The 144,179-nt window shown below is 39.1% G+C and overlaps 1 protein-coding gene across 1 annotated transcript; it reads left to right on the top strand.

Annotated features, from left to right (window-relative positions):
* The first annotated feature begins 27,728 nt into the window (after positions 1-27,728).
* GCH1 (GTP cyclohydrolase 1) lies at positions 27,729-137,814 on the top strand. The gene is made up of 6 exons (XM_053697605.1): positions 27,729-28,805; positions 111,819-111,928; positions 116,071-116,126; positions 123,854-123,885; positions 132,890-132,974; positions 135,265-137,814. Exons 1-6 carry the CDS (start codon positions 28,472-28,474, stop codon positions 135,389-135,391), a joined length of 744 nt encoding a protein of 247 aa, XP_053553580.1. The 5' UTR covers positions 27,729-28,471; the 3' UTR covers positions 135,392-137,814.
* Positions 137,815-144,179: the final 6,365 nt, after the last annotated feature.

Below are 144,179 nucleotides of genomic sequence, written 5' to 3'. Positions count from 1 at the left end.
TTTCACTGTAGAGATTAATTGTCCTTTGTTCCTCTAGTATTATGACTACTCCTTATGATTTATTTATTCACCTGTCAGTCTATCAGTGAATCTATATTGTATATTTTGTAGCTCTTTTTTGTAGTTACAGAGTGCTAACATTAATTGTATAGGTTGAAGGTGTGTTTATGCAAATATTTCCTTGCTAGCCAATTAACCAATCACCTTTATTTTTTACTTGTAAAAGAGGTGCAGTGTATCAGATTGAACAGGCTATGATTACGTGCTCACGCCGAAACGCGTAAGCTAATCTGATACACGACACCTTCTTCTATTGTTCTGTGGACCTTTGGTTCGTTTTTAACCAGTGAAATAAATTTTGGAATTTTATTCAACATTTCGCCTGACCGCTTTTTCTTCAAGTTTTTAAACACATAGGGCCAGATTACAAGTGGAGCGCTAAATATCGCTTGCATGCAAGCGATATTAGTGCTCTACTTTGTAATACCAGCATGCGATAATGTGTGCTAGTATAACAAGTTAAATCGAAATGTGAACGAGAGCTAGCATTCACATTGATAGGAAGCATTGCGCTCACAAGAGCACAGTTCCATAGACTCCTATGGGAGCCCCGTTCTGATGGCCTCAAAGACGGCATCAGGACTTTGCGCAGTGAAGGAGGTAAGTAGCACAGCGATGGCCAGCATTTTAAAATATATATGTATAGGAATATATACATATATATTTACTGGGAACACACAGTTCCCATAGACCAATATGTAAAGGCACATTTTCAGTGCCGTTTTTTATCTAACACCCCACTCCCACCAACTTTAAAGCCCCAAAACTTTTTTTTTTATTAAGAAAAAAAAATGCTGGATTTTGTTTTATTTTTTAATAAAAAACTATAATGCCCTCTATTTTCAGGGCATTCGGGGCATTTTAGAAAATTAAACAGAGATCTAATCTCTGGTTTTATTTTCGGAGTGCTAAATGCTACCGCAAGGTCGCAGTAGCAATTACCAGAGACTTGTAATGGCTGGTTAATTATTGAGCTAATTTGCCCGTTTGCGGAAGCTCAATAATTTAGCGCTCCACTTGTAATCTAACCCATAATTAAAATACCTCTTGGGACTCGCACACAGCTGGGTTGTGTGACTAGTATAAACAATCTTTCATTACATAATTGTATTTTTTTATTAAAAAAAAAATGTGGGCATTCTAGTTCTTTTAAAAATAGGCTAAGGGCTAGATTTATCAAAGCTGAGGCGTACAGGGGTATATATACCTGTGGCGGGGCGAAATTACCCGCAGGTAATTACTATTGCACACAAGCGCAATTTTGCGCTTGCGTGCAATCCCGACCCCTGCACGCGCACAGCCAATCACGCGCGGGCAGGAGCTGTCAATCTCCTCAGTCGGACTCGACCACGGAGATTGAATTTTGACACCTTAGAGGTGGCGAAGAGGTTAAGGAAGCGGCGGTTTGGTGACCGCTGCTTGATAAATTATGGCGAGCAAGTTCTTGTGAGAACTTGCAGCTGTAGGGCTTTGGTAAATCGAGCCCTAAGTACTTTACACTGAGTGTGTTTGAGAGGCTGCGCTATGCCGCTTTTGGCAGTAAATCAAGTTCACATCTGTTTCTGACCTCTTGCATTAGGTCCTGGTGGAGCAGAAAAAGATTAAGCAATAAAGAATGACATCACTATTAGAATCATGCATGATTATCAGGAAACCCTGCCTGGCTAGAACCTAATAAAAATGAAGAGATCAGATATTAATCTGGAGCAGTTCTTGGTGCCAAAGTCTGCCCAGTACATCCCAGGTGTTTACAGTAAGGCAAAGGTAACTGGCGTGCTGCATTAATTCATTGCTCAAGAGAGATTATAATCAAACACATCCAGCAGTACCTCAGGTACAGATTTAGAAATGACTTTGGTTTTCTGTTTCATATATAAAATGGCCTAGGGCTTGATATATAATTGACATATGTGTTGATTCACTTGGTAATAATACTACATAGGATGATCCAAAAAGATTACATTTGAAAATGAACCTAACGAATTATGGGAGGGTTATTTTTTTTTTCTTCAGGAAAATCATTATGTTTGATCAAATTAGTAGTAGTTTATTGTTACTTCATTTGTTCCACTTATCATTATGCCAAGTGCTTAGCTCCAGGTATGCCTGTTCCGCTTATGTTCAGTCATGCTGCTGAGGAGCGTGCACTTGATGGTGAGCTTAGGATTGTGCACTTGTCTTGATCACTATTTGGCACCAGTGTTTGCAGACACTGCTGCCATTTAGGGATCAAGACACATGCACATCCCTGAGCTTACCTATATATAGACACACACACACTTTTTCTAGTTCAAGTATCATAAAGCCCTTAAACACTAGAGTTTAATCTCATTCCACTTAAAGGGACATTTCAGAATTTTAAGTCAAAATTAAACTTTCATGATTCAGATAGGGCATGCAATTTTAAACAACTTTCCAATTTACTTGTATCATCATATTTGCTTTGTTCTTAGTATTCTAATTTCTAAGCCCTTGAAGGCAGCTGGTTATAGAAAGCTTTGTAAACATGAAGCAGCCAAATTAATGACATTTCCAGCAAGAGGTTAGAGAGATATCAATTAAAATTTTGATTTTCATTTGCTCTAAGCACTGGCTTTTGTGTAAACAGACAGAGATAAGATAATGAGCCCATTGAGCATACATATAAAGAGAAGAAGGTGTGCTCTCCCTAAAAGCTTAGCACACTGAAATAGGTTGTGGTTTCAACTAGCAAAAAATTTCAAATACAAAAATAAACCTAAATGATCAAATAACCTGTCATTGGAAAATCATTAAAGGGATACCAATTATATGTAGAAACTTTCCAATATACTTTCATTATTTGTTTTGCCCTATTGAAAGGGACAGTAGTCAAAATTAAACTTTCATGATTCAGATAGGGCATGTAATTTTAAACAACTTCCCAGTTTACTTTTATCATCAAATGTGCTTTGTTCTCTTGGTATTCTTTCTTGAAAGCTAACCTTTGTAGGCTCATATGCTAATTTCTAAGCCATTGAAGGCCGCCTCTTATTTTAGTGCATTTTGACAGCTAGACAGTGATAGTTCATGTGTGCTATATTGACAAAATTGTGCTCACTCCCATGGATTTATCTATGAGTCAGCACTGATTGGATAAAATGCAAGTCTGTCAAAAGAACTGAAATAAGGGGGCAGTCTGCAGAGGCTTGGATACAAGGTAATCACAGAGGAAAAAAGTGCATTTATATTACAGTTTTGGTTATGCAAAACTGGGGAATGGGTAATAAAGGGATTATCTATCTTTTTAAATAATAAAAATGGCCATTTAAATGCACATATATGAATTACATCTTTCTTTAGAAACATATTTGCAATATACATTTATTGGCAAAAATGTTTATAGTCAATGGGGCTTGTATAATGTCAGCAATTAACAAACAGAGTCATTACTAGAGGATACAAGCATCTTAGCAAGTGCTGTGTTTAAAATGCTGGTACACAGAGCATACTTAAATACACTTTTGAAACAGCTTTAGCTTTTACTAAAAGCATTTTTGTGAATATGTGTATATTACAAAAATGCTTCTGTTCAAAACTGAAATGCATCCATGTGCATAACAGTTTTAGCTGGAATGTCCCTTTTATGGGTCTTGTATCTCTCTCTCTCACAAAAATATATATAAAAAAACAATTTTCAGAACAAAATGGCTTCTTCAGGCACAAGTCAGTATTTAGGATGACCTCTCTTGGCACTAAGCACATCTTGAACTCTTTTGGGGAGACTGTGTTGAAGTAATCTTCTGGTATAATATATCAGGCTTCTTTTAGCACTTCCCAGAGTTCTTCTTTAGATTTAGGTTGCCTTTTATTTCTTTTTAGATGATCCCATACTGCCTCTATAATATTAATGTCTATCTGGACACTGTGGAGGCCAGTCCATGGCTGTCAGTGTTTTATCAGCTGTTTTTCTCTCCAAATATGGTTTCACTGCTTTAGCAGTGTGCTTAGGATCGTTATCATGCTGAAAAATAAAACCATTCCCAATCAGGCGCTTTCCAGAAGCAATGGCATGATGAATTAAAACCGTCTGTACTTTTCATCATTCCTGATCCCATCAATTAGGACATAATCGTCAACACCACTGGCAGTAATGCAGCCCCAAACCAGGACAGCCCCTCTATCATATTTCACTGAAGGTTGCAAGCAGTTATTCTTCCATCTCTCTCCAACTCTTCTTCTCACATATTGTGGACAATTTGACCCAAAAATTTCAAACTTGGATTTGTCACTCCATAATACTCTTCTCCACTGATCTGCATTCCAATCTTTGTGAGCTTTAGAATTTCTTAGACTTTTCACCCTGTTCCCCACAAAAATCATTCCTGATCAAGCTTCTTCGGACTGTAGAAGGGTCAACTTGGCATCCCGATGAAGCTGCCAGATGCTGAGCCAGGTCCTTACTGAACGTCTTCTGGTCTCTCAAAGAAGAAACTCTGAGAAACGTCTCATCAGATTTTAAATGTTTTCTTGGCCTTCCAGGCCTTTATTTGTCTTTTGACCTCTCCTGATTCATCACATTTCTTTATAACAGCTTGAATACCACATCTTGAAAATCCAGTTTGTTTGCTGATTTCCCTTTGAGAGTGGCCTTGCTGATGCAAAAGTATGATTTTATGCTTGTCAAATTCTGTGATCTGGCATTTTGAATAGAATAATGTGATTGAAAGTTGTTCTTATTAGCAAGTTTCCAATTAATTAAACTCATACTACATGTGTATTTAATGCTCAAGCAGGTCTTGCACAAACCTGGTGTAATAGACATTTGTTTTTAGCAATTACATTAATTAGGGTTCTATTCCATTTAGAGTTTTTGAAGAGCTCGGTTCCTGCTATTTCTCAAGTGTAAGGGGAGGTCACACTAAATACTTTAGCCTATAGAAGCAGTTTTTTCTGATTGTTTTCTGTTTTTAATACTGCATACAAATATCCTGTATTTTCTGGTTGTGTTCTAATAAAGAGACTTATAAATAATTATATATAATTATAATATATATATTATACCATTGCTAAAACAAGAAATCTAATGCTGGCCTAAGACTTTTTCACAGTACTGTATGTATGTATGTGTATATATATATATATATATATATATTCATATATACTTTTTCAAGCATATTAAGGGGCTCAGTTTCAACACCCAAACCCCTTCAAATCAAATTAAGGGACACTGAACCCACATTTTTCTTTTGTGATTCAGATTGAGCATGCAATTTTAAGCAACTCTCTAATTTATTCCTATTATCAAATTTTCTTCATTTTCTTGGTATCTTTATTTGAAAAGCAAGAATGTAAGTTTAGATGCCGACCCATTTTTGGTGAACAACCTGGGTTGTTCTTGCTGATTGGTGGATAAATTCACCCACCAATAAACAAGTGCTGTCCAGAGTTCTGTACCCAAAAAATAGCTTAGATGCCTTCCTTTTCAAATAAAGATAGCAAGAGCATGAAGAAAAAATGATAATAGGAGGAAATTAGAAAGTTGCTTAAAATGGCATGCTCTATCTCAATCACGAAAGAAAAAATGTGGGTTCAGTGTCCCTTTAAACTTGGTATCAAATGGATTAAGTATTGTAATTTTTACATTGGCCATGTAATACATAGAAGTCAGTCTGATATCTATTTTAAAGAGGAGAACTTTCAATTTTTCCATAAAGTGTATGTATAGGGCTTTATTCTTGACAGAGAGAAACAATTTCCAGATGTACCTTTTTATTATGGTGTAAAGTTAGTTAAAATTGCATAAAGCATTGGATGTTTCAGCTATCTTGCAATAAATTAAAGGGACTCTGAACCCAGTTTTTTTTCTTTAATAATTCAGATAGAGCATGCAATTTTAAGCAACTTTCTGTCAGGGTTTTTTCCCTGTTGTTTGCCATATGCTGCTGGCAGACATTTTACTCACCTCTCTTCCTGACTATGGTGCATTGTGGGGGATGCTGCTCATTTCCTACACTTCCTTTTATGGCCAGACTGGTGTGCATCATCCATGTGAGACAGGATGCAGTCTCAGAATTGTGATGTCATCACTTATTATTTAAAGGGCCTCTGTTCAGCATGCTTTGCCTTTGCGTTGTCTCAGACCTGTTTGTGAGAGTTCCTGTGTATTACCTGGCTGCCTATATAAACACAAAACCGAAAAGAGAACAATGTAGTTCTAAATGATCACGATGTGTGGTTTTCTCTGTATGATAGATGCTGTTCCCATATGTAGCAAATAAGAGGTTTCACTGTTCTGTTATTATGAATACACTCTGCTGTGTATAGATAGTGTAGGACTTCAGGTGTTCTAGTGTTCACATGCACTGGGTTAGAGATATACGTGAAACTGCAATGCAATGCACGTATACTCCAGGAGTTTACCTATACCCTGCGGCGTTCCTCGAACAAAGAACACTCTTGTTGAAAAGCTGTGGTCCTGACAGCTCCGAGACCGTGTGTGTACCACCCAAGATAATTATGGGCCAAAGGTATATGATACTTCGTCAAGCGGTGTTGAGCGGTAATATGTGGTTGTACAGTCAGAGATAGTGCAATCGTTCAAAGTAGATATGTGGGGTAAATACGAGAGAGGGAACAGAGTGAAGCCTTGCACTCACTTACCATCTCTCCCCGACCATCGAGACACACCGCCACCATTGAACAGAGACGCCGGCGTCTTCCTGGATTCCTGCTGACGTGTACGCTACACGTGTTCTCCTCTGACGTAGCCGCAACACACGCCCTTACCTCGAAGCCAATCAATAGGTAGGATGGGACGGTACTCACCACAGACAGTCCAATAGGGAACAGGCGCCACTTCGTATGGGGTAAACTGCTGTCCAAACAGGCTTAAAGCATAAATAATCCAAAAACGAAGGTGGTGGCAGCAGTTAATAGATAAAAAGTCTATGTTTATTTATAATCCATTAAAAAATATATTCCATGGAGGAACATAAAACGTATACTGTTTGTTTCTACCTGTGCACTGTTTTTCTACATTTTATGTTCCTCCATGGAATATATTTTTGAATGGATTATAAATAAACATAGACTTTTATCTACTAACTGCTGCCACCACCTTCGTTTTTTGGATTATTTACCTGGCTGTCTGACATCCTTCCTGATCCCTGGCTTGTTCATGACTCTGCTGGTTTCCTTGTTCCTGATTCTGGCTTGTCTGACTATTCACTTTGGCTCCTGACTCGGCTCGTCTGACTACCAGCTCTGGTTTTGACTCCTGGCTTGTTATTTGACGTGTGGACTTTTTATTATTATTTTCTATTACTAAAGGTGTGATTATTTTTGCACTTCTCGTCTCAGTCTGATTCCTGGCACCCTGACACTTTCTAATTTACTCCTATTATCAATTTTTCTTCATTCTCTTGCTATCTTTATTTGAAAAAGATGGCATCTAAGCTTTTTTGTTCAGAACTCTGGACAGCACTTTTTTATTGGTGGATTAATTTATCCAAAAATGGGCCTGCATTGCAGCAAATTTTGAGGGGGAGATAGAGAATAAAAGAGAGGAAGAGATAGAGGAGAGACGGAGGGGGGGGTAGAGTAGGTTTTGCCAGTGGCATGGGATGTGTACCCACTCTGATATGAAAATCCAGTCCACATCCGTATTTTGCATATGTCTATGGAAAAACTACACGTTGCAGTGCCAACATTTTTGGTAAATTACATGTATAGATAGATGTAGGATAGGGACCTTAAAGGGATGTAAAACTCGAAATGTTTATTTTATGATTCAGATTGAGCACATAATTATAAACAACTTTCTAATTTACCTCAATTATCAAATTGTCTTCATTCTTAGGAGCATGCACGTTTCTGGAGCATTATGCGGCAGCAGTTTTGCAAGAATGCCATGACTTTGTAAGAGCACTAGATGGCAGCACTATTTCCTGTCATGTAGCGCTCCAGACACTCCAGACACCTACGTAGGTATCTCTTCAACAAAGAATACCATGAGAACAAAGCAAATTTGATAAAAGAAGTAAACTGGAAACATTTTTGAAATTGTATTCTCTGTCTATATCATAACCATTTACATGACATCTGGCTTATGGCTATTTGGCCAAATGCAGTAACTAATTCTTTGTCTTTTTGCTTTTAACCTAAATACGTGCAACTAAGTGCTGGCTATTTTGTGTGTTTATTTGTACTTCCTGAAAAAGATCTGAAGTGTAAGTAACTTGATGATAGCCCCGCAATGAAGTATTACACATCCCTTGTGGATTCTAACACCATGTAAATCCGAATTCACTCACACAATCATTTTACAAAGGTTATTTTCCCATTTATACTATTGCACAACAAGGAAACGGCTATATACACTAACAGTAAATAACAAGGAAGTTGGTTTCTTATTCAAGCTGTTTCTTATTGGTGAAATTCTGTTTCTTATTCATGGAAGTTGGTTTCTTATTCTTTTTTTGTCAGACTGCTTTAAATTGACTTTAAAATAAAAATATAGGTTTTATTTATATAATAATATGATTCATATAATGTAGTTACACAGAGGTGGAATCCCTTTATACAACAATTGAATATACAAACTTGAAAAAAGGGCATACGTTGGCACCAATACAAATATTACTATTTTGAATAAGTAACATATATTTTCAAAGGGTTAATAACCGTTGAGCCACTGATTTCACTATGAATATATACAGGGTAGATCCCCTCCATGCCATGCAATTGTTTTTAACCTGACCCAATGGTGTTTTCGGCACATAAATTGATGCCAACCCTGGCATAGGTGACATAATTCTCATTTTTGAATAAGTAACAGATATTTTCAAAGGGTTAATAACCGTTGAGCCACTGATTTCACTATGAATATATACAGGGTAGATCCCCTCCATGCCATGCAATTGTTTTTAACCTGACCCAATGGTGTTTTCGGCACATAAATTGATGCCAACCCTGGCATAGGTGACATAAATCTCATTTTTGAATAAGTAACAGATATTTTCAAAAGGATTAATAACCATTGGGTAAATGATTTCACTATTGTCAGGTTACCATCTCATAACAGGTTATATTGCTACACACTGTCCCTTTAACACTTATCACACCTGTTTTCCTCCCTTTATAAGCCCCTCCTCGTCTGATTATCCTTGCTTAGTATTGAAGTTCTATAGCCTCACAGAACTTTCCAAGCCTTCACTTGCTGCCCTGTACCTGCAGGATTCACAAAGCAAAGGAAACAAACAACTCTACTTGATTTACTTGCCTTTAGAACCTTAAAGGTCTACTTGCCAAACTTATCACTAAGGAATCTCTTCTCCACAGACTAACTACAAATCCTCTGTTTATTTCGTCTGAGCTCCGTTACAGTTTCTGTCCGCTGTGCCTGTTTCCTCCCACTCAGCATGATTAAGGTCAGTTGATGACCGAAACGTTGTTGCTTTCCTGTATGTCTCATCATTAAAAGCAGTTAAAAGTTCATAAAGTGTGGTGCTGCTGCTCTTTTCTACAAATTCCTCCCACTCAGCCTCACGGAAAGGATTGCGGTGACGTCACACGCCAGCTGCGCAACCCCTACTCAGACGCCAACCTCCGCTGCAGAGAGTACACGGACATTCACGCCGCTACAACCGCAGTAACAGCCAGGCGGTAAGATTTCAGCTTCTCTAAACGTATGCCTAATATCTAGCTTAACGCTTCTATGGAATATAACGTTATAAGCAATTACTCCTTCATCATAAGTCTGTTACAGCTGTATGTTAATTCTGCTTAGCCGCTCAGTACATTAAGTCAGAAAAGGCCTGTTAACCCTTCTCTAGGTTTTACACGTATCACTATATATTTATCTTGGGATTTTCCTAGCTTGCAGACTTGTCTCTAAATTATAGCGGTTACCTTCAATTCTTGTTTTTGGTTCTCACCACTAAATTTGGTTCGTTGGTGTGTGCCCCTGCTGCAAGGATTTGGTGTTTTATAGCACATATGGCAGCAATAGGGAACACACACTAACTACTCCATAAGACTAATAGCTTTACTGTGACAGTTTGGTTAACCCCTTAGTGACCAGAGCACTTTTCCATTTGTTGACCGTTTGGGACCAAGGCTATTTTTACATTTCTGCTGTGTTTGTGTTTAGCTGTAATTTTCCTCTTACTCATTTACTGTACCCACACATATTATATACCGTTTTTCTCGCCATTAAATGGACTTTCTAAAGATACCATTATTTTCATCATATCTTATAATTTACTATTAAACAAATTATAAAATATGAGGAAAAAATGGAAAAAAACACACTTTTTCTAACTTTGACCCCCAAAATCTGTTACACATCTACAACCACCAAAAAACACCCATGCTAAATAGTTTCTAAATTTTGTCCTGAGTTTAGAAATACCCAATGTTTACATATTCTTTTGCTTTTTTTGCAAGTTATAGGGCACTAAATAAAAGTAGCACTTTGCTATTTCCAAACCACTTTTTTTCAAAATTAGCGCTAGTTACATTGGGACACTGATATCTGTCAGGAATCCCTGAATATCCTTTAACATGTATATATATTTAGAAGATATCCCAAAGTATTGATCTAGGCCCATTTTGGTATATTTCATGCCACCATTTCACTGCCAAATGCGATCAAATAAAAAAAAATGTTCACTTTTTCACAAACTTTAGGTTTCTCACTGAAATTATTTACAAACAGCTTGTGCAATTATTGCACAAATGGTTTTAAATGCTTCTCTGGGATCCCCTTTGTTCAGAAATAGCAGACATATATGGCTTTTACGTTGCTTTTTGGTAATTAGAAGGCCGCTAAATGCCACTGCGCACCACACGTGTATTATGCGCAGCAGTGAAGGGGTTAATTAGGGAGCATGTAGGGAGCTTGTAGGGTTAATTTTAGCTTTCGTGTAGTGTAGTAAACAACCCCAAGTATTGATATAGGCCCATTTTGGTATATTTCATGCCACCATTTCACCGCCAAATGCGATCAAATTAAAAAAAACTTTAAATATTTCACAATTTTAGGTTTCTCACTGAAATTATTTACAAACAGCTTGTGCAATTATGGCACAAATTGTTGTAAATGCTTCTCTGGGATCCCCTTTGTTCAGAAATAGCAGACATATATGGCTTTGGCGTTGCTTTTTGGTAGTTAGAAGGTCGCTAAATGCCGCTGAGCATCACACGTATATTATGTCTAGCAGTGAAGGAGTTAATTAGGTAGCTTGTAGGGAGCTTGCAGGGTTAATTTTAGCTTTAGTGTAGAGATCAGCCTCCCACCTGACACATCCCACCCCCTGATCCCTCCAAAACAGCTCCCTTCCCTCCCCCACCCCACAATTGTCCCCGCCATCTTAAGTAAAATAAAAGTTTTTTGGGGGGTTTTAGGTTTTTAAAAAAAAAAAAATTCTTCTGCTGTGTAGGACCCCCCTTAGCCCCCAACCTCCCTGATCCCCCCCAAACAGCTCTTTAACCACCCCCCCTCTGCCTTTATTGTGCACCATATTGGGTACTGGCAGCTGTCTGCCAGTACCCAGTTTGAAAAATAATAATGTATTTAAATTTTTTTATTTTCTTAAATATTTTTGTAGTATAGCTGCCCCCCCCCCAACATCCAACCCCCCACCCTCTCCCAGATGCCTTGATTTGAAAATCCCACCCTCCCCAGTCCTCTCTCCCACCCTCCAGATCTACAGCATATTGATGCTGTTTGCATTGATCTCACGTGCACGCGTGTACGGCTCTCGTGCACGCGCCCGTGCACGCGCACACGCCCGCACAAGATCCCTCCCCCCTCCTCCACCAATAACTGCCCACTCGCCTCCCTGGATGAGCTCCCACCCACCAACGGTAACGGCTATCGATAGCCGATGCAGAGAGGGCCACAGAGTGGCTCTCTCTGCATCGGATGGCTAAAAACAGTTATTGCAGGATGCCTCAATATTGAGGCATCACTGCAATAACATGAAAGCAGCTGGAAGCTATCAGGATCGCTTCCACTGCTTTCAAAGACCAACGACGTATGGGGTACGTCCTTGGTCATTAACTGCATTTTTTTGCAGGACGTACCCCATACGTCTTTGGTCGTTAAGGGGTTAAGTATTGCTGCCACCTCCTACATAAACTCCTTTTCCAAAAGTCTCAGTGATGCAACACACATATACTTTAACCTATATAATCTCCAGCAGTTGTGGTCCAAATCATTAACTTGACACAACCTCATATCTTTTAGATATCGTGTCCTTGATCCTGACAGAATACTAAGCCCATTTAAAACTGAAAAATGGACCCAGCTGGAATTAATGCACACATGCAGACCCTTACTCAGAGGGTTGATTTGTTAACTGAGGCCCTTAATACCCTTAAGGTTGAGAATGATAATATGAAAACATACATTAGGGATGTAGTAGAGAAAAATTCTGGGGTGACAGATCCCAGTACAGGGATTTCAAAAATGCCTGCCTCTTAATGTTTTCTTTGAAACCCCATACATACCCTAATGATAGAGCCAGAGTGCTTACTGTAATATCATACCTTAGGGGTGAGCCCCGTACCTGGGCCAACACCTATTTGGAAAGCAATGATGACATATTAAACTCTCTTGAGAATTTTTTCTTAGCCATGGGTCAACTATACGAAGACCCATATAAACAAATTACGTCTGAGAATGCCATGAGATCATTAAGGCAAAAGAAGAGAGTAGTTGAAGACTACATTGCCGATTTTAAGAAATGGGCTAAGGATACAATGTGGAACAACATTGCATTGAGAAATCAATTTAGATTGGGCCTATCGGAGGGCATTAAAGATGAACTCTCAAGATCAGATTTACCTCCTACTCTGGAGGAACTGATGTCCCTTAGTATAACAATAGACAGACGTCTCAGAGAGAGACAGCAGGAGAGATCCTACCATGAGCCCACCCAAAAGAAACAGCAAACACCTCATACCTCAAAATCCTCACCTGAACCCATGGACATCGGGTTTGTACGGGGACCCCTAAGCCCTGAGGAAAAGGTCAGGAGACGAACAAACAACCTATGTCTATACTGTGCTTCAGAGAATCATACAGTTAGAGATTGTCCTACACTGCAGAAGCAAAGTAAGGGTAGGACTGAAAATCTAGCCTATTGCTGTTCTACTCAGGTCCTTCCTACATCATACTTACATCTATCTCTTCTTTTACAGTGGGACCAACAGCGGGTCAACGCTACCGCGATAATTGACTCAGAAGCCACAGCTTCCTATATTGATAATGCTTTCACTCACTTAAATAAAATACCACTAGTAAAAAAAAAAGTCTCCTGTTTTCTTAAGGGGTATTGATGGTAAAATATCACTACAGGGCCTGTGGAATATCAAATTATTCCTATTCTTTTAATCACTACTGATCACCATAGAGAGTATATAACTTTTGACGTTATCTCCTCCCCTATATCACCTGTTATTGTAATTGGCTTAAAACACATAATCCTGCCATAAATTGGTCTAGTTTATCTGTGACTTTCAACTCCAAATTCTGCCTCAATACTTGTTTCCCAACACCTATCCTGCACACTTCTGAAAAAATCCCAGAGGTTGAAATACCTGAGGTATACCAAGACTTTTCTGATGTATTCAGCAAAACCGAAGCAGAACCCCTACCGCCTCATAGAAAGTACGATTGTCCCATTGACATATTACCCGGTTCAGATATCCCATCTGGCCATATTTACCCGCTATCCAAGCCAGAACTCATACATCTAAAATCTTACTTAGATGAAACCCTCAAAAAAGGTTTTATACGGCCGTCTACTTCTCCTGCAAGTGCTGGGATCTTCTTTGTTAAAAACAAAGATGGGTCCCTCAGACCTATAGTTGACTACAGACAGCTAAACAAAATAACGATAAAAAATCGTTATCCTCTGCCGCTCATTCCTGAAATCATAGAAAGACTCGAAGGGGCTAAATATTTTACCAAATTAGATCTGAGGGGTGCTTACAACCTCATCCGCATAAGATCTGGGGACGAGTGGTTGACTGCGTTTAGAACCCGCTACGGGTTATTCGAATACGTTGTGATGCCTTTCGGGCTATGTAATGCCCCAGCAACTTTTCAGCACCTGATAAATGACATTTTCAGAGATATTTTGGATGTCTTCACCGTCATCTACCTTGATGACATATTAATTTATTCTAAAACGTACGATGAACATGTCCTACACGTTCGACAGGTGCTATCCAGGCTTAGAGGCAACCATTTGTACGCTAAAGCTGAAAAATGTCTATTCAACTCATCATCCATTACTTTCTTGGGTTACGAAATAACCTCTTCAGGCATAAGCATGGAAACAAAAAAGGTAGAAGCAATTCTCAACTGGCCTGTACCTAAAACCAGACGCCAAGTACAATCCTTCATGGGGTTTGCGAATTTCTATCGCAAGTTTATTAAGAACTTTTCCAGTTTAGCCTTACCCCTAACCACTCTCACCAAAATTAACAAACCTTTCAAGTGGAATACCGAGGCCCAAGAAGCTTTCGATATGTTCAAACACAAATTCACTTCAGCACCCATTCTACGTTTTCCTGATCCGAACCTCCAGTTTGTACTGGAGGTAGATGCGTCCAATTATGCCATCGGAGCAGTACTCTCACAGAGGGAAGCACTTTCAAAACCATTACATCCAGTAGCCTTCTTTTCCAAGACTTTAAATCCAGCAGAACAAAACTACCCAATTGGTGACAAGGAATTACTGGCAATAAAATATTCCCTGGAACACTGGCGTCATCTGCTAGAAGGGGTTACTATCCCCACATTAATATATACTGATCACAGAAATCTGCAGTATTTGAAATCCACCCGTACCCTTTCAGCAAGACAGGTCAGATGGAATATTTTCTTCTCATATTTCAATTTTCTGATCACTTACCGTCCCTCCGAAAAAAACCTCAAAGCAGATGCTCTCTCTAGGATTACTATTGACACCGTACCCCCATTAACAGAAACCCCCCCATTAACAGAAACCTCTATTATCCCAACGTAAAACTTCCTCTTATTTACACTACAGTCAGAACCCATAGTTCAAAAGGAACAACATAAGGATCCCTCCAAACCACTTAATCAACTACATCAGAGACCTAACGGTTGCTATTATCATAACGCACGGTTGTACATACCACCATCCCTAAGACTGACATTACTCCACATGGTACATGAATCTTCTCTGGCAGGACATCCAGGAATACATAAAACGCAGGAATTAGTCTCCAGAAACCATTGGTGGCCTTGCATGTCCAAGGACATTTATGATTACGTTTCATCTTGTCCAGTATGCACTACCTCAAAAAGAAGCAAACATGCTCCCTATGGCCTTCTACTACCACTACCCACTCCGAAAACCCCTTGGTCGCAGATTGCTCTTGATTTTATTGTAGACCAGCCAATGTCGTCGAAGAACACCACTATTATGGTTGTAGTGGATCATTTTACGAAAATGTGTCATTTCATTCCATACTCGAAATTACCTACCGCCTTAGAAACTATACAACTACTCATGAAACATGTCATAAAACATCATGGACTCCCAGATTCCATAATTAGTGACCGGGGAACCCAATTCTCTAGTAAACTTTGGCATCAATTTTGTAAAACTTTCTCTGTAGATAGGAAACTTACCACCGCATATCATCCTCAGGGAAATGGACAAACTGAGAGGTGTAATCAGTGGCTTGAACAGTTTCTCAGATCTTTTTGTTCTCGTCAACAGCATCTTTGGTCTGAATTTTTGCCGTATGCTGAGTTTTCTTATAACAATACTCATCATTCCACTATCAATCAGACGCCTTTCTTCGCTAATTATGGCTATCATCCCCGTTTCCAGTTATTTCCTACCTCCGATATACTCTCACCCAGCATCTCTGAATTTTCCGAGAACATAACCTCCAATTTCAAATATATTGAAAATGCCATTCTCAGAGCAAAAGAAATATACAAAAGATACTACGACCGCCATCGTTTGCCTCCTCCTGTTTACGCACCTGGGCCTAGATTTAGAGTTCTACGGCCAAAGGGGTGCGTTAGCTACGCGTGCTTTTTTTCCCCCCACACCTTTTAAATACCGCTGGTATTTAGAGTTCACAGAATGGCTGGGTTTTCAGTGCGTTAGGCTCCAAAAAGGGAGCGTAGAGCATAATTTAACGCCACTGCAACTCTAGATACCAGCGGTGCTTACGGACGCGGCCAGCTTCAAAAACGTGCTCGTGCATGATTCCCCCATAGAAAACAATGGGGCGATTTGAGCTGAAAAAAAACCTAACACCTGCAAAAAAGCAGCGTTCAGCTCCTAACGCAGCCCCATTGTTTTCTATGGGGAAACAGTTCCTACGTCTGCACCTAACACTCTAACATGTACCCCGAGTCTAAACACCACTAACCTTACACTTATTAACCCCTAATCTGCCGACCCCGCTATCGCTGACACCTGCATATTTTTTTTAACCCCTAATCTGCCGCTCCGTAAACTGCCGCTACCTACATTATCCCTATGTACCCCTAATCTGCTGCCCCTAACACCGCCGACCCCTATATTATATTTATTAACCCCTAATCTGCCCCCCTCAACGTCGCCTCCACCTGCCTACACTTATTAACCCCTAATCTGCCGAGCGGACCGCACCGCTACTATAATAAAGTTATTAACCCCTAATCCGCCTCACTCCCGCCTCAATAACCCTATAATAAATAGTATTAACCCCTAATCTGCCCCCCCCTAACATCGCCGACACCTAACTTCAAATATTAACCCCTAATCTGCCGACCGAATCTCGCCGCTACTGTAATAAATGGATTAACCCCTAAAGCTAAATCTAACTCTAACACCCCCCTAAGTTAAATATAATTTAAATCTAACTAAATAAATTAACTCTTATTAAATAAATTATTCCTATTTAAAGCTAAATACTTACCTGTAAAATAAACCCTAATATAGCTACAATATAAATTATAATTTATATTATAGCTATTTTAGGATTTATATTTATTTTACAGGTAACTTTGTATTTATTTTAACCAGGTACAATAGCTATTAAATAGTTAAGAACTATTTAATAGCTAAAATAGTTAAGATAATTACAAAATTACCTGTAAAATAAATCCTAACCTAAGTTACAATTAAACCTAACACTACACTATCAATAAATTAATTAAATAAAATACCTACAATTATCTACAATTAAACCTAACACTACACTATCAATAAATTAATTAAATACAATATCTACAAATAAATACAATTAAATAAACTAACTAAAGTACAAAAAATAAAAAAATATTTACAAACATTAGAAAAATATTACAACAATTTTAAACTAATTACACCTACTCTAAGCCCCCTAATAAAATAACAAAGACCCCCAAAATAAAAAAATGCCCTACCCTATTCTAAATTACAAAAGTTCAAAGCTCTTTTACCTTACCAGCCCTTAAAAGGGCCCTTTGCGGGGCATGCCCCAAAGAATTCAGCTCTTTTGCCTGTAAAAAAAAACATACAATACCCCCCCCAACATTACAACCCACCACCCACATACCCCTAATCTAACCCAAACCCCACTTAAATAAACCTAACACTAAGCCCCTGAAGATCTTCCTACCTTGTCTTCACCATGCCAGGTATCACCGATCGTTCCAGGCTCCGAAATGTTCATCCAAGCCCAAGCGGGGGCTAGACATCCATCATCCGACGGCTGAAGAAGTCCAGAAGAGGGTCCAAAGTCTTCATCCTATCCGGGAAGAAGAGTAGATCCGGACCGGCAACCATCTTCTTCCAAGCGGCATCTTCTATCTTCATCTGATGAGGACCGGCTCCATCTTGAAGAACTCCACCGCGGACCCATCTTCTTCTTCCGACGACTTCCCGACGAATGACGGTTCCTTTAAGGGACGTCATCCAAGATGGCGTCTCTCGAATTCCGATTGGCTGATAGGATTCTATCAGCCAATCGGAATTAAGGTAGGAAAATTCTGATTGGCTGATGGAATCAGCCAATCAGAATCAAGTTCAATCCGATTGGCTGATTCAATCAGATTGAGCTCGCATTCTATTGGCTGTTCCGATCAGCCAATAGAATGCGAGCTCAATCTGATTGGCTGATCGGAATATTTTTCTAATGTTTGTAAATATTTTTTTATTTTTTGTAACGTAGTTCTTTTTTATTTTTTGTACTTTAGTTAGTTTATTTAATTGTATTTATTTGTAGATATTGTATTTAATTAATTTATTGATAGTGTAGTGTTAGGTTGTAGATAATTGTAGGTATTTTATTTAATTAATTTATTGATAGTGTAGTGTTAGGTTTAATTGTAACTTAGGTTAGGATTTATTTTACAGGTAATTTTGTAATTATTTTAACTAGGTAGCTATTTAATAGCTATTGTACCTGGTTAAAATAATTACAAAGTTGCCTGTAAAATAAATATTAATCCTAAAATAGCTAAGATATAATTATAATTTATATTGTAGCTATATTAGGATTTATTTTACAGGTAAGTATTTAGATTTAAATAGGAATAATGTATTTAATAAGACTTAATTTATTTCGTTAGATAAAAATTATATTTAACTTAGGGGGGTGTTAGTGTTAGGGTTAGAATTAGCTTAAGGGGTTAAACAATATATTAGAGTAGCGGTGAGCTCCGATCGGCAGATTAGGGGTTAATATTTGAAGTTAGGTGTCGGCGATGTTAGGGAGGGCAGATTAGGGGTTAATACTATTTATTATAGGGTTATTGAGGCGGGAGTGAGGCGGATTAGGGGTTAATACATTTATTATACTAGCGGTGAGCTCCGGTCGGCAGATTAGGGGTTAATAATTGTAGTTAGCTGGCGGCGACGTTGTGGGGGGCAGATTAACGGTTAATAAATATAATATAGGGGTCGGCGGTGTTAGGGGCAGCAGATTAGGGGTAAATAGGGATAACGTAGTTGGCGGCGGTATACGGAGCGGCAGATTAGGGGTTAAAAAATTTAAATATAGTGGCGGCGATGTGGGGGTACCTCGGTTTAGGGGTACATAGGTAGTTTATGGGTGTTAGTGTACTTTAGAGCACAGTAGTTAAGAGCTTTATGAACCGGCGTTAGCCCAGAAAGCTCTTAACTCGTGACTTTTTTCTGCGGCTGGAGTTTTGTCGTTAGAGTTCTAACGCTCACTTCAGACACGACTCTAAATACCAGTGTTAGAAAGATCCCATTGAAAAGATAGGATACGCAATTGACGTAAGGGGATCTGCAGTATGGAAAAGTCGCGGCTGAAAAGTGAGCGTTAGACCCTTTAATGACTGGCTCCAAATACCAGAGGGCGGTAAAAACCAGCGTTAGGAGCCTCTAACGCTGGTTTTGACGGCTACCGCCCAACTCTAAATCTAGGCCCTGGTGACTTGGTTTGGCTCTCTACGAGACATCTTTCCTTGAATTTGCCTTGCAGGAAACTTTCTCCTGTTTGTTGGACCTTACCCAATTGAAAAGGTCATCAACACCAATGCAGTCCGTCTCACATTGCCGTCTACTCTAAAGATCCATCCAACTTTCCACGTTTCCCTTCTCAAGCCCTATAGGGAGATCAGGGGATCCAGCATTAATCCTCCTCCTCCCCCGATTACTCTGGACCCTAACGTGGAATATGAAGTACGATCCATCCTGGATTCCCGACGCCGCCGTGGGCGACTGGAGTATCTAGTTCATTGGAGGGGGTACTCCTCAGAGGAGGATTCCTGGGAACCTGCTTGTAACATCTCAGCACCCCGTTTGGTCTCCCGCTTCCATCAGCAGAATCCAGACTGTCCGGGACCTTGAGCACCGGGAGTTGTTCCTTGAGAGGGGGGTCCTGTCAGGTTACCATCTCATAACAGGTTATATTGCTACACACTGTCCCTTTAACACTTATCACACCTGTTTTCCTCCCTTTATAAGCCCCTCCTCGTCTGATTATCCTTGCTTAGTATTGAAGTTCTATAGCCTCACAGAACTTTCCAAGCCTTCACTTGCTGCCCTGTACCTGCAGGATTTACAAAGCAAAGGAAACAAACAACTCTACTTGATTTACTTGCCTTTAGAACCTTAAAGGTCTACTTGCCAAACTTATCACTAAGGAATCTCTTCTCCACAGACTAACTACAAATCCTCTGTTTATTTCGTCTGAGCTCCGTTACAGTTTCTGTCCGCTGTGCCTGTTTCCTCCCACTCAGCATGATTAAGGTCAGTTGATGACCGAAACGTTGTTGCTTTCCTGTCATTCCATCATTAAAAGCAGTTAAAAGTTCATAAAGTGTGGTGCTGCTGCTCTTTTCTACAAATTCCTCCCACTCAGCCTCACGGAAAGGATTGCGGTGACGTCACACGCCAGCTGCGCAACCCCTACTCAGACGCCAACCTCCGCTGCAGAGAGTACACGGACATTCACGCCGCTACAACCGCAGTAACAGCCAGGCGGTAAGATTTCAGCTTCTCTAAACGTATGCCTAATATCTAGCTTAACGCTTCTATGGAATATAACGTTATAAGCAATTACTCCTTCATCATAAGTCTGTTACAGCTGTATGTTAATTCTGCTTAGCCGCTCAGTACATTAAGTCAGAAAAGGCCTGTTAACCCTTCTCTAGGTTTTACACGTATCACTATATATTTATCTTGGGATTTTCCTAGCTTGCAGACTTGTCTCTAAATTATAGCGGTTACCTTCAATTCTTGTTTTTGGTTCTCACCACTAAATTTGGTTCGTTGGTGTGTGCCCCTGCTGCAAGGATTTGGTGTTTTATAGCACATATGGCAGCAATAGGGAACACACACTAACTACTCCATAAGACTAATAGCTTTACTGTGACAGTTTGGTTAAGTATTGCTGCCACCTCCTACATAAACTCCTTTTCCAAAAGTCTCAGTGATGCAACACACATATACTTTAACCTATATAATCTCCAGCAGTTGTGGTCCAAATCATTAACTTGACACAACCTCATATCTTTTAGATATCGTGTCCTTGATCCTGACAACTATGAATATATACAGGGTAGATCGCCCTCCATGCCATGCAATTGTTTTTAGCCTGGCCCAATGGTGTTTTTGGCACAGAAATTGATGCCAACCCTGGCATAGGTGACATAAATCTCATTTTTGAATAAGTAACAGATATTTTCAAAGGGTTAATAACCATTGGGCCACTGATTTCACTATGAATATATACAGGGTAGATCCCCCTCCATGCCATGCATTTGTTTTTAGCCTGGCCCAATGGTGTTTTTGGCACAGAAATTGATGCCAACCCTGGCATAGGTGACATAAATCTCATTTTTGAATAAGTAACAGATATTTTCAAAGGGTTAATAACCATTGGGCCACTGATTTCACTATGAATATATACAGGGGGCCCGATCCGATATGAAGCGTCGCCCGCAAAAGCCGGCGACGCCGAAATTTGCCCTGGTTTGGTATCACATATACGGCGTAACCTAGAAGTTACGCTCGTATATTTCTGCCTTCGCCCGTAGTTTTTTGGGCCATAGGCAGGTATACCAAACCAGCGCAGTTTGGTATCCAATATACAGCGTAAGGACTTACGTGGCGAAAATGGAGAAATCTTACTCCATTTTCACCTCGCCACAAAATGCAGCCGTAGTAAGCCTTACGCTGTCTATTGGAGCCCCGTAACTCTCTAAACTACCTGCTAAATAAAACCTAACATCTAACGCATGCGCAATGTCTATCTACCTGTCAACCGCGATCCCCCGCCGCAATCCCTAATAAAGTATTTAACCCCTAAACCGCCGCTCCCGGACCCCGCCGCCACCTACAATAAAAGTATAACCCCCTAATGTGATCCCACTACACCGTCGCCAGCTACCTTACCTACCCCCTAAAGTGAGCCCCTACCCCGCCGCCATCTACCTTACCTACGCCCTAAAGTGAGCCCCTTACACCGCCGCCATCTACCTTACCTACCCCCTAAAGTGAGCCCCTACCCCGCCGCCATCTACCTTACCTACCCCCTAAAGTGAGACCCTACCCCGCTGCCATCTACCTTACCTACCCCCTAAAGTGAGCCCCTACCCCGCCGCCATCTATCTTACCTACCCCCTAAAGTGAGCCCCTACCCCGCCACCATCTATCTTACCTACCACCTAAAGTTAGCCCCTACCCCGCCGCCATCTATTTTAAAAATATTAACCCCAAATTTAATCCCCCTACACCGCCGCCAGCTATATTAACTATATTAACCCTAATTATATTAGGGTTAATATAGTTAATGTCGTTATTATATTATATATATATTAAGTATAATAACCCTATCTAACTCTAACATCCCTAACTAAATTCTTATTAAAATAGATCTAATTAATATTATTAATTAAAATATTCCTATTTAAATCTAAATACTTACCTATAAAATAAACCCTAAGATAGCTACAATGTAATTAATAATTACATTGTAGCTATTTTAGGGTTTATATTTATTTTACAGGCAACTTTGTATTTATTTTAAATAGGTACAATAGCTATTAAATAGTTAATAACTATTTAATAGCTACCTAGTTAAAATAATTACCAATTTACCTGTAAAATAAATCCTAACCTAAGTTACAACTACACCTACACTATCAATAAATTAAATAAACTACAAATATCTAAACTAAAATACAATAACGTAATCTAAACTAAATTACAAAAACAAACAAACACTAAATTACAAAAAATAAAAAAAAGATTACAAGATTTTTAAGCTAATTACACCTATTCTAAGCCCCCTAATAAAATAATAAAGCCCCCCAAAATAAAAAAAATTCCCTACCCTATTCTAAATTAAAATAGTTCACAGCTCTTTTACCTTACCAGCCCTTAAAAGGGCCTTTTGCGTGGCATGCCCTAAAGAAAACAGCTCTTTTGCCTGTAAAAAAAAAAACACAATACCACCCCCCAACATTACAACCCACCACCCACATACCCCTATTCTAAACCCACCCAAACCCCCCTTAAAAAAACCTAACACTACCCCCCTGAAGATCTCCCTACCTTGTCTTCACCCAGCCGGGCAGAACTCTTCATCCGATCCGGGCGATGTCCAATCAAGCGGCAGTGAAGTCTTCTTCCATCCGGGCGATGTCTTCAATCAAGCGGCAGTGAAGTCTTCTTCCATCCGGGCGATGTCTTCAATCAAACGGCAGTGAAGTCTTCTTCCATCCGGCGATGTCTTCAAGCAAAGCGGCATCTTCAATCTTCTTTCTTCGCTCCTCCGCCGCGGAGCATCCATCCTGCACGAAGACTGAACTAGGAATGAGGTACCTTAATTCCGATTGGCTGATAGGATTCTATCAGCCAATCGGAATTCGACGGACGCCATCTTGGATGACGTCATTTAAAGGTACCTCATTCCTAGTTCAGTCTTCATGCAGGATGGATGCTCCGCGGTGGAGGAGCGAAGAAAGAAGATTGAAGATGCCGCTTTGCTTGAAGACATCGCCGGATGGAAGAAGACTTCACTGCCGCTTGATTGAAGACATCGCCCGGATGGAAGAAGACTTCACTGCCGCTTGATTGAAGACATCGCCCGGATCAGATGAAGAGTTCTGCCCGGCTGGGTGAAGACAAGGTAGGGAGATCTTCAGGGGGGTAGTGTTAGTTTTTTTTAAGGGGGGTTTGGGTGGGTTTAGAATAGGGGTATGTGGGTGGTGGGTTGTAATGTTGGGGGGTGGTATTGTGTTTTTTTTTTACAGGCAAAAGAGCTGTTTTCTTTGGGGCATGCCCCGCAAAAGGCCCTTTTAAGGGCTGGTAAGGTAAAAGATCTGTGAACTTTTTTAACTTAGAATAGGGTAGGGAAATTTTTTTATTTTGGGGGGCTTTATTATTTTATTAGGGGGCTTAGAATAGGTGTAATTATTTTAAAAATCTTGTAATCTTTTTTTTATTTTTTGTAATTTAGTGTTTGTTTTTTTTGTAATTTAGTTTAGATTATTTTATTGTATTTTAGTTTAGATATTTGTAGTTTATTTAATTTATTGATAGTGTAGGTGTATTTGTAACTTAGGTTAGGATTTACAGGTAAATTGGTAATTATTTTAACTAGGTAGCTATTAAATAGTTATTAACTATTTAATAGCTATTGTACCTAGTTAAAATAAATGCCAAGTTACCTGTAAAATAAATATAAACCCTAAAATAGCTACAATGTAATTATTAATTACATTGTAGCTATTTTAGGGTTTATTTTATAGGTAAGTATTTAGATTTAAATAGGAATATTTTAATTAATAATATTAATATTAATTAGATCTATTTTAATAAGAATTTAGTTAGGGATGTTAGAGTTAGATAGGGTTATTATACTTAATATATATATATATAATATAATAACGATATTAACTATATTAACCCTAATATAATTAGGGTTAATATAGTTAATATATATAATAACTATATTAACTATATTAAACCTAATATAATTAGGGTTAATATAGTTAATATAGCTGGCGGCGGTGTAGGGGGATTAAATTATGGGTTAATATTTTTAAAATAGATGGCGGCGGTGTAAGGGGCTCACTTTAGGGGGTAGGTAAGATAGATGGCGGCGGGGTAGGGGCTCACTTTAGGGGGTAGGTAAGGTAGATGGTGGCGGGGTAGGGGCTCACTTTAGGGGGTAGGTAAGGTAGATGGCGGCGGGGTAGGGGCTAACTTTAGGGGGTAGGTAAGGTAGATGGCGGCAGGGTAGGGGCTCACTTTAGGGGGTAGGTAAAGTAGATGGCGGCGGGGTAGGGGCTCACTTTAGGGGGTAGGTAAGGTAGATGGCAGGGTAGGGGCTCACATTAGGGGGTTATAGATTTAATATAGCTGGCGGCGGGGTCCGGGAGCGGCGGTTTAGTGGTTAATACATTTTTTATTGTTAGGATAGTGAGGGGGGATAGCGGATAGAGGGTTAGACGTGTCGGGCTATGTTTGGGAGGTGTGTTAGACAGTACGGGTGATTTTATAACTTTAGTCAGGTTTTGTAGGCGCCGGCAGTTTCTAAAGTGCCGTAAGTCACTGGCGACTCCAGAAATTTGTACTTACGCAGATTTCTGGACATCGCTGGTTTGTCAGACTTACGGCACTTTAGCCTCTGACGCGCCGTATATAGGATAGCTAGTTGTGCGCTGAAACTGCGGGCGGCGGGGGTTCCCTCGCTTCCGCCGCAAACTACGATCTTTATCGGATCGCGCCCAGGGTATTTATTCATAGTTAAATCAGTGGCCCAATGGTTATTAACCCTTTGAAAATATCTGTTACTTATTAAAAAATGAGAATTAGAGCACCTATGCCAGTGTTGGCATCAATTTCTGTGCCCAAAACACCATTGGGAAAGGCGAAAAACAATTGCATGTCATGGAGGGAGATCTACCCTGTATATATTCATAGTAAAATCAGTGGCCCAATGGTTATTAACCCTTTGAAAATATCTGTTACTTATTAAAAATGGTAATTACAGCACAAATGCCAGTGTTGCCATCAATTTCTGTGCCCAAAACACCTTTGGGCCAGGTTAAAAACTATTGCATGTCATGGAGGGGGATCTACCCTGTATATATTCATAGTAAAATAAGTGGCCCAAAGGTCATTAACCCTTTATAAATATGATTTACTTATTCAAAAATGAAAATTAGAGCCCTATGCCAGTGTTGGCATCAATTGTTGTGCCCAAAACACAATTGGGCCAGGCTAAAACAATTGCATATCATGAAGGGGGGTCTACCCTGTATATATTCATAGTGAAATCAGTGGCCCAATGGTTATTAACCCTTTGAAAAAATCTGTTACTTATTTAAAAATGGTAATTAAAGCACAAATGCCAGTGTTGACATCAATTTCTGTGCCCAAAACACCATTGGGCTAGGCTAAAAATAATTGCATGTCATGGAGGGAGATCTAACCTGTATATATTTATATTGAAATCAGTGGCCCAATGGTTATTAACCCGTTGAAAATATATGCTACTTATTCAAAAAAGAGAATTAGAGCACCTATGCCGTAGGTTGGCATCAATTTCTGTGCCAAAAACACCATTGGGACAGGATAAAAAAAACTGCATGGCATGAAGGGGGATCTACCCTGTATATATTCATAGTGAAATCAGTGGCCCAATGGTTATTAACCCTTTGAACATATCTGTTACTTATTCAAAAATGAGAATTATGTCACCTATGCCAGGGTTGGCATCAATTTCGGTGCCAAAAACACCATTGGGCCAGGCTAAAAACAATTACATGGCATGGAGGGAGATCTAACCTGTATATATTTATAGTGAAATCAGTGGCCCAATGGTTATTAACCCTTTGAAAATATCTCTTATTTATTCAAAAATGAGATTTATGTCACCTATGCCAGGGTTGGCATCAATTTATGTGCCCAAAACACCATTGGGCCAGGCTAAAAACAAATGCATGGCATGGAGGGGGAGCTACCCTGTATATATTTATAGTGAAATCAGTGGCCCAATGGTTATTAACCCTCTGAAAATATATGTTACTTATTCAAAAATGAGAATTATGTCACCTATGCCAGTGTTGGCATCAATTTGTGCCCAAAACACCATTGGGCCAGGCTAAAAACAATTGCATGTCATGAAGGTAGATCTACCCTGTATATATTCATAGTGAAATCAGTGGCCCAACGGTTATTAACCCTTCGAGAATATCTGTTACTTATTCAAAAATGAGAATTAGAGCACCTATGCCAGTGTTGGCATCAATTTCTTTGCCCAAAACACCATTGGCCCAGGCTAAAAACAATTGCATGGCATGGATGGGCATCTACCTTGTAGATATTCATAGTGAAATCAGTGGCCCAATGGTTATTAACCCTTTTGAAAATATCTGTTACTTATTCAAAATTGAGAATTATGTCTTCTATGCCAGTGTTGGCATCAATTTCTGTGCCCAAAACACTATTGGGCCAGGCTAAAAACAAATGCATGGCATGGAGGGCAATCTACCCTGTATATATTCATAGTGAAATCAGTGGCCCAATGGTTATTAACCCTTTGAAAATATCTGTTACTTATTCAAAAATAGTAATATTTGTATTGGTGGCAACGTATGCCCTTTTTTCTAGTTTGTATATTCAATTGTTGTATAAAGGGATTCAACCTCTGTGTAACTACATTATATGAATCATATTATTATATAAATAAAACCTATATTTTTATTTTAAAGTCAATTTAAAGCAGTCTGACAAAAAAAGAATAAGAAACCAACTTCCTTGTCGTTAACAGTAATGTGTTTCTTCTTCAGTGATAATTCATATGTCTTCAGAATTCGTGGAAAAACTCAAATTTATAAGAACAGCTTATTTAGTAAATCGCCGCATTCTAGTTGTATATTTCCAAGTTTGAGCGCACGCAGCATTTAAGGGGATTTGTCTTTAACTGCATTTACCGTGAGCAAATAGTCGTGTTATGTAAATGAGCAGGTGATTAAAGAAAACAAACAAACAAACCATTTTCCTGCTGCCTTAGCCCTGGTATTTCAGCTTCCCGTGCGCTGTTTCAGTGGCACTATCACAGGGCGCGCCCCCCTCATTCTCCTGACCCAGCTGACTGTCCCTCTGATCCTCTTACTGGCAGCCGCCCGCACAGCCAGCTGGTGACGCACACACTGCTACAGCCAATCAGCGATAGCCATCGGGTGGGCTACATTAGCGCTATATAACCCGAGGTAACGCTGCACAGCTGCACTTTCTAGTGATTATTGGGGTCCGGTAGGCTGAGTGGCAGAGCGGGCACAGAGGTTTGACACGGAGTAAGCAAGGAAGAGACTGAGCTGCGTGTAAGAAGAGTTATCTGAAAACCCCAGTGAGTCAAAAATCCCACAACGTCTGCTTGTAGTGCAAGAACCCCGAGAGACAGTGCCTGTATATCCCCATGACAGAGAGGGAGCCTATTGTGTAAGAATCCCAGGCACAGTGAGTCTTATGTTACCCCGGAAGGGCTGACAGTATACTCGGTCACTGTACACAGGGAGTCTAGGTAGGGGTGATCGTGGATACCTTATAAATAAGAGCTGGTCCCGATTCTGCTTATTGATTCTACCGCCTGTAGACTGGCAGCAAACAGAGAGTGAAACTAAAGTTAACTTGCAGCTCATTCTTCCGCAACTCTTACAGTTACTATTCTGAAATCAGATTTCTAGGAATGAAACTTGAGAAAAACGAACTACATACAAGATAGAAAGAAGACTGCAGATAGTGGTGCCCTTGCCCTATATACCGAGATATAGTAAGCCCTTTCACACGTGTTTAGGGCAATAGATCATAAGGTAATACATCCATTTCCACATTTAGGGATAGTCTCATATCATTAGAGGGCAGAGCTACACACAGCTCTTCTCTTCAAATATAGATCTTCACCTGCTCTCTCAACCTTATTAAATCCCTGTGCCCAAATGGATCCTGGCAAGATACGATCTCTGCCAGAGAAGCACCAAGTGAACTTTAATGGCTTCAAGCCCAGTGATAAGAAAGAACCTGAGAGTGCTCTGAGCAAGACAGAAAGAGGAAGAGCAGCAGTCAGCACCCCACCACTGGACAGCTGGAGAGAAGAGAGGACTCGCAGTGAAGAGGACAATGAACTCAACTTGCCCTCACTGGCAGCAGCATATAGTACCATACTCAGGGCACTGGGTGAAGACCCAGGGAGACAAGGTTTACTTAAAACCCCATGGAGGGCAGCTACTGCCATGCAATACTTCACTAAAGGCTACCAGGAGACCATATCTGGTGAGTGTCCAACATGGAGAGAATACTTTGTATAACTTGGTTGTGGAAAGTTCATGATAAATGTTGTCTTGTAGTGAATTTGAGCTAATTTCAACAAGCATTCTTAACTTATTTTAATAAATGTTCATATTCTGAATAAATACATTTTCTTCTCAGGCTTGCAGAAGAGTGCATCTCTTCAGCAATACATCTATAGGATCTGTCTTTATCAGCCAGTTAACATTAAAGGGAAATATTTGCCCAAACTTTTACTTAACGATTTCTTCATAAAAACGATTTTTATCATTTTAAAATGCTCGTCTTTCATTGTGGTTCTGTGGAAGTACTCAACCCATTGGGAGAGAGGCTAACCCTTCATAGTCATTTTGAAGCCATGAGATTGTGCACATAGGGAATTTTATTTATTTTTTGAGACTTTTATTAAATGCTCCGTAAAAATTTTTTTTTATTCATACATCTTACCAACCTGTATAATTTTAAAAACAAACAAACTTAACAAACCTAGAAATAGGCAGCAATACTAAATTTGTTTTGTACTAATTTTTTTTTGGTTTTTGTACTAAATTTGTATGCTCACATCAGACCCCAGACCAGACGCATGCCCCTGCACCCTATGTCAGCTATATAGCTATATACCTACATCAATCCCCTGAGTTGATGCATGCCTTCACACTATGTCAGCTATATACCTACATCAATCCCCAGAGTAGATGCATGCCTGCACCCTATGCCAGCTTTATACCTACATCAATCCCCAGAGTAGATGCATGCCTTCACACTATGTCAGCTATATACCTACATCAATCCCCAGAGTAGATACATGCCTTCACACTATGTCAGCTATATACCTACATCAATCCCCAGAGTAGATGCATGCCTTCACACTATGTCAGCTATATACCTACATCAATCCCCAGAGTAGATGCATGCCTGCACCCTATGTCAGCTTTATACCTACATCAATCCCCAGAGTAGATGCATGCCTTCACCCTATGTCAGCTTTATACCTACATTAATCCCCAGAGTAGATGCATGCCTTCACCCTATGTCAGCTAAATACCTACATCAATCCCCAGAGTAGATGCATGCCTTCACCCTATGTCAGCTATATACCTACATCAATCTACAGAGTAGACACATGCCACTTTATCCTTTAATGCCAGTAATATGCCCAAAATCAGACTGCAGACCTGATGCATGCCCAGTCCTATATTTATACCAGTTACAAGCTCAAATTAGACACTAGACAAGTCCCCAAAACACAACTCTTTTTTGTTGACTATATCCTCACATCAGACCCCAGACAGGGTGCTTCTAGTACCATTTTATACAAAACTTTCTCTTGATGATCCACTGGACTTTGTACAAACGTTTCCCAGTTTCTGTAAGGTATGTTTCCTAATATGCACCTCACAAACATTTCCAAAAACTAAGCACAGCAATCCTTAAAGTTGCAATAGATAGAAAGGGATCGAGTGGTGGAAGATCACCAACAGTGATAGGCACATGTCTCTGGAAAAAACACCACAAAGCATCAAATTTAGGATCATCTTGCATTTAAGAAAATGCTCAAGATTCAGCTTCAGCTTTTTGACCAGGTATTGGTCTTGTTTCTTCTTCTTCCCTTCGTCTGTGTACTGTCCTTCCTTCTTGTTTGCTGTATCTCATGTTGTTTGTTCATTTTGTGTCTGTGTTCTCTTTTCTCCTAGATTCTGATTCCTTATAAGCAGGGCTTGTCCTGTTATTTATTATGTAAGGTTATTACTAGTTAATTAGCTATATGTTCATATCAACCCCCCTTTATTCCAACTATATGCTCCTATCAGTTCTCAGGGAAGGCTGTTTTCCCCTGTACTGTTTGCAGCAGATAAATGCACACATCATGCAGTCCCTATATACAAGATAAATGTCACACCATGCCCACACTAAGCCTCCTGCAGCTCCTTTGTACCAGCTTAATGCCCACATTACATTCATGACCAATCGCATGTCTCTTTTACTCTTCTTATGTCACTTGCATGCTCATGTAAAATGGTGATTGTGTGAAATTGTTGTAATATGATCAAATATTAATTTTCACTTTATGACAGGGAATCTTGTCCACATCACACCCCAGACCAAATTCATGTCTTGTGCAGCTTCTTTATGTCTACTATTAGTAGCCAGACTGAACCATTGCCTTCTGTCTCCTATAATGATTGTTATGGGTTCATGTAAGACCCCAAACCAGATGAATACCCACTGCACATTCATTATGTCAACAATAAGCACACATCAGGCTCCAGACTCGATTTATATTCACATCCAGTCTAAGGCTCGGCCAGTAACTACATCAGACCCTAGATCATGTCCACATCAGACTCCAGAACAGATCCATGCTTATATAAAACCCCAGAATAGACCCATAACCATGCCATACTCCAGAACAGACTCATGCCCACATCACACCCTAGAGCCTGGTTTCTCAACAGCCGGGCCGTGGCCCAGTACCGGGCCGCGATAGCCCTGCTGGTGGGCCCCGACCTGTCATGCACCCACTGCACACCAGGGGCAGACTGAGACCAATCAAGGCCCCAGGAACACTGTCTCACACTGAACAAAATGTATTACATTTTATGCAAATGAACATGGTAGCCTCCCTGACCTGCCCCCAACAGGCCCCTCAACCTCCAGAGCCAGGACCCCCAACATTAAGGTCCAGAGAAAGGGCACCCAACCTCCAGGGCCAGACCCCACACTCTATGGCCCTCACAGCGACAGACCCCCGCCAGGGCCCCCCCTAAACTCACACTTATTTGCTTAGTTACTGATAGGGCAACTGAAAACTCCAGCTTAAGGAATGCACAAGGATCCGTGGAGATGCCATTTGTGGGCCCCCCTACTTGCTGGTAGCTCAGCCCAGGTCCTATTTGCCTGGCAGATCAGCCCGCCCCTGCTGCTCACACACATATATATATATATCTACTGGGCCTTGGACATGTCTAGCTAAAATTTACTGGGCCTTGAGCTCACTTTGGTTGAGAACCACTGCCCTAGAGCACATCCATATTCACATCAGACCCCAGAACAGACCTATGCTCACTCCACATAAAACCCTAGAAAAGACCCATACCCACATAAAGCCCCAGTACAGAACTATGCCCACATAAACCTTCAGAACACATACAAATCAATCTCCAGAACAGATCAATGACCACATCGGACCCCAGCACAGCCCCATACCCTCATCAGTCCCTAGAACATGTCCACATCAGATGCCAGAACAGACCAATTCCCACATCAGAACCCAGAACAGAACTATACCCACATAAAAACCTAAAACAAACCCAATACCCACATCAGACCCTAACACAGACCCCATGCCCACATCAGACCCCAGAACAGATCCCATACCAACACCAGACCCAATACCCACATCAGACCCCAGTACAGACCCCATATCAACATTAGACCCCAGAACAAACTCTATGCCCACATCAGAACCCAGAACAGACCCATGCCTACACCAGGCCCCAGAACAGTCCTATTCTCACATCAGACCCCAGAACAGACCCCATGCCTACATCAAACCCCAGAACAGACCCATGTAAATATAAAACCCCAGAACAGACCCAGATCTTTGCCCATATAAAGACCCAGAACAGATACTTGCCCTAATCAAAACCCAGAAAAGACCCATGGCCACATCATGCCCCAAAACAGAACAAACACACATTAGACCCCAGAACAGACCCATGCCAATATACAGTAAAACCCCAGAACAGATCCCATGCCCACATCAGACCCCAAAACAGACCCTTGACCAAATAAAAACTTAGGACAAACCCCAGAACAGACCCATGCCTGCATAAAACCTCAGAAGAAGACAAATGCCCACATCAAACCCCAGAACGGACCCATACTCACATCAAACCCGAGAACAGAGCCATGCTCACATCAAACCCCAGAAATTACCCTTACCCATATCAAACCCCAGAACAGACCCTTGCTCACATCAAACCTCAGAACAGACCCACACCCACATTAGACCCTAGAATAGACCTATATCAAACCACAGAACAGACCCATGCCCACACCAGACCCCAGAATAGACCCATGCCTACATTAAACTCCAGAACTGAACCATGCACACCAGACCCCAGAACAGGCCCAAGTTCACAACACCAGACCCCAGAATAGAACCATAAGAACAACTGACCCCACAACATTCCTATGTCAAACCCTAGAACGGAACTATGCCCACATCAGACCTCAGAACAGACCGCATGCCTTCTCTGGATGACTAATTCTGTCTTCATCAATTTCACACTGTACAAGGAAGATGTTTTCTTAGTAGTGGTTAGAAATAGTTTTAAACATCAAACAATAAAAACCCTAGAACAGATCCATGTTAACATAAATCCCCAGAACAGACCCATGTCCCTATCAGAAGAAACCCCATTTCAACATCAGAACCCAGAACAGACCCATGCACACATCAGACCTCAGAACAGAACTGTGTCATCATCAATTTCACACTGTACAAAGAAGGTGATTTCTTAGTAGAGTATAGTAATAGTTTTAACCATCAAGCTATAAAAACCCTAGAACAGACCCATGACTACATCACACACCACAGAACAGACCCATGTCCCCATATACCCCAAGAACAGAACATGTCCACATCAGAACCTCATGTCCACATCAGAACAGACCCCATACCCACATAAAACTCCAGTATAGAATAAAATAGACCCATAACAACAACAGACACAAGAACATTCCTATGCCCATGTCATACCCTAGAACAGAACCATACCCACATCATATTCCAGACCCTTGTCCATATCAGACCACAGAACAGACCCTTGTCCACATCATATCCCAAAGCAGTTCCATGTCTACATCAGAACAGACCCTTGTCCACATCATATCCCAAAGCAGTTCCATGTCTACATCAGAACAGACCCTTGTCCACATCATATCCCAAAGCAGTCCCATGTCTACATCAGATCACAGAACAGACCCATGCACACATCAGACCTCAGAACAGAACCTATGCCATCTCTGGGTGGCTAACTGTGCCTTCGTCAATTTCACACTGTATAAGGAAGATGCTTTCTTAGTAGAGTATATTTATATTTTTAAAAATCAAACAATAAAAACCCTAAAACAAACACGTCTACATCACACCGCAGAGCAGACCCATTTCCACATCAGAATGAGGAAGAGACCCCATGCCCACAACAGATCCTAGAGCAGCCCCATGCCCACATGAGATCCTAGAGCAGCCCCATGCCCACATGAGATCCTAGAGCAGCCCCATGCCCACAAGAGATCCCAGAGCAGCCCCATGCCCACAAGAGATCCCAGAGCAGCCCCATGCCTACATGAGATCCCAGAGCGGCCCCATGCCTACATGAGATCCCAGAGCGGCCCCATGCCTACATGAGATCCCAGAGCAGCCCCATGCCTACATGAGATCCCAGAGCAGCCCCATGCCTACATGAGATCCCAGAGCAGCCCCATGCCCACAACAGATCCCAGAGCAGCCCCATGCCCACATCATACCACAGAAAAGACCCACACACGCATCAGACCTCAGAACAGACCCCATGCAATTTGTTGGTTAACTGGAGAATAAAGCAATTTATAAAGTTTTATAATATAGTGCAGTAGTTAAAAATTGAACTGCAAATTAGCTGCAGACAAAAAAAAAAGAAATTGTAAAATGTCTCCGGAATAAGTTTCCTCTTGGTCTAACATAGAAATGTAGTAATAAAAAAGGTGCATTGCTCATACGAATGTCAGAAAAAAAAAACAGATTTGCAGACTGGGAAAGGCTAAGGGGCGGGTTTGAAAAAATCAGAGAGCCAGTCAGCAATCAAAGGACTGTTCACTTAAAACAGCACTTTGCTCTGGATGTACTGTGATAAAAAATTACAAAGTGCAGCCAGATTACAGCTCTGTTTGAAGAGAACGGCCAAATGTGGAACAACGCTGCAAAGTTAAAGTGCTTACAGTTCCTGTATGTGTCCTGTTCTTTCTGCAGACAGGATGCATTTTTATGCAATGACATCTCAGATTACTGCATGTTCTGCCTTGGGGTTTCTTAGTAGAGGTTAGTAATAGTGTTAACAATCAAACTATATTTTGAAACACAGTCTAACATTTGCAAGGACATTTATGGTCCTTTAAATGCCTAAAGATTGGAAATCATACCATACATTAGTTGTGGAATTAATTCATCATTTGAATTTGTTTTGTGAAATCCAACATAGACTGTTGGTGTACATGAAACCCCAAAAAATTATTTCATGATGGCGATAGAGCATACAATTTTAAACAGCTTTCCAATTTGCTTCTATTATCTAATTTGCTTCATTCACTTGGTATCCTTTGTTGAAAAGTATGCCCAGGTAGGCTCAGGAGCTGGAAGCTAGCTGCTGATTGGTGGTTGCACATATATACCTCTTGTCATTGGCATAATAATTTGTTCAGCTATCTTCCAGTAGTGCATTGCTGCTCCTTCAATCCTTCAAAGGATGCCAAGAGAATGAAGCAAAATTGATAACACAAGTAAATTGGAACGTTGTTTAAAATTGTATGCTCTATCTTAATCATTAAAGGGATAGTCAACACCAGAATATTTGTTGTTTAAAAAAATAGATAATCCCTTTATTACCCAATCCCCAGTTTTGCATAACCAACTCTGTAATTACCTTGTATCTATGCCTCTGCAACTGTCCCCTTATTTCAGTTCTTTTGACAGACTTGTATTTTAGCCAATCAGTGTTGACTCCAAGGTAACTTCACGTGCGTGAGCTCAATGTTATCTACACATGAACTAATGCCCTCTAGTGCTAAAAAAACTGTCAAAATGCATTCCGATTAGAAGCAGCCGTCAAGGTCTAAGAAATTTGTATATGAGCCTCCTAGGTTTAGCTTTCAACTAAGAATACCAAGAGAACAAAGCAAAATTAGTTATAAAAGTAAATTGGAACATTGTTTAAAATTACATGCCCTATTTCAATCATAAAAGTTTATTTTGGACTTGACTGTTCCCTTAAGGACATTTTTGGGGTTTTATTTTCCTTTACAGGAAGTTCAATAATACTCTATGTAAAGGAGATACACCTACTTTCCAATAAAGGGCTCAGTAAAAATAAGCTTGATAGTGTCTCTGTATGCTGGCGAGTTTTTGAGAATCCCTTATTCAAGAGTAAGACAATCCCTTAGTCAAGAGTAAGACAAAAATACAATTAATCTCAATGTTTTCCAAATACAGACACAACCCTTTTTTTTTTTTTTTTTTTTTTTCTTGGTTCTTATGCTGACTTTTTCTACTTGTCACAGGCTAGTGTACATTTTCAAATCTGTAAAGATCAATAGACCTTCATATTATTTAGGGTGCTTGGAGAAAAATCACACTCAGGGCGAGATTACAAATACGGCGCAGGCTTCAGCGCAAGCGCTGCAACCCGCGCTGCCCGTAATTTCACCTTGCAAATCGGGCTATTACATATACGGCGCCGGCAGTTCATAAAGTGCCGTAAGTCGGATAAACTAGTGATGTCCAGAAATGAGCGTAAATACAAATTTCTGGAGTCGCCAGTGACTTACGGCACTTTAGAAACTGCTGGTGCCCAAGAAAAGTAAAAAAAAAATATAAAATCTCCCATAAAAGTCTAACACGTAAAACCCCTATATCCTCCATAAAATCCACATCGGAACTAATAAAAGTATTAACCCCTAAACCGACAACCCCACAACACAATATGCCTATTTATCTACTGAAATTCTATTGGCTGATTTGAATAGCCAATAGAATTTCAGTAGCTCTCATCCTATTGGCTGATTTGAACAGCCAATAGAATTTCAGTAGCTCTCATCCTATTGGCTGATTTGAACAGCCAATAGGATTTGAATAGCTCTCATCCTATTGGCTGATTTGAATTTGAAGAATCAAATCTGCTAATAGGAATTCAAGGGACGCCATTTTTAATCGCGTGCCTTGAATTCACTAACCAGTGTACGGCGGCGATCGTACGAAGAGGATCCTCTGCGGTCGCCGGTCTTCGGTTCCAGGGTCACCGGTCTTCAGCTCCGCCCTCCGCTCTGCGCCGGATTGTTCCTGGAAGAAGAAAGAAGAGGTTGCCACTTGGAAGAAGACTTCACCGCATGGGACAGGACCTTCTCCGCCGGACTTCAGGAATGGTGAGTATTAACCTGGGGGTTAGACTTAGGTTTTTTAACATTTTTTTGGGGGGTTTATTTATTTAGATTAGGGTGGGCACTTTGTAAAAGAGCTAAATGCCTTTTTAAGGGCAATGCCCAAACAAATGCAATTTTCAGGGCAATAGGTAGTTTAGGTTTTTTAGTGTTAGGATTTTTATTTTGGGGGGTTTGGTGGGTGGTTTTTTTTTACTGTTAGGGGGGACTTAGTGTATTTTTAATGTAAAAGAGCTGGTTATCTTGGGGCAATGCCCTGTAAAAAGCCCTTTTAAGGGCTACTGGTAGTTTATTCTTAGAGTAGGGGTGTTTTTATTTTGGGGGGCTTTTTTATTTTCATTGGGATTAGGTATATTTTTTTAAAATTTGATCATTTTTGTTTTTTAGTTTCTGTAATCTTACATTTTTTTAATTTTAAGTAATTATAGTTTAAAGGGACAGTCTACACCAGAATTTTAATTTTGACTAGACTGCCCATTTAATTTATACTTTAATTTATTTTTAAAGTAGTGTTAGTTTTTTTTATTTTAATAGTAACTTTAGTATTTTGTAATTTGGGTTCATTTAGGGGGTGTTAGGTTAGGGGGCTTAGTAATTTAATTATTTATTTATGTTGTGGGCGGTTTAGGGGTTAATACTTTGATAGGTAGTTTGCGTTATGGGCTTTGGCAGTTTAGGGGTTAATGCTTTAATAGGTAGTTTGCATTGTGGGTTAATCGCAGATTAGAGGTTAATAGATTTATTAGGTAGTTTGCGATGTTGGGGTTGGAGGATATAGGGGTTAATACTTTATTTGTAGTTGCGGTGTGGGTTTGATGGCGGATATAGGGGTTAAAACACTTTCGGCCAGATTACAAGTTTTGTGTTATGGCTCATAACGCTGCTTTTTCACTACCGCTGGTATTACGAGTCTTGTAGGTATAGCTGTACCGCACACGTAACGCAACGTAAATACCGCACCTTTCAAAAAGTCCTTTTTCAATAGGACTTCCATAGCACCGGTATTACGAGTTTTGCCTGGGAGGCAAAAAAGTGAGCGGTAAAGCCCATACCGACAAGATTCGTTCCGCCTTTTAAAGTCAGCTGTAGCATAAAACTCATAACTAAAGTGTTACAAAGTACACTAACACCCATAAACTACCTATTAACCCCTAAACCGAGGCCCTGCCGCATCGCAAACACTATAATAAAAATATTAACCCCTAATCTGCCGATCCGGGCATCGTCGCCACTATAATAAACATATTAACCCCTAAACCGCCGCACTCCAGCATCGCAAACACTAGTTAAATATTATAAACCCCTAATCTGCTGCCCCAACGTCGCCACCACCTACATAAATTTATTAACCCCTAATCTGCCGCCCCAATGTCACCGCTGCCACTATACTAAAGTTATTAACCCCTAAACCTAACCCTATGTCTAACCCTAACACCCCTAAATTTAATATAATTAAAATAAATCTAAATAAAAATTACTATCATTAACTAAATAATTCCTATTTAAAACTAAACAATTATTCGTTGCCCAAAGTTCATAAAACCCACCCAATAAACCCTTAAAAAATCCTAACACTAACCCCCGAAGATCCACTTACAGTTTTTTTAAGACAGGACATCCATCCTCATCCAAGCGGGCAGAAGTCCTCAACGAAGCCGGGAGAAGTCTTCATCCAAGCGGCAAAAAGTCGTCCTCAAGGCGGGCAGAAGTCTTCATCCAGACGGCATCTTCTATCTTCATCCTTCTGACACGGAGCGGCTCTATCTTCAAGACATCCAGCGCGGAGCATCCTCTTCTTTCGACTCCTCTTCAAGAATGAACGTTCCTTTAAAATTTGATGTCATCCAAGATGGCATCCCTTGAATTCCGATTGGCTGATAGAATTCTATCAGCCAATCGGAATTAAAGGGTAAAAAATCCTATTGGCTGATGCAATCAGCCAATAGGATTGAGCTTGCATTCTATTGGCTGTTCCAATCAGGATTTTTTACCCTTTAATTCCGATTGGCTGATAGAATTCTATCAGCCAATCGGAATTCAAGGGATGCCATCTTGGATGACGTCATTTAAAGGATCGTTCATTCTTCAAGAGGAGTCGAAAGAAGAGGATGCTCCGCGCCGGATGTCTTGAAGATAGAGCCGCTCCGTGTCAGAAGGATGAAGATAGAAGATGCCGTCTAGATGAAGACTTCTGCCCTCCTTGAGGACGACTTCTTGCCGCTTGGATGAAGACTTCTCCCGGCTTCTTTGAGGACTTCTGCCCGCTTGGATGAGGATGGATGTCCGGTCTTCAAAAACTATAAGTGGGGTTAGTGTTAGTTTTTTTTTTTAGGGTTTATTGGGTGGGTTTTATTTTAAGCTTAGGGACTTTGGGCAACGAAAAAGAGCTAAATGCCCTGTTGGGGGGTTGTTTGTATTTTTTTTTACAGGTAAAAGAGCTGATTTCTTTGGGGCAATGGCCCGCAAAAGGCCCTTTTAAGGGCTATTGGCAGTTTAGTGTAGGTAAGGGTTTTTTTTTTGGGGGGGGGGGCTTTTTTATTTTGATAGGGCTATTAGATTAGGTGTAATTAGTTTAAATATTTGATAATTTTGTGTAATTTTGTGTAATTTAGTGTTTATTTTTTTGTAATTTAGTTAATTGTATTTAATTAATGTAATTTAATTTTAGTGTAATGTTAGGTTTTAGTGTAATTCAGGTTAGGTTTTATTTTACAAGTAAATTTGTATTTATTTTAACTAGGTAGTTAGTAAATAGTTAATAACTATTTACTAACTAGTTTACCTAATTAAAATAAATACAAACTTAGCTGTGAAATAAAAATAAAACCTAAGATAGCTACAATGTAACTATTAGTTATATTTTAGCTAGCTTAGGGTTTATTTTATAGGTAAGTATTTAGTTTTAAAAAGGAATTATTTAGTTAATGATAGTAAGTAATTTTTATTTAGATTTATTTTAATTATATTAAAGTTAGGGGAGTTAGGGTTAGGGTTAGACTTAGGGTTAGGTTTAGTGTTAGTGATGTGGGAGGCCAGAAGTTTAGGGGTTAATAACTTTAGTATAGTGGCGGCGGCTAAATTGGGGGTGGCAGATTAGGGGTTAATAAATTTATGTTGGTGGCGGCGACATTAGGGGTTAATAAGTGTAGTTAGATGGCGTCGATGTCGGGGGCGGCAGATTAGGGATTAATAAGTGTAATGTAGGTGTCGGCGATGTTAGGGGCAGCAGATTAGGGGTGTTTAGACTAGGGGTTTATGTTAGGGTGTTAGGTTTAAACATAAATTTTCTTTCCCCATAGGAATCAATGGGGCTGCGTTATGGAGCTTTACGCTCCTTTATAGCAGGTGTTAGGCTTTTTTTTAGCCGGCTCTCCCCATTGATGTCTATGGGGAAATAGTGCATGAGCTCAAAGCAGCGCTGGTATTTGTGTGCGGTATGGAGCTCAATGCAACCATATTGCCCGCTAACGCAGGTTTTTGGAAAACCTGTAATAGCAGAGCTATTAAAGGTGAGCGGTGGCAATAACTTACAAGTTATTACCGAGCCGCTCATAACGCAAAACTCGTAATCTGGACGTTTATTAGTTATTGCGGTGGGGGTTGGCGGTTGACCGGTAGATAGATATTGCGCATGCGTTAGGTGTTAGTTTATTTTTGCAGGCAGTTTTGGGAGTTACGGTGCTCCCATACTCAGTGCAAGGCCTGCTGCGGCTGCCTTAGTATGGCGAGGTGAAAATGGAGTAAGATTTCTCCATTTTCGCCACGTAAGTCCTTGCGCTGAATATTGGATACCGATTTGCGACGTGGTCCCATGTTAGCTTATGGAAGTAAAAATTGCGGGCGACAGGTGAAATATACGTGCGTAGCTTGCATGCTATGCCGTATATGTAATACCAAAATCACGTAAAAACCGGCGTCAACGGCTTTTGCGGGCGACACCGCATGTGTAATGGGCCCCTTATATTCCAGCTTCTCCAACATTTCCAGAATTATATACAGGTCATTTATTAAATAATTGTGAGATGAGAGACTTAGTGAATAAGCTGTGTAAAATAACATTGAACTGGAGAGACCTCTCAGTGAATATATCCCACCGAGTCACTCCACAGAGCACAGATATGCTGTGCAGCTGTAGTTTGTCTTGATCGCTTGAGCTTTCACAGCAATATAATTTACAGCTGAAAAAAATATTTTGTAAACAATTACTCAATCCTAAATAAAAACAGCTTTAAAATTGCAGATGTGCTGGTTAAACTTTGGAAACTAAATTTTAAGAGAATATGTTAGGAGATCTAGTATTTCTGAACCAGGCAAAGATCGTGTTACAAGTTGAAAGTAAACTGTTTTCGCTCACGTGCCAACCCAACTCGTGTAAAAAGCCGAACTTACAATATTGCGTGCAATAACCTATTCCCCCATAGAAGTTAATCAAACAAAAAAAGTGGGAAAAAAACACCTTTCCCACACGCAAACCTGAGTGCATATTCTAAAGTGCGCTAACCCTACATGAAAATATAAATATTTCACATTCCAATGTTCTTCACATAGCAGAATATGTTCTATTTATTCAGAAACATATATATATATATATATATATATATACAGTGGATATAAAAAGTCTACACACCCGTGTTAAAATGGCAGGTTTCTGTGATGTAAAAAAATGAGATAAAGATAAATAATTTCAGAACTTTTTCCACCTTTAATGTGACCTATAAACTATGCAACTCAATTGCAAAACAAACTGAAATCTTTTAGCTGAAGGGAAGTAAAAATAAAATATAAAATAATATGGTTGCATAAGTGTGCACACCCTTAAACTAATACTTTGTTGAAGCAACTTTTGATTTTATTACAGCGCTCAGTCTTTTGGGGTATGAGTCTATAAGCATGGCACATTTTGACTTGGCAAGATTTGCCCACTCTTCTTTGCAAAAACACTCCAAATATGTCAGATTGCGAGGGCATCTCTTGTGCACAGCCTTTTTCAGATCACCCCACGGATTTTCGATTGGATTCAGGTCTGGGCTCTGGCTGGGCCATTCCAAAACTTTAATCTTCTTCTGGTGAAACCATTCCTTTGTTGATTTGGATGTATGCTTTGGGTCGTTGTCCTGCTGAAAGATGAAGTTCCTCTTCGAGTTCAGCTTTCTAGCAGCAGCCTGAAGATTTTGTGCCAATATTGTCTGGTATTTGGAACTGTTCATAATTCCCTCTACCTTGAATAAGGCCCCAGTTCCAGCTGAAGTAAAACGGACTCAAAGCATGATGCTGCCATCACCATGTTTCACTGTGGGTATGGTGTTCTTTTGGTGATGCAGTGTTGTTTTTGCGCCAAACATATCTTTTGGAATTATTGGCAAAAAGTTCAACCTTGGTTTCATCAGACCATAACACCTTTTGCAACATGCTTTTGGGACACATCAGATGTATTTTTGCTAAACTTAGCTGGGCTTGGATGTTTTTATTCGTAAGAAAAGGCTTCCGTCTTGCTGTCTACCCCAAAGCCCAAACATATGAAGAATACGGGAGATTGTTGTCACATGTACCACACAGCCAGTACTTGCCAGATCTTCCTGCAGCTCCTTTAATGTTGCTGTAGGCCTCTTGGCAGCCTCCCAGACCAGTTTTCTTCTCATCTTTCATCAGTTTTGGAGGGACTTCCAGTTCTTGGTAATCTCATTGTTGCACCATATATTCTCCACTTGATGATGACTGTCTTCACTGTGTTCCATGGTATATCTAATGCCTTGGAAATTCTTTTGTACCCTTCTCCTGACTGATACCTTTTAACAATTAGATCCCTCTGATGCTTTGGGAGATCTCTGCGGACCATGGCTTTTGTGTAGGACGCGACTAAGAAAATGTCAAGAAAGACCTACTAGAACAGCTGAACTTTATTCGGGGTTAATCAGAGGCACTTTAAATTATGGCAGGTGTGTGATGACTCTTATTTAACATGGTTTAATTCTGAACACAGCTACATCCCCAGTTATAAGAGGGTGTGCACACATATGCAACAATGTAGCATGAAACACAGCACTCACTGCACAGCAAGGAACAGGTTTACCAAACCCAGCATGAATACGAAAAAAGCAGAAATGTTCCAGCTGGTGCAAAAACCTTTTATTGTGCAATCTGGGATACAAACAAAGGAACGTTTCAGGCCCACAATCGGCCCTTTCTCAAGCTTGACCATAAATGAGTGAACAAACATTTAAATAGCCATAATGGCGCCAAATATTGTGATTAAAAAATGTACACTGTTGCCATCTAGTGAACAGCAACAATATAACATCCAAACATGTATTAAAGTGCATTTTGATGACTGAATATATCGCCACCTAGTGAACAATCATCATACTGTCAATCAGACGAATATTTAATATATATGAAAAAATTAACATATATAAAAATGTTCAATGTGAATCAATTTATCCCTATATAGGTGACAAAAAATAAATATATTCCATTAGATAAAATTTAAAATACATTGCAAATTCAAATATTCATTTGATATAATAACCACAATACATCAAATTAAAAACATATATCAAATGTGTCAATCTACCAATAAACCAAATATTTCTATTTTATCAATTTCATTAATTTTATGCTATCTTAGTTCATTACATATTCAATCAGTAGACTGACACTTGCGTATTGGTCAGTATTGGATATTCAACACTGTATGCACACACACACACACCCAGAGACAAAAAATCTCATATTTATGCGTGTATATGGGCACACATATGTACACATATAAATTGATCAGTACAATATCTATGTAAAAAGAAACTTTTAATATCATTCTTATTATGTTGAATTACCAAAAGGCAGTCCAGTTACATTCTCTATTCAAGCCTTTCGGCCATAAAGTGCACAATTCATTTATCCAAAATGTTTCACGTCTACTTAGTATATTATCCTTATCACCCCCTCTTCTTGGTGTATTGACCCTCTCAATGATTTGAAAACGAAGTTGACTTATCCTGTGGCCTGCCTCTAAAAAGTGGGAAGCTACCGGAGCATCCCTCTTTTTACAACGGATGTTCGACTTGTGCTCTGAAATCCTTTCACGTGCCTCCCTGGTCGATTGACCAATGTACATTAAGGAGCACGGACATTTAATTGCGTAAATAATATATTCAGACCTACAAGTCAAATATTCATTGATAAAATACTTCTTCCCCGTATAAGGATGACAGAAGGTGTCACCCTTGATCATTGAATTGCAATTACTGCAAGATAAACATGAGTAACATCCTTTCCGTTTTTGGCCAGTTATTGTACATTTTTCTTAACACCAATATCATTTATGCAACCACATTATTTTAGTTTTTTTTTTACTTCCCTCCACCTTAAAGATTTCAGTTTGCTTTTCAATTGAGTTGTGTAGTTTATAGGTCACATTAAAGGTGGAAAAAGTTCTGAAATGATTTATCTTTTTCTAATTTATATATATATATATATATATATATATATATATATATATATACACACACACACACCCGCATTGTCCCCAGCATAAACTGCACCTGATTATAAGCCGCACCCTTAAAGTTTGGTGCCATTTTAAAGAAAATTACATTTTTAAAGAAAATATACACATTAGTAGAACCGTAAAACAGTATTTTATTTAATGAATAGAAAAACACATGTACCGGTATTTTTAACACTTTTGGTATCAATGATGCAGTTAGTCCTGCTTTTGACTGCATATGTTATATGCTCACAGAAATACGGCAGCTGTACTTTTTTAATTAAACCATTATCCCCTTTGAAAAAAAGACTTGAGAGCAAAAGTAATCAATTAAACTATGGTAACAATCGTTCATTCAATTAACACCACATGAGTGTATACAAACAAAGATAAAAACTTACAGTGATATTGCAATTGCAGCCAAAGGCGTAAAAAAAACAAATAGCATATTTGAAATAGCATTATCGAATGTAACAGCTGTCGATAGCATCGAATGACATCGGACGCCACAGATAACATCTCGATTATAGGCCACAGCCGAGTATAGGCCACACCCCTAATTTAAAGATTTAAAGGACCAGTGTGCACACAAATTGTCTTTAATGTAATGTAACTCATTGACAATTAATTTATACACAGATCTTGTTAATAAATAATTATTATGCTGGCTAAATAAATGTTTTATAAAGTTGCCTTTCATTCCACCGTGCTTTCTACTCCATTATGGGCCGCCCTTATGAAAGAGCTGAGCAAACACACTATCACACCACACCTTCTCTCCAATCATTAGCAGTATACTAATTGTTACAATACGCCCCCAAAACCTCACAACGGAAGTGTAAGTTTGTATGTGACCATGCGTGCTAGTTCATGATAGTGCGGTCACAGCATCCACTCACGCAGGCGCTGTTGAATTGTAGCAGTTTTTATACATGATCTTGCAACAGCCAGTAAGAGCCTCGAAAAGTTATGTTGCCTAGTTACCGCCTCCAAACAATATGGCGGCGCAGTGAAAGCAACATGAGCGAGAGGAGAGATGACGTCACTGCAAATGGCACGCATGCACTCTACATGGAGTGTTCACAGGAGCGCGCATAGCCAGAGAGGCCGAACGTAATTCACAGAATAGATTTAGGCTTGGTAAGTTTAAAAAAAAAAAAAGTGCGATTGGCTAGAAAAAATATATAGTTTTATTATGTTTACAACGCTCAAAAGGGATACACTACATGTTCGCAACAAAATAAATCCAGAACAGAAAAAAAATGTGTATAATGTCCCTTTAAATTAGGGGGGAAAGTGTTGCCTATACTCAGGACAATACAGTATATAGAAATATATATATTTTTCTAAATACATAGAACATATTCTGCTATGTGCAGAACATTGGCATGGGAAATATTTATTTATATTATTTAACTACACAGTATAACACTTTATTAAAAATGAATATTGCATAAATATGCTTTAACATGTTTTTATCCACTTAACTGCAAAGGGCTCCAATGCATATATGTGTGTGTGTATATATGTATGTGTGTGTGTATATATATATATATATATATATAATTTCTCTATCTATATACATGTATACATATGTATTTATGTGTATATATGTCTGTAAATACATATGTAAACATGTAAATACATATGTACAAACACACATACAGTGTATATATCCAAAGCTGTCATGCGCAGAAGAGACAGCACGAGGATAAACACACCTTGCCTAACCTGACAATCCATGCTGTTTGCACTTTGCGGCGGAAGCGTGGGCGTGGCCGGACGGGACCGGACATGGTCGGGGGCTTGGCCGGGCGCGGTCAGCGCTACAGAGAGGGGAGAAATAGAAAGAGAGGGGGAGAGAGATAGGAAAGAGCTAAAGAGAGGGGAAAGTGCAGAAGAGAGGGGGGAGAGAGAGCAAAAGAGAGGAGAGAAAGACAGAGCAAAAAAGAGGGGGGAGAGAGCAAAAGAGAGGGATGGAGAGAGAGCAAAAGAGAGGGATGGAGAGAGAGCGCAAAAGAGAATGATGGAGAGAGAGCAAAAGAGAGGGATGGAGAGAGAGCAAAACAAAAGGAGAGAGAGACAGAACAAAAGAGAGGGAGGAGAGAGAGAGCAAAAGAGAGGGGGGAGAGAGAGAGCGCAAAAGAGGGGGGAGAGAGCGCAAAAGAGGGGGGAGAGAGCGCAAAAGAGGGGGGAGAGAGAGCGCAAAAGAGGGGGGAGAGAGAGCACAAGAGAGGAGAGAGAGACAGAGCAAAAAAGAGGGGGGAGAGAGCAAAAGAGAGGGGGGAGAGAGCAAAAGAGAGGGATGGAGAGAGAGAGCAAAAGAGAGGGATGGAGAGAGAGAGCAAAAGAGAGGGATGGAGAGAGAGCGCAAAAGAGAGGGATGGAGAGAGAGCAAAAGAGAGGGATGGAGAGAGAGAGAGCAAAACAAAAGGAGAGAGAGACAGAGCAAAAGAGAGGGAGGAGAGAGAGAGTGCAAAAGAGAGGGGGGAGAGAGAGAGCACAAAAGAGGGGGGAGAGAGAGCGCAAAAGAGGGGGGAGAGAGAGCGCAAAAGAGGGGGGGAGAGAGAGCGCAAAAGAGAGGGGGAGAGAGAGTGCAAAAGAGAGAGGGGGAGAGAGAGAGCGCAAAAGAGAGGGAGAGAGAGAGCGCAAAAGAGAGGGGGAGAGAGAGAGCGTGCAAAAGAGAGGGGGAGAGAGAGAGAGAGAGAGCAAAAGAGAGGGGGAGAGAGAAAGCGCAAAGAAGAGAGAGAATGCACAAGAGAGGGGGGAAGAGAGAGTGCAAAAGAGAGGGAGAGAGCGCAAAAGAGAGGGGGAGCGAGAGAGCAAAAGAGAGGTCTGAAGACTCGCCAGAAACAGGGGCCATCAAGCTCCATACGGAGCTTGTTAAATAGAGCCCATAGTATGGTCTGCAAAGGGGAAATTAGAGTACTCAATTAGATACACAGGATGATCGATCGTTAGGATATCCTATGCACATTACATACAATGCCTGTATATTATCCCCAAAACTCCAGAAATAATCCTAAGAGTGATTGCAGGCCTCCTTTATGAATATATTGCAAAAATATTGGCTGAGGACTAGTTCTGTGGGGTACGTCAGTGATACCATTTATCTCCTCACCATTGGGTGGAAGGCTAGTATACCCGTATTCAATTTGACTTGTATGGTGTAGATATGTCAAGACTTAATGCAATATGGTCTTTTGTAAATTAGGACATGTATTAGTAAACATGATTTAAAGGGCTAAGGTGAGTCCTGTAGGGGTACTGTGTACATATGTGTATTCCAGGTTATAGTGTATAGTGGAAAATGCTGCATTTAGGAAATAATCAATAGTAGATATTGTCACACAATCAAGGTTAGATATTACACATTACACATGACTACAGGGATAATGGTTTTTAAAGTGCAGGTGCTGCAGGTAGCTTTGCGTAAGCAGATATGACCTTGCATAAGCAAACACAATAGTTAGTAAGCAAGAGTTATTATGCAGGATTTGGCAATAACATGCAAAAGATCAAAGCAAAATGAATAATATTCACTCAGAGTAAATCCTTTTCCCTCAGAGTAAATCCTTATCCCTTGTGTCTTATTGTCATTTGATCCGCTGTTTGTGTAAGTGATATTCCTCCAATAGTATTATAGTCCTTCGTCAGCAGCTAGTTAAGTTTCCTTTATGCTGCCCAGTTCCAGAGGTACGCCGTGTCTGGCGTCTTATTTCCAATTTCATCCGTTCCTTGTCTCAAAAGACCGGGTATGTGAGAGATGTCTGAAAGTGTCAGACTACGGTGGCCTTACTGGGCCAAAAGAAACAACGCGTTTCGCATAAATATCCTTTGTCAAGCTGCCCAGTAAGGCCACCGTAGTCACTTTCAGATCTCTCTCACTTACCCTTTTTTGCCTTTTGAGACAAGGAACGGACGAAATTGGAAATAAGACGCCAGATGCGCTGTACCTCTGGAACTGGGCAGCATAAAGGAAACTTAACTAGCTGCTGACGAAGGATTATAATACTATTGGAGGAATATCACTTACACAAACAGCGGATCAAATGACAATAAGACACAAGGGATAAGGATTTACTCTGAGTGAATATTATTTATTTTGCTTTGATCTTTTGCATGTTTTTGCCAAATCCTGCATAATAACTCTTGCTTACTAACTATTGTGTTTGCTTATGCAAGGTCATATCTGCTTACGCATCTGCTTACGCAAAGCTACCTGCAGCACCTGCACTTTAAAAACCATTATCCCTGTAGTCATCATGTGTAATGTGTAATATCTAACCTTGATTGTGTGACAATATCTACTATTGATTATTTCCTAAATGCAGCATTTTCCACATTTATGATTTTTATCAACTGAGTATTTTTATGTATTTTACTTATATTGTCATTATTGATTCCTTGACTAACCCACTTTATACTAACACATTTATTTTTAGTGCCTTTTTTGTGTGTTTTTTTCTGTTTTTATATTGAATTACTGTATCTAATTAAATTTAGTTGTATTATTTTGCGATATAGGCCATTGTGTATATCATATCTTGTATGAATTTAAATTTAAATTTTTAACTATTTTTAGCACTACCCCTCTCGACTCAGCTTTAGTGTCAGATTAGGTCTTACCTTTAGCACAGGAAGTTTTGCAATTTATCAAGTTTTTGAACAGACCAGACCCCTTCAGGAAGTGTTAGATAAGACTTCAAAAGATTATCTAGATGTGGTAAGAATATGGCAGTCAGTTGTTTAGTTATAGAGTCTTGCTTGGACTGTGTCTCTTTAATATCTTTTAAAATGCCTTCCGAGGGAGAGAGGGTGGTTGTTTCTTTATCCACTATGATTCGTCAAGAGAGTTGTCAAGAGAGGCATGGATGGCAGTGGATTCTGGCTGCAATAAGGCTTTTTACTCACAAGATGTCTCCGAGCTTTAGTACATTGCTGCCATCTTTGTGGGCCGCCCACCAGAAGTCTCTCTGGCCTCTCCTGTGGACTCTCCAACATAATTTAGACCACGCGGATATTTAATCAAATATATGATGTAACTAGATCTGCAGGTTAAAAATGTATTAATTTTATATTTTCTACCTCTAGTAGGATGGTAAAAATAACTACCCTTTATCATTGAGTTGCAGTTACTGCAGCTTAAGCAAGGGAAACAGCAGTTTTGCCAGGACCAATTGTTTTCTGAATGCTTATTTTCTTTCTACCTATGTCTGCAAGTACTAAAAAATCTTTCCAATTCTTGTACCTTCTGTATGCAGGCATTGGTAAATCTTTGAAGGAATTTATGAATGGATTAAGATCCTGCAAAATGTGCCAATGTTTTTTGAGTATTTTAGTTACTTTGCTACTCAACTTGTTATACTTGGTTACAAATATTAATTTGTTTATTGTTAACCTTTTTTGTTTTATGTATTGTGTTGTCTAGCATTGCCTCTTTTTTCTGTTGTTCAACTAGTTGGTGGGGATAGCCCCTCTCCTTGAATTGTGTGGCCATTTCATCCAATCTTTTTTTTACACTGAGATGTATTTGAGACAATTCTTTTAAAGGGACACAGAACCCAATTTTTTTCTTTCGTGATTCAGATAGAGCATGCAATTTTCTTCGTTCTCTTGCTATCTTTATTTGAAAAAGAAGGCATCTAAGCTTTTTTTTTTTTGGTTCAGTATTCTGGACAACACTTTTTATTGGTGGATGAATTTATCCACCAATCAGCAAGGACAACCCAGGTTGTTCACCAAAAATGGTCCGGCATCTAAACTTACATTCTTGCATTTCAAATAAAGATACCAAGAGAATAAAGAAAATGTGATAATAGGAGTAAATTAGAAAGTTGCTTAAAACTTCATGCTCTCTGAAACATGAAAGAAAAAATTTGGGTTCAGTGTCCCTTTAAAGCTCTACCAAAGAGTCACTTTTTTTTAGAGTTAAAGACATTCGGTGAGTGATGGCTGTCATATCTTAATAAACTGTTTTCATCAGTATATTTGACAAATAAGTCAGACTTCTAAAAGCCTCCCTCTTTGTATATCTGTGTGTCCAAGAAATTGACAGAAGTCTCACTTGTAGCCAGGGTAAATTTCAAACCAGTTACAGAGTTATTAAGGTCATCTACAAAAATCATTAGGCTTCCAATGTCATATTTTGTTATAAGGGATAAACTTGCAAATTTTTACACTGCCTTTTCTTATTTAATTTTTACTTATTGTTTCTAATATTGATGAGTAGTGCATTCTATTGTTTTTAATTTGTATATATTTTAGCTATTAGTATGTTTTTTAGGAACTACACACAATCCACTGAATGGTACTATAACTTTAAGAAAATAAAAACAAATATTTTTTCTGAAGAAATTATATATTACAACCACTAGGTGGTAGTAACCAGGATGTGGGTGTGTCTTGACACCTGAGTTCAGGTATAAAGGTAGCCATTGTATATTCACCTGTAGAAATGACAAAGGACCTTTGAGAGGTCTGAAACGTTGTTTGTTTTTGTACTTGGGACCATGAAGTAATAAAGGTCTGTTTTACTGCACTTGCTGGGCTGGAGTGAACTTTTCTTCATTTACAATACATAACCTGACAAAATAAACACACTTTTATAGTCGCCAATTATAAATGTCACTTTTACACTTTGCATGACAATTATAAATGTCCCTTTTACACTTTGCATGACAATTATAAATGTCACTTTTACACTTTGCATGACAATTATAAATGTCACTTTTACACTTTGCATGACAATTATAACTGTCACTTTTACACTTTGTATGACAATTATAAATGTCACTTTTACACTTTGTATGACAATTATAAATGTCACTTTTACACTTTGCATGACAATTATAAATGTCACTTTTACACTTTGTATGAAATAAACTGAGATCTCCTCAACCGTGCATGCGCACATGTCCTGCCTGCAACAAAATCAGACAGAACTTGCTAGCTTTCAGTGCGCATGCTGCTGAATACATCATCACATTCCACACATTCCTTTTTAACATATGTGAAGTGCGATTACGTAATACTGGCAGGTAGCAAATTCTGACAAGGGAGCAAAATCGGATAGCACACCGGCCCATTTCTGGAGCTCTATATGGCAGAAGTTTTGCAAGGATGTTATGCATTTGCAAGAACACTAGAGATGGTAGCACTATTTCCCCAAACCCAGTGCAACACCTTATAACCCATACCTAGAAAATAAACCTTCCACTAGGTATTAAGTTTTGCTCCTTAAAGGGACATGAAACCCAAAAATGTTCTTTCTTGATTTAGCTAGAACATACAATTTTAAACAACTTTCCAGTTTACTTCTATTATCAAATTTGCTTAATTCTCTTGGTATAATTTGTGGAATGAGCAGCTATGCACTACTGGTTTCTAACTGAACACATGGGTGAGCCAATGGCAATTGGTATATATATGCAGCCACCAATCAGCAGCTAGAACCTAGGTTCTTTGCTGCTCCTGAGCTTACCTAGATAAACTTTTTAGCAAAGGATAACAAGAGAAGGAAGCAAATTAAATAATAGAAGTAAATTGGAAAGTTGTTTAAAATTGCATGCTCTGTCTGAATCATGAATGTCTAATTATGACTTTGCTGTCCCTTTAATCCTGATTCCTGCAGTTTACCTTCAGCATCTTCAAGCAATAGTCCTCTTCCTTGCCACAATCCTTGGCCAAGTCCATTTTCCGCTCTTTTTATGCAGTACTTTCAATTAATTTTGGTTGTTAAATAGGGTGGGGGCTCGATTTCAGAAATGAGCCCTCCCTTACTCCTGCTTGTCAAATCAGTGGAAAAACTATGGATAAAGTAAGACCCAATCATTTTGGATGGTGTTATGTTTATTTTGCATATATGATGTACATTGTTCTGTGATCAGAAGCACCTTATTGGGCTGGCCACTATGGCCACCCTTACTTGAGTCACTATATTTGGTGACACAAAATTTAAACAACATAATTTAAATAGCAAGAGATTGAGATTTCATTTTAAAAACTACAGCTTTGTAAAGTGTGTGCTTGTGTGTCTGTGACAAAATATAATTAAGGTATGATTTGCAGGTGCACCTCAACAGAAAAAGCAGAAATTTATGTTTAACTGCAACAAGGGGCCAAACAACTAAAAACAGCTCTAGCACAGGAGCGTGAAAATGGCTCAGCAGTGAAAGAATTAAAGTCTCCTTTATGCTGGAAAGGAATAGATTATTTTAATCATCACTTCCATGCTTCTTATTAATACCTCCTGCACGGTTAGCGCAGCACCTTTTTACCCAAGTTTTGATCTTAAAAAAAAAAAATATATATATATATATATATATATATATATATATATATATATATATAATATAAGAAGCAGATGCAGTACCGGCTCTCCTCAACAGAGGGTACTGGTGCAAATTTTTTTGGAGCCCCCAAAAGGAACTCAGTAGTAAACAATAGTAATAATATACAGTGGGGCAAAAAAGTATTTAGTCAGCCACCAATTGTGCAAGTTCTCCCATTTAAGAAGATGAGAGAGGCCTGTAATTTTCATCATAGGTATACCTCAACTATGAGAGACAAAATGTGAAAACAAATCCAGACAATCACATTGTCTGATTTGGAAATAATTTATTTGCATATTATGGTGGAAAATAAGTATTTGGTCACCTACAAACAAGCAAGATTTCTGGCACTCACAGACCTGTATCTTCTTCTTTAAGAGGCTCCTCTGTCCTCCACTCATTATCTGTATTAATGGCACCTGTTTGAACTTGCTATCAGTATAAAAGACACCTGTCCACAACCTCAAACAGTCACACTCCAAACTCCACTATATTGAAGACCATAGAGATGTCGAAGGACACCAGAAACAATATTGTAGACCTGCACCAGGCTGGGAAGACTGAATCTGCAATAGGCATGCAGCTTGGTGTGAAGAAATCAACTGTGGGAGCAATAATTAGAAAATGGAAGACCTACAAGACCACTGATAATCTCCCTCAATCTGGGGCTCCACGCAAGATCTCACCCCGTGGGGTCAAAATGATCACAAGAACGGTGAGCAAACATCCCAGAACCACACGGGGGGCCTAGTGAATGACCTGCAGAGAGCTGGGACCAACGTAACAAAGGCTACCATCAGTAACACACTACGACGCCAGGGACTCAGATCCTGCAGTGCCAGACGTGTCCCCCTGCTTAAGCCAGTACATGTCAGGGCCCGTCGGAAGTATGCTAGAGAGCATTTGGATGATCCAGAAGCGGATTGGGAGAATGTCATATGGTCAGATGAAACCAAAGTAGAACTGTTTGGTAGAAACACAACTCGTCGTCTTTGGAGGAGAGAGTATGCTGAGTTGCAACCAAAGAACACCATACCTACTGTGAAGCATGGGGGTGGCAACATCATGCTTTGGGGCTGTTTCTCTGCAAAGGGAACAGGACGACTGATCCGTGTACATGAAAGAATGAATGGGGCCATGTATCGTGAGATTTTGAGTGCAAACCTCCTTCCATCAGCAAGGACATTGAAGATGAAACGTGGCTGGGTCTTTCAGCGTGACAATGATCCCAAACACACCGCCTGGGCAACGGAGTGGCTTCGTAAGAAGCATTTCAAGGTCCTGGAGTGGCCTAGCCAGTCTCCAGATCTCAACCCCATAGAAAACCTTTGGAGGGAGTTGAAAGTCTGTATTACCCAGTGATAGCCCCAAAACATCACTGCTCTAGAGGAGATCTGCATGCAGGAATGGGCCAACATACCAGCAACAGTGTGTGACAACCTTGTGAAGACTTGTGAAGACTTACAGAAAACGTTTGACCTCTGTCATTGCCAACAAAGGATATATATCAAAGTATTGAGATGAACTTTTGATATTGACCAAATACTTTATTTCCACCATAATTTACAAATATAGTCTTTCCAAATCCAAATGTGATTGTCTGGATTTGTTTCCACATTTTGTCTCTCATAGTTGAGGTATACCTATGATGAAAATTACAGGCCTCTCTCATCTTCTTAAGTGGGAGAACTTGCACAATTGGTGGCTGACTAAATACTTTTTTGCCCCACTGTACATACTGGCAGGGGTGAAACTACAGGGGGTGCAGAGGTCTTTTTATTGTAAAAATAAAAAAAATGTTGACCTGCCACTGCCTGCACTGATATCATCATGTGAGTGTGACATGATGCTTCACTAGTGTCTCTGACTACAGGGGTTAGTCTTTCTGTTTTACCCATTGGTGTTTATGTGTGTGTGTGTATGTATGTATGTGACTGTGTGTGTATTTATGCATGTATGTGCGTGTGTGTATGTGAGTGTGTGTGTATGTTTGTGGAACCAGCAAATTACAGACCTTGTTACTACAGCATGGGGGGGGGGGGGCGGGGGGTAAACAGTGTCAGTCTATACAGTACCACTATATACAGTACGGGGGGGGGCTGGACCATGTCACAGACTACTGTGGTCACTTTATAAAGTACTGGGGCAGGTAGGGTCAGGCCAGCCATCTCACGACAGATTACAGACTGTGTCACTTACTCACTATATACAGTACTGCACTGGTGGGTAAAACAGTGTCACTATATACAGTAATGGGGGGGGGGGGACCCTTCTTAGATTCTTGCACCTGGGCCCTGTGGTTTCTAGTTACGCCTCTGCATACTGCTCTGTATAATTATTTTAAGGATAGATAGACCGTTAGTCCTGCATTCTGCACTAATAAAAGGCTCCCCTGCATTAGGATTGTACACATTCTGCACATTCCTATGTATGGACTGGCAGCTATGGGCCCTGGTGCCACTGCACCTGCTGCATCAGTGGTAGTTCCGCTTCTGAGCAGATGCTTGCTGAGGGTATCAAGCATTTGACTGACAGACAAGTGCATATATATTGCTTATACAACCACCAGATGCTCAGTATCCTCCAAGATATTTTAGTAATTTCCTTATAATATTCGCCATTCTGTCATGTTGTGTTGTGCATGATGCCTGCTTTGAATTTGAATCTTGAAGCTGTAAATTTAAAGGGGCATTCTATTTAAAAAAAATGACTTGCTTTGAATCAACCCCATAGTAAGCTAGAGTCTGTAATTCAACAGATTATAGAATTGCCCATTTAAATATTTCATACATTTCACCCACATTGGTAAACGTACTATTTTGTATTTGACTAGTGTCAGCGTCAGAACTACCTTTGGTGCACCAGGGCCCAAGTGCTGGGAGCCCATAGCAACCAGTCTGTACATACGCATCTGCAGAATGTGTACAACTCTAATGCAGGGGAGCCTTTTATTAGTGCAAGTCAATTTTAAACAACTTTCCAATACCCTTCTATTATCTTATTTGCTTCATTCTCTTGGTTGAAGAAACAGTCATGCACATGGGCGAGCCAATAACATGATATGTGCAGCCATCATTCAGCAGCTACTGAGCTTATTTAGATATGATTTTCAATCAAGGTTATCAGGAGAACAAAACAAATCAGATTAATTAAGTAAATTGGAAAGTTGTTCAAAATTGCATTCTTTATCTGAGTCATAAAAGAAAATTGGGTTTCATGTCCCTTTAATACTGAGTTACCTTTGGGGGGCCCAAAAATATTTGCACCATGGCCTTTGAGTAAGTCCGCTAGTGTTATTTGTAAATGAGGTCTGTATGGGGTAGGAAGGATACAAAGTACAACTCTAGATTCATGTTTGTAACTTCTATTTTTTTTCAACCTATGTACTTTACACAGCGAATACCTTTGATACGAAAGGCCTTTCCTACTGTAACTATTTTCTCGTCACTAATCAATATAAAACTAATGATTAATAATTTTGAGATGTATTTATATTGCTATACATCATGGAAAACAAAGCAATAACTAAAATTTATTTAACCCAAATTAAAAAAATGCAACATTATGTCCTTTAAAACACCCGAATTATTGCAATATTTGAAAGAAACACTATTATTCAAAAGGGGGAGTATTGCAGACTTATAATTTAATAACCTGCATGAGTCTGTCTCATCATGAGATCAGCTAAGGTGCCCCGGGCTGCTTTGCTTAACTGATTTACTAGTAAAGAGTCTGGGAAATGTGATGCAAGCCTACAGGAGAATGACAGAGAGACCAAAGCAGAGGATAAAAGGTCTAAAGCTGCCTAATAGAATTGCAATGAAGAAAGACAAGCTGATTAAACACAACACCCGTCTCAAAAGCAGGATTTTATTTGTATTATCTGATTGCATTGCAGACTGTAACAAAAAACAAACCAAAAATACAGAATACAATAGAGAAATATAATATTAACTCTCTCAGGCATTAGGCCTCTTGGCCAAACACTATTTTTTGGTGTTAGCAACAGCAAGTTATTTCATGTGAAAATCTCTTAAAGGGGCATGAACCCAAATTTGTTCTTTCGTGATTCAGATAGTGCATGAAATTTTAAGCAACTTTCTCATTTAGTCCAATGATCAATTTTTCTTCGTTCTCTTGCTATCTTTATTTTAAAAGCAGGAAAGTACATCTTAGCAGCCAGCCCATTTTAGGTTCAGTACCATGGATGACGCTTGCTTATTGGAGGCTTACATTTACCCACCAATAAGCAAGCATAACCCAGGTTCTCAACCAAAAATGGGCCGGCTCCTATGCATCACATTCCTGCTTTTTAAACAAAGATAACAAGAGAATGAAGAAAACTTGATAATAGGAGTAAATTAGAAAGTTGCTTAAAATTGCATTCTCTATCTGAATCATGAAAGAAAAAAATGAGTTTAGTGTCTCTTTAAAGGGATATAAAAGATGAGTAATACATGAGATGTTTTTAATATATATATTTATCCAGCGGTTTAGTCATATAACAGCTGGTGAAGCATTTCTATCAATAAAGTGGGCAGTATCGCTTGTGACAGCCACAATGGTAGGTGGGACATACAGATGTATAACATACATATTTATCAATCAGTTTGGTCACTTAAATAAGCTCAATATGCTCTAAGTGCAATGTTTTAAAAGCATTGTATTATTCACCTTTAATGCATATAACATCCCAGAACAGTAATTCCAAGCAAACAAATACAGCGCTTAAAGGGATTAATGATCATATGCATTTATTACAGATAGGAAATGTCAAAGGCTTCATCAGTGTGTTTGTATAGCTATATAAATATTATATATATATATATATATATATATATATATATATATATATGTATGTATTTCTTACTTAAAGGTGGTAAGAATCCATGATCCATTACTCTTGTAAATTACCTTCCCTGCCACTAGGAGCAGGCAAAGATTCCCAAACCCCAAGAGCTTTATATAACCCCTCCCACCTTTATGGTAGTCTTATATTTGAATCTGCTGGAGAAAGTTGAAGAATGGAGATGTGCAGATGATTTCTTCATTGAAAGGGGTTCTCAAAGTTTTCCCTTGCAGTGCAGTGTTTGTCAAGAGGGAAGCTTAAAGGGACATACAACCTAAAAACTTTTTTCCAGATTTACAATTAATCATTTAAAACATTATAGAAAGGTACAGCTAAAAATAGCTCCTTGCATGAAAGAGTTTATCAAGGCTACAGTATCTGAAATGTTGGCAGTCATTCCGTCTTCTAGTAAGCATGAAAGGTCAGTACAATATATGCCCTCTGCTAGTAGAAATATTCCTGTGTCTCATGAGGCTAATAAAGCTTCCGAAGGTGAGTTTTTTTTCTGATGATCAGGGGCCTGCCTCTGATTCTGAGCCTGTGTTTTCCTCCTTTTTATTTAAGATTGATCACATTTATTTATTAAAGGAGGTTTTGCTTACTTTAGAAAATCATGGAGGGTTCCTGTTTCTGAAGAGGGGGTCTACCAGTTGTTTAGATTCTTATTATAAACCTGCTAAATATTTTTAGTTTTTTTCCAGTGGCTGATGCTGGTAGTCCATTTAACCCTTCTGCAGGGTTTAAAAGAATGTATCCTCTTCCATCTTCTAATTTTGAGCTTCGGGAATCGGTTCCTAAGTTGAATGGTGTCCTTTCTACTTTGGCTTGACGTACTATTATACCTCTGGAGGATTGCACTCGTTTCAAAGACCCTTTGGATAGGAAACTTGAATCCTTTCATAGAAGGACCTATTTGCAGACAGGTCAGCTTTTCAGACCAGCTATTGCTATTGCTGATATTTCTGCTGCTACTTCCATTTGGTTGGATAGTCTTTCAGATCAGATATCTGAGGATTCTAACAATGACGATTTTCTTAACATTTTAGGTTTGCTTAAATGTTTAAATTCCTTTATTAGGGATGTGTCAGGGTGCCAGGAATCAGACTGAGTCAAGAAGTGCAAAAATAATCACACCTTTATTAATAACAAAAATAATAAAAAGTCCACAAGTCCAATAACAAGCCAGGAGTCAAAACCAGAGCTGGTAGTCAGCCGAGCCGAGTCAGGAGCCAAAGCGAGTAGTCAGACAAGCCGGAATCAGGAACTAGGAGAACAGCAAAGTCAGGAACAAGCCAGGGATCAGGAACCAGAAGAGACGTCAGACTAGCCATGTAATACACAGGAACTCACAAACAGGTCTGAGACAACGCAAGGGCAAAGCATACTGAACAGAGGCCCTTTAAATAATAAGTGTTGACATCACAATTCTGAGACTGCAACCTGTCTCACATGGATGATGTACAACAGTCTGGCCATAAGAGGGCGTGCAGGAAATGAGCAGCATCACACACTCTGAACCAGATTTAGCAAGAAAGGTGAGTAAAATGGCTGCCAGCAGCACATGGCAAAAAAAGCAGAGAAAAAACCTTGACAGTACCCTCCCCTCAACGACCCCTCTCCCGCGGGGGACAAAAGGCTTATTGGGGAAACGGGCATGGAAGGCACGGAGGAGGGCAGGAGCATGAACATCAGAGGAGGGAACTGTAACCCCTCCAGTGAACCAAATACTGTACGCGGCACCTGGACATACGAAAGTCAATAATGCTGCTGACCTCATATTCTTCATGGTTGTCAACAAAGATAGGATGGGGACGAGGCAACACAGTGGTAAACCGATTACAAACCAATGGTTTCAAGAGGGCGACATGAAAAACATTGGAGATGCACATTGCAGGAGGAAGGTCAAGAGCGTAGGCAACAGGATTGACCCTTCGGAGTATCTGAAAAGGACCAACATAACGGGGAGCCAGTTTATTGGAAGGCACACGAAGGTTCAAGTTGCGGGAGGACAGCCAAACCCTCTCACCAACCTCGTAGGAAGGCGCAGGCAGACGCCTACGATCAGCCTGGAACTTTTGGCACTGCATAGAACGATGAAGGCAATCCTGAATCTGCACCCACGTGGAACGGAGTTGCTGGAGATGCTCCTCCAAAGACATGAATGAATCGGGCAACAAGGATGGTTGAAAACCATAATTCGCCATGAACGGGGATAACTGGGAGGAAGCATTAATAGCACTATTACGAGCGAACTCTGCCCATGGTAACAGTTCAGACCAATTATTGTGGTGATCTGAGACATAGCAATGGAGAAACTGTTCCAGAGCTTGATTAGACCATTCCACAGCCCAATTGGATTGAGGGTGAAATGCCGAGGAGAAGGAAAGCTGGATCACCATTTGAGCACAAAAGGAACGCCAAAATCTGGAGGCAAACTGGCTACCCCGGTCCGAGACTATCTCCTTGGGTAACCCATGTAAACGGAAGACCTCCCAGGCAAAAATTAAAGCAAGCTCCTGAGCAGTAGGCAACTTCTTCAAGGGAATGCAATGTGACATTTTAGAAAAATGGTCAACCATCATTAGGATAACAGTATTGCCATTGGAAACAGGAAGCTCGACAATGAAGTCCATGGAAAGATGTGTCCAAGGACACTCACCATTAGCAATAGGTTGAAGAAGACCCACAGGTAGACGTTGAGGAGTCTTATTCTGTGCACAGACTGAGCAGGAGGCAACATACGCAGCAACATCAGAACGAAGACCTGACCACCAGAATTGTCGAGTGACAGACCAAATCATTTGGTTCTTAGGATTTAGGATAGTGTTAAGTGTGCAATAGTTTAGAAGATTCTCAGGTACAAAGAACTTACCACTAGGTTTTTCATGAGGGGCATTGGTTTGTGCAACCAGGATCTCCTCCCCTAAGGGAGAAGTCAAATTAGTACGTATGGTGGCCAAAATATGGTCATGAGGTATAACTGGAATAGGTACAGACTCCTCCTTGGACAGAGGCGAAAATTGACGAGAGAAGGCATCAGCCCTATTATTCTTACTACCTGGCAGGTAGGAGACCACATAATTAAACTGAGACAAATATAGCGCCCATCTGACCTGTCGGGGTGACAAACATTTTACTTTGGATAGATAAGTCAAATTCTTGTGGTCAGTAAGAATGAGCACTCGTACGGTAGTAACCTTGAGAAGGTGCCTCCATTCCTTGAGTGCCAAAATTATGGCCAGTAATTCCCTGTCACCAATTTCATAATTGCACTCCACCAGAGACAAATTCTTAGAGAAGAAACCGCACGGATGCAAGGAACCGTCAGGCGTAGGACGTTGAGACAAGAGGGCACCTACTCCAGTCTTAGACACATCAACCTCAAGAACGAAAGCCAGGACAGGGTTAGGATGAGCCAGAACTGGAGCGGCAGCAAAGGCAGTCTTAAGACTCTCAAAAGCCTTATTGGCAGTAGGTGACCAATGGAGTGGATCATTCTCCTTACGGGTCATGTCAGTTATAGGTTTGACCAAGGAAGAAAAGTTTTTAATAAACTTCCTACAGTAATTGACAAAGCCCAAAAAACGTTGAATAGAGCCAAGACCAACTGGGCGAGGCCACTGCAGGACTGCAGACAACTTGTCAGGATCCATGGAGAACCCTGCAACAGAGATTACATAACCTAAAAAGGTTACTTGAGTCTGATGGAACTCACATTTCTCGAGTTTACAAAACAGGCCATTCTCACGTAGTCTCTGAAGTACCCATGTAACATCAGAACAATGAGCCTCAAGAGTGGGTGAGTGTATGAGGATATCGACTAAGTACACCGCAAAACACTGTTGCAACATATCTCGTAGAACATCATTAATTCCTGGAAAACAACTGGAGCATTACATAGGCCAAAAGGCATTACAAGATACTCATAATACCTGCTCCTGGTGTTAAATGCTGTTTTCCATTCGTGGCCCTCCTTAATCCTAACGAGATTGTATTCTTCTCTCAAATCAAGTTTAGAAAAGACCGTAGCTCCCTTGAGGCAGTCAAAGAGTTCTGTAATGAGCGGAATAGGGTAAGCATTCATAATGGTAAGACGATAAACACCCCTATAATCGATGCATGGTCTTAACTCGCCACCCTTTTTCTTCACGAAGAAGAAGCCAGTCCCTGCAGGAGAGCAGGATTTGCGGATGATCCCCTGTGACAGAGCATCAGCAACATACTCCTCTACAGCACAATTCTCTGCAACCGAGAGAGAGTAAACCTGCCCGAGGAGGAATAGCTCCGGGTTGCAGGTCTATGGCACAATCGTAAGACCGGTGAGGAGGCAACGTACCGGCACTCACCTTGTCAAAAACGTCTTGGAACTCTTGGTACTCCTCAGGCAATTGAGATACCGAAGAAGTGCACAGGACTTTGACTGGTTTCAGAAGACAAGTGGAAATACATTGCGGAGACCATGACAAAATTTCAGACCTATGCTAGTCAAAACTGGAAAATGCGGAGAGTTAATCACCTGGAACTGGAGGATTTCAAAATGGAGAGCCCCAACAGCCATGGATAACAGAGTGGTTTCGTAACGAGTGCAGGCTGAAGAGGCCTGCCATCAATGGCCTCTATAGCAAGCGGAATGGACCGAGGCAATACAGGAATGGAGTGATGTGATACAAAAGCACTGTCAATGAAATAGCCCGCAGCACCAGAGTCAACAAGAGCCTGGGTGACTATGGAGGAGTCTACCCAGGAAAGGACAACCGTGACCAAAGGTTTCTCCTTTAGCAGTCCTGAGGACGAGTATAAACCACCCAAGGTCTGCCCTCGACAGGACCCTAGGTGCAAGCGTTTAACCGGCCGTGTAGGACAAAACTTCAAAAGGTGGCCCTGTAACCCGCAATAGAGACAGAGCCCCTCCCTCCTCCTAAAGGCCCTCTCTGCCGTGGAGAGACGCGTAAATCCCAACTGCATCAGCACAGCAGTACCTAGTGACTCGGGACCAGGAGACATGGGAGGAGAGGGAGGCATGGGTGGGAACGACAATGTGGGAGACAACGGTACAGGAGGCTTTCGCAATCTCTCCTTGAAAGAGGGCCTCTCTTTGAGTCTGATGTCAATTAGGATTAAAAAAGACACCAAAGCCTCGAGATCCTCTGGTAAATCTCTGGCAGCAACTTCGTCTTTAATCGCATCAGAAAGCCCATGAAAGGAGGCGGCAACAAGGGCTTCATTGTTCCAACCAACCTCTGCGGCAAGCGTACGGAACTCTCTTTTCTTGCTGAATGGACAGGAGTCGTTTGGCGGCAGAGGCGGAGCGAGCCGGAACATCAAATACCCTTCAAAAGGAGGCCACAAATTCAGGGTAATTAGAAATCACAGGTTTATTAGTTTCCCACAAGGGATTAGCCCGGGCAAGGGCCGTGTCAGAGAGTAAAGAGATGAGAAATCCCATCTTAGCTCTGTCAGAGGGAAACGCCTGAGGTAACATCTCAAAGTAAATGCCCACCTGGTTCAAAAACCCTCTACACTGATTAGGATTGCATCCATAATGCTGAGGTAGAGGTTCAGAACCGAACATGCTCCCGGTAGGACTAGGTGCAGCAGCGGAAACAGGAGCAGCCATAACTTGTGGGACACTCTGGTCCAAATGTGCAGTGCAAGTCAGCAGGGTTTGCAGGGCTAGTGCAAATTGATTCAAGTGGTGATCCTGTTCATCAATCCTGGAAATGATTGTAGGTAAAGGTGGATTATTAGCACCATCAGGATTCATGGCCCTTGCATAATCTCAGGGTGCCAGGAATCAGACTGAGACAAGAAGTGCAAAAATAATCACACCTTTATTAATAACAAAAATAATAAAAAAAGTCCACAAGCCAAATAACAAGCCAGAAGTCAAAACCAGAGCTGGTAGTCAGATGAGCTGAGTCAGGAGCCAAAGCAAATAGTCAGACAAGCCAGAATCAGGAACAAGGAGAACAGCAAAGTCAGGAACAAGCCAGGGATCAGGAACCAGAAGAGATGTCAGACTAGCCAGGTAATACACAGGAACTGGAACACAGGAACTCACAAACAGGTCTGAGACAATGCAAGGGGCCCTTTAAATAATAAGTGATGACATCACAATTCTGAGACTGCAACCTGTCTCACATGGATGATGTACAACAGTCTGGCCATAACAGGGCGTGCAGCAAATGAGCAGCATCACACACTCTGAACCAGATTTAGCAAGAAAGGTGAGTAAAATGGCTGCCAGCAGCACATGGCAAACAAAGAAGGCAAAAATCCCTGACAGGATGTTATTGTGGATATCATTAGGATCAATGCTAAAAGCATGTCCTTGTCTGTCCTTTCTAGACGGACCCTATGGCTAAAGTCTTGGTCTGCTGATGCAGTCTCTAAATCTAGACTCTTGAATGTTTGGGCTGATTAAGATTTTATCATTTCCACTGGTAATGGAGTTAATGGAGATTTTCTTCACCAAGATAAGAAATCCAAAGGTAAATTTAAGACTTCTTACCTTTTTCGTTCCTTTCATCAAAGTAAGAAGCAAAAATCGGATTCGTCCTCAGCTAAGCGAGGTTCCTCTGGTTGGAAACCAAGCTCTAATTGGAACAGGTCTAAACAAGCCAAGAAGTCTACTCCTGCTCCCAAGTCTGCATGAAGGGGCAGTCCCAATCCAGATTCTCTGGTAGGGGGCAGATTTCAGAATGTTTCAGATTCTTGGGCTCTGAATATTATTTCCAAAGGTTATCGGATAGGTTTCAGGCCAAGGCCTCCCAGAGGAAGGTTTCTTTTGTCAAATGTCCTGAAGAATCCTTTAAAAGCTCAGGCTTTTCTTCAATCAGTTCTGGATCTGGAATCCATGTGAGTGATAGTTCCTTTTCCTCTGCTGGAACAGGGAAAGGGATTTTATTCAAATCTCTTTGCTGCTACCAAGGAGGGAACTTTCAGACCAGTTTTGGATCTAAAGGCTCTGAACAAGTTTGTCAGGGTTCCAACTTTCAAAATGGAGACTATTTGGTCTATTCTGCCCTTCATTCAGCAAGGGCAGTATATGTCCACAATAGATTTAAAGGCTTTTTACCTCTATGTTTCAATTCACAAGGATCACTTTCAGTTCCTGAGGTTTGAATTTCTAGACAAGCATTTTCATTTTTTTGCTCTACCATTTGGTCTGGCTACAGCTCTAAGAATTTTCACAAAGATTCTGGGGGTTTTTTTATCTGTCATCAGAGCTCAGCAAATAGTTGTATTTCCTTACGATATCTTGAAAATCTAAAAAGTCAATTCACAGGTGTGAGGTAAAAAGTAAACTTTTTTGTAGATTTCAGTAGACACATACAAGGTCAAGCAAGCTCAGACAAAGCATCCTACTCGTTTCCTGCCGAATTCTTTACATTTAGCAGAATTTCACACCAACAGACTGTCTTGTCTTAAAATCTAGAAAAATCTAGAAAAAAACATGCTCCCTTTCTAGATTTCAAGACAAGACTGTCCCTGTTTTGGTGGTTGGATCATCAGCCAATTTTACAGGGGGCTTCTTTTGGGCTTTCTACTTGGTCTGTGATCACTACTGTCCCTGCCTATAAACATTTTAGAATTTAGTGCAATTTTCAGTGCTCTTCAAGCTTGGCCCTTACTGAAGGGAAAATAGAATATTTTCTCTGGTTTCAGTCAGACAATGTCACAGCAGTGGCTTATATCAATTATCAAGGGGGGACTCGCTGTCCCTTAGACACAAGGGAATTTGTTTGAATTACCTCTTAGGCAGAGGCCAATTGTTGTCTATTTTCAGCAGTTCACATCCCAGGAGTATTCAATTGGGAAGCAGATTTTCTCAGTTGTCAGTTCCTTCATGCAGGGTAATGGTCTCTTCATCCAGAAGTATTCAATCAGATTGCAGATCCCTGAAGTAGATCTGATGGCCTCTCAGTTGAACAACAAACTTCCCAGGTACTTTGCATGGTCAAGGGATCCTCAGGCAGAGTTTGTAGATTCTCTGATAGCTACATGGTCCTTTCAGCTTGCCTATGCATTTCCTCCTCTGGTACTACTTCCCAGAGTGAATTCCAGGATCATGCAATATAATTCATCAGTGATTCTAGTTGCTCCAGATTTGTCTTGCAGATCTGGTTCAGATATCTACTTGCATTCCTTGGCCTCTTCCTCTAAGACCAGATCTTCTTTGCCAAGGTCCATTTTACATCAGGATCTGAAATCTCTAAACTTGATGGCATGGAGATTGAATGGTTAGTTCTTAGGCATAGGGTTTTTTCAGATTCTGTGATTGAGACCCTGATTAAAGGGACACTGTAACCAAAATTTTTCTTTCCTGATTCAGACTGAGCATGAAATTTTAAGCAACTTTCTAATTTACTCCTATTATAAAATTTTCTTCATTCTCTTGGTATCTTTATTTGAAATGCAAGAATGTAAGTTTAGATGCCGGCCCATTTTTGGTGAACAACCTGGGTTGTCTTTGCTGATTGGTGGATAAATTCATCCACCAATTAAAAAGTGCTGTCCAGAGTACTGAACCCAAAAAAAAGCTTAGATGCCTTATTTTTTAAAATAAAGATAGCAAGAGAACGAAGAAAAATTTATAATAGGAGTAAATAAGAAAGTTGCTTAAAATTGCATGCTCTTTCTGAATTACAAAAGAAAAATTTTGGGTTCAGTGTCTCTTTAAGGCTCAAAAGCCAGTTACCAGGAAAATGTATTATAAAGTTTGGAAAACTTTTATTTCTTTGTGTTTTAATCATTGCTTTGCCTGGCATTCTTTCAGGATTGCTAGAATTTTGCAATTTTTGCAAGATGCTTTGGATAAAGGTTTATCCGTGTCACGTTGCGCCGTTGCTAGGGGAGCGGCATCTCCCTCTTGCTTGTTGCCTAGGGCTGTGTCTGCTCTGGATGCGTGCGGCGCTGACATCATTGCCGCACGCTCCTGATGCCGGCCGGTCCTGTGGCGCCAATCCTCTGCTTATTTAAACGGGCAGCAAGCGATCTGTCACTGCCCAAGTATATGTGCTACTTCGTGTACTACTGGGAGTGATAGATCATTTGCTGGACTGTGATATATTGTTGCTGAACCCTGCCTGTCTCACTACGCTACCTGGTTAACCCCTGCATTACTGTCTGATATATTGTTGCTGAACCCTGCCTGTCTCACTACGCTACCTGGTTAACCCCTGCATTACTGACTGACATATTGTTGCTGAACCCTGCCTGTCTCTACGCTACCTGGTTAACCCCTGCATTTCTGACTGATATATTGTTGCTGAACCCTGCCTGTCTCACTAAGCTACCTGGTTAACCCCTGAATTGCTGGACTGATTTATTGTTGCCAAACCCTTCCTGCCTGACCATTCAAGTGGTTTGTCCTTGGACTGTTTTCCTGTTGCCGAATCCTGCCTGCCTGACCATTCTTGTAATTTGCCTTGTGCTGTCCTGCCTGTGGTGAGTGCCGCTCTCCTCATTTGTCTAATATTCTCTGCTCTGGGATATTCCCTATCTTTCCGGCTTGACGCCGGGATAACAAGACTACTGGCCAAGTTCAGTCTGATAGAGGAGTATCCCACGAGCATCACATTATACACTTGGGCCATGGAGCCAGATGAGGTGGCACAAGCTGTTTATCTCCAAGGACAGATGTTGGGAACCCATACTACACAATTGCAGAATTTGGATTCCAAGCTGGAGGCTATTACCGTTCAACTCTCCTTACTAGTCACATCAAGGAATACTGCTCCTGTTGTTTCACCGCCGGTCCCTACTCCTAGTACTGTGGTTTCTCCCTCTGCTTTGGGAAGCATACACCGGATACCTTTGTCTGACAAGTATGAAGGTACTACAGATTGCAGGGGTTTTCTTAACCAATGCAGGCTGCACTTCCGTAAGGATCCCCACACCTTTCAGTCTCACCAGTCAAGAGTCACCTTTATCATTTCCTTGCTGAAAGACAAGGCCCTAGCCTGGGTCGCTCCTCTTCTGGAACAGAATGCTCCACTCCTGCATGATGCTGATGATTTTATTTCTGCTTTATCTTCTGTGTTTGGGACTTCTGGCCGTACCTCTGCTGCGGAGTATTCTCTCCTGGATCTCTGCCAGGGCAACAGAACTGTGGCACAGTTTTGTCCTGCCAACAAGACTCCCCGATCCTTGCCTCCTGGCTTGCTCCAACCATTGACCATTCCCAAACGACCCTGAACACACATAACAATGGACTTCATTGTGGACCTTCCCTCTTCCGACCACCATACAGTTATCTGGGTTGTGGTGGATCGCTTTTCCAGACTGGCTCACTTCGTACCCCTAACCAAACTGCCTTCTGCTCAGGAATTATCGTCCCTTTTTCTCTTGCATGTGGGGCGACTTCATGGCATTCCTGTGAATATTGTTTCCGACAGGGGTCCACAGTTCTTCTCTGCCTTCTGGAAAGCCTTTTGTAATTTGATTGGAACCACTGTTTCCCTGTCGTCTGGCTACCATCCTCAGACCAATGGACTGACTGAGAGAGCAAACCAGGATCTTGAAGCCTACCTTAGAGCCTTTGTCAACACTCGCCACACCAACTGGTCTGAATTGCTACCCCTAGCTGAACTGACAAGAAACACTCATTAGCACTCTTCTCTTCGATGCTCTCCGTTTCAAACTGCATCAGGGTATCAACCTTGTATCTTCCCTCTTTCAGCTCACTCCACTGGGGTTCCTGCCGCAGACCGACACGTCACTGAACTCACCACTCATTGGCAACATATTCGCTCTCAGCTGCGTTCAGCTGTCTCTAGATATAAGAAGTTTGCTTATTGTCATATGGCTTCTGTACGTGCCATTCCAGTGGGTGAACATGTTTGGATCTCCACTCGACATATTCGTCTACGTCAACCCTGTCACAAATTGGGGCCTAGGTTTATCGGTCCTTACAAGGTCCTGAAAAGACTGTCTCCTGTTGCCTACAAAGTGGCCTTGCCAAGACCCCTACACATACATCCTGTCTTCCACATCTCACCACTCAAACCATACATCAAGAATAGATATACCTGGCTCCGAACTCCTCCTCCTCCGCTCTTGATCTGTGGTGACCCCGAATTGGTGGCTAAGATTCTGGACTCCAGGTACAGGCGCAGACAACTGCAGTATCTAATACATTGGAAGGGTTACTCTGTGGCAGACCGTTCCTGGGTTCCTGCCCGTGATGTGCATGCTCCATCTCTGGTCTCCAAATACCATGCTGCTCACCTTTTGAAGCCGACTCTGGTTTCCGGAGGGAACCCTTGAGGAGGGAGCTATGTCACGCCGCGCCGTTGCTAGGGGCGTGGCGTCTCCCTCTTGTTTGTTGCCTAGGGCTGTGTTGGCTCTGGAGGTGTGCGACGCTGACGTCCTTGCCGCACGCTCCTGATTCCGTCCGGTCCTGTGGCGCCAATCCTCTGCTTATTTAAACGGGCAGCAAGCGATCTGTCTCTGCCCCTGTATAGGTGCTACTTCGTGTACTCCTGGGAGTGATAGATCGTTTGCTGGACCGTGATATATTGTTGCTGAACCCTGCCTGTCTCACTATGCTACCTGGTTAACCCCTGCATTACTGTCTGATATATTGTTGCTGAACCCTGCCTGTCTCACTACACTACATGGTTAACCCCTGCATTACTGGACTGATTTATTGTTGCCAAACCCTGCCTGCCTGACCATTCTAGTGGTTTGTCCTTGGACTGTTTTCCTGTTGCCGAATCCTGCCTGCCTGACCATTCTCGTAATTTGCCTTGTGCTGTCCTGCCTGTGGTGAGTTCCGCTCTTCTCATTTGTCTAATATTTTCTGCTCTGGGATATTCCCTATCTTTCCGTCTCGACGTCAGGATAACAAGACTACTGGCTGAGTTTGGTCTGATAGAGGAGTATCCCACGAGCATCACAATCCACAAGTACTTTAAAAGGTTAGATTTCTGCTCTTTCTCTTTTGTTTCACATAAGTATTGCTAATCTTCCTGATATTCATGTTTTTTCAGGCTTTGTTCAAATTAAACCGTTTATTAAACCACCTTGGAACTTGAATCTGGTGTTGAAAGTTTTGCAGGCTCCTCTATTTGAGCTTATGCACAAGGTGGACATTAAGTTTCTTTCCTGGAAAGTCTTGTTTCTTCTAGCTATTTCCTCTTCTAGAAGAGTTTCAGAACTTTCTTCTCTTTCTTGTGGTTCACTCAGGATCTTCAGACTGCCAGTTCCACTCTGCACTGTCCAAAACTGCAGCCGCTCTCTAAAGTCCCAGTCATAGCAGGGCTCAGAACTTCTGCTTCCACTCTCAGCAGTCTATATACAACTAGTTCCAACTGTATATGTATATTAACTTATCTAGTTAGGCCAGTTCCTCCTCCAGCCAACTCAGGATGTTTCTTTGGGGGTAGTCATAGTCCCTGGCATCTTCCTGTCTAATAGCTGGCTATATACCTTTTGATTTGAATTCTCACAGAATTGTAAGACCAACTGTCCATTAACATATCTAAGGTAAGAAAGCCCCTATTGTTTGGCTTCCTTTCTGGTATATAAATATATTAAATATATACCTGATCAAAACCTATGTGAATATGCAGTTTTGAAGCGCTATACAAATAAATGATGATAATAATATATTTTTTACATACTAAACAATTTCTTACACTTCACGCTTATGCCAATCTTTGAGAAAAGAGACTAAATCTGAGTGAATACAAAAATTATATTGCACCAGTGAATAAAACTTGAAGTTTATTGTAATCCATTAAAACATTTAAACAATCCCTACAGGGAAAAAGAATACATCTAATGCATTTCAGCCAATATTGCGACTGTACTCATAAGTATTGCCAGTAACACATTAGGCATATTTTCTTTATCTTTTGTACCTGATTTTAATGATTACAATAAACTTTGTTTCATTCACTGGCAGAATATCATTTTTGTATTAGGCTAGGTCACATGACCAGGAAGGAGTACTCCGCGCCGTTTTCCTCAAGCAGTGCTCGAAATCCTTAGCTCTGAGTGTCAGAGCTTTAGTTTCCATTTGTAGCATGAAAGAATGTGTAGCCTGGCACAATAGCTGGTAGCTGAGGGGTAATTTAAAGGAACATTAAACCCAATTATTTGAAACCCAATGTGCAGTTTGGATAAGGCATAATATAAGTGCAAATATATTCTGTCACCTTTTTTTTTTTTTTAAATTTACCTCTGAATTTTCCAAATCCTCTCTGAAGATTTTATATGAGTCTTATCACAGAGGGCCCCCGAGGTAGGCTACAGGTTCTGGCCTTTGCGCAGTTGCCAGCGACATCATTGCCAATGCGATTGGCATCATAACTAGCTCACCAGTGTTCTGCACTTCAATTTCTAACAGAAACTTAAAAATCCACACTTTCAGAATGGAATTACAGGAAAAGGGGACAAAATAAGTAATGAGAGTATATTGCAGAGCTTTTTTTTATGTATATGATTGATCAATTTATATTACCATCTCAAAGTGTTCCTTTAATGAGCAATGGATTTTTTTTTTCTTACCACTGAATCTGAACTGTATTTTCAGAGATATTTGTGTTTAAACATGACAAAATAAACTTATTTCTCTACATGAATTCTTATAAAAATTGTTATAATGTTAATGTGGAGTGGGCTGTACACTTTAGAACTGTTGATTATATATATATATATATATATATATATATATATATATATATATATATATATATATATATATATATTTTGATACAAAGGATAGGGTGCACACAGATAGAATTAAAGGGTAAAGCGTATTGTGCTGGCAATCCTAAATGAATATAAACAAATTAGTTAGAGAAGAGCTCTAACATTTCAAAAGAGCTAAAGCGGATACCTGGCCGCACCAAAACACCCCTACAGTATACTAAGAAATGACATCCTAAACAGGTGTGCTGAACATATACATTTTAATAAAAACAAAGCCAAAAGAGGTACATGCTGAATGATGGCAACAACAAGATTACAGCACACAAACATATAACAAGCGTAGTGCACTACTGACAACTGTGAGCTAGCATATGCAGGGTTATTGTTAACTCATGAGAAAGTCCGTCCTTAATGCCGGGCACTTGAGTGTTAAAAACACGCTCCGGTTTTATGATTAGACAGAATACCGTCCTTGATATCTCATTATTGTATATTTGATCCGGTACCGGATTAGAGAATGTAATATGAGAGTCCAAAGAATGGTACTAGTACTATTACAGGCTTGATCCCATGTGCAAATGACAACTCAAACTTCAAACTTTCAGTGTGCAAGACTTATTACTGCATGGCTTACCTCCGCTCTCTTCACACACTCTACGGTATTACCTGACAGGATCTCATCCGTAGTGTGGCTTACAGCGATGTATTCCGCCTATGCAGCTCTTCACTTGCTTGGTTGTGTTCACTTGATATCGTCAGATTCACAGCATATCCACCATGCTGGCGTCCTCCACACTGTGTCTTGTTCTCCACATTACGCGTTTTGCCCCTCCCCCTTTCCGGGCTGAACTCAGGGCTTCATCAGATGTGTCTAATTAGACACCACAGCAAACTTTATAACACTTGTGCAGATACAAAGTTACACCTCCTTCATATATGTTAAAGGGAGGTGTGTAGTGCATGTATATTTCAATGGCTATAATTAAGTTACACTAAACATTTAATATACAACTAATCTATACAAATATGGCATTTTGCAAATTCCACATTCTGGAAGCTGCTTATTATATACTGATAAAATACAGCATTAGATTTAAATTATACACTGAGAAACACTTATGTGAACATGTCAACATGCTCATTTCTAAGCACACGTATATTATTTCATATACATTTTCTAACAGTGTGTTTTTTAATAAGGATTATTTATAGAAAACAAGAAAATTCGATTTTTTCATTCAGACCAAAGGGAGAGAGGGTATTGAGTCTGTACATCCAGCGTGACTCGTGCTGGAGCAATAATTGGTCAATATTGCCTCCTCTCCTCCTTGGTTTGATGTGTTCGATACCCAGTACTCTTAGGAGAGAGAAATCAGAGTCATGCATTTTTTGGAAGTGTCTGGCCACTGGACTGTCTGACTCTTTATCCTTAATGCTATCTCTGTGTTCCCTCACCCTTTCTTTTAATTCACGTGTCGTTTTCCCAATATAAAATTTGGGACACGAACAGTGTAACATATAAATGACATTTGAGGTATTGCAGACTATTCTTTCATTGATGTGGTAAGACCTATCAGAATATTCAGTGCAAAAATTTGAGGCTTTAACTATGTACTTGCAGTACACACATCTGCCACAAGGTTCGCAACCTTTCCTAGTTTGTGCCTGTGTTAGCCAATTTTTTGGGGTATCTCTTTGGAACTCACTACGAACCAATTTATCCTTAATACTGGGAGCTCTTTTGGCTGTAAGCAGTGGGTACTCAGAGATATATTTAGCAACTGAACTATCATTTAATAAAATGTGCCAGTGTTTGTTAAGGATATTTCGCAATTTATTCCAATGGGAGTTATATTTCGTTATTAGACGAATATTATTCTCTTCCTTAGGCTTTTCAGTTGTTCTATATAGTAATTCATTTCTGGGTTTCTGCCTAGCTCTAAGCAATCCTTTCCTTACTTGATTCTTAGAGTACCCTCTCTGAAGGAACCTCTGAGCCATCTCTCCGGCCTGCCTTTCAAAATCTTGTTCAGTGGAACAGCATCTCTTGAGCCTCAAGAACTGTCCCACTGGAATGCCATTTTTTAAAGCCTCCGGATGATGGCTGGAACCATATAACAGATTATTAGTTGCTGTTTCTTTTCGAAACACTTTGCTTTTTAATAATCCATCTTCAATGGTAAGTTTGAGATCCAAAAAGGTAGTTTCCTTATTACTTATCTGGTGAGTTAAGAACAAATTCCTGTTGTTTTTGTTCAAAATCTCAACAAATTTATTGGCTGAAGTTTCATCCCCTTTCCACAAAACTAGGATGTCATCCACATAGCGCAGCCATAGGGCGACGTGAGCCTCCACCCATATATCTAATTCCTGGAAGACATCAACTGCCTCCCAGACACCTAGATGGAGACAGGCATAGGTGGGGGCGCACGCCGAGCCCATGGCTGTGCCTCTTAACTGTCTAAAAAATTTGCCATCAAACATAAATATGTTATTGGTTAACACAAATTCCAACAATTTGAGTACCAAGGTAGTGTTGTCACTGTACTCTTCTCCACGTAGTTTAAGGAAGTATTCTGCTGCTTCCAGACCTACTTTATGTGGGATAGAAGAGTACAGTGACTCCACATCAAGAGTGAGTAGGAGCATATCTGGTTCCATTTTAATCTTATCCAATTTTCTTAAAATGTCCCCCGTGTCTTGCACATAGGAGGATAGTTCAGTTAAGAAGGGACGTAGAAAAAAATCTACATATCTACTTATCCCCTCTGTTGGTCCCCCAATCCCAGACACTATGGGACGTCCTGGTGGGTGTGTAATGCTTTTGTGCACTTTGGGGATGCAGTAAAAAGTAGGAACTACTGGGTGAGTCGGACTCAGAAATTCAAATTCTTTTTTAGTTAATAACCCTGACTCTTTTGCTTGTCTCAGAATGATGAATAGATCATCACAAGATTTTTCATAAGTTTGTCTAGTGACAGCCTCATATTGTTCTTTTACACCTAGCTGTCTCAGGACTTCTTTCACATAGTCAGCCTGGTTAAGAATGACAATATTCCCACCCTTATCAGATGGTTTAATCTGAATTTCTTTTTTACTTATCAAATCTTTAAGAGCTCTTCTCTCTTTTTTGCTCAGATTATCGCTCACTATGCCTGATATTCCTATGTCACCTACTTCTCTTTCCACACATTTAACAAAAGTATGGACACTAGGGGATAAGGATAGTTGGGGCATAAATTTGGACGTAGGTTTAAAGTTTGATTTTTTGGGGTAGGTAATACCTATATCGGTCTCCTCCTGTTCTTCTAATAAGGATACTAAGTTTGCAACTGCCTCTGCATCCTCACTCTCAACAGGGCCACAACTCTGGGATCTATTACCCCAAAGTTTTTTCAATAATATTTTCCTTGCGAAAAGGTTAAGATCTTTCACGAATTCAAATTTATCTAAGCCATTAGAGGGACAGAATGATAATCCTTTCTTTAACAATTCAATGTGTGCCATATTTAAACTAACTGAGGAGAGGTTAATTACTGACATTTCCTCTTCAATATTAGTTAGTTTGTGTTTTCCCAGAATTGACTCTCTTTCCTCTGATTCCTGGTTGTCATGCGATACTGGGGATTGCTCCTGTATCTCCCTCCTCTGCTCCTTTGTCTCTGCCTGCTGGAATAAGCTCGACCACCTCCCCCTCTTTCGTCTGCCTCCTCTCCGGGTCCTACCCCTAAAGGGATTCTCCCCTGTAATGCAGTTCTTATATTTTGGGGGGCATTCTCTAATTCATTCTCAGAGTTGTCTGTACCTGAGTCATATGCATATCTGGTACTGTTATTATTTCTGTATATATAAATGGTACCTTTTTTAAAATCATCCTGATCCCTGACCATTTTACGCCTTTTTCTAAATTTAATTTCACCTTGCAAACGTTCTAAGGTTTTTTGAGCCTCTTTATTAAGTTTGTCAAAAGCTGGGTCATTGGCATAAAGATTTACCTGTTCATAAATTTTGTTTGTCTCAATTATACTTTCCTCCAATCTTTTTTCATCCTCATCAATCATTAATTGCATCAATTCTAAGGTGCATCGTGTTAATATAGCATTCCATTTTTGGATAAAGTCAGTATTTGCTTCCACTCCTCTTAAATTTATTCCTGGGTCTAGTCTAATCCTCAGACCTCTGGGGATCAATTCTTCTTTAACATACCTTTGTAAGCTAGCTAGCTCCCACTTAATTTTAAGTTCCTTGATTGCTTTTTTCTTATATTCCTTAAATGCTGAAAATACATCATTACTTTTTTCTTCAATGTTGGTTTCGTCGATATTGATGGAGGGTTTAAACGCTTCATCAATATCACTAACCCATTTTTCTTCAGTTAATTTAAATGCCATAGTGATAGATTCAGTTGCTCAATTATGTTCAAAAACCCGTAAAAAGACGTCAAAACACAAAAACTGCTGTATAATAATGAAATCTGATGCTCACCTAAAGAAATAAGGTCTAATGCAACTTATATGTTACTTATTTTGATACAAAGGATAGGGTGCACACAGATAGAATTAAAGGGTAAAGCGTATTGTGCTGGCAATCCTAAATGAATATAAACAAATTAGTTAGAGAAGAGCTCTAACATTTCAAAAGAGCTAAAGCGGATACCTGGCCGCACCAAAACACCCCTACAGTATACTAAGAAATGACATCCTAAACAGGTGTGCTGAACATATACATTTTAATAAAAACAAAGCCAAAAGAGGTACATGCTGAATGATGGCAACAACAAGATTACAGCACACAAACATATAACAAGCGTAGTGCACTACTGACAACTGTGAGCTAGCATATGCAGGGTTATTGTTAACTCATGAGAAAGTCCGTCCTTAATGCCGGGCACTTGAGTGTTAAAAACACGCTCCGGTTTTATGATTAGACAGAATACCGTCCTTGATATCTCATTATTGTATATTTGATCCGGTACCGGATTAGAGGATGTAATATGAGAGTCCAAAGAATGGTACTAGTACTATTACAGGCTTGATCCCATGTGCAAATGACAACTCAAACTTCAAACTTTCAGTGTGCAAGACTTATTACTGCATGGCTTACCTCCGCTCTCTTCACACACTCTACGGTATTACCTGACAGGATCTCATTTATGTTTGATGGCAAATTTTTTAGACAGTTAAGAGGCACAGCCATGGGCTCGGCGTGCGCCCCCACCTATGCCTGTCTCCATCTAGGTGTCTGGGAGGCAGTTGATGTCTTCCAGGAATTAGATATATGGGTGGAGGCTCACGTCGCCCTATGGCTGCGCTATGTGGATGACATCCTAGTTTTGTGGAAAGGGGATGAAACTTCAGCCAATAAATTTGTTGAGATTTTGAACAAAAACAACAGGAATTTGTTCTTAACTCACCAGAAAAGTAATAAGGAAACTACCTTTTTGGATCTCAAACTTACCATTGAAGATGGATTATTAAAAAGCAAAGTGTTTCGAAAAGAAACAGCAACTAATAATCTGTTATATGGTTCCAGCCATCATCCGGAGGCTTTAAAAAATGGCATTCCAGTGGGACAGTTCTTGAGGCTCAAGAGATGCTGTTCCACTGAACAAGATTTTGAAAAGCAGGCCGGAGAGATGGCTCAGAGGTTCCTTCAGAGAGGGTACTCTAAGAATCAAGTAAGGAAAGGATGGCTTAGAGCTAGGCAGAAACCCAGAAATGAATTACTATATAGAACAACTGAAAAGCCTAAGGAAGAGAATAATATTCGTCTAATAACGAAATATAACTCCCATTGGAATAAATTGCGAAATATCCTTAACAAACACTGGCACATTTTATTAAATGATAGTTCAGTTGCTAAATATATCTCTGAGTACCCACTGCTTACAGCCAAAATAGCTCCCAGTATTAAGGATAAATTGGTTCGTAGTGAGTTCCAAAGAGATACCCCAAAAAATTGGCTAACACAGGCACAAACTAGGAAAGGTTGCGAACCTTGTGGCAGATGTGTGTACTGCAAGTACATCGTTAAAGCCTCAAATTTTTGCACTGAATATTCTGATAGGTCTTACCACATCAATGAAAGAATAGTCTGCAATACCTCAAATGTCATTTATATGTTACACTGTTCATGTCCCAAATTTTATATTGGGAAAACGACACGTGAATTAAAAGAAAGGGTGAGGGAACACAGAGATAGCATTAAGGATAAAGAGTCAGACAGTCCAGTGGCCAGACACTTCCAAAAAATGCATGACTCTGATTTCTCACTCCTAAGAGTACTGGGTATCGAACACATCAAACCAAGGAGGAGAGGAGGCAATATTGACCAATTATTGCTCCAGCACGAGTCACGCTGGATGTACAGACTCAATACCCTCTCTCCCTTTGGTCTGAATGAAAAAATCGAATTTTCTTGTTTTCTATAAATAATCCTTATTAAAAAACACACTGTTAGAAAATGTATATGAAATAATATACGTGTGCTTAGAAATGAGCATGTTGACATGTTCACATAAGTGTTTCTCAGTGTATAATTTAAATCTAATGCTGTATTTTATCAGTATATAATAAGCAGCTTCCAGAATGTGGAATTTGCAAAATGCCATATTTGTATAGATTAGTTGTATATTAAATGTTTAGTGTAACTTAATTGTAGCCATTGAAATATACATGCACTACACACCTCCCTTTAACATATATGAAGGAGGTGTAACTTTGTATCTGCACAAGTGTTATAAAGTTTGCTGTGGTGTCTAATTAGACACATCTGATGAAGCCCTGAGTTCAGCCCGGAAAGGGGGAGGGGCGAAACGCGTAATGTGGAGAACAAGACACAGTGTGGAGGACGCCAGCATGGTGGATATGCTGTGAATCTGACGATATCAAGTGAACACAACCAAGCAAGTGAAGAGCTGCATAGGCGGAATACATCGCTGTAAGCCACACCACGGATGAGATCCTGTCAGGTAATACCGTAGAGTGTGTGAAGAGAGCGGAGGTAAGCCATGCAGTAATAAGTCTTGCACACTGAAAGTTTGAAGTTTGAGTTGTCATTTGCACATGGGATCAAGCCTGTAATAGTACTAGTACCATTCTTTGGACTCTCATATTACATCCTCTAATCCGGTACCGGATCAAATATACAATAATGAGATATCAAGGACGGTATTCTGTCTAATCATAAAACCGGAGCGTGTTTTTAACACTCAAGTGCCCGGCATTAAGGACGGACTTTCTCATGAGTTAACAATAACCCTGCATATGCTAGCTCACAGTTGTCAGTAGTGCACTACGCTTGTTATATGTTTGTGTGCTGTAATCTTGTTGTTGCCATCATTCTCAGCATGTACCTCTTTTGGCTTTGTTTTTATTAAAATGTATATGTTCAGCACACCTGTTTAGGATGTCATTTCTTAGTATACTGTAGGGGTGTTTTGGTGCGGCCAGGTATCCGCTTTAGCTCTTTTGAAATGTTAGAGCTCTTCTCTAACTAATTTGTTTATATTCATTTAGGATTGCCAGCACAATACGCTTTACCCTTTAATTCTATCTGTGTGCACCCTATCCTTTGTATCAAAATATATATATATATATAGTATATTTTTTTTGTATTGTGTGTGTATATATATATATATATATATATATATATATATATATATATATATATATATATATATATATATATATATATATACACAGTGGGGCAAAAAAGTATTTAGTCAGCCACCAATTGTGCAAGTTCTCCCACTTAAGAAGATGAGGGAGGCCTGTAATTTTCATCATAGGTATACCTCAACTATGAGAGACAAAATGTGGAAACAAATCCAGATAATCACATTATCTGATTTGGAAAGAATTTATTTGCAAATTATGGTGGAAAATAAGTATTTGGTCAATATCAAAAGTTCATCTCAATACTTTGTTATATATCCTTTGTTGGCAATGACAGAGGTCAAACATTTTCTGTAAGTCTTCACAAGGTTGTCACACACTGTTGCTGGTATGTTGGCCCATTCCTGCATGCAGATCTCCTCTAGAGCAGTGATGTTTTGGGGCTGTCGCTGAGCAACACGGACTTTCAACTCCCTCCAAAGGTTTTCTATGGGGTTGAGAGCTGGAGACTGGCTAGGCCACTCGAGGACCTTGAAATGCTTCTTACGAAGCCACTCCTTCGTTGCCCGGGCGGTGTGCTTGGGATCATTGTCATGCTGAAAGACCCAGCCACGTTTCATCTTCAATGCCCTTGCTGATGGAAGGAGGTTTTCACTCAAAATCTCACAATACATGCCCCCATTCATTCTTTCATGTACACGGATCAGTCGTCCTGTTCCCTTTGCAGAGAAACAGCCCCAAAGCATGATGTTGCCACCCCCATGCTTCACAGGTATGGTGTTCTTTGGTTGCAACTCAGCATTCTCTCTCCTCCAAACACGACGAATTGTGTTTCTACCAAACAGTTCTACTTTGGTTTCATCTGACCATATGACATTCTCCCAATCCGCTTCTGGATCATCCAAATACTGTCTAGCATACTTCAGACGGGCCCGGACATGTACTGGCTTAAGCAGGGGGCCAGTCTGGCACTGCAGGATCTGAGTCCCTGGCGGCGTAGTGTGTTACTGATGGTAGCCTTTGTTATGTTGGTCCCAGCTCTCTGCAGGTCATTCACTAGGTCCCCCGTGTGGTTCTGGGATGTTTGTTCACCGTTCTTGTGATCATTTTGACCCCACGGGGTGAGATCTTGCGTGGAGCCCCAGATCGAGGGAGATTATCAGTGGTCTTGTATGTCTTCCATTTTCTAATTATTGCACCCACAGTTAATTTATTCACACCAAGCTGCTTGCCTATTGCAGATTCAGTCTTCCCAGCCTGGTGCAGGTCTACAATTTTGTTTCTGGTGTCTTTCGACAGCTCTTTGGTCTTCACCATAGTGGAGTTTGGAGTGTGACTGTTTGAGGTTGTGGACAGGTGTCTTTTATACTGATAACAAGTTCAAGCAGGTGCCATTAATACAGGTAATGAGTGGAGGACAGAGGAGCCTCTTAAAGAAGAACATACAGGTCTGTGAGAGCCAGAAATCTTGCTTGTTTGTAGGTGACCAAATACTTATTTTCCACCATAATATGCAAATAAATTCTTTCCAAATCAGACAATGTGATTGTCTGGATTTGTTTCCATATTTTGTCTCTCATAGTTGAGGTATACCTATGATGAAAATTACAGGCCTCTCTCATCTTCTTAAGTGGGAGAACTTGCACAATTGGTGGCTGACTAAATACTTTTTTTGCCCCATTGTATGTGTGTGTATGTATGTATATATATATATATATATATATATATATACATACATACATATATATGCATGAATTAGGTGTGCATAGCTTACCAAATTAGTAAACACAAATATAAAATGAATGATATACAGTGACTTGGTTCAGTAATCAGTGAAATGTAACTTTAGCAATTATTGAGTTTAAGTAAAGTGTATTTACATAAATTTAGAAGGTTTTACGGATAGTTTACCTTCCTGAGAAGCACACACATGGTACTTGAATTAATTGAAACTCAGTGTAGTTCAAATATTTGAGATTATATTTATTGTGTGTACTTAGTAAAAAAAACTGTTGATTTTATGATGCCAATGGGTTTAAATTTACATGTTCTTGGGAAAATGTCCAGTGATTTTCAAACCATATTAATTAGGCTATATGTTTAACTGAGAGGTCTGGCTAGTTTATAATTGCAGGGAACTGGTGTTTTGATACAAATAGTAAGGATTTTAAGCCAATATTGTCATGGGTGGAATAAAAAAAATGTAGAGTGTTTTAAGTTTTTGAGTTCTCCTGCAGGGATTTACCTATGTGTTTAACCCAGGGTACATCGTGGTCGTTAAGGTGTTAAATAAATAGTGTACTGTGATTTTTTTTTTTCCTCCCCTTTAATGTGTTTCCAGTGATCCGTTTAACTTGCTGGAATGTATTAAATTGTCTACAAATAGCTCATTTACTTTGTCATTTGAAATACATTATTTTGCATATTGAAACTGCCACCTATACAGAAAATTTCAATACAGCAATATTGGCTTTAGAAAAGCTATGTAAACAAGAAGTTTTGGAGTAAGTACATGTTTGCATGCGCAAAATGCTTCAGATCATTTGTGCACTACCAATTTTTATACTGGTTGATCAAATTATCTTTGACTTCAACTTCATGGACTTGAGCGTTATTCATTTCCAGCTGTTTACCATGTAAACAAGAAGCTGCAAAAGTAATCACACTTCCAATGGAGGTGGATAGGAGAAAGATGACATAAATGTTCATTTTCAATTGTCCTTTGTAAGTATTGGTCTTTGTGTATACAGAAATTATAAGATAAGGACGACTTTATGTGTGTGTGTGTGTTTGTCTGTGTACATATACACATTGCTCAGAATTACAAGTCCTAAGCTACTAGTCAGGCCAAAATGTGTCCAATTTGTAATTTTCTTTTAATTTTGCATGGGTAATAACCTGGACAAATAACCATGGGTGGCATTTAGCTTGATAAAGGGGACGGTCATTTGAAATATCTCATTTTGACAGCATAAACTCCGACCTACAATGATCTTGTCAATACTGCAGTATAGAATACAAAAAACTTACCAGCTGTTTGCCCAAGTACATTATCTCTTTAAGGGAGTTTTTTGCTAAAAATTAACTGTTCTATCAGTAAAGAACATTTCTTATTTCCCCAAAAAATCCCTTAAAAATCCCTTACGCTACCTTTTGTAGCCTAAGTTTTTATTCATACAGTTCCAAAACTCTCCCACTTAAATTCAGAGATGCCACTTAAGAGGACAGTCAACATCAGAATTTTCGTTGTCTAACCCTTTGAGTGCTAAGCACTTTCCCACCTGGGTGCTAAGCTTTTTTTAAGGGTTTTTTTAATTTTTTTTAAATTTTTCTTTTAACACCCCCCCCCAGATCCCCAAGACTTACACTGTTGGAAAGGTTAGGCGATTACCTTTCCAACGGTGGGTCTTGGGGGTCTGTAGCTGCTTAGATGCCTGAGATACAGACTTCTAAGCAGCATGCCCCCTGCTCCTATACTTAACATTGTTAAGTATAAATAAAGATGCGCGGTGATGTCATCACGCCATTGTGCTTGACATCACCACGCATAACGTGAAGCCCCGGCGATGCCTGTCACTATGCAGGCCCGATCTCCGGGGTAGGAGCGGGTGGGAGCCCCCAGATCTACCTGAAGGTGGGAGAGTGCTAGCGACGGCTCTGAGCCGTCGTTAACACCAGAGTGGGAAACTCTGCGATGGCTCAGAGCTGTTGTTAGCACTCAAGGGGTTAAAAAGAAAGATAATCCCTTTATTACCCATTCCCCAGTTTTGCATAACCAACACTGTTATAGAAATACACTTTTTACCTCTGTGATTTCCTTGTATCTAAGCCTCTGCAAACTGCCCCCTTATTTCAGTTCTTTTGACAGACTTGCATTTTAGCCAATCAGTGCTCACTCCAGGGTAACTTCACGTGCATGAGCTCAATGTTATCTATATGAAACACATGAACTAATGCCCTTAAGTGGCTAAAATGCATTCAGATTACAGTCAGTCTTCAAGGTCTAAGAAATTAGCATATTAACCTCCTAGGTTTAGCTTTCAACTAAGAATACCAAGAGAACAAAGCAAAATTGGTGATAAAAGTAAATTGGAAAATTGTTTAAAATTACATTCCCTATTTAAATCATGAAAGTTTTTTTGGACTTGAGTGTCCCTTTAATTGGGAGAGAAAGGTAGAGGGCCTAATGATTAAAGTTTCTTCTGCTTGGAGAGAAATTGTAGAAATTGTAGTGCAGACTTCACAGGGGCTGGACTCTTGAATCCTCAAAGAGAAAGGGTGGAACTTTCCAGCACTGCGGGATCTCTCACAAGATTCTAGACAGGCAAATTTTGCTATACTTGTCTAAAGGGTGTTCTCTGCATTTCTGTATGTGAAAGAGACTCAAGCTCAGTGCAATATAGCACTGCATAATATGAGAGGTTTTTTTTTTTTTACATAACAATTTGTTCTTTATATTTTATATTACTTTACAATTTAGATTGTGTCCTTTCAATATTATTACATTTAAAGGGACAGTCTAGTCAAAATGAAAGTTTCATGATTCAGATAAGACGTCATTTTAAACAACTTTCCAATTTACTTCTATCATCAAATATGCTTTGTTTTCTTGGTATTCTTAGTTGAAAGATAAACCTTGCTAGGCTCATATGCTAATTTTCTAAGCCCTGAATGCCGCCTCTTATCTGAATGCATTTGACAGTTTTTACCGCTAGAGGGTGTTCATGTGTGCCATATAAATAACATTGTGCTCACTAAAATAAGGGGGCAGTCTGCAGATGCTTAGATACAAGGTAATCACAGAGGTAAAAAAGTATATTAAAGGGACAGTCTAGGCCAAAATAAACTTTCATGATTCAGATAGAGCATGTAATTTTAAACAATTTTCCAATTTTCTTTTATCACCAATTTGGCTTTGTTCTTTTGGTATTCTTAGTTGAAAGCTTAACCTAGGAGGTTCATATGCTAATTTCTTAGACCTTGAAGCCCACCTCTTTCAGATTGCATTTTAACAGTTTTTCACCACTAGAGGGTGTTAGTTCACGTTTTTCATATAGATAACACTGTGCTCGTGCACGAGAAGTTATCTGTGAGCAGGCACTGATTGGCTAGACTGCAAGTCTGTCAAAAGAACTGAAAAAAGGGGCAGTTTGCAGAGGCTTAGATACAAGATAATCAAAGATGTTAAAAGTATATTATTATAAATGTGTTGGTTATGCAAAACTGGGGAATGGGTAATAAAAGGGATTATCTATCTTTTAAAACAATAAAGATTCTGGTGTAGACTGTCCCTTTAATATAACCGTGTTGGTTATGCAAAACTGGGAAATGGGTAATAAAGGGATTATGTATCTTTTTAAAGAATAAAAATTCTGGAGTAGACTGTCCCTTTAAAATAATGGTAAACGGGAGGTGACAGCAGAGATATATTAGTGATGGAGGATGTACTGGTTCTGGTGGTCCGGGAGTGAGGAGTTAACGTGGAGGAGAAATTTGGAGAAACAGCTAATATGGCTATTATCTTTCTCTTTCTTTGTAAATCACCTTTTTTTTTCCTTTTTTTTTTTGCTTCTTCCCTTTTAGTTACAGGTTTTAATTTCTTTGGTTTATTCCAAAAGATAGGTTGTGACTTGTGCCTTAATGATGCGATATGATTTTGTTATCTTACCTGTGTTCCACGTCTTTTACAATGAAGTATTAACTACATTTACTTTCAGGGACACAAAGGGAGAGATGAATCCAAGAAGGGATTTTTTATGTTGGAATGTTTTACATTTTTTCTTTTTCTTACTTTCTGTATTTTGAAAAACTTAATAAAGAATTATTTCAACTTAAAATAATGGTAAACTTTGCCAAAGCAGCTGCCAGTGTATTAAAGTACATCATCTGTGCATTTAATAATTGTCAAAGCAGAAGTAAAAAAGTTATTTTAAACCTATTTATTTTACCTCCATTTTTCTCTTATGTCGCCGCTTCCACACTGTGTTTTGCGCTCCCGACCTCTGCTAGAAAGGCAAAGGGTGACATGAGGGATAGCACGCCACACAATACACTTATTTAGCTGACAGAAAAGTATTATGTTCTTAACTACTGGCAAAAACAAGTTAAATTGTAGTTAAAACTTTTTAATTTGTATTTGCTGAAAACTGAGATTTTATATAAGCTCTGGTGTTTTCCAGTTAACTTCACTCTCCCCTGTGAAATTCTGTAAACAAGAGAGCCTCATTACTTTCATTGGAAGGCATCTCACATCTCTCTGGGACTTCCAGGTTCTGTCCTATTTCTTATAGAATTCAGCAAGTGCAGACTTCACAGGGGCTGAACTTGCTGAATTCTATAAGAAATAGGACAGAACCTGGAAGTCAGAATTTGTAAAATCAAAATCCTAAATACATTGCTGTTTTTGCACCATTGTGAAACGCAAATGTAGTTTTCCAATAGCAGTATTATTATATACAACGTTGTCAAGGAACATTCCTGTAATGGTAAAATGCTGTAATAAATTAGAGCATTTAATTATTCTATTAATGTGTCCCTTTAAAGTGACATGTTACTCAACTTGTTTTCTATGAAGAAACGCAGTTAAACATCTTGAAAATATTATCTGTATGAAACAACAAACAAGTTGTGTTATTCCGTTTTATTTGTCACTTTTTAAAAAAAATACAAGCAAAAAAACAAATTTACATTTAATATTAAAGGAAGAGTAAAGTCAGCATTAAACGGTCATGGATCATAATAGAAATAAATAAAAAAGTTGTTTAACATTGGACGTACTATCTAAACCATGAAAGTTTGACTTTATTATCCCTTTAAATATTATTTTTTTCATCTAAATGACTGGACTGCGCTGCTGCTATTTTTAATATAAAATTAACCATTAGAGTAGGTCAGATGGACAAAAAGATTGTGCCGGTAAAATGCTAATCACATATACCATAGGCCATAAAGGTCATTGGCACCAAGTAGTTAGTCATGTCTCATATACACAAGATATGTATCTCATGGTTCCTATTATGTCACCCTGTATCCAGTCTGACGCAAGCTGCCAACATCCATTTGTCTCCCTAGAGGGTTTTCTACAGAAGCAATTTGTGTACTGTTCCTTGAAATATTAGGAAAATCATTTCACTGCCAGTACGGTTGCGCTTTGAAAGGCAAGAAGAAGCTGTGTTTATTTTTGAATGTGCTTCTGATTAGGTAAATTAGAAAGCCGTAAACCGTAATGAAGCACAAGTCCTACTACCAAGATGTTATTTATTTAAATGTATGGATCTAAAAACTTACGCTACTCAAAGATTTTTTTTTTCTGTTTAAAAGAGAATGTTTCAAAATGTATTGCATCATTTTGTCTTGTGAAAAAAAATGTTTATGTGCTGAATAAAACTAACTTTTTCTCTGTGAGTTTGCCCAATAAACCAATGAGTCCCGGGAACCTTCTGTACACAATCACGCACATCCTGTTTGCTTCACCTTAACCGCTTGTCACAGGTCTTTCTATGGGGGTTATTTTATTTATAGAGCTGTCTTGCCGCCAGCCTTTAGACCGCGCTATTTTAGGAAGCCAGCAGAAGGGAGGGTGGGTCTAATAGCGTGGTCTTGCCAATCCCTTAACAACCAGGGAAACATTTAAACACCTTTTCTAATTTAAAAAATAAATAGATAAAGTTCAGTAAAATGTCCCTTTAATAATATCTTAAATGTATGTTTCCTTTTTTTCTTTCTGCAAATTATTGAAAACTTCCTGTTAGGTGCTGTTTGAAATGCTAATTTCTGCAGAACTTAAAAACAGTATGCAATGAGCACACTCCCGAGCCTATGTCGTATACCAAGGGAGGGATCCATTATACTAAGGGAAAACAAACAATGAAAGTATATATATTAGAGGGGGTCCTACAGTATGATCACTTGAATGGGGGAGGGGGAAACGTTATTTTTAGTACTTACCTAAGATGGCGGCACAAAGTGTGGTGCACAGCTGCAATTAGAGGCCTTCTAATTGCCAAAAACAATGGCAAAGCCATGCATGTCTGCGATTTCTGAACAAAGGAGACCCCATAGAAGCTTTTTTAACTATTTGTCTTATGATTGCAGTGGTTGTTTGTAATTCATTTTAGAGAGAAACCCCAAAATTGTGAAAAAGTTAAAAAAAAATTAATATATGATTGCATTTGGCGGCGAAACGTGGCATGAAATATACCAAAATGGGCCTAGATCCATACCTTGAATTATCTACTAAAATAAATGTATAGTTTTGATAGGTAAATAAAAAAACAAAAGAAACAAGAAAAAAGTCCCAGCGCAATAGGAGGGGTGAAACTCTATCTACACAGGATTATAAATAAAACAGGAATGTGTAAATAATTAAAAATAAAATGTAATCATACATAAATGAATGTGACCAAGTGATATGACAAAGGTTATGCGAGCAAATATATGAATGACTAAAATGTATACACGTAAATACTGGATCACTATATAATCAAGTGAAAGATACATATATGTTGAAATAAAGTCCACAATAAAAATAAAAATGAAACGTTAATGTCCCACGGTGTAATCTTCACTTAATATATAAGGGTGTTATCCCAACACCTGTCACACTAAATATTCACAAACATAACCTCAATCATATGAGGTAAGGAATCCGCATCAAAGGAGGGAGCCATAGTCCACTGTAATCCATCCAGGAAATCCAGAGAAGCAGCAGAGATAAATGTATCAATCCATAATGACTATGGCTAGTCTTGTCTATTCCAGATTGGCTCTTCCAAATAAGGCAAATGGTTGATGGGGTTTGGCTGATTGTAATGTAAACCAATGCTGGTAGAAGAGGAGGTCAGCATCTTTGGTGAGTATATAGGGATGCGTTGCTGCAGGGGTAAACCGCTCTGTGAAGCAAGATGGAGGAACACTCAGGACTGAGGAATCATCTGTGCACACTGAATGGTGGAGCATAGGAACGAGCCGGTTGTAATTGTGGCCGCTTCCCAGTGAGCAGACCAGCTGACGCAACCCAGTTCACAGGGAGATGTTTTCAGGGTTCCAAATCCGTGAGCTAGCAGCTTGAAGTCAGGAAGATGAAGCAGACTATCCGGTAGCGCAAATACAAGCACATCAAAAAACATTGTGTCCTATAAGTCTCAAAATAGGGTCCAAAACACCCCCCTCAATACCCTGTAATCCCTTCACAGTGTTAATAGAGTTCCAGAAGCTATATCCGACACGTTTTTCCCTTAAACCTTTTTCAAGGATTTATTTTTATTGTGGACCTTATTTCAACATATATGTATCTTTCACTTGATTATATAGTGATCCAGTTTTTACGTGTATAATTTTAATCATTCATATATTTGCTTGCATAACCTTTGTCATATCACTTGGTAACATTAATTTATGTATGATTACATTTTTATTTTTAATTATTTGCATATTCCTGTTTCATTTATAATCCTGTGTAGACAATGGCCTCTATTTATGAAAGGTCTTGCGGACCTGATCCGACAGTGCGGATCAGGTCCGCAAGACCTCGCTGAATGCGGAGAGCAATACGCTCTTCGTAATCAGCATTGCACCAGCAGCTCACAAGAGCTGCTGGTGCAACGCCGCCCCCTGCTGACTCGGCCGCCAGCAGGGAGGTGTCAGTCAACCCGATCGTATTCGATCGGGTTGAATTGTGGCGATTCCTGTCCGCCTGTTCAGAGCAGGCGGACAGGGTTATGGAGCAGCGGTTATGGAGCACGGGCCCTCAAGCTCCATTCGGAGCTTGATAGATAGGCCCCAGAGTTTCACCCCTCCTAGTGCGCTGGTACTTTATTCTTGTTCCTTTTGTATTTTGATATGATAGGGAACTGCTACTAAGGGCTGTTTTCCTTAATATTTATTTCTCTTAGCTGCCTGTAGAGGTTAGCTCTGTACTCCACCATCTTCATTTGATGCTCTATATCTTGTTCACAGCCTTGTAGGATTGTACTAGCGCCGATCATACTCGCCTCTTGTCCTGATGGTTTGTGTTTCACAGATTCTCAGGGGATTTGGCAAGTCATTTCTCTTTTGGTTTAAATAAAAAAACAAGTCTCTATTTCTGTTTAAATGAAGTAATAGCAAAAAATCCTAAACATTCTTTGGTACTTTGGGATGTTTTTCTCTAACGTTCCTGGTCCTTAATGGGTTAAAATAAGCTGATTTGCAAGTTTAGCCTTTGAAAGGCCAGTAAGAATTGTCTGCCTGGATGCCAAGGGGTTAAATAATTACTGCAAGCTTTCAAATAAAATTGATATCAGAATTACATGTGCTCTATATCTTGATCTTTGCAATAGTGTATTTGGAAAATTAATTTCAGCTCTGGAAATGACCCTATTTAAATATTATGGAGAAAAAAACAGTAGCCAATGAGATGGAATCAATTGTTTAGCTGACAAACTGCTGTACCTGTTAAGACCATGTGATCATGAGTTCTAGCTCTAGAAGAGCTATCTAAAGTTAATAAATTAAGAATTGTTAATGGCCATATCATCATATTCCTCTTGTCCCCATAAGAAGAGGAAATAGCAGCAGAAACCTCCAATAAAGGGATATTAAACACTATATAAATGCTAGATAAAATGATGCAGTCAAAGATAAGATTAGTCTGAGAATAACAAGTAAATGCATTAGTTGTTTAAATATTGAGAACATAAGTGTAAAGTTTTAGGGGCATATGTATCAAGCTCCGAATGGAGCTTGATGCCCCGTGTTTCTGGCGAGCCTGCAGGCTCGCCAGAAACAGCAGTTATGAAGCAGCGGTCACAAACCAACGCGGTTATACTTTTTTGCCTCTGTGATTACCTTGTATCTAAGACTTCTCAGACTACCTCCTTATCTCAGTTCTATTTACAGACTTGTATTTTAGACAATTTGTGCAGACTCATGAATAACTCCACAGAGTGAGCACAATGTTATCTATATGGCACACATGAACGAGCAGAGTCTTGCTGTGAAAGACAAAAAATGCCCTGAGATAAAGGCGGCCTGCAGGGGCTTAAAAACATGCAGACATTTAGATGTTTAACGGTTTTAAAGTATATTAATATATCAATGTTGGTTGTGCAAAGCTGGGGAATGGGTAGTTAAGACGTTATCTATCTTTTTAAACAATACATTTTGGGAGTAGACTGTTCCTATAAAGAGCTATTGTATTTTTTTACATCCAAAAGAAAGCATCTTAAATGTGATAAAGTTTTTTCTTTTTAATAAAATGGATTGACCTGTGGTTTATTAAATCTACTTTTCCTCTTCCATCTCTACCAATACATCAGCCTCCCTATGAACAACTGAGTATTAATGCAGCAGTATCAGGATAAGCAAAAACAAATTTCCTGCTTTTATCAAATTTACAATTTAAACCGCTTATGTTTTAAAAAAACAACAACATTGTGGAAACATATAAACCGCTTATGTTTTAAAAAACAATATTCTGCAAACATATTTTACTATGTTTTTAATTGCATGATAGGAAGGTTTTAAGCAAAACGTCTGATTGAGGCTTTTAGAATTCCTTGTCACATTGGCAGTGTAAAGGTTAATCACCAATTGCAAAATGATCCATGTAAATCCAAACAGAAATGAGCCAGTTTCTATAGCGATACATTTAATTTACCCTCTACAATTACAGAGCGTCCTTATAAAGCGTGTCTTTTGTCACTTGCTTTCATCTTCCTGTCACTTTTTACTTATTTTAATTAAGCTCACAAATGTCTTATGTTCTCCATCCAGGACACCTGTTTGTTTGGTAAGCCGTGAAGCGCATATTCACTCAATGGGTAATATTATTGTGCAAACAATGATCTGTTAAAACATATCAATTAAATTGTACTCTCTCTGTACAATAAGCACTGGGGAAAAATCCTTAAAGGGGCTTATAAAACAAATCAAAAAATGAATGCGTATGAAAGTACAGCAGCAGTTAGATAAACTTAAATATTTTTTATCATGCAGCTGATACATCCCTTTAAAAGGGAAATTGAACTGTAATCGGTTTCTCCTTAATATATTTCCAGTGACTTGTTATACTAGCTGCAGAGAATAAATAATATTGTAGGTTTATTTTTGTATATGAAATAGCTGATTTTTGCTTTTTAAAAACAACCCATTTAGGTCAGATTACGAGTGGAGTGCTATTTATCGCTACTGCTTGAACGTTAACTTCGCTAGAAGTAAGCTTTTTGCACACTTCGGATACCGCACTTATTACAAGTTGAAAGTAAAAATTTATCGTTTGCTTGCCAAAATTACAATATCGCAATTGGAGTGCTATTTATTGCTTCTGCTTGAATGTTAACTCTGCTAGAAGTAAGCTTTTTGCGTACTTCGGATACCGCGCTTATTGCAAGTTAAAAGTAAAAAGTTATTGTTGGCGTTCTAAGCCAACACGCACAAAAAGCCAAAGTTACAATATCACAATTGCGTTAACGAATTCCCCTTTACAAGACAATGCAGCGCAAAAAGTGAAAAAAAAACTTAAAACCCTACTCGTGCATGCATTTTCTCAAGTGCACTAACCTGACATGAAAATATTAATATTCCACATTCCAATGTTTTTCACTTACATGAAAATGTCCTTTTTATTCTTAAATATATATCTGCATATGTATTCCTATAGATACAACTAATATAATACATAATACACAACTAATATAGACACAACTAAGATTTTATTTCACTCTCTCATCCTTTCCCGCCTTGACTACTGCAACTCCATCCTCTCTAGTCTCCCTAGCTGCCGTCTAGCTCCTTTACAATCCATAATGAATTCCTCTGCCAGGCTCATCTTCCTTACACGTCGCTCTTCATCTGCTGCACCTCTCTGCCAATCCCTTCACTGGCTTCCTCTTGCCTCTAGGATTAAACACAAAGTTCTGACTCTGACATACAAAGCCCTTAACTGCACTGCTACCCCACTATATCTCAGACTTTGTCTCGAGATACTCTCCCTCCCTTCCCCTTCAATATGCTCACAACCTCCTACTCTCCTCCTCTCTTGTTACCTCCTCACATTCCCGTTTACAGGACTTCTCCAGACCGGCTTCCATCTTGTGGTAATCTCTGCTTTGCTCCACAAGACTCTCCCCTAGTTTTGAAAACTTCAAGCACTCCCTAAAGACTCTTCTGTTCAGGGATGCATACAACTTACACTAACCTTTCCTAATACCAGTTCCTCCTCCATTGCTATCCGCCATGAACCCCCTTAGAATGTAAGCCTAAGAGCCCAACTGCTTGCAGATCACCTTAACAAGAGCTGACTACATTAGTGTGACTCTAGACAGGGCCCTCTACCCATTTGATCCCCATAATTGCTACCTTGTATACCGCCTATGTTTATAGCGCTGGTAAATCTGTTGGCGCTCTACAAATAACCGATAATAATAATAATTAGATATATGGGTATAGATATGTATTTTGCATGAGCAGTATCAGATATATATAGAAATATATATTTAATAATAAAAATTACATTATTTTCTATGTGAAGAACATAGAAATGTAAAATATGCGTTTTCACATTTTTAGATATTAACACAGTTTGGTTAGTGTACATGAGAACTTAGAATTCTTAAGGCGCGTTATTGAATATTTAAAAAAAAATAATATAAATTATTGAATATTATTAAACATATATGACCATATTACCATCACTGAAACATACAATCGTTGGATTCATAGAAGTTTAAATTAATTACTGAATTGTACAGACCCCAGCACACAATGTTCTTTCATTCTTTAATCTAAATCTTAGCAGGGAAATCTGGGTAATTGCGTCCCTGCGCTTCTCTGTCCTCTCTGCACCTTTTCCTATATCACACAGATAGATATCAGATTAAACACACAGCTCCTCAGCAATGTTTAGTTAGGGCTTTGCTCATCTAACGGGAGGTATACCTGCATGTTAGTTGTCAACCAGCGCAATACTGCGTTCACCAAAACCTCCTCCTGCAGCAGTAACTCCAATACTGCTGCTATTTCAATGCCCTGCCACTTTGCCCAGCGCGCCAACTAGTGGATACAGTGACGCATAGGCGCGCTAAACTGGAGGTACTGTGTGCTGCCAGAGATAGGGATGCGCTAAGATGTATAAGGTTAGCGCGCTGTGCTCACCAGTATGTTAACCAGATGCCTCCTAGCTAGCCCCGGGCTCCAGCAGCACACACAGAACCTCCTGCTTTGTGTGGCTATGAAGGTTCCTTTCCTGTCAGACTTGTCTTCGGAGTGCCCCCCCCCCCACATCCCTCGGGCCCTGGTGCAGTGGCACCGCTGGTAGTTCCTCCCCTGTCTGTATCCTTCCAGTTTGGTTTACTCCATATTTTGTTTAGGTATGTAAAGAGACTTCTTGTAGGATATAAATGGTGTTTGAGACATAATTACTATTATGTCGTTGGAACATTAGGAATTAACATGAATGTTGCTATTTATGAAAAGAGATTTTTAAATTTTATACACAGGTAGTGGTTGATTATTGGTGTTTATGTATGAGCGGAAAGAGATCAGCTTTTAGCAGTGATCAAGTGTGAGTGACCAGTATGAAATGAATATGCATATTGCTAGATGGCCTGCTAAAATACTGGACTGTCCTGTTGAAAACTCGACACCTGGCACCCCTAGGCATACGACTAGAGCTGCTGATTGGTTAAGCAGCAGTCTCCTATGGCTGCTGAGCTTTACTTTAACTGTGGGCTTGTTTCCATTGCATTGGATAGTGATATAATTACATGCTCTAACAAATGAGAGCATGTCACTTTTTCACAATATTGGCTCATTAACAAAATAAGTCTATTGGAAAGTTGTTTATATATAGGGGCAGTTCCATCAGCTCTTTTACTGGAGAGGGACACATTGATTTATTTATCCCAGAAATATTCAATTTGAATAAATGAGTGTAGTGTCCCTTTTAATGACTATATTTTTGATAAATTGTGATTAAAAAGTTATATATATATGTATGTATGTATGTGTGTGTGTGTCTGTGTTCCTTTTGTTTCTTAAAAGCACATTGTAAAATATATTAGTTTTATGTTGCTAAAAATTGTGTATTACTACCTAAAAAAACAGCTTTTTCTTTGTGGGAGTTGTCCTTAATAATCAGTGAACAAATACAGAAAGTATACAGTTATTAGTTTCACTTCAGTCAAAAAACATTTTCAGTACATTTAAATGCTGCTATTTCCTATGTATTATAGAAAGTGTTTTATTAAAATGTCCTTTTGAATAGGTGTTACGTTGGGAAGAGTGGCTGGTCCAATGTTGTCTTTCATGGTGTTTGCGTTGGGGCCTATGTTTGCTCACGTCTCTCAGAAGTCTGTCACTGTTATTTTTTGTTATTATTATTATTCCTTTGAAATGAAAAGGCAAACATTGTCAACCAACAGCCAGGCTTTGATTACCTTAATGAAAAAGGAGGAAGGTGACGCAGATCTGTGTTTCTACGGTTACCCGATCGCAGCTGATAGCAGACAGGAAATTAAACTATTCTATTATCATATCACGTTCAGTTTTAGGTTCTGAGATAGGAGCGTGGACGTAACGAGTAAATTCCAGGTGATAAAATGACACAAATATCATTAGATAATATATTTGCTTAACCCATTGTCTGCATGGTGACCAATATATATTTTTATAGTGCTTGATTTACTACTTCATAGTATCAAAAAACAAATATTACCAATAATAATGTGATGATTACAATTACACCCTTCATGTTTATCAGCTGTTTTTTGGTTCCTGATACGCCATTTTCAAAATTGGAGTGATCACAACCCCAATTGATAACACTGGTTTTGTATTGGAAAAATATCAGATAGGATATTAGAAATCTCACCCATACGATGCATGGTCAACACTGACGTTAGTGGTCACAATCCACTCAACCAAGTTATTGACTAAATATTGACAACAAAATTAACTTACTGGATTCAACAGCCAAAGGCACTTGGTAAAGTGTAGAAACTTTCCGTCATGTTTGTGAGTATTCCAAGACCATTTGAAATAATTCTATTTTGTACATTACATCCTGAAATTGCCCCTGACACCATTTTATAAGTATTGGATAGTTTGTTAGTAGTGGACAGGATATAAACATTTACATATGTATTTGTATTTAATAGACATATATGTGATATCTTGTACAGCTGTGCTTCTGTAGGAACGGTGAGAAAACGAAAATTTACGACCACAAAGTTTTTTCTTTATTTTTCATACTCACATTTTAATGATTCTAATTTACAGTAAATTTCATCCTTTTTAACGGGGTTTATATCGACAATCGCACGTTTGCTATCAGGATTTAACTGTTTTGTTTATTGGAAACCAAGATCGGTTGCACAGGTTTTTACAGAAGTCCCAGAAATTGTGTTTTGAATAATTGCAATTTACAATATCTAGAAGCTTGTGTTGTCATATTCTTACAGTAATAGATAAACAGCAAAAAAAAACTTGTTCTGTACAAGGCAAATTGGAACTTTTGCCTATATTTTAAACCTTGTCACTTAAAATATGATTTACAATATGAGAACTGTTAAAGTAACGTTATAGAAGATAAGTTGCGGCCACTTTCTTCAAATGGAAATTAATTTCCTGCAGTATTCTTCTTGATTTTAGATGCAAGTCTCGTCAATTCAGAAAATAGTTTTCTCAATTAATAAAAATATATATATATAAAAAAAAAAATAATTTAGCAAACATGCCCAGTATACAAATCATACTCATATACAAATGGCATTCATATTGTTTAATACTCCACTCTATCCCATTGCAAAACACTCACACATTAAAGGGATACTAAACCCACATTTTTTCTTTCATGATTCAAATAGAGCATGCAATTTTAATCACCTTTCTAATTTTGTCCTATTATCAATTTTTCTTCGTTCCCTTGATATCTTTATTTGAAAATGCTGGAATGTAAGGTAAGGAGCCAGCCCATTTTTGGTTCAGCACCTTGGGAAGAGTTGCTGATTGGTTTGCTACATTTAGCCACCAATCAGGAAGCGCTACTCAGATACTAAACCAAAAGTGGGCCGACTCTTAAGCTTACATTCCTGCTTTTTCAAGTAAAGATAGAAAGAGAACGAAGAAAAATTGATAATAGGAGTAAATTAGAAAGTTGGTTAAAATTGCATGCTCTATCTGAATCATGAAAGAAGAAAATGTGGGTTTAGTGTCCCTTTAACTCCATCAACCTATTTTTGGTGGTTAACTGTGCTATTATGTGGAAATGGAGAATGAATATCATTGGCGTTATCAATTATTTACTGTATTTTAATCGTTTGGATAAAAAAAATGGCTTATCCCATTTTTTTATATCAAACAAAAATGTCTGATTTATTGACACATTTCTGAAATTAATTTGACAGTCTCCATCATTTCTTACAAGAGCAACAATCAACTATGGAGTATATTTATGTGTGTTAGGTATCTTATACTTCCATGAAGGTCTTTGTAAATCCTATCTAAAATTTCCTTACAAAGTCTATGTTCTTCCTGTTCCAAATAGTTTTTTGTGTGTTTGATTTTGATGTTATATCATTTTTGAAATTCATTGATTTTCTTAAATTGATTGAAATTGCTTTGAAGTCGATACAAATAAACCCACACACAAGTTACAGTATGTTATTTTTTGTGAACAAATTTAAACTGATTGCAACAGAGTCCAAAGTTTGAAAGTGACTTTTAACCAAGTACGAACATTTTGTTTTGCATTACTAAATAAACACATAATATTACATTTCTATTAATTCCTGCCTTAGTGGACATTTGCCATGCTAAAGTATAGAAGGTGCCTATACAACTGTGCATTTATATCAAATTGTCAGTTTCTGATCATCATCTGATCATCTGTTTTTCACCTACCAAAAAACAAAAGCACATTATTTATTAATGTATTGTACTAAAAAGCACAATATTTATTTATATATTGTACTATAATAATTTATGCATAATTTGCTTTACCTAGATCTTTATGCCAAGCGTATAGTCACACTCTATAGTGGTTCCAGCATCTAATATAAGGCTTGCTGTGCTGTTTATACCTGAAGCTACAGCAGACCTATTGAAGCTTAAAGCTAAGGGAATGATAGCAGCTGATATTACAGGGCAAGAGCTTTGTAACGCACTGGGCAGCTGATCCTGGATGTAAAACAAATATTTAATGGTTACCCTTTGAAATGGTCGATGCCTTGCGGTGATTATATCAAAGCGCTCAGGAGGAAAGGGCAGCGTTTCCTTTGAGGATATTTTACTGTTTAGCTTAATCCTCAGCCTATGATTTTTCAGAAGCACTGAAGGAAAAATATCTATATATTTTTTTTACTTATTATGTTAAAGGGACATGAAACCCCAAATTTTTCTTTCATGATTTAGAAATAGCATGCAATTTTAAACAACTTTCTAATTTACTTATATTATCTAATTTGCTTGCTTCTCTAGATATCCTTTGCTGAAAAGCATATCTAGATAGGCTCAGAAGCTGCTGATTGGTGGCTGCACATAGATGTCTCGTGTGATTGGCTAATCTATGTGCATTGCTATTTCTTCAACAAAGGATATCTAAATAATTAAGCAAATTAAATAAAAGAAGTAAATTTGAATGTTGTTTAAAATAGTATTCTCTATCTGAACATTGAAAGAAAAAATGTGGGTTTAATGTTCCTTTAAATTAAAATATGAGGTCATATTGTTGGCCCTCTCATTTTTGACTTAATTTCTGTAGTAATTTCATGCCAAGGCTCGGGGAAACACTAACAAGAGGACATGGTAAAGTCAAGTTTTTCCTTAAAAATCCGAGGGCCACATATTTTAATGGTTAACGTCCCCAATATCCCACCTATAATTCACTGCCTTATGCATATCCCAGACATTTTTGAGTTTCTTTAAATATATACTATATATATTCTATAAGAAGAACAGTCAACGCCAGATTTTTTGTTGTTACAAAAAATAGATTATCTCTTTATTACCCATTCCCCAGTTTTGCATAACAGAGTTATAATAATACAGATTTTACCTCTGTAATTACCTTGTATCTATGCCTCTGCAAACTGCCCCCTTATTTCAGTTCTTTTGACAGACTTGCGTTTTAGTCAGTCAGTGCTTACTCCTAGGTAACGTGCGTGATCTCAATGTTATCTATATGAAACTAACGCCCTCTAGTGGTAAAAAACTGTCAATATGCATTTAGATAAGAGGCGGCCTTCATGGTCTAAGAAATTAACATATAAACCTCCTAGGTTTAGCTTTCAACTAAGAATACCAAGAGGACAAAGCAAAATTGGTGATAAAAGTAAATTGGAAAATTGTATGCCCTATTTAAATCATGGAAGTTTTTTTTGTATTTGACTGTCCCTTAAACCCTTTGGCTGCTAAGCCATTTTCCACCGGGGTGCTAAGCTGGCTTTGCAATTAATTTTTAAATATATATTTTTTTTAACTTTTTTACTTATTTTTGCTGAGAATACAGGCTTTTAAGCAGCATGTCCCCATCTCCCTATACTTGTCATTGTTAATTTTAAATAAAGTTGCGCAATGACATCATCATGTCATTGCGCGTGACATCAACACGCAAAACATCAAGCCCCGGCGATGCCTGTCCCTATGCAGGCCAGATCGCCAGGATGGGAGTAGATGGGAGCCCCCAGATTGCCCTCAAGGTGGGTAAGGACTAGCAACGGCTCTGAGAAGAAAAAAAAAGAGAATCCGGCTATTAATGGATTGTTGCAAAAACATTTACAAACGAGTTAAATGGACAGTAGAGTCAAAATTAAACTTTCACACTTCAGATAGACAATACAATTTTTTTTTTTTTAATCTACCTGTATAATCTAATTTGCATGGCTCTCCTTTGTTAAAAAATCATGCCTAAGTAAGCTCAGATGCAACAGTTCACTATTGGCAACTAACTGCTGACCAGTGGCTGCACCTATATACCTCTTGTGTTCAGATTGCTGCACCTTCAACAAAGGATACCAAGAGAATGAAACAAACTTCATAATAAAAGTAATTTGGAAAGTTGTTCATTTTGGGTTTCATGCCCTTTTAATAGCTGTACAGTATATACAAGCTTAAATAACTATTTTTTTTTTACATAAATACTAAACTGTCTGCATTTGAATTTTGTCTGCTTTATAACCAAGCTCAGATGGTGTTTTTAACTGAAAAAATGTCACTTAAAAGGATATGAAACCCAATGTCTTCCTTTCATGATTCAGCTAGAGCATGCAATTCTACACAACTTTCTAATTTACTTCTATTCTCAATTTTCCTTTATTCTGTCTTTATGTTTTGTTGAAAAGCAGGAATATAAGCTTAGGAGCCAGACCATTTCTAGGTCACTATATGGCAGCAGTTTTGCAAGAATATTATCCATTTGCAAGAGCACTAGATGGCAGAACTATTTACTGCCATGAAGTGCTCTAGATGCCTACCTAGGTATCTCTTCAACAAAGATGATCATGTGAACGAAGCTAATTTGTTAATAGAAGTAAATTGGAAACTGTTTTTTTTAATTATATGCTCTGTCTGAATCACCAAATAAAATGTTTGGGGTTAATTTCCCTTTCATTTCAAACCAGAGCTATGTCTTCTTGACAGCAGATTTTTTTGTTAATGCGTCTCATTGTACCACTAAACAAAAAACCCATCTATACAGCATGTGATGCCTCAACCCAGCTACCAGTACACATTGTATGAAAGTTGTCTTGGGCTATTCCTATAGTACAGTAGTAAAGTGGAAAAAGGTAACATCTTGATTGCCGTATCTGACAGCTTGGCTGATGTGGAGAAACGGATTCACTGGCCAGTATGTTCCGGGAATTTGGTTGGCTGTGCACATGCCTTGTATGTTTGGCAAGTCTTTTCTGCAAATGTGTAGTCACATGTGTAAACCATAAAGCATTATACCACAACAGGAAGTGCCTATGTAATCAATAAATGTCTCATAAAGCTTTCCTTGTAATTTTCCATATACCTCTCAGTTCCTAGTACTGTTGGACTTCTGGTTTTGGTGTAACAGCTATAACTAGAATTAGAAGGGCTCAGTAACTTGGTTTAGCAATTCATTCAGGCACCAGTCCATGTTTAAACTACATATTTAAAGGAAATGTAAAAATCCCAAATGGGTAACTCACCATATATGATAAATAGTGCATAAAAGGCAAGCTGGTTATCACAGTCACCAACTGACTGACTTAAAAAATTGAGTTACAAAACAGCATGCAACTAGTTGTATTAACTCTATTTGATTATTGATTCAGTTACAATTGTGTAAGATTGGCTGCTCTGTTGTGTCCTAACCTGCATAAAGTCAAGAAGATTTGGGATTGTCAGGAATTTGGGAGGAGCTCACCGGAGGGTGACTGTAATAACCAGCTTGCCTTGTATACACTATTTATAATATAGTGGCAACTAAAAGTGTGAGTTAACCATTTGGTATTTTTACACTGCTGTTATACACTATGAAGGGCCATTTATGCTTTTTATTTTATTTTTATTCTTCTGGTGATCCCTAACCTTTTGAAGAGGAGCCGCCCTATGGGACTGGACCTCCATATTTGGATACACTGTGATATTTTATATTTTATCTTGGACTGATACATTTTAGTTTTTTCTTTACAGTTGACTTAGCTTGAGCAGTAATGTTTATAATCCTCGTTTTTAATTCCCCATAGTTCAGTGTAATAGGTCTCTTGTGGACCATTATTGTTATTATATATGGAGTCCAGGGGGTTAGTTTAGAACAAAAACTAAAGAAAAAATTGCATCCAATACAGAACATCACATTGAAACAGAATAAGTTTCATCAAGGGTGCAAAAACCGGAATCGTACACACGAACAGCCTGCAATTTACAAAAATAAACCTCTGAAAAGATGTTATTATGTTAAAGAGACATATGATCACTCCTTATAGAATCCCTGAGTGCTATTTCACGGTTCTAGATATATGGAAGTATTCTTATGCTGCAATATATATAAACATACGCACTGCATTATATTTTACTTAAATGCAGCTCTCATCTCCATTTTAGAAGTATAATTATAGTAAGAGTCCCGCCCGCGACCGCAGCCGTTGGTCACAAGAAGGCTCCACCGTTTGCTTCCTACCTTCATATAAGAGCCTTAACTCTAGGAAATCGTGTCCCCTGTAATATAATTACTGTATAAGATGCTTCCCCAGAGGTCCTCCACTAACCCCCGCAGAAGTTAATCTAATATGTAATATATTTTCACAATGTTTTTACAATATTTAATTGAAAAAAGATTTGTATTATTTTGTTCCTCAAGTATACATCACAACAGTAATATAACAGTAAATGAATCTTACAGGTACAGGTCACAGTCATAGATAACAAGTCACAGCCAAGGGCGTATGGAAGAAAAAATAGTTAATCATTACAATATGCACTCCAGGTCAGAATGTAAAGTGCCTCCTTCACATCATTGTTGTCCCGACCCAAAGGGGGTTTCCACTAATCAAACCTTCACTAATACAACCATGATGAACAACCATGTTACCAAAACCTTGTGCATACAGCTTTAGCATTTATTCTTGAGAAATACTTCCAGTATAGTAGCGACAATCTTATCTAACCCATAGTAACTAATACGTAGCACAGGCGAACCAATGTGGTAAAGTGTATTTGTGCTTTATTGCCTTCTAGTGCTAGACTCTGAGTACATAATCCACGGTTCCCATATGGAGATGAACTGTTCTTTCGTGTCTAAAAGGTCGGCAGCATTACTGCTCATTTGGTAGTAGTAGGCTATTTTGTTCAAAATAATCTGAAAGGTTGGAACCACTAACTTCCAGTATCGAGCTATAGTTAATCTGACTAATTTACAGAAAAAGAACAAGAGTTTATTTCTTGATTTGCCCAGCCCAGGCAGGGGTTCATGAAGAAGGGCCTGTGGGGGCGTTATTTTATAGAAGTATCAAAAATGGAACTCAGTAATTCTGAGGTTTGTGACCAAATGTTGGAAACATGCAGACAATGCCACCACATATGAGGGTAAGTCCCTTTCTCATCACAGCCTCTTAAACAATTTCCCCCCCGGGTCTGGGCCATGTAATCTGGAAGGGTGGAAGCACCACCTAAATGCAACCTTCATATAATTTTCTTTTATATGTGCAAAAATGGAGAATGAGGTGCCCCTATGAAGGGTGGTGTTCCATTTCTCGAGTGACCAAGAAAAATTAAAGTCTTCTTCCCATTTAAGCATAAAGGGAAGTTTAGGTGATGCTAATGGGTTATTAAAGATGGAATATAATCTAGAAATGGTTCCTTTTAATCTGTGAGTAGCTAAAGTTTTTACAATATTTAAAGGAACAGTAAACACCTTGTAATTACAAGAGCTTTCTGTTAAATTATTTTATAATAACATATCAGCCAAGTCAAAATTTTCTTTTAAAAAATAATTTGTTTGCTGCAATTGTTTTTCAACAACCAATATCCACCAACCACTTACCTTATTTGGAGGAGCCTATCTGTGTTTGAGTCTACAACTGGCAAGCCTAGCCACGGTGATATTGTTAGTATAAAGTGCATTATTTTCAATTGTTAACTTTTAAAGCCAATTAGGGAATTATATGTAGCAGGGTTAGCCTTGATAAGTCTGCAAGATGCTTTTTCAGTTCTGAAAATTAGAAAAGCCATTTTCAGAGCTAAAGGGAGCAAAATAAATAATACAAATATATTGAACTTTTTTTTTTACTATTCATAATTAAAACTTTTATATTAAAATTGCAAGTCCCTTTAATTCTTCTACATAATTTGCTAATTGTCTTCAAATCTTTAATCATATTTTTTATTTTATTATTTTTTTAGCCATTACAGAAAACACCCTCTGTGTAACACATTTCATTGGTATTACCTCATTTAAATGAGCTCCTAAATTCTTGTCTTCCATTGAGAAATCCAGGCAACGAAATCCTGTCTAACTTTTAATTACTCCTGTCCTGTCTTCCCTTATTTTATCACAATGTAAAGCTTTTAAATAGGAAGAATAAGTATAAATTTAATGTACTGATTTATGAAGTATTATAAGAGCGCCTATATTTCTTTTAAGGACCTATATAAAGGAATAGTATGGAGCTCTTATATAATTATGAGACATGATAAACTGTAAATCAGTGCTGCTTGTGGGGTCAAAATTATGATAAATAATTCTGTATACTAGATAATGTTTTTATATCCCTTTCTTCTTTGCTATTCACCCTTGATTTTATTGCTTTGAGAAATGTTTGTTGGTGAATTCTAGTAAGTTGAGCCAAGATAATCAGAAATTAACTAAGTTTCCAAAATGTCCATATCTTTGCTCAAGTCTGTAAGTAGCACTGACTAACCTTCCCTCCCTGTTGCATTCTACTGCAGAATAAAATAAGGTAGTTTATGACAGGAAAGGGGAGTTTTATACCCACCTGAAACGGTAATGATGTTTTGGGCTTTGAGATTGTTCTTGTCTGGCCCCTACTTTAAAACGCCACATTTTGTGGTGAGTGCCACTAACTGACAGGAGCAGTATAGTTATGGAAGTTTCATCAAATAGTATTTTCTTCATAAATGGAAAGAGTCCACAGCTGCATTCATTACTTTTGGGAAATAAGAATCTGGCCACCAGGAGGAGGCAAAGACACCCCAACCAAAGGCTTAAATACTCCTCCCACTTCCCTCATCCCCCAGTTATTCTTTGCCTTTCGTCCCAGGAGGTTGGCAGAAAAGTGTCAGAAGTTTGTTTTCATCTCTTATGAAGGGTAGTACTCTTCAACATGGGATGGGAGTTTTAAGTAATCCTGTCAGTTTCTCAGTGAGGGCGTGGATGAAAGTTAAAGTCCTGAGATGCAGGAAGAGTCTTTCTGCAAAACCATCCCGACTCATTTTAACAACTCCACAAGCAATCAGCGTTTTCGAACTTCGCTTCGCTGCCTGCTTCCTTCTCTCAAGTCAATGGCGGAGGTAATGCTACTATCCATCACACTTGAAGGGCCGTGTTCCTGTTCCACGTCGTAGATTCCGGTAAGATCGTTTCATTTTACTTCTTCATGATTGTACTGTAACTCATTTGTTCCATGGAAACTCACATGAAAAATACAGGGTCTCAGTGGGACTCCTTTTAGTATCTTGGAATCAAAGGTTAATATCTCCTGAGGGGGATTATTGAACAGGGTTTCTTTTAATCATGTTTGTTATGTGATTTAATCTTTTTGAAACAAAATGGCCTTTCAAAGTGACTTAACCTTACAGGCGTGTCTACTTTCTGGTCTTCCATTTCCGCATTCCTGACTATGTGGCGACGGAGAATTCTAGTCCGCTGTTGTCTGGTTCATAGGAGGTGGTGAGTGCCCCAGCCATTGTGGGTGTCAAGTGTCGTTTAAATTGTTTTATATATAGTCCATTTTTTTGGTATTCTTTATCCAATTATGGAGGATACTGATTTTGAGATTGTTCAACTTTCTGATTCTTCGTCCTGTTACGAATGCGAATTGGCCCCATTGACTCAGGTCAGTCAGTTATTTTCTTTAGGCTGTCCTAGAGCGCATTGTTCCTCTGGATCAGGTATTCAAGGGACTGCTGAGCCATCCGCCTGTCCTCCAGGAGGCGAGTTCCCTACCGCTCCCTACTACTACTACACATGCGGGTAACCCATCTTATTTGTTTTCCTCCTCGGAGGGTGGATTGTTCCCCCCGGAGGTTGTGGCTTGCTCGTCTACAAAGTCCAGATGTTTATTTGCGATTGTGCTCGTGCCCAATTGCCCCAGGTCGCTCGTCCACTGGAGGGCATGTGCAGTTCCCTGCGGGTGTAACTGTTCCTGAGTGTTGTGCCTTTCATTATAGGCTGGCTCTCCTTCATGTTTTACTCAGACACGTTTTTGAGCTGTTTGGGTACTTTATCCTTCTCGGTTATGGGACTTATCAGTCTCCTCCTTCGAATGGCTCACCTCGATAGACATAGGGGGATGAAGTAATCTCCTTTAAGTCTTGTTATCGAGATCCTTCCCAGTTTTGTTGGAAGAACAGGGTTTCTGTTATGCTGGTCCTGCGGATCTTTCTGTTCTTCTTGGGCGTTAACCCTCGCGTTGCCTGTTATTTTATTTTATCCGGTTAGGATGAATTTTCTTTTCTTTTTTATACTATGTTTCCTGCGGGATCTTAAAGATCTCTGGGATCGATACTCTCTGTTTACTTCTACGGAAGTTGTTTGAGACACGTTAATCCCATGTTTGTCTGTTTTTCTTCCTCCCTCTCTGAGGGCGGATTTAGCCAGCTTAGCAGTTATGACCCTGGGTGCAGGCAGGTCTTGCTTGGGTTTAGATCTTCTGTGGCTTATTCAGACATGTGGCGCCTATTATACCTTGCTGGTCAGGTTTGGGTGCCGAGTGCTCTTAACAATACATATATATTCTTGTTATTTGTTTTACAAGTTTCAGCTAAGCATTCTCAAGAGGACTTGTGGGTCCGTGCGGCTCTCGGGATTGTTTCAGTCCTAAATAGCCGTCTCTCTGGTGACTGGGTCAGTGAATTTTGCTGCGTCACTCTCTGTTGCTTCCGATACCCTCAGAACCTAGAGTATTCCTTCCCACGTGGTGGGAAAATTAGAGGGTTTAGCGCCTCTTTCTGCCGGTCAGGCGGTGTTTTAGGAAATTGTCCTTTTTGGACTTGTTCCTTTAGTGGTTCTCTTCTTCATTGAGACCTCTTGGATTGTCCTTTTCTCCTTGTGAATGGGTCGCCTTCGGGGGACTTTGATTCCCTTCGGTAGTTGGTTGTTCCTTTTTTGGGACATTAGACAGTGAGGTCCTTTTGGGTCCTTTCCCGGTGTTGGGAATGCTCTGCATCTCTTTCTTGAGATAGAAGAGGTTCTAGTGGTTTTCCACTCATATTGTTCAGGTATTGCCGTCCAGGTGGCATCTAAACCGATTTTTACTGTCCTCTGACTTCGAATCTGAGGTGATGTGGAGGCTTGATATTGCTCTGTTTGGGTGACTTGTCCTCACTGTTCCCCTTGTGTCTGGAGCTCGTGGCTAGTTGGACAACTAGCTCAACATACTAATGCTCTGTGGCTACTCTGTACTGTAGCAATGCAAGGGTTGCTAGTTCGATACCCGGCGAGGTCTTCTCAGCCTTACCTCCTTTCGAGGTTGTTATAATGAGCAGCGCCCTGTGTCCCTTAGGGGATTAGTCGCACTTTCAAGCACAGTCATGTTAAGGTGGCTTGGACTCCTGTTAGCTCTAGTGTCCTTTTATGGCCCTGGCTCTTTGTAGTGTTGGGCTCCTGCAAGGGGTGGTCTCTTCCCTTTGGGTCGGGATTTGCAAGGGCTTTTTGCTTGTTATCTGGGTTATTCTGGATTTTTTTTCCCTGGGAGGTCTGATTTTTTTTTTTATATATATCAGACGAGGAATTTATGTTCTTGGAAGATTGTTTAATTTAAACATTTGTGGAGCCCGGGCTTCTTGTCCTGATCTTCCGGTTGTCAAGGGTTTTACTCAGCGTTTTCTCTTTGTGGATCCCGCTGTGGGATGTTACTGGACCTTATGATCCTAGGATTGGCCGGGGGGGTTCCAGTTTCCGGGGTACTTGGGCTTAGCCCCTGTTCTGGCTGTTCTGTTCTACAACTTGGCCAGATTTACTGAAAGCCGGGGCTCCTTGGGGCTTGTGCCAGACGATACGGTTCCCTTGGGACAGCCAACTGACGTGACCTGATGGTGGGCTTTCCTGCCTAGCAAACGGAAGGTTTGTGGTTGCTCAGCTGTCACTTTTGCGCCTGGTATGTGTGTTAGCACGATGGTGTTTTAAGGGGTTCTTTCCGTGTTCGTCAGTGACGTGGCCTTGTGTCCCATCGGTTCTTCCTATGTCTTCCTGTCTTTTGGGCAGGTGTTATCGACGCTCTCCTCTTCAGTGGGCTCGTTCTCCTTACGGAGGTGTGGTTCCTTTTTTAGGGGCCTCTCCTGTGTTCGGGAGGTTGAAACAGATGCTTTATGTGGTTCGGGGATTGGTCTGCTCTTTGAGTTGTTCCTTTACATCTGGGGAGCTGCTGGTTCCACTTTGAGACTTATTCAGGTGGCTTTGCTAGATCTCTTTGGGTCTAATGCCTGTTTGATTGTCTTAGGTTGAAGTGGCTGTGTCCATTCTTCCGCCCTTTTGGGGGCCGGTCTTGGGGTTCCTTTCTGTTCCCTTGCTTTCAGATCTGCCATTGCTTGGACTGGTCCAGCTAGGTGTAGGATCTGAAATCTGTTGTTCATCCTCAGGTCTTGGGGGTGACAGTGGACCTTTTGTTTTAGAGGTTCTGTGCCTCTCCCACTTTAAGATCTGTGAGTAGGCTTGGCGGCCTGGATTTCCTGGAGAGTGTCCTCTGTCTTGGAGGTTGGACAGTCTGCTATTTTGTGCGGCCGCTTCTTCCTTACGGATAGTGTTTTCTCTGTGTCTTCCTACGAATAGCAGCGTGTTACTAGACTCATATGTTTATTCTCTGAGTTTGCTACTTGTTATTTCTGTTTGCTCAGTCTCTGAGTTCTGACGTTTTGAGGACTTTGTCTTCAGCTGTCTTTTTCGGTGCTGTTGCACGATGTTTGGGAGCTGTTTCTTCTCCTTGATGATGCTGATTGCTCCTTGTGGATGGGGCGTCGTCTCCTGTTGTTCTCGGGATCCATTCGAGTCTCTGTGGATTTGGCCTTCCTTTGAAGGGGGTCTTTCCTTTATGGATTTTGCTGTACCTTTTGGGTATCCCTTTGGCTTACCTTTGTTCTATCACTTTTGGGGATTTTGGTACTGTACTAGTAAGGGTTGTGTGAGGACCGACTGCTGGGCGACAGTTCTCCTGGAGGAGTGTTGGCTCAGTGAGTCTGCTTGCGGTCTCTAGTTAGGCTTTCGGACTATCTGCGGGTCAGTGTCCTTGGGGCCTTTTCCTTCTAGTTTTTTTGCCTGGCTCCGATGAAGCCAGTTTTGGTTGGGTTGTGGTTTTTCAGGCCTGGTGCCCTCAGAATGGGCCGCCTATTGTACCCTCCCGTTTTTGCATTCAGTGTCCTCTATAGCTTTGGTATTGTTTTCCCAAAAGTAATGAATGCAGCTGTGGACTCTTTCCATTTATGAAGAAAAACTTAAATTATGCTTACCTGATAATTTTCTTTTCTTCAGATGGAAAGAGTCCACAGCTCCCCACCCGTATTTTTTCTGTGGGGCATCTCTTATTTTTTATTCTTCTGGCACCTTTTCACCCTGATATTTCTTCTACTGTTCCTTGTTCCTCGGCAGAATGACTGGGGGATGAGGGAAGTGGGAGGAGTATTTAAGCCTTTGGCTGGGGTGTCTTTGCCTCCTCCTGGTGGCCAGGTTCTTATTTCCCCAAAAGTAATGAATGCAACTGTGGACTTTTTCCATCTGAAGAAAAAAACATTATCAGGTAAGCATAATTTAAGTTTTCATTTGATTTTTTTAACTATGCACAACAAAAACCTGTCAGATTTTGTTTAAAATAATTTTTTGGGCTTTATCTAGTTCAACATCCTTGACCACTTAAAACCGCTCGTTGACCTGTTTATCATATCGTGGCTGCTCAGTTATCTTTTTTTCTGTGTTTAAAGGAACATAAAAGAGAAATGTATTATTATATATTTTGTTTGCATATAATTATGTGTTTAACCACTGCAAAGAGGTTAAACACATAGTTAAAGTAAACTCCAGGGTAGAAATGTTCTGCTGACAGCTGGCTGAAGACATGCAGAGAACCAATGACAAGAGGCACATGTGCATGGCTACCAATCAACAGGTAGATCCCAGAAGTGCATTGCTGCTTCTGGGTATACCTCAACAAAGGATACCAAAAGAACAAAGCAGATTTGATAATAGAAGTAAATTGCTAATTCTTGTTTTTAATTTTGACTTTCATGCCCCTATTTTGCCCATTCTTAATTCATGTTGCGTTTATGATTGTAATTAGTGTTTGTAAGTTTTTTAAAAAAACAATAATAATAAAATTATACTAAATTACATAAACTGTTAATTACTTTCAGAAATTGATATTATTTGTTAAGTGGGAAAAAAAATCTGTGTTTAAATATATTTGTCAGCCATCATTAATACTGAATGAGTTAGTCTCCCTGTTTTACTTAGTCATATTGGCCTCTCATATCTCTGTGAAAACACCCATGAGATAACTAGAAAAATGTATTTTCTTAGTTTTTCATGTTTGCTCAATCTAAATGTAATACCTAGTTTTATTATTACATTACAATTTCCCTTTAACTACAAACAAATCTGTTTCAGTAACAAACAGTAGGAGTATTTTTTCCAGATGCTTTTTACACCTGCACCAAATTACATTCAGAAAAAAATAGCAACTCCTGTATGGTCTGCAAAATAACTCAAATTCTTTTAGTTGGAAATGTTCTATTTTACAATTGCGGCAATGGATGTGCCGTTCTTATGAAACCGGGGTACAGCAATGTGTGTGCTGCAGGACCATCTATAATTTGTTAAAAAAAAAAAAGTGTCACAATGGTGAAAAACACAAAAACGTAATAAAGTGATAATAAGGTTGTATTAACTGAATTATCCAATACCGACTATTAGTCCTCTGGTTTAAAGAGAAAGACGGTCTTTATTTTTAGCGTTCCTCAGCAGAGATCCTCAAAAGAAAGAGCAGCCATAGCGTAAAACAGTATAAAACATACAGGGAGTGCAGAATTATTAGGCAAATGAGTATTTTGACCACATCATCCTCTTTATGCATGTTGTCTTACTCCAAGCTGTATAGGCTCGAAAGCCTACTACCAATTAAGCATATTAGGTGATGTGCATCTCTGTAATGAGAAGGGGTGTGGTCTAATGACATCAACACCCTATATCAGGTGTGCATAATTATTAGGCAACTTCCTTTCCTTTGGCAAAATGGGTCAAAAGAAGGACTTGACAGGCTCAGAAAAGTCAAAAATAGTGAGATATCTTGCAGAGGGATGCAGCACTCTTAAAATTGCAAAGCTTCTGAAGCGTGATCATCGAACAATCAAGCATTTCATTCAAAATAGTCAACAGGGTCGCAAGAAGCGTGTGGAAAAACCAAGGCGCAAAATAACTGCCCATGAACTGAGAAAAGTCAAGCGTGCAGCTGCCAAGATGCCACTTGCCACCAGTTTGGCCATATTTCAGAGCTGCAACATCACTGGAGTGCCCAAAAGCACAAGGTGTGCAATACTCAGAGACATGGCCAAGGTAAGAAAGGCTGAAAGACGACCACCACTGAACAAGACACACAAGCTGAAACGTCAAGACTGGGCCAAGAAATATCTCAAGACTGATTTTTCTAAGGTTTTATGGACTGATGAAATGAGAGTGAGTCTTGATGGACCAGATGGATGGGCCCGTGGCTGGATTGGTAAAGGGCAGAGAGCTCCAGTCCGACTCAGACGCCAGCAAGGTGGAGGTGGAGTACTGGTTTGGGCTGGTATCATCAAAGATGAGCTTGTGGGGCCTTTTCGGGTTGAGGATGGAGTCAAGCTCAACTCCCAGTCCTACTGCCAGTTTCTGGAAGACACCTTCTTCAAGCAGTGGTACAGGAAGAAGTCTGCATCCTTCAAGAAAAACATGATTTTCATGCAGGACAATGCTCCATCACACGCGTCCAAGTACTCCACAGCGTGGCTGGCAAGAAAGGGTATAAAAGAAGAAAATCTAATGACATGGCCTCTTTGTTCACCTGATCTGAACCCCATTGAGAACCAGTGGTCCATCATCAAATGTGAGATTTACAAGGAGGGAAAACAGTACACCTCTCTGAACAGTGTCTGGGAGGCTGTGGTTGCTGCTGCACGCAATGTTGATGGTGAACAGATCAAAACACTGACAGAATCCATGGATGGCAGGCTTTTGAGTGTCCTTGCAAAGAAAGGTGGCTATATTGGTCACTGATTTGTTTTTGTTTTGTTTTTGAATGTCAGAAATGTATATTTGTGAATGTTGAGATGTTATATTGGTTTCACTGGTAAAAATAAATAATTGAAATGGGTATATATTTGTTTTTTGTTAAGTTGCCTAATAATTATGCACAGTAATAGTCACCTGCACACACAGATACCCCCCTAAAATAGCTATAACTAAAAACAAACTAAAAACTACTTCCAAAACTATTCAGCTTTGATATTAATGAGTTTTTTGGGTTCATTGAGAACATGGTTGTTGTTCAATAATAAAATTAATCCTCAAAAATACAACTTGCCTAATAATTCTGCACTCCCTGTACGTGCACAGATCCCACACTTGAGTCAATCCTACTCACGTGTTGAAAAGCTATAACCTGCTCTAGTATAAGCGCCCTATAAAGATAACCTCCCTGTTCACAGCATACAAATAACAATTTATTAAAAACAATATAAAGATATATGTCACTAAAGTTATATTAGACTATGAATACGGCTGAACACCGAAACGCGTAAGTCAACTGTGCTGCTCATTCCATCCTTTTGTACTTTTTGGTTGGCTGCTGTCATCTTTTTAAATGAGTTATAAAAGTCAAGTTTCACTTTATGAGCGGAGTTTTTTTCTTCTTTTACTTGTGACTAAGGGTATACAGCCTGGGCAATTACAACACACGTTGTGTATATTATTCCTTTCAAGCAGGACCACATTCAAACACAGTATGTGAAAAGCCATTGCCGCATCAAAGTTTATACCCCTTATTGTGACTTGTCCGTTTCTGACACTCCACTTCGACATATGTTTCGCTGAAAGGTTTCAGCTTTTTCAAGCTGTTTAAACTAACCTCATATCACTATTTTATTGTTTATAAAATGTGCCATTTGAAATGACAAAACCTGTTACCATTCACTAATGCAGATATTTTATTCCAGATGTGCTTAATGACGCCATATTTGATGAGGACCACGATGAAATGGTGATTGTGAAAGACATTGACATGTTTTCAATGTGTGAGCATCATCTGGTTCCCTTCATTGGAAAGGTAATGTATTCTGTCTGATTATCTATATTTTCCTGGCTTCATTGTTGCAGTTTTCAGAGCATCTTTGTTCACTCATTATCAATATATAATTTTGTAAGTAAATAGTAATGATCATCCTTGGTTTTGTCACACGATAAGCAAAACCTTCTGCCTATCTAGAGAGGATTAGAAATAATTACAAGTATGAACCAGCTACAATTTTGCCAGGAGTTTGTTTTTCTTTTCATCTACAAGCTACTTAATCAGTGTTTCACCTTCAGAGCATAACATTGATTACCTTTTTTTTTAAAAAAATGCATTATATCTATAATATATCCCATCTATTTTCTTATATATATGTTTAACTAAACTGCAGGATTGACCACTTTTTTCTGTCAGAATATTAAACAATAGCTACAAGTTGTTTAAGGGATGATTATCTGTCATAACTCTCAACATTTAATTTCTGCGTCCAGGGATGTAAGCGTTGGGGGTGGAGTCTTGTGGCCTGAGGCAGTCGGGAATCTAAATTAGCAGTACAGGGAATGACTGTGCACTTATAAGTGGGGATTGTGTGGATCACAGGACCCTCCCTCAGAATGCAAAATGGTATAGTAGTCCAAACATTCCCCAGAATGCCAAAACCTCTCACCAACATGGACCAGACCCAACCAAAGCCATATGTGTGTAGCCACCTGCTAGCTCCCAGTAATGCGTTTCTGCTCCTAAACCTACCTAGGTATATTTTGCTACAAAAGATAACAAGAGAACCATGTAAATTTGATAAAATATAAATTGAAAAGTCTTGTAAAATTGCATGAATGTTTAATCTTGACTTTCTTGTACTTTTGAATGTACATTATTGGAAACTTTGAAATGTCATTCAATTAATTAAATTGAGCAGTAACTAGAGATAAGGCCACTAGATCAGCCAGATGATTTAAATTAGAAACAAATAATACATTAAAATGTTGCTGTTTAAATGTGTATTTCTATAAATACAACTAAACAAAATGACAAAGACACAAAACCCATTTTTTTTATGTCATGATTCACATAGAGCAGGCATTTTTAAGCAACTTTCTAACTTACTCCTATTATAATTTTTTAATTGTTCTCTTGCTATCTTTATTTAAAAAAGCAGGAATGTAAAGCTTAGGAGCCAGTCCACTTTTGGTTCAGCACCTGGGTAGCCCTTGCTGATTGGTGGCTACATTTAACCAACAATTGGTAGTCTCCTATGCTTACATTCCTGCTTTTTCAAATAAAGATAGCAAGAAAACGAAGAAAAAAATATAAAAATGTGGGTTTTGTGTCCCTTTAAATGATTAGAATAGCCACTTGAGCAGAACTATATATCAGAAGTGGTGAGCATAAAGTCTTGTGGCTACTGTATAAACCCCTTTGCCAATATACCTCCTTCCCATCTGATTTAGTTGTACCGTTTCTTCTTACGGTCAGGATGGATGACTGGAGCTCTGCTCCTAGTAAAGTACTTGCACGCTTTCTGTAGCAAAGGTCCAGTCAACTTTATATGTGTGTGAAATTTCAAGCAGACCCATCATACAGGTACTCTAGAAATGATATCCATACAGATTCTCAAGTCAGTATATGGAATGTGGCGAATTGGGAGGAAGCTCCCAACTGACCATTGCGATGCTCTACAAGCTGGCAATATTGTGTTAGGTGCTTCTGTATTTATATTTGTTGATGGCCCAGCACTGCTCCAGAATCTGAGAAATGCAGGTATTTGAGGAGAGGCGCTGCGCATGTGCAAACAGGTCAGCACTGGAATGTAGTGAAAGCTAGATTTCAACATGGCGGCACTCATGACTAGAGAATAACCTCAGTACTAAGCGCTTATAAAATGTATTTTGTGTCTAATATTCATTTGACTCTTAGCAAAAATGTTCCATAAAATAGACCATGCTGGATCTTCATTACCCAATTAAACATTTTTTTATATGGACCTTATCAATAAGCCTAGCTAGACTTGTGTGCCATATTCTGGAACACAGGAGTATTAAAGGGACATTAAACACTAAAAAATTCTAGATAGAATGATGCATCCATGCAACATGAAGATTTTTTTTTTTAACGCTTCATTAGTTGTTTAAGTAGTGACAAAATAAGTGTAAAGTTTTAGTGTCTATAAAACAATGGGAGCTGCCATGTTGTAACTTAGGTTACTTTTTCTGCTGTGGCAAATTAGAGACAGTTATAAATAGGTCACTCAAGTGTGCAGCCAATGACTGTGTGGAATATAACAGTGTTCTGCTCTTCCATTTCAAACAGGAACTGAAAAGCTCACAATTTTAGAATGGGATTACAGGAAAAGGGGACAAAATAAATAATGAAAGTATATTGCAGTTTTTTAAAATATATTTACGATTTATCATTTTATATTACCATCTCGATGTGTTTAAGGTCCCTTTTTTAAAAGGGCGATTTTCTTCATAGGCATAGTCTTTTTATTGACAGGCGCAAAACTGAAGATCTAATAATTCTTGCAAAACAAATGCTTCAATACATTTACAGATGACTTCCTCTGCGGTCTGTGTCTGGGATGGATCTCTTGAAATGTATTGTGACATTTTCTAGCAAGGGAGCGCATATGATTTTATTTGACCAACATAAAATACTGTGCTTTGTAATTTTGTATTTTGTTACATTACAGCTTTAACTTTTATGGCAGCAAATGCGCTAAAGGGGCATAAAAAACATTTTTTTCTTTCATGATTCATATATAGCATACAATTTTAAATAACTTCCAAATTTACTTCTATTATCAAATTTTCTTCATTCTTTAGGAATCTTTTCTTGAAGAAGCAGCAATGCACTACTGTGAGCTAGCTGAGCACATTGAGTGAGCCTGTGACAAGATGCATATATATGCAGCCACCAATAAGCAGCTAGCTCTTGGTAGTGTATTGCTGTCTCTGAGCCTACCTAGGTATGATTTTCAACAAAGAATACCTTGCGAACAAAGCAAATTTGATAATAGAAGTAAATTAAAAACTTTCTTAAAAATTGAATAATCTGTCTGAATCACAAATCAAAATGAATGACTCAAATAAAATGTTTGAGCTTCATGACCTTTAAAATGTTTAATTAAAGGGATATGAAACCCAAGAAAATTATTTTGTGATTTAGACAGGGCAGACACTTTTAAAATAAAGTTTCCAATTTACTGCTATTATACAATTTGTTTCATTCTCGTGATATTCTTTGTTGAAGAGATACCTAGCTAGGCATCTAGAGCACTACATGGCAGGAATCAGTGCTGCCCTCTAGTGTTCTTGCAAATGGATAATATTCTTACAAAAGATACCAAGAGAACCTTTAAGAAAAATTAAACAAAAAATTACAATATTCAGTCATTATTTATTATGTCTGCTTTTCTGCCAAATACCCCAGCATATTATTTTAGTTCTTCTTCCTCCAGAGAGGCTGGAGGTCCTCCATCATACTTAAGTGTAAGGACATTCTACACAGTGACTGATTAGCTCAGGTCACAGATTAATTTAAATCTTTACCTATTTGACCATAATAAAGGAGACCAGGGACCTGGATTTCAGAAGCTTTTCAAGAGGTGTATGCCTGAGTTGCTCTTAATTTCCCAAACCATATAAACTATTTTAACAAATGATTTTTAAAATTCCCATTACAATGCAGCACTTGCAGTACTGTAAAGTCAAAATTACACATTCATGGTTCAGACAGAGCATTACTTCTGTTAACAAATTTGCTTTGTTATCTTGGTACCTTTAGCTGGAGAGTAAACCTAGGTAGGCCCAGGAAGGTGTACCTGTATTGATCACTCTGACAGCAATGTTTGCAACAATGTTTGAAGCAACATGAAGAAATAAAAAAATGATAAATCCTCCATGAGTACCATCCTCAGCCAAGCAGAGACTGCTTCTTTCTATGGACCATTTTATGGGATCTTCAGGCAATAAATGCTAACATAAAGTATTCTGCTGTGTAGCATGCGCTTGCCAGATGATAACTGCACGCCCTATGATAATATTGTTTAATGGGCTCATCCTGCTTTGTTTATTTAAATGAAAGAGCAGCCATTAGTGCTACTCTCATCCTTACTGTAACTGTGCATGTATATTATACAAACTGTGTGACCCTATTCACCTATTTTAATTTTGCAGGTACACATAGGCTATCTTCCAAACAAACAAGTGCTCGGTCTCAGCAAGCTTGCAAGGTAAGTAATGAAACATTGCTATACTTATAATTATTTTCAGTGTTCTCACCTGGACCTTTTTAATGGGTGCACCACCTGGCTTATTTTTTTGACCACCCGGCTAATATTTTTAGCCAGCATTCGGCTCAAATTAGCGAATGTTAAAAAATGTCCATATTTATTACACAAAATATCATTAAATACATTTATGTTAACCTCTTAATGACCAACAAAGTACCCTGTACATGTCGCTGGTCTTTTAATGGGGCTTGTGTTTTTGATAGCGTGGCTCTCGTCACCAGCGGCTAGACCCAGCTATAACAGGAAGGCCTGCTGGAGGGAGGTTGTATTAGTGCGGTCTTTCTACTGACAGTGAGATTTGCGCTATTACAGGCCAAAAATAACTTAGGGCGATTAACGTACTGGGCATGTCGTGGACTTTAAGGGGTTAAATTATGGAATTAATTTGTGCTTTGGATAGCAGAAATGTTATAATATTAGAAATGCGAAAGTATTATACAGCTACGGGAGCTAATTGTTGGTGGTATAGCTAGTATAAGGGCAGGGGAAGATATACAGCATGTATGCCTCTGCAAATTACAGTTTCTTCTAGGGGGTTCCTCTAGCAGGGAGTGTAATCTGAGGCTGCTGCTGTAGGGGGCAGCATTTTACTTGCCTATCTGAGGAATATAGTCTCTTCTATGAGGTTTCCACTTAGTGATTTAGAAAACTGTGAGTAATTGCTGCTGCCTGAATCTCGAGTTTTTCAACAATCCTGGGCCAGGTGAAATATTTTTTTTTTATTTAAGTAAACTGTAAACATGTAAAGAATTTGCTGCATTTGAGAAATACAATACCTGACCTCACATGTTCTAAAGAAGGAAGAACCCTTAATAACCAAAACCCTATACTCCTAGCAATGCATATTTATATTATAACAGGTAAAGAGAGGTTGGCTACATAAGAGACGTCAAAGACCTCAAACACAATAAGGAAAGCCAGATTGTCCCATAATAAATCTGCAAACCTTCCATTATATTAAATAACAATCTGAGGGTGCAGTGCAGTTGTATGGGCCTGCTTTATATGTAATAAATCCTGAGCAAGATGCTAACTGGCAGCTTTCCTGTAGCCTTCAGCCATGCCTCATGATTCCCTAATGCTATTATACGGAGTCTGTCAATATACACTGGAGGGGAAGCCTGTTTAATTTGAAAGTGAATCATTCTTTTCTACTAGATTGATCAAAGTTATCCATAGTCCTCCAGGTCCCTGTGCTTGATGTGTTTGTCACAGTTACAGGTAACAAAAATAATACATCTAGCTTGAAAAGTGCCTGCCTGCTAAACCTATGTATAACATAGTTAATGCAACGGTCACTCTAGAAATGCTGTAGGCCAGGATTGCACACATTGAGGCCGAATTATCAAATGTCAGACATCGCTGAATGCGGAGAGCAATATGCTCTGCGTATTCAGCATTGCACCAGCAGCTCTTGTGAGCTGCTGGTGCAACGCCGCCCCCTGCAGACTCGCGGCCAATCGGCCGCCAGCAGGGAGGTGTCAATCAACCCGATCGTACTTGATCAGGTTGAATTGTGGCGATTCAGCAGTTGTGGCGAATCGGCTCTGAGCAGGCGGACAGGGTTATGGAGCAACGGTCTTTAGACCGCTGCTTCATAACTTCTGTTTCTGGCGAGTCTGAAGACCAGCCAGAAACACGGGCCCTCAAGCTCCTTTCGGAGCTTGATAAATGGGCCTCATAATGTTTCCCTTAATTTGCCCAGGGAGGATGAATCTGAACTATAATTCCATTATAAATTATTATCTGTAACCCAGATTTTAACACACAGGCCTCACGCTGCCCACTTTGCCCGTCCATGATTTGATAAATAGGGCTCTTATGCTCTATAATGGGAAAGTATAAGTGAGAATACTAAACATTTATGTGTAGACTTACCACAGGCTAGAGGCTATGTTATAATTGTGTAGAACCAGCATGGCTAAAGCTCTAAAGCTCCTAACATATCTTAGTCTTCTCTAAATTTTAAGTTTAAAGGGATAGTTTAGTCAAAATTAAACTATCATGATTCAGATAGAGCATGCAATTTTAAGAAACTTTCTAATTGACTCCTATTATTAAGTTTTCTTTGTTCTCTTAGTATCTTTATTTTAAAAAGCTGGATTGTAAGCTTAGAGGGGTAGCACTTGCTGATTGGTGTCTAAATGTAGCAATTTTTGTGAAAAGCAGAACTGGGCTAAAAAAGGCTGATCCTAGCTGGTGACTTGCCATAGAACAAGCTATTGAGCTGCTGTTCGTTCCTGGTAGAGCGCTTCTCTCTTTGTATGCATTTGAATAATTACCCTGAGAAGGTCTTCCTAAGGGTGATAGGGGAAACCAGATGTGGACTCCTTGCCCAGTGAAGCTTAGGGGAATATGGCTGCACCTCACTGACGAGCCCCATAGGAGGCCTAAACGATCGTCTGGGGTTGTCATGTTCCTTGTTCAAAGGAGAATTGCCTGGTATTTTAGAGATGGACTGACCTTACTTGGCGGGATCAGACTGCTATGCTTCAGGAAAGTTTTCCTTTGTGAAAAGTAGAACTGGGCTAAAAGAGGCTGCTCCAAGGTGGTGACTCACTATAGAACAAGCTATTGAGCTGTAGTTCGTTCCTGGTAGAGCACTTCTCTCTTTGTATACATTTGAACAATAACCCTGGGGAGGTTTCCCTAAGGGTGATAGGGAAAACCAGACGTGGACTCCTTGCCCAGTGAAGCTTAGAGGAATATAGCTGCAGCTGCACCTCACTGACGAGGCCCATAGGAGGCCAGAAGGATCATCTGGGGTTGTCATGTTCCTTGTTCAAAAGAGAATTGCCTGGTATTTTGGGACTGGACTGACCTTACTTTGCGGGATCAGACTGATATGCTTCAGGAAAGTTTTCCTTTGTGAAAAGCAGAACTGGGCTAAAAGAGGCTACTCCTAGGTGGTGACTCTCCATAGAACAAGCTATTGAGCTGTAGCTCGTTCCTGGTAGAGCGCTTCACTCTTTGTATGCATTTGAATGATGACCCTGGGGAGGTCTCCCTAAGGGTGATAGGGGAAACCAGACATGGACTCCTTGCCCAGTGAAGCTTAGAGAAATATGGATGCACCTCACTGACATGGCCCATAGGAAGCCGAAATGATCATCTGGAGTTGTCATTTTCCTTGTTCAAAGGAGAATTGCCTGGTATTTTGGGGCTGGACTGACCTTACTTGGTGGGATCAGACTGATATGCTTCTATATTGATATCTATGTTGTGTTTTTTTTTTAATCTGCCGCCCCTTTCCTTTTTATATGGCTTTATTTTGTTTAATAATAATAGTAACATAGCTCCCAATATTTTCTGGTAAGTATCCTGCACTGGAAGGCTGGGGGTGTAGCCAGTTCACCTCATGGGTGGAGCTAGTCAGCCCACTGTTGGAGTCAAAGCAAATTACGGGCAGGTTAGGGGCCTAGTTGGGGTATGCCATGGGCAGGATCTGGAAAGTTTGGGACATGTCTGGATATTTATAATGAAGGGATAGTGGACAGATTTGAAAATGTGTGATAATTGAGAGCTCTGTATTATTAATAATAATAATAATAATAATAATAATTGTTTTGTAGCATACATTTATAGTTTAGTGACTACTATATAAATGTTCCTTATATAAATCCATAACAAAGGTCTCCAAATTCCTGCAGAAATAGGTTATTTCTATTACAAATATGCATTTAAAAACTGTCAGTTCTTAAGCAAAAGAAACGTAATCCATTAACAATATGGCCACGGAGCGTGTAGTGTGTGAGAGTTTGTCTAAATCAGTGTTCATTTCTGTGTGGTATCTGTAGTTGTGCAGAAGATGCTTATCCTGCAGGTATATTCCATTCTTGTGACATTATCCCTTAAGTACAAAACACTGTATGAGGATTATTTGCTTGAGATTTTTTATTTTTCCTCTTTTCAGTGTTTGACCTACACAGCACTTGCTTTTTTTCCAATTAAATTTGACATTTCATGTGATTGGCATGTTCACTATTAGAACTGCTGGAATTTGTTCGCGAGAAGGAAAGTCTGAAGAAGTCCTTAAACATTTAATTAATGTATATAGACTTAAGCATCCTTCTCATATTCTGTAATATAATTATGTATACACATCCTCATCTAGACAAGGAAGAATCCTAATGTTTTCCAGTTGTTGTCTAATTAGCCCATCTTTACATTTGCCATTTTATGCTCAGTGGACTGTTAAGATAATGCCAAATTTGCCATAATTCAATCATCTTAAAGTGGGTGATTACCATTACTTTAGTTTATGTTTTGAAAATCAAAAAAATAAAATATGGCACTCAAACACTGTCTCTGTTCTGTCTAAAGGGGAATGTTTCCAGATGTATTACAGAGCTATGTTTTTTGAAAAAAACTGATATCCCTGTGCTGAACACACTAACTTTTTTTTCTGTGGGAATTGCCCCCGTCAGCAAATAAAACAGTAGTCCCATGGCATATGTTACCAGGCACTTCCTCTTAGTTCCAACTTAAAGGGACATGAAACACAGGATTCAGACAGAGCATGTGATCTTAAACAACTTTCCAATGTACTTGTATTGTCTAATGTGCTTCATTCTCTTGGTATCAATAGTTGAAAAGAATACCTAGGTAGGTTCAATAGCAGCAGTGCATTACTGGGAGCTGGCTACTGATTTGTGGCTGCACACAAATGCCTCTTTACCATATGTGTTCAGATAGCTCCCAGCAGTACATAGCTGCTGCTTCAACAAGGATGCTAAGATAATTAAGCACATTAGATAAGAGAAGTAAAGCGGAAAGTTATTTAAAATAACAAGCGCTATTTGAATCATGAGAGAATATTTTTGGTTTTAATTATATCCCTTTAACCAAACTATTTTTAATAAGTAACAGGAGACTAACCAAACCATTTAGAGACCGCAAGATAGGTAGATAAGGAAAACGAGAAGAGAACTAAAGAATAAAGAACATAAAAAATAATTAGCTGGAGTAAACAATCCAGCCAAATAAAGAGGAAGATAAATCGTGCATTATTACATTTTATTGCTTGGTTACAGTAAATCGCCATCATAAATAAAAACTTTACCTATTCTAGTAATAAATCTTAATATCCTACAGTATATATATATATATATAGAAAACTCAAACAAGACTTAATTAAAAAAAGATAGTAAGGATCTTCAAAAGACTTGTAAAAAGGGAAGAAAGTTAATCTCAAACTTCCCTCAGCTCACCAGGGTAAGTGATCTGTTATCCTTCAGCTACAATTTTTACTGTCATCTGCATAAACAGCCAATCAGCATTATCAGTGCTTTGCGTTAATGTGATCTTGTCACCAAAATCTTGCAAGATTTCATTGTAAACTTCTTTAAACTGAGGAGGCAAATAAAGGGACTGCACCAGCACATGCTAGATGCACGCTCGCTTGCAAGTCCTGGGACTAGCATTCTAATTGGATGCTTAAAATAACTTTACAATGGGATGCAATCACTGAGGAAATTTTGAGGTAAAAACATCTTCTTTCTTTCTAATGGCAGTGAGAGTCCAGTCAGTGAGAAAACCATCATAACCTATGGGAAATACTTTACCTGGCTACCAGGAGGAAGCAAAGACACCCAAACAGAGCATTAAATATCACTCCCACTTCCCCTACCCTCTCAGTAGTTCTTTGCCTCGTTTCATGGAAGTATTTGTTCTTTTTGCCTCAGTAGAGGCATCTTTTAAGCGACAGGTCCTTCAAGCGATGGTGCCTAGTACTTAGGACTGCCTTCCCTACATTTTTGTGGACTCCACAGCTTGGGTATTGGTTTCCCATAGGTTGTTATGGTTTTCACTGCCATTACAAAGAAAACATAATTTATGCTTACCTGATAAATTATTTTCTTTCTTTGCAGTGAGAGTCCACGAACCCGCCCTGAACTACTGTAGCGGCGGCAGTCTTATGGCACCTCTGTAACCCATGTATCTCTCTACTTTTCCTTATCCTTAGCTTGAACTACTGAGAGGGTAGGGGAAGTGGGAGGGTTATTTATTGCTCTGTTTGAAGTGTCTTTGCTGCCTCCTGTTGGCCAGGTGAAATATTTCCTTAGGTTATGATGGTTGTTGTGGACTCTCACTGCCAAGAATTTTTTTTTTTTATCAGGTAAGCATAAAGTATGGGTTTTTTACATAGAGATGTTCATGAGATCTCACCATACATTAGATAACCATACACAAGTTTGTACGTAGCAATCTATCTCACAGCTGTGATATTAACATGCGTATGTGAGTGTGGGTGTTTTTTTTTTTTTTAAAACAAAAGCTTTCTCTAAATACGTTTTGTTAACATGTTTAAAATCCTATTACTTGGTTTAAAGAGACTTTTAGGATTGATCCAACCCATCTTCCACCTCCACAGGAGCACAGCTTTGTGTAGTCAATATTGATGATTTAGATACCATTAATTTGATTGCTGGTATTATTTAATTAGCCCTGCAGGACTGGAGCACAAAAGAGGATCAGTCCAGTTTTTGAGTACATCAGCTTGCCAGCATTTGAGAAGGTCTAATATTTTAGTTAATTTAGCTATGTACAAAGTGTTCTTAATGCATGCCGCTAAGGTTTTTCAAACACAGTGGAGGAAAATGTGTAGGTATAATATATATATATATATATATATATATATATATATATATATATATATATATCTTAAAGGGACACTGAACCCAATTTTTTTCTTTTGTGATTCAGATAGAGCATGACATTTTAAGCAACTTTCTAATGTACTCCTATTATCAAATTTTCTTTATTCTCTTGGTATCTTTATTTGAAAAGCAAGAATGTAAGTTTAGATGCCGGCCCATTTTTGGTGAACAACCTGAGTTGTTCTTGCTGATTAGTGGATAAATTCACCCACCAATAAACAAGTGCTGTCCAGGGTTCTAAACCCAAAAATAGCTTAGATTCCTTCTTTTTCAAATAAAGATAGCAAGAGAACGAAGAAAAATTGATAAAAGGAGTAAATTAGAAAGGTGCTTAAAATTGCATGCTCTATCTGAATCACAAAAGAAAAAATTTGGGTTCAGTGTCCCTTTAATTTACATATTAATATTTGTTAAATGTTTTATTTGCAAATGATTGAAGTTCACACACACTGTAATCATTAATTCACCAAAAAATATTATTATTAGGTTCAGTTAAAGTGAATGTCACTTTTGATGCTAAAGTGCCCGGTTTTTAAAAATTTGATTAAAAACAGGGGCACTTTAATTCATCAAAATTTACATTTCACTCCTGTTGACAAAAAAAACCTTACCTTTTAATCTTCACAGCAGCTCCAGCCTCCTCCGGTCGTTGCAAGCCATTTCTGATGTCAGAAATGATGGATAGGTCATCCTCCAATCACGGCTTCCCCCCGGGGGAATCAGTGTCTGATTCAACGCCGTGATTGGAGGAAGCCGAATTCCTCATTTTAGACCCAGGAAGAGGCTTTGCGACGGTGGAGGAAGCTGGAGCTGCTGTGAAGATTAAAAGGTAAGTTTTTTTTCTGAACAGGAGTGAAATGTAAATTTTGATGAATTAAAGTGCCCCTGTTTTTAATCGAAATTTTAAAAACCGGACACTTTAGCATCAAAATTGACATTCACTTTCAGTTTAGAGCAACCAATTGAAATCCTGGAAACAATGCCAATAAAAAATGTTTGTTTGTTTAGGATTGTGGAAATCTACAGCAGAAGATTACAAGGTAAGGATGCCAATGTATCATAATTGTTTTTGACATTCCTAATACACTGCAGGGCAGTTACTCTTTTGTTCTAAAAGCAACGGGTCAGTGGTTCATATCTTAAACAGTGAGTCAGGCCATCAATCATACTAATGGGATTAAAGGTCCTTATGTATTCCTCAGAAATAGTAAATACACACGTGCATATGATTGTCTTTTAATAAAGCATATTGTAGTGACCTGGCTGATTTACTCCTCCTAGTAGACATTTCAGTAAAGACTTTTGAAAAAGCCAGTGTATGGCAAAACATGTTAAGGGGGGTTCAAGGGCAGATGGGTGCCCTTTTTTATCATGCAAACAATACAAGAGAGTCATTGAGCTAATCAATACTTTGTTCTGCTATAGGCGGCCATTATTTATGCAGGTTGGGGAATCTGGTTGTGATATAAGAAAGGTCACTGTGCTGTTAACATCATAAAGCAACCGTCTAGAACTAATCATTCACATGTGTTTTCAAGTACTATACCGGCAGTTGCATGATGTAGCAACGGTCTCAAGAGTTATTTAGCATATGTATTGACAATATAAGTAATTTACCCAAGACAGACCTTATTAGAAAACGAAACTGCTACATGACATTTTGATTTAAACTTTTTAATGCTGCTACATTTGTATCAGTATTACATAGTAATTATATTACACTTGGGAATCATATCCATCCTGGAACTCCATTAGTTTGCAACTTAGTTGCCAAATATTTCCTTGCAAAACAGCAGCAGCATTTAAAGGCACAGTTTACATGAATGGTATCTGGTATTTGTTTACCCCTTATTAGTGGTTGGAGACCATATAAGGACTTATACAGGCCCATTTTACCATTGTATTATACCGCTATGCTTTATACAAACATGGATATTTGATAAATCAGACTGAATTAAATTTTAGTCAATACTTTATTTATGGGGCTGTTTGGATCATTATTCCACAAAGTAACACTTGATATTGTGAGTGATTAGTAGATCAGTGGAGGGAGTGACCAACTATATTTCTTTATTTACATAGATTTACTCAAAGCTACTGAATAATCCAATAACACTAAACAATAGTTGCATCTCTATAACCCAAGCACGTGATATGTGCATCAGAAGTTGCAATCAATACCATAGCACTGATGGAAATAAAACAATAAGGTGCAACATCAGATTTAACCTGTTTGTTTTCTAGGTACTACCTGAGTATTCCATGTAATGGGGGTTATCTATCATACAGCATGTGACTAGATACCACTCCTCCAGTAGGTACATGTGTGAATTCAGTCACTGAACATACTGAGAGTATTATATGTGCTATTTTTGGATAATTCCCTCCATTATTTTAGGTTAATCCTCCATTAGGATCACACCTTTGGAGACCCTGTTCTTATACACCGAGACTCCACTGCAATATAGGCAGCAATTTATGCCCAGCAGTAGCCTTTGCATTAGAAGACCCAATCTGTATTGTTGCTAATTTTATTTTGTTCTTTACCCATTTTAATAGATTAAATAAAGGTTATTGTTTTTATATTTTTTCCAATTCACGTTGACACACCTCTAATTTGAAGGGGTTGAGTGTATATAATGGTATCCTGTCCAGATTTTTGCTGGAAATGTAAAGACAATTTCAGTTAAGCACCCTGCACAGACACACACACACACACACATATATATTTATATATATATATATATATATATATATATACTAACACACTACACACAAGCTACACACACTGCACATACACACTGCACACACGTGTACTACACATGTGCATGCACACGTATACTGTGTGTATGTATGTATATATATATATATATATATATATATATATAGTCCTGGACGACTTATAAATTGCAGCAATTTGACTTTTTCCTATCTTTAACTTTTTTTTCCCACTGGGCTAGTAGCTTTTAACCTCTGACTAGTAAACCATAGTGATATTTTTCTACCCTTGTGTGTATGTGTTTATATATATATATATATATATGCATATAATAAATTATATATATATATATATATATATATATATATATATACAACATAGACTGGCATGACACACATATGCTACACAGACTGCACACACTACACACAAATACAGTATATATATATATATACTAAATATACACTACACACACATATATACACACAAATTGCACACACATATATACTAAACATACACTACACACTCCTAAATAAACACAAACTGCATACCATACACACGTATACTACACGTGTGCATGCATATGCACACGCATATACTACATATACAGCATACACGATCAAGACACACATATACTTCACATACATATATAGTATCCTCACACTATACACACATGCTTCACATATTGCACAGGCACTACACACATACAAATATACTACACATCATACACACACATACAAATATACTACACATCATACATACACTCACTGCATGCACTACACACATACGAATATACTACACATCATACATACAAACACTCACTGCACGCACTACACACATACAAATATTATACTACACTGTCACATCATACAAACACTAACTGCACTCACTACACACATAAAAATATACTACACATCATAAACACACTCACTGCACGCACTACACACATACAAATATAATACACATCATAAACACACTCACTGCACGCACTACACACATACACACACTAACTGTACTCACTACACACATACAAATATACTACACATCATAAACACACTCACTGCACGCACTACACACATAAAAACACTAACTGCACTCACTACACACATAAAAATATACTACACATCATAAACATACTCGCTGCACACACTACACACATACACGCACTCACTGCACGCACTACACACATACACGCACTCACTGCACGCACTACACACATACACGCACTCACTGCACACACTACACACGTACAAATATACTACACATCACAAACACACTCACTGCACGCACTACACACATACACGCACTCACTGCACGCACTACACACGTACAAATATACTACACATCATAAACACACTCACTGCACGCACTACACACACACACACTTATTTCTTTCATGTAATTAGCAAGAGTCCATGAGCTAGTGACGTATGGGATATACATTCCTACCAGGAGGGGCAAAGTTTCCCAAACCTCAAAATGCCTATAAATACACCCCTCACCACACCCACAAATCAGTTTTTACAAACTTTGCCTCCTATGGAGGTGGTGAAGTAAGTTTGTGCTAGATTCTACGTTGATATGCGCTCCGCAGCAAGTTGGAGCCCGGTTTTCCTCTCAGCGTGCAGTGAATGTCAGAGGGATGTGAGGAGAGTATTGCCTATTTGAATTCAATGATCTCCTTCTACGGGGTCTATTTCATAGGTTCTCTGTTATCGGTCGTAGAGATTCATCTCTTACCTCCCTTTTCAGATCGACGATATACTCTTATATATATATACCATTACCTCTGCTGATTTTCGTTTCAGTACTGGTTTGGCTTTCTACAACATGTAGATGAGTGTCCTGGGGTAAGTAAGTCTTATTTTCTGTGACACTCTAAAGCTATGGTTGGGCACTTTTATATAAAGTTCTAAATATATGTATTCAAACATTTATTTGCCTTGACTCAGGATGTTCAACATTTCCTTATTTCAGACAGTCAGTTTCATATTTGGGATAATGCATTTGAATATATCAATTTTTATCTTACCTTAAAATTTGACTTTTCCCTGTGGGCTGTTAGGCTCGCGGGGGCTGAAAATGCTTCATTTTATTGCGTCATTTTTGGCGCGGACTTTCTTGTTGCGAAATTTTTTTCTGTTTCGTCATTTTTGACGTTTTTGGCGCCAAAAATGTCGGCGTTCCGGATGTGGCGTCATTTTTGGCGCCAATAGCATTTAGGCGCCAAATAATGTGGGCGGCTTTTTTGGCGCTAAAAAAAAAAAACATGGGCGTCATTTTTGTCTCCACTTTATTTGTCTCATTATTTGTTGCTTCTGGTTGCTAGAAGCTTGTTCACTGGCATTTTTTTCCCATTCCTGAAACTGTCATTTAAGGAATTTGATCAATTTTGCTTTATATGTTGTTTTTTCTATTACATATTGCAAGATGTCCCACGTTGCAACTGAGTCAGAAGATACTTCTGGAAAATCACTGCCTGATGCTGGAGCTACCAAAGCTAAGTGTATCTGCTGTAAACTTTTGGTAGCTGTTCCTCCAGCTGTTGTTTGTACTGTATGTCATGACAAACTTATTAATGCAGATAATATTTCCTTTAGTAAAGTTACATTACCTGTTGCTGTTCCATCAACATCTAATACTCAGAGTGTTCCTGATAACATAAGAGATTTTGTTTCTAAATCCATTAAGAAGGCTATGTCTGTTATTCCTCCTTCTAGTAAACACAAAAAGACTTTTAAAACTTCTCATTTTTCAGATGAATTTTTAAATGAACATCATCATTCTGATTCTGATAATAGTTCTTCTGGTTCAGAGGATTCTGTCTCAGAGGTTGATGCTGATAAATCTTCATATTTATTTAAAATGGAATTTATTCGTTCTTTACTTAAAGAAGTCCTAATTGCATTAGAAATTGAGGATTCTGGTCCTCTTGATACTAAATCTAAACGTTTAGATAAGGTTTTTAAATCTCCTGTAGTTATTCCAGAAGTTTTTCCTGTTCCTGGTGCTATTTCTGAAGTAATTTCCAGGGAATGGAATAATTTGGGTAATTCATTTACTCCTTCTAAACGTTTTAAGCAATTATATCCTGTGCCATCTGACAGATTGGAGTTTTGGGACAAAATCCCTAAGGTTGATGGGGCTGTCTCTACTCTTGCTAAGCGTACTACTATTCCTACGGCAGATGGTACTTCCTTTAAGGATCCTTTAGATAGGAAAATTGAATCCTTTCTAAGAAAAGCTTACTTGTGTTCAGGTAATCTTCTTAGACCAGCTATATCTTTAGCGGATGTTGCTGCAGCTTCAACTTTTTTGTTAGAAGCTTTAGCGCAACAAGTAACAGATCATAATTCTCATAACATTATTATTCTTCTTCAACATGCTAATAATTTTGTTTGTGATGCCATCTTTGATATCATTAGAGTTGATGTCAGGTATATGTATCTAGCTATTTTAGCTAGAAGAGCTTTATGGCTTAAAACTTGGAATGCTGATATGTCTTCTAAGTCTACTCTGCTTTCCCTTTCTTTCCAGGGTAATAAATTATTTGGTTCTCAGTTGGATTCTATTATCTCAACTGTTACTGGAGGGAAAGGAACTTTTTTACCACAGGATAAAAAATCTAAAGGTAAATTTAGGTCTAATAATCGTTTTCGTTCCTTTCGTCACAACAAGGAACAAAAGCCTGATCCTTCATCCTCAGGAGCGGTATCAGTTTGGAAACCATCTTCAGTTTGGAATAAATCCAAGCCTTTTAGAAAATCAAAGCCAGCTCCTAAGTCCACATGAAGGTGCGGCCCTCATTCCAGCTCAGCTGGTAGGGGGCAGATTACGTTTTTTCAAGGAAATTTGGATCAATTCCGTTCACAATCTTTGGATTCAGAACATTGTTTCAGAAGGGTACAGAATTGGTTTCAAGATAAGGCCTCCTGCAAAGAGATTTTTTCTTTCCCGTGTCCCAGTAAATCCAGCGAAGGCTCAAGCATTTCTGAAATGTGTTTCAGATCTAGAGTTGGCTGGAGTAATTATGCCAGTTCCAGTTCTGGAACAGGGGCTGGGGTTTTATTCAAATCTCTTCATTGTACCAAAGAAGGAGAATTCCTTCAGACCAGTTCTGGATCTAAAAATATTGAATCGTTATGTAAGGATACCAACATTCAAAATGGTAACTGTAAGGACTATCCTGCCTTTTGTTCAGCAAGGGCATTATATGTCTACAATAGATTTACAGGATGCATATCTGCATATTCCGATTCATCCAGATCACTATCAGTTTCTGAGATTCTCTTTCCTAGACAAGCATTACCAGTTTGTGGCTCTGCCGTTTGGCCTAGCAACAGCTCCAAGAATTTTTACAAAGGTTCTCGGTGCCCTTCTGTCTGTAATCAGAGAACAGGGTATTGTGGTATTTCCTTATTTGGACAATATCTTGGTACTTGCTCAGTCTTCACATTTAGCAGAATCTCATACGAATCGACTTGTGTTGTTTCTTCAAGATCATGGTTGGAGGATCAATTTACCAAAAAGTTCATTGATTCCTCAGACAAGGGTAACCTTTTTAGGTTTCCAGATAGATTCAGTGTCCATGACTCTATCTTTGACAGACAAGAGACGTCTAAAATTGATATCAGCTTGTCGAAACCTTCAGTCTCAATCATTCCCTTCGGTAGCCTTATGCATGGAAATTCTAGGTCTTATGACTGCTGTATCGGACGCGATCCCCTTTGCTCGTTTTCACATGCGACCTCTTCAGCTCTGTATGCTGAACCAGTGGTGCAGGGATTACACAAAGATATCTCAATTAATATCTTTAAAACCGATTGTACGACACTCTCTGACGTGGTGGACGGATCACCATCGTTTAGTTCAGGGGGCTTCTTTTGTTCTTCCGACCTGGATTATAATTTCAACAGATGCAAGTCTGACAGGTTGGGGAGCTGTTTGGGGGTCTCTGACAGCACAAGGGGTTTGGGAATCTCAGGAGGTGAGATTACCGATCAATATTTTGGAACTCCGTGCAATTTTCAGAGCTCTTCAGTCATGGCCTCTTCTAAAGAGAGAATCGTTCATTTGTTTTCAGACAGACAATGTCACTACTGTGGCATACATCAATCATCAAGGAGGGACTCACAGTCCTCTGGCTATGAAAGAAGTATCTCGAATTCTGGTTTGGGCGGAATCCAGCTCCTGTCTAATTTCTGCGGTTCATATCCCAGGTATAGACAATTGGGAAGCGGATTATCTCAGTCGCCAAACGTTACATCCGGGCGAATGGTCTCTTCACCCAGAGGTATTTCTTCAGATTGTTCAAATGTGGGGACTTCCAGAAATAGATCTGATGGCCTCTCATCTAAACAAGAAACTTCCCAGGTATCTGTCCAGATCCAGGGATCCTCAAGCAGAAGCAGTGGATGCATTGTCACTTCCTTGGAAGTATCATCCTGCCTATATCTTTCCGCCTCTAGTTCTTCTTCCAAGAGTAATCTCCAAGATTCTGAAGGAATGCTCGTTTGTTCTGCTGGTGGCTCCAGCATGGCCTCACAGGTTTTGGTATGCGGATCTTGTCCGGATGGCCTCTTGCCAATCGTAGACTCTTCCGTTAAGACCAGACCTTCTGTCGCAAGGTCCTTTTTTCCATCAGGATCTCAAATCCTTAAATTTAAAGGTATGGAGATTGAACGCTTGATTCTTAGTCAAAGAGGTTTCTCTGACTCTGTGATTCATACTATGTTACAGGCTCGTAAATCTGTATCTAGAGAGATATATTATAGAGTCTGGAAGACTTATATTTCTTGGTGTCTTTCTCATCATTTTTCCTGGCATTCTTTTAGAATTCCGAGAATTTTACAGTTTCTTCAGGATGGTTTGGATAAAGCTTTGTCTGCAAGTTCCTTGAAAGGACAAATCTCTGCTCTTTCTGTTCTTTTTCACAGAAAGATTGCTAATCTTCCTGATATTCATTGTTTTGTACAAGCTTTGGTTCGTATAAAACCTGTTTATTAAGTCAATTTCTCCTCCTTGGAGTTTGAATTTGGTTCTGGGGGCTCTTCAAGCTCCTCCGTTTGAACCTATGCATTCATTGGACATCAAATTACTTTCTTGGAAAGTTTTGTTCCTTTTGGCCATCTCTTCTGCCAGAAGAGTTTCTGAATTATCTGCTCTTTCTTGTGAGTCTCCTTTTCTGATTTTTCATCAGGATAAGGCGGTGTTGCGAACTTCTTTTAAATTCTTACCTAAGGTTGTGAATTCTAACAACATTAGTAGAGAAATTGTGGTTCCTTCATTATGTCCTAATCCTAAGAATTCTAAGGAGAAATCATTGCATTCTTTGGATGTGGTTAGAGCTTTGAAATATTATGTTGAAGCTACTAAGAATTTCAGAAAGACTTCTAGTCTATTTATTATCTTTTCTGGTTCTTGGAAAGGTCAGAAGGCTTCTGCCATTTCCTTGGCATCTTGGTTGAAATCTTCAATTCATCATGCTTATGTTGAGTCGGGTAAAACTCCGCCTCAAAGGATTACAGCTCATTCTACTAGGTCAGTTTCTACTTCCTGGGCGTTTAGGAATGAAGCTTCTGTTGACCAGATTTGCAAAGCAGCAACTTGGTCTTCTTTGCATACTTTTACTAAATTCTACCATTTTGATGTGTTTTCTTCTTCTGAAGCTGTTTTTGGTAGAAAAGTACTTCAGGCAGCTGTTTCAGTTTGAATCTTCTGCTTATCATTTTTTTATTATCATTTAAATCTTTATTTTGGGTGTGGATTTTTTTCAGCGGAATTGGCTGTCTTTATTTTATCCCTCCCTCTCTAGTGACTCTTGCGTGGAAAGATCCACATCTTGGGTAGTCATTATCCCATACGTCACTAGCTCATGGACTCTTGCTAATTACATGAAAGAAAACATAATTTATGTAAGAACGTACCTGATAAATTCATTTCTTTCATATTAGCAAGAGTCCATGAGGCCCACCCTTTTTGTGGTGGTTATGATTTTTTTGTATAAAGCACAATTATTCCAATTCCTTATTTTTTATGCTTTCGCACTTTTTTTTTCTTATCACCCCACTTCTTGGCTATTCGTTAAACTGATTTGTGGGTGTGGTGAGGGGTGTATTTATAGGCATTTTGAGGTTTGGGAAACTTTGCCCCTCCTGATAGGAATGTATATCCCATACGTCACTAGCTCATGGACTCTTGCTAATATGAAAGAAATGAATTTATCTGGTAAGTTCTTACATAAATTATGTTTTTTGTTTAAAATGAGTCTAGATCACTAAAAGGTATGTAGCTACATCTGTAACACAGCTATTTTTGTATATTCACAGTCCAAGAACGCCTTACAAAACAAATAGCCATAGCAATTACAGAAGCCTTACAGCCAGCTGGAGTAGGAGTTGTTATCGAAGCCACGTAAGTGACTAATAGTGATTTATTATACAAAGTCATCTGCACTCCACAAGGTTTCAATTCAGGCAGCAAGATGTTGGAGTGCATCTGTAACTATGGACAGTGAGCGCCATACACACACGCTATGCACCTACACATGCTCACTTCTTTTTCATGAATTGCGAGATTATAGTGTGTCTTGCATGCTAAGTTTTATGACTATAGACCATTATGTGATTATTCATAAAGACATCTAAAGCTACTTGCAAGGCTATGAAAATATGTTATAAATGATGTGAACAAAAATAAAACTATTTCTGCATAAACAAACTTAAAATAAACAGCTCTTGAGCAACGGACCCAGAACATATACCTAAAGGGCTATATTACAAGAGGAGTGCAAATATATTATATCGATAGAACTCCTATTCATGCGCTCATATTACAAGTTGAAAGTAAAAAAAAAATTCTTCCAGCGAAAGCCTCAGTTGCGCTAACATCTGGAGGTCGGATAGCACAGCCGCATTAACTCCCTTTTCACTTAAACTTCTATGGTGCACACTATAAAACCCTGTTCTGGCGAGTGCTAATCTGAAAATGCGCTAGGCCACGTGTGCTAAAGTCGAAGGTGCCTTAAGAAATAGTTTAAATAGCATTGTTCTTCACTCAGAAGAAAATGTTCTTTTTTTATTTTTTATATACTGTATATATATATATATATATATATATATATAAAACAATTCCTTCTGAGTGAAGAACACTACTATTTAAACTATATATATTTTAAAAACAAAAGAATAGCATTGACATTGTTTATAAGGGATATAGTATATGACAAGGTGTTTGACTGGGAAGGGCTTAAAGGTGTATATGTAGATGGATTTTTGGGTATAGGTGACTATGTATGTATGTTTGTGTGCACGTACATATATATATATATACATATATATATATATATATATATATATATATAATACAAATATATAAACACACACCTATATATATATATATATATATATATATATATATATATATATATATATATATATATATATACACACCTTTGAGCCCTTCCCTTGTTATATACCATATCACTTTAAAACACTTTCTATACATTTATTTAAATAATAAACATGCAAACATATATTTTACACTAATATGTATATTTGAGTATAATCCTTTATTTTAATATGTTTTATTATACTTCTAGCCCTAATACTTAAAGTGACACTGAACCCAAATTATTTCTTTCATGATTCAGATAGAGCATACAAATGTTATCAACTTTCTAATTTACTCCTATTATCAATTTTTCTTTGTTCTCTTGCTATCTTTATTTTAAAAGCAGGAATGTAAATATTAGCAGCCAGCCCATTTTAGGTTTAGCACCATGGATAGCGTTTGCTTATTGGAGGCTTACATTTACCCACCGATAAGCAAGCATAACCCAGGTTCTCAACCAAAAATGAGCCGTCTCCTATGCATCACATTTCTGCTTTTTAAATAAAGATAGCGATAGAACGGAAAAAAAATGATAATAGGAGTAAATTAGAAAGTTGTTTGAAATTGAATGCTCTATCTGAATCATGAAAGGAAAAATTTGGGTTCAGTGTCCCTTTAAGGTCTCAAGTTGCCCTAAATTTTGATTTCTGTAATGTGTGTGTGCGCTATTCATAGTGTGGGCCCACGATACTAAAAGCGCACCCTGCACTTTCAGTAGCACTTCACTTGTAATCTAAGCTGTAATGTGCAAGAAGAACAGAAACTATATTGAGTCTATTAAACATGAAGTGTATAGGCGAGTGCGTACGCGTCGGAAACCACATAAAATAAGGCACCTGCTTTTCAAAACTAAGCGCAATGGCAAAAATTGAATGTGTGTTGTCACTTCCTCAGACTCATAGATTATGCAGTAAATATTTCATCATCCGCGCGGATGTGTTTTAGCCATAAAAATATGAACCAGAAATTCTCCATCAGAGCATTTTATTATTGCACTGTAGCTTGCATAGGCCTGACAAGCAGTTAAACAGCTCCAGAGCAGCTGGTGATTGGTGGCTACATACATATGCATCTTGATATTGGCTCACTAGATGTGTTCAGCTAGCTCCCAGTAATGCATTGCTGCTCTGAAGCTGAATTTAACCCTTTACATAAGTAAAAAAACATAATAAAATACTGTAACACAGAGTATTTTCAGTTTCCCACCCAAGTCGTGAGGAAAACACTAATGATATCCATCTGTGGTTCAAAAAGGCTTTGTAATGCATCATCATGGTCTTCATATAGTGATCTTATTGTTTTCTGTCATTAGGCACATGTGCATGGTGATGCGAGGTGTTCAGAAGATGAATAGCAAAACCGTCACAAGCACCATGCTAGGAGTGTTTCGAGAAGACCCAAAAACTCGAGAAGAGTTCTTAACCCTCATAAAGAATTGATTCCAGTGCCAAAATTCTGATGTCCGAAGGAGTTTTGCTGCCCACTGTATCTGTGTTTACTTACAGTTACATCGTAATTTCTTATCTTATTCCTAACCTCAGCGTATGTTACATAGTATCAACGTATATGATACGTATTTCTAAAGGTTGACTTTGTAGTTTACATTCCTAATTAAATATGTAACTGTAAAAAGAATGTACACAAAGCTTAATTTTATTGTAGACAAAGCTGTGCAAAGTACAAACTGAATGTTCTGAAGGAAGCATTTTACATTCATTATAAATATAATTACCTTAAAGAGACGCTTTACGGTATCACTTCATGTTTTTAAACAGAACCCAGTAAAGCACACACCCTTCTTGCAATTCTTAAAAATAAAGATAGCAATTTATAGGCGCACACCAGTTGGAGATAACGGCTCAGCCTATACATCCCCATGTATCCAAAAGCCTCTTAAACTTAAAACAAAAGTCCTGTCTTGAAGGAAGAAATCAGATAAGTTTGTTTTTAAAAATGGTAAAAGGTATAGGTATAAACATGTATGTAATACTGGGTTCTTCTGTAAGGACTGGAAGTGATTAATTAAACCTTAAAGGGACACTGAACCCAATTTTTTTCTTTCGTGATTCAGATAGAGCATGACATTTTAAGAAACTTAATTTGAAATGCAAGAATGTATGTAAAAAATGCTGTCCAGAGTCCTGAACCAAAAAAAGCTTAGATGCCTTCTTTTTCAAATAAAGATAGCAAGAGAATGAAGAAAAATTGATAATAGCCGTAAATTAGAAAGTTGCTTAAAATTGCATGCTCTATCTGAATCACAAAAGAAAAAAATTAGGTTCAGTGTCCCTTTAAATGGATTGGATAGCGCAAAAAACATGTTTAGCAGCTGTCTAATTTACTTTTGTTATCAATTTTGCTTAGTTCTCTTGGTATCCGTTGTCAAAGAGTAATCCTAGGTGAGCTCAGGAGCGTGAATGTGTCATTAGCTATTTAGCAGTAGTGTTTGCAATAATTTTTATAGCAATTGTATACATTATTGCAAACACTGCTGTCATAGAATGCTAAAGACACGTGCACACTCCTTATCTCCTTGCAGCTTACTTGGGATTACTCTTTAACAAAGGACATAAAAGAATAAAGCAAATTTAGATAATAGAAGTAAATTGGAAATTCTTTTAAAATTGCATGTTCTATGTGAATCATGAACATTTATTTTTGACTTTACTGTCCCTTTAAAGTTAATAATAATAATACACCATTCCCACGCTCTGATAATATAATTATAATTTACCATTTACCACTTTTTGGGATTCTAATCCTTTAAAATAAATAATTAAATAAAGCTCATGAAAGGTCAAGATTATAGAAAGATAGTCACAATCTTCTAAAAACGTTCATGATTCAGATAGAACATACTATTCTTTTTTTTTTCTTTTTTTTTTTTTAAATCTGAATTTCTTTTGTACTCAGATTTGCCTGTTTCTGTTGGAATCTTTTACTGAATCTCATTCCCTTTGGAACATACTGCAATACACAATCTTGAGCCTACCTTACGGCTCTCATGGAAAGGAGATAAATGTCATCTAAGAGTAAAATGTCATTTTATTACAGAAATAAATTGGCACGTTTTTTAAATTCCTTGCTGTATCTGAATTCTGAAAGTTTAAAAGGCCAGTATAGTCATATGACTCGGCTGTGCAACTACCGCTGCTGTTAGGGTTAGCGGCACTTTCCGCTTGTGCCGAGCAGTTATCTGAGGTTCCCAATATATACATAAAATTATGAGTTTAAAGGGACAGTCTACACCAAAATTGTTATTGTTTAAAAAGCTAGATAACGCCTTTACTACCCATTCACCAGCTTTGCACAACCAACATTGTTTTATTAATATACTTTATAACATTTAAACCTCTAAATTTCTGCCTGTTGCTAAGCCACTGCAGACAGCCTAATATCACATGCTTTTCTTTTAACTTTTCACAACAAGAGACTGTTATTTATATGGCTCACATAAACTAGCATTGTGCTCTCTCCCGTGATGTGCAGAACACAGCACTAATTGGCTAAAATGCAAGTCAATAGATAATAAATAAATAGCCATGTGATAGGGGGCTGTCTGCAGAGGCGTAGATACAAGGTAATCATAGAGGTAAAAAGTATTTTAATATAACCATGTTGACTGTGCAAAACTGGGGAATGGGTAATAAAGGGATTATCTCTCTTTTTAAACAATAACAATTTTGGAGTAGACTGTCCCATTAACCCCTTTGGTGGGTTAAACACATAGCATTACAGGGTCACTAGTTTTAAAATCACATGCTCTAACACAATAGCTCATGCAGATTTTCCAATATAATGGCCCTTTAATTTGCTCTTCAGTAATTTTGTAGCGAAATCATCTGATAAAGAATTACATTTATACCCTTTTTACTTTTGAGGTTTCTGTCCATATGTCAGTAAATAAGCCTTGGGTTATATATGTAGTGTGTGTGTTATATATATATATATATACAGTATATAGTCTGTGTATATTTGTATACGTGTGATATGTTAATAATAATTTTAAAACAACTTACAGAACATTTTAACTGCATTATTTTTTTATGTTCTAATTAAATGTTCAGGTCAATATATTTCCAGACACTAATGAATCAACTGTTGCTTTTCACAAATGACTCGCATTTGTGAGCATTCAGTGTTTTTTATGTTAATTCCTTGATTACAATCTGTAGTCATTTTGTAAAGGTTGGAATATTTATCATTTTTATAGTTATTTCAGTAGCTGTAAACAAGTTAGAGCAAATGGCATGTACAGACTTCTTATTAAAATTATATTTTAAGGTGGTAACATTTTATTATAAAAAGTTATATTTTATCACAACATTCCATTTTTTTAAAACTTGAATATTGTAAGATATGATCTTCAGTATTAATGACACATACTTTGTATTCTTTAACAGTAGCAATGCCCCAAAAAATTATTCTAAGGGGTCGATTTATGAAGCAGTGGATGCTGTTTCCGACCCACTCCGCTTCAGGTCCGCCTGAAGCGGAAGTTAAAGGGATATTATAGTCAAAATTAAACTTTCATGATTCAGATAGCGCATGCTATTTTAAGCAACTTTCTAATTTACTCCTATTATCATTTTTTCTTCATTCTCTTGGTATCTTTATTTCTCTTGTTAAGTGTAGTCAGTCCACGGGTCATCCATTACTTATGGGATTATATCTCTTCCCCAACAGGATGTTGCAAGAGGATCACCCAAGCAGAGCTGCTATATAGCTCCTCCCCTCACATGTCATATCCAGTCATTCTCTTGCAACCTAACTAAAGATAGGTCGTTGTGAGAGGTCTGTGGTGTTTTTAAACTTAGTTTATTTCTTCAATCAAAAGTTTGTTATTTTAAATGGCACCGGAGTGTGCTGTTTTGTTTCTCAGGCAGTATTAGAAGAAGAATCTGCCTGCGTTTTCTATGATCTTAGCAGACGTAACTAAGATCCACTGGCTGTTCTCGCACATTCTGAGGAGTAGGGTAGCTTCAGATAATGGGAATAGCATGCGGGGTCCCCCGCAAATGAGGTATGTGCAGTACAATATTTTCTGGGAATGGAATTGACTAAGAAAATACTGCTGTTACCCATATGATGTAAGTACAGCCTTAAATGCAGTAGTAGGGACTGGTATCAGGCTGCTAAATGTATGCGCAGTTGAGTTATTTTCTAGGGACTAGAATTTGACTGAGAAAATACTGTTAATACTGAAATAATGTATAAGCCTTAACTGCAGTAGAAGCGACTGGTAGCAGGCTTAGAAATAACTTTGCATGACATTGTAAAGGTTTGGTTTTTAAAACGTTTACTGGCATGTTATTCGTTTTGTGAGGTACTTTGGTGATAAATCTTTTTGGACATGATTTTTTTCCATATGGCTAACGTATATTTCTGCATAGAAACAGTTATATCAGGTCTCTCACTGTTGTAATATGAGTGGGAGGGGCCTTTTTTTAGTGCCTTGTTGCGCAGTTAAAATTCCAGCACAGTCTTCCTGCTTTCTTCCTCTTTGATCCAGGACGTCTCTAGAGAGCTCAGGGGTCTTCAAAATTCATTTTTGAGGGAGGTAATCAGTCACAGCAGACCTGTGACAGTGTGTTTGACTGTGATTAAAACGTTAAATCTTAAATTGATTATCCGTTTTGGGTATTGAGGGGTTAATCATCCTTTTGCTAATGGGTGCAATCCTCTGCTAATTTAATACATTTACTATTAAAAATTGTTTGCTATAACTGAATTAGTTCATTGTTATTCAACTGTGTTTTTTAAAAGCGCTGCAGCGTTTTTTTTTATATTGCTTGTAAACTTATTGTAAGTTATTTCCAAGCTTGCTAGCTTCATTGCTAGTCTGTTTAAACATGTCTGATAAAGAGGAATCTACTTGTTCATTATGTTTAAAAGCCGATGTGGAGCCCAATAGAAATATGTGTACCAATTGTATTGATGTTACTTGAAATAAAAGTCAGTCTTTACCGGTAAAGAAACTATCACCAGACAACGAGGGGGAAGTTATGCCGTCTAACTCTCCTCACGTGTCAGTACCTTCGCCTCCCGCTCAGGGGGTGCGTGAGATTGTGGCGCCAAGTACATCAAGGCCCTTACAAATCACTTTACATGATATGGCTAATGTTATGAAAGAAGTATTATCTAATCTGCCCGAGTTAAGAGGCAAGCGCGATAGCTCTGGGTTAAGGACAGAGCGTGCCAATGACACGAGAGCCATGTCTGATACTGCGTCACAATTTGCAGAACATGAGGACGGAGAGCTTCATTCTGTGGGTGACGGTTCTGATTCGGGAAGACCGGATTCAGAAATTTCAAATTTTAAATTTAAGCTTGAGAACCTCCGCGTGTTGCTAGGGGAGGTGTTAGCGGCTCTGAATGATTGTGACACGGTGGCAATCCCCGAGAAATTATGTAGGCTGGATAGATACTATGCGGTACCGGTGTGTACTGACGTTTTTCCTATACCGAAAAGGCTTACAGAGATTATTAGCAAGGAGTGGGATAGACCTGGTGTGCCCTTTTCCCCTCCTCCGATATTTAGAAAAATGTTCCCTATAGACGCCGCCACACGAGACTTATGGCAGACGGTCCCTAAGGTGGAGGGAGCAGTTTCTACTTTAGCCAAGCGTACCACTATCCCGGTGGAGGATAGTTGTGCTTTCTCAGATCCAATGGATAAAAAATTAGAGGGTTACCTTAAGAAAATGTTTGTTCAACAATGTTTCATATTACAGCCCCTTGCATGCATTGCGCCTGTCACTGCTGCTGCGGCATTCTGGATTGAGTCTCTGGAAGAGGCGGTTCGCACAGCACCATTGGATGAGACTTTGAGCAGGCTTAGAACGCTTAAGCTAGCTAATGCGTTTGTTTCGGATGCCGTAGTGCATTTAACAAAACTTACAGCTAAGAATTCCGGATTCGCCATCCAGGCGCGCAGAGCGTTATGGCTTAAATCCTGGTCAGCAGATGTGACTTCTAAATCTAAACTTCTGAATATTCCTTTCAAAGGGCAGACCTTATTCGGGCCCGGCTTGAAGGAAATTATTGCTGACATTACTGGAGGTAAGGGCCACACCCTTCCTCAGGACAGGGCCAAATCAAAGGCCAAACAGTCTAATTTTCGTGCCTTTCGTAATTTCAAGGCAGGAGCAGCATCAACTTCCTCCGCTCCAAAACAGGAAGGAACTACTGCTCGTTACAGACAGGGTTGGAAAGGCAACCAGTCCTGGAACAAGGGCAAGCAGGCCAGAAAGCCTACTTCCACCCCTAAGACAGCATGAAGACAGGGCCCCCTATCCGGAAACGGATCTAGTGGGGGGCAGACTTTCTCTCTTCGCCCAGGCTTGGGCAAGAGATGTCCAGGATCCCTGGGCGTTGGAGATCATATTTCAGGGATATCTTCTGGACTTCAAAACTTCTCCTCCACAAGGGAGATTTCATCTTTCAAGGTTATCAGTAAACCAAGTAAAGAAAGAGGCGTTTCTACGCTGTGTACAGACCTCTTACTAATGGGGGTGATCCACCCAGTTCCGCGGACGGAACATGGGCAAGGATTTTACTCAAATCTGTTTGTGGTTCCCAAGAAAGAGGGAACCTTCAGACCAATCTTGGACCTAAAAATCTTAAACAAATTCCTAAGAGTTCCATCATTCAAAATGGAAACTATTCGAACCATCCTACCCATTATCCAAGAGGGTCAGTATTTGACCACAGTGTACTTAAAGGATGCCTACCTACACATACCGATTCACAAAGATCATTATCGGTACCTAAGATTTGCCTTTCTGGACAAGCATTACCAGTTTGTAGCTCTTCCCTTCGGGTTAGCTACGGCCCCGAGAATTTTTACAAAGGTTCTGGGCTCACTTCTGGCGGTACTAAGACCGCGAGGCATAGCGGTGGCTCCGTACCTAGACGACATTCTGATACAAGCGTCAAGTTTTCAAACTGCCAAGTCTCATACAGAGATAGTTCTGGCATTTCTGAGGTCACATGGGTGGAAGGTGAACGTGGAAAAGAGTTCTCTATTACCACTCACAAGGGTTCCCTTCCTAGGGACTCTTATAGATTCTGTAGAGATGAAAATTTACCTGACGGAGGCCAGGTTATCAAAACTTCTAAATGCTTGCCGTGCCCTTCATTCCATTCGACACCCGTCAGTAGCTCAGTGCATGGAAGTAATCGGCTTAATGGTAGCGGCAATGTACCATTTGCGCGCCTGCATCTCAGACCGCTGCAATTGTGCATGCTAAGTCAGTGGAATGGGGATTACTCAGATTTGTCCCCTCTACTAAATCTGGATCGAGAGACCAGAGATTCTCGGCTATGGTGGCTTTCTCGGCCCCACCTGTCCAAGGGGATGACCTTTCGCAGGCCAGATTGGACGATTGTAACAGACGCCAGCCTTCTAGGTTGGGGCGCAGTCTGGAATTCCCTGAAGGCTCAGGGATCATGGACTCAGGAGGAGAAACTCCTCCCTATAAATATTCTGGAGTTAAGAGCAATATTCAATGCTCTTCTAGCTTGGCCTCAGTTAGCAACTCTGAGGTTCATCAGATTTCAGTCGGACAACATCACGACTGTGGCTTACATCAATCATCAAGGGGGAACCAGGAGTTCCCTAGCGATGTTGGAAGTCTCAAAGATAATTCGCTGGGCAGAGTCTCACTCTTGCCACCTGTCAGCGATCTACATCCCAGGCGTGGAGAACTGGGAAGCGGATTTTCTAAGTCGCCAGACTTTTCATCCGGGGGAGTGGGAACTTAATCCGGAGTTCTTCGCTCAACTGATTCATCGTTGGGGCAAACCAGATCTGGATCTCATGGCATCTCGCCAGAACGCCAAGCTTCCTCGTTACGGATCCAGGTCCAGGGACCCGGGAGCGGTGCTGATAGATGCTCTGACAGCTCCTTGGGTCTTCAACATGGCTTATGTGTTTCCACCATTTCCGATGCTTCCTCGACTGATTGCCAAGATCAAACAGGAGAGAGCATCGGTGATTCTGATAGCGCCTGCGTGGCCACGCAGGACCTGGTATGCAGACCTAGTGGACATGTCGTCCTGTCCACCATGGTCTCTGCCTCTGAGGCAGGATCTTCTAATTCAGGGTCCTTTCAACCATCCAAATCTAATTTCTCTGAGGCTGACTGCATGGAGATTGAACGCTTGATTCTATCAAAGCGTGGCTTCTCGGAGTCGGTTATTGATACCTTAATACAGGCTAGGAAACCTGTTACCAGAAGAATTTACCATAAGATATGGCGTAAATATTTATATTGGTGCGAATCCAAGAGTTACTCATGGAGTAAGGTTAGGATTCCTAGGATATTGTCTTTTCTACAAGAGGGTTTAGAAAAGGGCTTATCCGCTAGTTCGTTAAAGGGACAGATTTCTGCTCTGTCTATTCTTCTACACAAGCGTCTGGCAGAAGTTCCAGACGTTCAGGCTTTTTGTCAGGCTTTGGCTAGGATTAAGCCTGTGTTTAAGACTGTTGCTCTGCCGTGGAGCTTAAACTTAGTTCTTAACGTTCTGCAAGGCGTTCCATTTGAACCCCTTCATTCCATTGATATCAAGCTGTTATCTTGGAAAGTTCTGTTTTTGATGGCTATCTCCTCGGCTCGAAGAGTCTCTGAGTTATCTGCTTTACATTGTGATTCTCCTTATCTGATTTTTCATTCAGACAAGGTAGTTCTGCGTACTAAACCTGGGTTCTTACCTAAGGTAGTTTCTAACAGGAATATCAATCAGGAGATTGTTGTTCCATCATTGTGTCCTAACCCTTCTTCAAAGAAGGAACGACTTTTGCATAATCTGGACGTAGTCCGTGCCCTGAAGTTCTATTTGCAGGCAACTAAAGATATTCGTCAAACTTCTTCCCTGTTTGTCGTTTACTCTGGACAGAGGAGAGGTCAAAAGGCTTTGGCTACCTCTCTCTCCTTTTGGCTTCGTAGCATAATACGTTTAGCCTATGAGACTGCTGGACAGCAGCCTCCTGAAAGAATTACAGCTCATTCTACTAGAGCTGTGGCTTCCACCTGGGCCTTTAAAAATGAGGCCTCTGTTGAACAGATTTGCAAGGCTGCAACTTGGTCTTCACTTCACACTTTTTCAAAATTTTACAAATTTGACACTTTTGCTTCTTCGGAGGCTATTTTTGGGAGAAAGGTACTTCAGGCAGTGGTTCCCTCCGTTTAAAGTTCCTGCCTTGTCCCTCCCTTCATCCGTGTA

The sequence above is a fragment of the Bombina bombina genome, chromosome 1 (genome assembly GCF_027579735.1).
Source record: "Bombina bombina isolate aBomBom1 chromosome 1, aBomBom1.pri, whole genome shotgun sequence".
NCBI lineage: Eukaryota > Metazoa > Chordata > Amphibia > Anura > Bombinatoridae > Bombina > Bombina bombina.
Note: the sequence above shows the minus strand (reverse complement) of the source record. Positions and strands in the feature narration are given on the sequence as shown.

What these genes read in the sequence shown, in the direction of transcription:
- GCH1 (XM_053697605.1), top strand. Translation starts at nt 28,472, where the DNA reads ATGGATCCTGGCAAGATACGATCTCTGCCAGAGAAGCACCAAGTGAAC. An exon ending in CTACCAGGAGACCATATCTG is followed by an intron (nt 28,806 to 111,818) that starts GTGAGTGTCCAA and finishes ATTTTATTCCAG; the next exon opens with ATGTGCTTAATGACGCCATA. An exon ending in CTACAGCAGAAGATTACAAG is followed by an intron (nt 123,886 to 132,889) that starts GTAAGGATGCCA and finishes GTATATTCACAG; the next exon opens with TCCAAGAACGCCTTACAAAA.